At 37.4% G+C, this 128,569-nt stretch overlaps 1 protein-coding gene, 1 long non-coding RNA gene and 1 pseudogene across 2 annotated transcripts; 2 read left to right on the top strand and 1 right to left on the bottom strand.

Annotated features, from left to right (window-relative positions):
• The first annotated feature begins 10,737 nt into the window (after window positions 1-10,737).
• On the top strand, window positions 10,738-15,395 carry LOC112866447 (tRNA selenocysteine 1-associated protein 1 pseudogene; annotated as a pseudogene).
• Window positions 15,396-18,860: 3,465 nt separating this feature from the next.
• ITGAV (integrin subunit alpha V) lies at window positions 18,861-111,593 on the bottom strand. Its single transcript, XM_086719108.1, has 30 exons — window positions 111,271-111,593; window positions 101,080-101,207; window positions 75,762-75,853; window positions 73,240-73,354; window positions 67,776-67,837; window positions 65,316-65,361; window positions 62,084-62,209; window positions 60,268-60,312; window positions 59,435-59,478; window positions 59,293-59,349; window positions 56,830-56,882; window positions 56,273-56,475; window positions 51,260-51,451; window positions 48,967-49,012; window positions 47,503-47,610; window positions 45,702-45,760; window positions 44,040-44,194; window positions 42,193-42,330; window positions 37,778-37,845; window positions 35,788-35,935; window positions 35,170-35,262; window positions 32,536-32,615; window positions 32,081-32,161; window positions 30,711-30,816; window positions 29,937-30,095; window positions 29,131-29,241; window positions 24,264-24,377; window positions 24,055-24,162; window positions 23,336-23,458; window positions 18,861-22,610 (listed from the first exon to the last, which is right to left on the bottom strand). Exons 1-30 carry the CDS (start codon window positions 111,453-111,455, stop codon window positions 22,515-22,517), a joined length of 3,141 nt encoding a protein of 1,046 aa, XP_086575234.1. The 5' UTR covers window positions 111,456-111,593; the 3' UTR covers window positions 18,861-22,514.
• Window positions 62,522-69,588, top strand: LOC147578584 (uncharacterized). The gene is made up of 2 exons (XR_015255387.1): window positions 62,522-62,835; window positions 69,482-69,588. It is a non-coding gene; the product is annotated as an uncharacterized LOC147578584 (long non-coding RNA).
• Window positions 111,594-128,569: the final 16,976 nt, after the last annotated feature.

Here is a 128,569-nt window from a genome sequence, read left to right as displayed (position 1 = left end):
TTGCACTGAGTTTGGAAGAAATTAACTATGTGGTATATGGAAGTCGGCTATGAAACACCAGAGGACCTGGGGTTTTAAGAAGAATAAGAGTTCCATTCGTAGATGGGTACAACCAGGTAGTCTTAAAAACAACAGGGCAGAGGCGCCTGGGTGGCTCAGTCTGTTAAGTGTTGGACTTCGGGTCAGGTCTTGATCTCATGGCTTGTGAGTCCAAGACCCCATCCGGCTCTGTGCTGACAGCTTAGAACCTGGAGGCTGCTTCGGATTCTGTGTCTCCCTCACTCTCTGCCTCTCCCCTGTTCATGCTTTGTCTCTGTCTCTCAAAAATAAATAAACGTTAAAAAAAATTTTTTAATGGAGCACCATCTACGTGTGTGAAGCCCAGAGATGTGTAATAGTACCATGTGCTTGGAAATTTGAGCAATGATTGTGACAGAGTGGCAGTATTTTAGATTGAAAAGGAGAGTGAAGAACAGGTCATTAAAAAAATAATAGCAGACACCTCTATAGTAATTACTGTGTCCACGCACTGTTTAAGCACTTCATATGTGCTAACTCCTGTAATAACCCTCCAGATGTACATCAGGACATTGACATACACTGCAAGTAATTACGAAGTAGTGAAAGAAAATAATCAGGGAAGGGACTTGGCACCAGTCTACCTAGCAGGATCACTTTGCTATCAGTATGAAAGTGGGATTACTGAAGGATAGATTGAAGGAGAGGAGGCCAGTTCAGAGGTGTTTCCAAAAGCCGGTGAGGAGATGCAGAAGTCTTGTGACACTGGAAGGGAGAGGAAAGGCATGGGAGATTCAGTTTTTAGGGCTAGAATCAACAGAGATAGTTGATTGGGTGGGGAGGGGAGATATGTTCAGTATGACACCCAAATGGTCAGACTGAGGATCTTGAGTGGCTGCTTATGTCATCATCAAGATTGACTGGTAATATAGGCTACAGAATAGATGATAGGCTGTGTGTTCAGCTGTGGTCTCTTTGCATTTGGAGATCTCCTAATATAATACAAATGTTATCTGATCGTGACATCATATCATTTTCCATCATAGTTGATTCAGCTGTTTTGGTTGATTGGATGTCCCTTTCCACCTTCACCATTTTTATGTGACTTCCTCCTAATGTTTCCAACTTCCTGGAAAAAAAAACAAACTCCTTGGTAGTGGAAAATTATTCTTTGCCCAAGGGCATGAAAATAATACCTGTTTAACCACAAAGATAATAATAATAATAATAATAATAATAATAATAGGCATGTTATATATATTATCTCACTGTATCTTTAGAGCAATCCTACGAATTAGTTTTCATTATCCTGTTTATCAAATGGAAACACTGAAGATCAGAGAGGCTACTTACCGTCTTGCTCAAGGCTGTACTAATAATATGTGACTTTGTCTTTCTGCACTTTTTGAAGCTACATGAGCTGTTTAGTGATTTCTAGACAAAAATAAACTATGTGAGCTATGTAAGTTTTGGAAAACAGATGCCAAAGTGAGGTCCCTCACATTAAACACTATTGTTCCACTCCTGCTTTGCCCTGCCTGTGTGAGCAGGAGCTACTGGTGGGGGGTGGGGGGGGGGTTGGAATGCAGGGAGCCTTTATCAGCCTCATCAAGCTGTTTTTGTTGCATTTTCTTCCAAGTTACCTCTGCTCCTGGAGAGAGGAAAGGAGAAAATGGAAACGGCTCCAAAAACCTGACTGGCAGATCAGAAGGGAAGGAAGACTGCCAGGATTTCTGTCATCTGCCTTATGGTGGCCAGATCTTCTTTAGTATGTTAAAAGCTGACCTTCCAGAGGCAAAGCCACTGATTTCATGGCCCCAGTAGAGGGTGGACATCAAATCCTTCAATACTGTGGAGTGGTTAAGGAAAAGCTTTGCCTATCAAGATGGTTTTTAGAGGATTTTTAAATGTTCCAATACTCATATAGTTTATGCCTAATTTCTGCGCAATATACAAAAACCATATTATCTCATGCGATCAGGGCTAGCATTTAGCGAATCAAAAAAAGTTGGTCAAGAGACAAATCAATAGATCTTAAATATGTTTTAAACTGTTTGTTTTATCTTAAAATAAGTAAATCTACATTTATTTACTACTCTTTTGATATAGGGCCAAGATATTTTTTAAGTATTTAACCACAACCTAGGGTTTGAAGTCATAAACCACAATTATAATGAACCGCTATGATTTGCAGTTTGAGTTTAAGTGGAAGGAGCTCTTAAAGACTCCTGACAAACAAGCTGAGTGCCAATTCGTTCTATTTAATTTTTTCCCAATTTTTTACAATTTTTTCACCTACTTCATGTTAAACTTTGTTTTCATAGAAAAATACACTTTGCTCAAATTTATATTTCACCCATTCCTTAAAATACATAGCAAAAATAAGTTTCAGAAGAGACATAACTGAATTTTTGGCACACACGCAGAAAGCAAAACCAAGCAGACTTTCCGGAAGGTGAATCCTGCTAACTCCATGTGGGTTACTTGTCAGTCAGTGTGTTTTACAGAGGAATGGAAGCTGCCAACTGATGTAGGAAGTTATTTTCAAGTTCATAATCTAGGATACTGTTCATGCTTGATACAATGTAACTATTAGTGTTAGAAATTCATTTTTATTTAAAAAAAATACTCCAGAGCCATCAAAAAGCAAAGTATACTACCATACATATATTATATAATAACTTTTTACTGCCTAAGATCTGCTGGTACCTCCCAATTGCTCTTAGCATAAAGTCCATAATCCCTAATAGATTTACAAAGACATTTGCAATCTATCCTCTGACTACCTAGGCTCATCTCTGAATATTTGCTACATAAACATACTTTGCTATGCACACATGCACACACAGACAGACACACACACGCGCGCGCACACACACAGAGCGTGTACAGAGAGAGCACCAGCAAAGAGACAAAGCATTTCTTTTACTCCCTCAAATTAGACTTATTTGAGTTGCCCCTAGACGTTCACATGTTGATTTCCTCTGCCTGGAACTCTAGTCCTTCACATCTTTAACTGGTAAGCTCCCATAGAGCCCGAAAGGTTAGTTTAAATATTCCTTCCTCCAGAATACATTTCCTAACACCCTTAGCTTTGATTAGGTGCCCCTCATATGAGCTTTCACATCACCTCATATTTCCCCTTAGAATTCTATTATTTAAAACGGATTGCTCCTGGGGCGCCTGGGTGGCGCAGTCGGTTAAGCGTCCGACTTCAGCCAGGTCACGATCTCGCGGTCCGTGAGTTCGAGCCCCGCGTCGGGCTCTGGGCTGATGGCTCGGAGCCTGGAGCCTGTTTCCGATTCTGTGTCTCCCTCTCTCTCTGTCCCTCCCCCGTTCATGCTCTGTCTCTCTCTGTCCCAAATAAAATAAAATAAAATAAAATAAAATAAAATAAAATAAAATAAAACGGATTGCTCCTAAGAAGAATAGGGTTAGATTCCTGTGAGTCTCTGGTTCACAACATTTTTATCAACTGATCAATGCATAACTTGTTTTATGTGTGTCTTTGTTTAAAGACACCTTCTTTATTACATTTTGTTAGTTCATTAACATTGAGCTCACAGCCAATAATACTATTACTCATGCCTGAAAGAAGTTTTTCTAACACATGTACTTTCTCTGTAAGAAACATCACAGCCTTCTTGGGCTTAGGAACACTAGACAGCACTTCAGCACTGTAATTAAGGGCCATTTTAAACAACAGAATAAATAATGGAAAGTACAAAACTGAAAAAAAAATGGCACTGAGTAGACCACCAAAAGGACACTTATTATGAGAGCAGAAGGAAGAAGGAAGAGCATCACCTTGCTTGACTTCAGCTGGGAATGTGAATGCTGTGTAACTCAAATTTTTCACTGATCTGCACATTTCCGTGAATAACCATGAAAGTACTGATTTGGGGGTGACAAATACATTTCAGCAAACAGGCAAAGTCAGAAATATGGAATCATGAATGAGGAGGAACTACTCCTGTGTGTGTAATCTATATAATACATTTCTTTTGGTGTAAGTAAGAAAGATTGGATAAAAGAAATTATAGGAAAGTCAAATGATTCTGAAAAAAAGATGAACACTATCAAGAATTAAGAAAGAATCTGCCCCTGCAGTCCCAGAATCCAGGCATGCCCTAATGCAAGGCTAGCCCCCTATATACCAGGCCAACACCTTCAGACTCAGCGTCCAGTCTAGCTCCTATGGCCCCAAATTCCAGGCCTGCTCCATTGCCTGAATAGCCCCTATGGCCCCAGTCTCTAGGCCCACCACAGCACTAGACCAGCACCCATGCACCCAGGCTCAAGTGGACTCTGTGTCCAGGACTTCCTCCTTGATTCAGGCACCACACTTGCCTCCATCAATATCCATCAACATCCAGAAATCAGTTGTGATATACCACAGTAACAAAATGAAGGATAAAAGTTTAATAGTTTAAAAGTTCTCAATAGTTTCAGAAAAGCATTTGACAAAACTTAACACCCTTTCATGATAAAAAACATTCTCAACAAATCAGATTGAAGAAATGTACCTCAACATGAAGGCAGATATGACAAGACCACAGCTAACATCATGCTCAATAGTGAAAACTGAGGAGCACCGGGGTGGCTCAGTCGGTGGAGCATCCGACTTTGGCTCAGGTCATGACCTCACAGTTTGTGGGTTTCAAGCTCTACTTTAGGCTCTGTGCTGACAGCTCGGAGCCTGGAGCCTGCTTCAGATTCTGTGTCTCCATCTCTCTCTGCACCTCCCCAGCTCGTGCTCTCACGCTCTCAATCTCTCTCTCTCTCTCAAAAGTAAATAAACTTAAAAAACTCTTTTTTAAAAAGAGTGAAAACTGAAAGCTTTTCCTCCAAGATCAGGAAAAAAACAAAGATTCCCACTGTTACCACTTTTAATAAATATAGTACTAGAAGTTCTAGCCAAAGCAAATAGAGAAGAAAAAGAAATAAAAAGCATCCAAGCCATAGAGGAAGAAGTAAAATTGTTTGCAGATGACATGATCTTATATATAGAAAATCCTTAAGACTCCATCAAAACTATTAGGACTATTAACAAATTTAGTAAGGTTGTAGGATACTAAATTAACATACAAAAATCAGTTGCATTTCTATACACTAATAATGCACGATTCAAAAAAGAAATTAAGAAAACGATTCCCTTTACAATAGCATCAAAAACAAAAACAAACAAAAAAACCTTAGGAATAAATTTAACCAAGGAGGTGAAAGACCTGTACACTGAAAACTGTAAAACACTGATAAAAGAAATTAAGACACAGAATTAATGAATAGAAATCCCTTGTTCATGAATTGAAAAAAATAATATTGTTAAAATGTCCAACTCCCTATAGCCATCTATAATTCAATGCAATACCTATCAAAATTCTAGTGGAATTTTTCACAGAAATAGAAAAAATAAGACAACATAAATAAAAGGCATCCAAATTGGCAAGGAGGAGGTCAAACTTTCACTCTTAGCAGATGACATGCTACTCTATGTAGAAAACCCAAAAGACTCCATCGAAAAATTGTAGAATTGATCCATGATTTCAGTGAAATAGCAGGATATAAATCAATGTACAGAAATCGGTCACATTTCTATACACCAATAATGAAGCAGCAGAAAGAGAAATCAAGGAATCGATCCCATTTACAATTGCACCAAAAACCATGAAATACCTCGGAATAAACCCAAACAAAGAGGTGAAAAATCTATATGCTGAAAACCATAGGAACCTTATGACAAAAATTGAAAATGACACAAAAAAATGGAAAAAACAATCCATGTTCATGGATTGAAAGAACAAATATTGTTAAAATGTTGATACTACCCAAAGCAATCTACATATCCAATGCAACTCCCATCAAAATAACACCAGTATTCTTCACAGAGCTAGAACAAACAATCCTAAAATCTGTATGGAACCAGAAAAGATCCTGAATAGCCAAAGCAATCCTGAAAAGGAAAACCAAAGCTGGAGGCATCACAATTCAAACTTCAAGCTTTATTAAAAGTTATAATCATCAAGACAATATGGTACTGGCACAAAAACAGAAACATAGGTCAATGGAACAGAATAGAGAACCCAGAAATGAACCCACATGTATATGGTCAACTGATCTTTAACAAAGAAGGAAAGAATATCCAATGGAAAAAAGACAGACCCTTTAGCAAATGGTGTTGGGAAAACTGGACAGTGACATGCAGAAGAATGAATCTGGACCCTTTCTTATTCCACACATAAAAATAAACCCAAAATGGATGAAAGACCTAAATATAAGACAAGAAACAATCAAAATCCTAGAGGAGAACACAGGCAACAACCTCTTTGACCTTGGCCACAACAACTGCTTACTTGACATGTCTCCAGAGGCAAGGGAAACAAAAGCAAAAATGGACTATTGGGACCTCATCAAGATAAAAAGCTTCTGCTCAGCGAAGGAAACAATCAGCAAAACTAAAAGGCAACTGACAGAATGGGAGAAGATATTTGCAAACGACATATCAGATAAAGGGTTAGTATCCAAAATCTATAAAGAACTTAACAAACTCAACACCCTAAAAACAAATAATCCATGAAGACATAGGCAAAAGACATGAATAAACACTTTTCCAAAGAAGACATCCAGATGGCAAACAGACACATGAAAAAATGCTCAACATCACTCATCATCAGGGAAATACAAATCAAAACCACAATGAGATACCACCTCACACCTGTCAGAATGGCTAAAATTAACAACTCAGGCAACAACAGATGTTGGTGAGGATGCAGAGAAAGAGGAACACTTTTGCACTGCTGGTAGGAATGCAAACTGGTGCAGCCACTGTGGAAAACATTATGGAGGTTCCTCAAAAACATAAAATTAGGACTACCCTACGACCCAGCAATTGCACTACTAGGTATATATACAAAGGCTACAGGTGTGCTGTTTTGGAGGGGCACATTGCCTCAATGTTTATAGCAGCACTATTGACAATAACCAAAGTATGGAAAGAGCCCAAATATCCATCAATGGGTGAATGGATAAAGAAAATGTGGTATATATATATATATATATATATATATATATGTATATATATGTGTGTGTGTATATATATATATATACACACAATGGAGTATTACTCGGCAATTAAAAAAAATGAAATCTTGCCATTTGCAACAACGTGAATAGAACTTGAGTGTATTATGCTAAGCAAAATAAGTCAGAGAAAGACAAATGTCATATGATTTCACTCATATGAGGAACTTAAAATACAAAACAGATGAACATAAGGGAAGGGAAACAAAAATAATATAAAAATAGAGAGGGAGACAAACCATAAGATACTCTTAAACACGGAGAACAAACTGAGGGTTGCTGGCAGGATGTTGGGTGGAGGGAAGGGCCAAAGGGGTGAGGGGCATGAAGGAGGACACTTGTTGGGCTGAGCACTGACTGTTATATGTAAGTGATGAATCACTAAATTCTATTCCTGAAATTATTATTACACTCTATGTTAACTAACTTGGATTTAAATTAAAAATAAAAATGAATAAGCAAGTAAAATTTAGAAAAAGAAATAGAAAAAATAATCCTATAATTCATATGGAACCACAAAAGAATGTGAATTAGCCAAAACAATCCTGAGGGGGAGAAAAAAAAAAGCTGGAGACATTACATTGCCTGATTTCAAAATGTGCTATGAAGCTATAGTAGTCAGAACAGCACAGAACTGGTGTAAAAAGAGACATATGGATGAATGGAACAGTATAAAGAGCCCAGATATAACTCTAAACATTTATGGTCAACTAATCTTTGACAAATTGCCAAGAACACAACAATGGAGAAGGACAGTTTCTTCAAAAAATGGTATTGGGGAAATTAAGTTATCCACATATAAAAGAATGAAATCAGACCCTTATCTCATTCAATAAATAAAAATCAACTCAAAATAGGCTAAAGTCTTAACTGTAATACCTGAAACTATACAACTACTTGAAGAAAACAAAGGGGAACACTTCTTGATATTAATCTGGTCAATGATTTTGCACATGACTCCAGAAGCACCATCATTAGGAGCAGAAAAGAGTGAGACTACATCATTCGTAAAAGCTTCTGCACAACAAAGGAAACAACCAACAGAGACAACCTATGGAATGGGAGAAAATATTTACAAACCATACATCTTAAAAGGAATTTAAGCAACTCAATCGCAAGAAAACAAATAAACCAATTTTAAAATCGGCAAGTAGAATAGAGAGCCCAGGAATAAACCCAAACAAAAACTATTTATGACAAAGAGGCAAAAATATACAATGGGGAAATGACAGTCTCTTCAATAAATGGTGCTGGGAGAACTGAACAGCCACATGCAAAAGGAATGAAACAACTACTATTTTACATTAAATACAAAAAATAACTCAAAATGGATTAAAGGCCTGAGGAGCAGCTGGCTGGCTCAGTAGGCGAAGCATACAACTCCTGACCTCAGGGTTGTGAGTTCAAGCCCCACATTGGATGTAGAGATTCCTTAAAAATAAAATCTAAAAAAAAAAAAAAAAAAAAAAAAATGGATTAAAAACATGAGTGGAAGATTTAAGCTATAAACTTTTAGAAGAAAACATAAGCAATAAACTCCTTGACATCCACCTTGACAGTGAGTTCTTATTTTTATTTATTTTTCTCTAGAATTTTTTACTTTTGTACATTTGCCTAACTATTAATTTCCCATAATAGACTCTTAAAGACAGTGAGTTCTTAGATCAGACTCTAAAAGCAAAGGCGACAAAAGCAAAAACAAAGAAGTGCAACTACATCAAATTAAAGAACATCAGCATAACAAAGGAAACCATCAGCAAAGGAAACCATCAGCAAGCCAGGGCATCTGGGTGGCTCAGTCAGTTAAGTGTCCGACTTCAGCTCAGGTCACGATGTCAGTGGTTTGTGGGTTCCAGCCCCGCGTGGGGCTCTGGGTTGACAGCTCAGAGCCTGGAGCTTGGAGCCTGCTTCAGATTCTCTGTCTCTCTCTCTGCCCCTCCCCTGCTTGTGCTCTGTCTCCTTCTCTCAAAAATAAATAAACATTAAAAAAATTTTTTTTCAAAAAAAATGAAAAGGCAATCCATGGAATGGGAGAAAATATTTGTAAATAATATATCTGACAAGAGGTTAATACCCAAAATATATAAAGAACTCACACAACTGGGCAATCCGATTAAAAACTGGGCAAAGGACTTTGGTGGGCATCTGATTGGTTCAGTAAGTTAACCATTCGACTTTTGGTTTTGACTAAGGTCATGACCTCATAGTTCATGAGATTGAGTCCCAAGTCCGGCTCCGTGCTGAGAGCATGGAACCTATTTGGGATTCTCTCTCCCCCTCTCTCTCTGCCCCTCTCTCTTCATGCTCCCTTTCTCTCTCTCTAAATAGCTAAGCTTATTTTTTAAATAAACTTTTTTTAAAAATTGGGCAGAGGATCTGAAATAGACATTTTTCCAAAGAAGACATGCCAATGGTCAACAGACACATGAAAAAATGCTCAACATCACTCATCATCAGGGAAATGCAAATCAAAACCACAATGAGATACCACCTCACTCACACCTGTTACAATGACCAGAATCCAAAAACAAGAAATAACAGATGTCGATGAAGATGTGGAGAAAAGGGAACCCTTGAGTCCTGTGGTGGGAATGTAACTCTCCAGCAAGGAAAACAGTATGGAGGTTCTTCAAATAATAAAAAATATAAATTCCATACAATTTAACAATTCTTTTTCTGGATATTTATCCAAAGAACATGAATAAACTAATTTAAAAAGATATCTGTACTCCCATGTTCTTTGAAGCGATTTTTTAAATAGCTAAGATATAAAAACAACATAAGTGTCCTTCAGTGGATGAATGGACAAAGAAAATGTGTTACATAGACACACACACACACACACACACACACACACACACACACACTGGAATACTATTTAGCCGCAAAAAAGAATGAAATCTTGCCATTAGTGACAACATGGATGGAATTAAGGGCATTATGCTAAATGAAATAAGTCACACAGAGAAAAAAAATACCTATGATCTCGTTTATATGTGAAATTAAACAACAACAATAACAACAAACCAAGCTCAGATACAGAGATTGGTGGTTTGCCAGAGGCAGGGAGTGGAGGGTGGTCGAAATAGGCAAAGGGTGTCAAAAGTTATAAACCTCCAGTTATAAAATAAATAAGATACAATGTGCAGCATGGTAACTAATATGAAATGCTGTATTGTATATTTAAAAGTTGCTGAAGAGACCTTAAAAGTCCTTAAAATATATATATTATGTAAGTAAAATATATATATATATTTATGTAAGTAAAATATATAATATTTATGTAAATTATATATATATATATGTGTATATATATATATATATAGTAACTGTGTATGGTGACAGAAGTTAACTAGACTTAGCATGATGATCATTTTGCAATATATACAAATATCCAATCATTATATTTTACACCTGAAACTAATATAATGTTAAATGTTAATTACACCATAATTAAAAAAATGTATTTTTGAGAGAAGGGCAGAGAGGGAGACACAGAATCTGAAGCAGACTCCAGGCTCTGAAGTGTCAGCACAGATGACTTCTTTGTAGAAATTGACACACTGATTCTAAAATTCATATGAAATTGCATGGGACCACATATAGCCAAAACAATCTTGAAAAATAAGAACAAAGTAGATGGCCCTCACTGGTGTCCCAGCTGGCTACTTCTCTGTAGAAAGCACAGATTTGGCCACAGCTAAGAAGGGTTTGCATAAACTTAATGGGATACTTCTCCAGGAGCCACACTTGCAAACGTTTTAAACTAAACTATGCCACTTATGGGAAATAACCAGATAATAGCCCTGAGTACTCCCTTTTTTGAGGGTGAAGGGCTGACTCCAGATGTTGATTTTGGCAAGTTGTATGTATATGGTTGACTGTCAACATCTGCCCCTCCTGTTGAGGAGGCAAGGTGGTTTTGGGCCAGGCAGGCAGGTGTGACTAAGGGTTTTGGTTTTATGGAATTCACAGATGAACTGGAACAGAAGCAAACCCTGATAGAATGCCAGGAAGCAGTGAGACTGGGGTCTAAACCAGTGCTTTTGAGCATGGCAATGGCTAAAGTGAGCCATATGAAGCCAGTGGAATATAATCAGATGTGTCTTCATAGCTACAGCCAGTGTTACTAGCAGTACCAGAATTACCATGCCTAGTGGAGCTATGACCAGAGAACACAGGCAACAACAGCTATAGTTACTCCCAATATGGCTACACCCAGAGCACCACACAGACCTATGAAAAAGTTGGAGATAGTGCACTGAATGATCCCTCGCCATAGCTGGATGTGACTAAGGCCAACAAGGAGTTCATGGAGCAGAGGAAGGAGCTGTATGATGCACTAATGAACCGTCACTGGCAACCTCTGTGCATAGTGTCTTCAGAGACCCCCCCCCCCATGACACAGCCAAGACAAAGGAATAGCCAGAATGAACTATGTGAGGGAGAAGACAGAATATTTTGCTTATTTTTTTTTTCTTCCAAGATTTTATTTAAATTCAACTTAGTTAACATATAGTGTAGTACTGGTTTCAGGAGCAGAATTTAGTGATTCATCACTTATATATAACACCCAGTGCTCATCCCAACAAGTGCCCTTCTTAATGCCCATCACCCATTTTAGCCCATCCCCCCATCCACCTCCTCTCCAGCCAACCCTCAGTTTGTTCTCTGTAGTTATGAGTCTCTCATGGCTTGCCTTCCTCTCTGTTTTTATCTTATTTTAATTTTCCTTCCCTTCCCCTATGTTCATCTCTTGTGTTTCTTAAATTCCACATAGGAGTGAAATCATATGGTATTTGTCTTTCTCTGACTTATTTCATTTAGCATAATGCACTCTAGTTCCATCCACATCACTGTAAAAGGCAAGATTTCATTGTTTTGATGGCTGAGTAATATATACATATATATATATATACACACATATATATATGTATATATATATACACACATATATATACATATATATATGTATATATATATACACACATATATATACATATATATATCACTTCTTTATCCATTCATCAGTCGATGAACATTTGGGCTCTTTCCATAATTTGGCTGTTGTTAATAGTGTGGTTATATATATTAGGGTGTATATGCCCCTTCAAATCAGTATTTTTTATCCTTTAGATAAATGCCTACTAGTACAATTGCTGGATCATAGGGTAGTTCTAGTTTCAACTTTCTGAGGAACCTCCATATTGTTTTTCCAGAGTGGCTGTACCAGTTTGCATTTCTATCAACATTGTTAAGAGTGTTCCCCTTCCTTCTCATCCTCACCAACATCTGTTCTTTCCTGAGTTGTTAATTTTAGTCATTCTGATGGGTGTGAAATGGTATCTCATTGTGGTTTTGATTTGTATTTCCCTGATATTGAGTGAAGTTGAGCATTTTTTCATATGTCTGTTGGCCTTTTGTATGTTTTCTTTGGAGAAATGTCTGTTTATGTCTTCTGTCCATTTCTTCTTAACTGGATTATTTTTTTGGTGTTGAGTTTGAGAAGTTCTTTATAAATTCTGGATACTAACCCCTTATCTGATATGTCATTTACAAATATCTTCTCCTGTTCCCTAAGGTGTTTTTTAGTTTTGTTGATTGTTTCCTTTGCTGTGCAGAAGCTTTTTATTTTGATGAAGTCCCAATAGTTCATGTTTGCTTGTGTTTACTAGACATGTCTAGTAAGAAGTTGCTACAGCCAAGGTCGAATAAGTTGTTTCTGTGTTCTCCTCTAGGAATTTTGATGGTTTCCTGTCTCACATTTCAGTCATTCCTCCATTTTAAGTTTATTTTTGTGTATGTTGTAAAAAAGTGGTTCAGTTTCATTTCTCTGCATGTCGCCATCCAGTTTTCCCAACACCATTTATTGAAGAGACTTTTTTCCATTGGATATTCTTTCCTGCTTTGTCAAAGATTAGTTGTAGATGTGGATTCATTTCTGGGTTTTCCATTCTGTTCCATTATTCTATGTGACTGTTTTTGTGTCAGTACCAAACCGTCTCAATGACTATAGACTTTTAAAATAGTTTGAAGTCCGGATGACTACAGGTTTGCTGTTCTTTTTCAAGATTGCTTTGGCTATTCAGGGTCTTTTCTGGTTCCATACAAATTTTAGAATTGTTTGTCCTAGCTCTGTGAAGAATGCTGGTGATATTTTGATAGGGATTGCATTAAATGTGTAGGTTGCTTTGGGTGGTATAGACATTTTAACAATATTTGTTCTTCCAATCCATGAGCATAGAATGTCTTTCCTTTTCTTTGTGTCATCTTCAATCTCCTTCATAAGTGTTCTACCATTTTCAGAGTACAGATCTTTTACTTCTTTGGTTAGGTTTATTCCTAGGTATCTTATGGTTTTTGGTGCAATTATAAATGGGATCAATTCTTTGATTCAGAAAGAATCCTTGGGTACCTGGGTGGCTCAGTCAGTTAAGTGTCCGACTCTTGGTTTCAGCTCAGGTCATGATCTCACAGTTCATGAGTTTGAGACCTACATCTGGCTCTATGCTAACAGCACGGAGCCTGCTTGAGATTCTCTCTGTTTCTCTCTCTGCTCCTCTCTTGCTCACTTATGCATGTGATCTCTCTCTCTCTCTCAAAATAAATAAATAAACTTTAAAAAATTTTTAGTTAAAAAAGACAGAATCCCTTTTAAACAAATTATTGCAAGAAATTTTACTTTTGGAAATATGATTTTTAAGATTTAGTAATCGACTGTTTCCTTACATTATGAATATTCCTGCAATACTGCTGTCTTCATTTGATGGTGAACCATTTCATTTGAGTTTTAAAACCAAGGGACCAACTGTTGAAAAGGGCTGAACAAGGTTAACATTTGTATTTCTTTCAACAAAAATCATTTACTCAGTAGGTCTATCCACACTCCTGGAGATAAGGACAGTTTGGGATTATTAACCAAAGCGGATCATATGATTCAAACAGTTACTAAATCCCAGTTTTAGGGTCTTTTTAGGTAACAGGCATGTAAGTCACTGAGATTATAGTCAGAATATGTAGATTACCTGCTGTAGGTCAAAGAGTAGGCAATTTCATCTACGGCATTTCAGGTAACCCTCTCCACCCAACAAAGTTTTCCCAAGTCTGGTGGCTAGGTAGAAGAGAATTCATTAGCCATTCTAGCTGGGATGGCCCAATGTGTGGTAGGAAGTGATGGAGCCAGATAAATATAGACCAAAGTCTTAAGATATGGAGTTTGTTAAAAGACCGGGTCCAGATTTTCAAAAGCCTGCATTGTTTTAGGGGCAAACCTGTTGAAGAGCATTACCAGGCCATCTATGTGAAAGCGCTCCAAACTTGACCTTAATTATATAAATTCCATTAAATAGGTATACATTTTTTAAAAAGAGAACCCAGGAAACTAGGACTTTATGGTTTGGAAAATTGTCAACATATCTAGATTGCAAAAGATGCAAAAATTAAGAGATTCACTGTGAAAAGAGTTTGCAGTAAGGAGAACAAAGAGATTGTGCAAACTTCTGCTAGTATCTCAGAAAGTTTTCTTTGAAGAGATTAAGCATGTGACTCATTGATCCCCTCAAACATCTCAAAAGTAGCCAAAAATAGAGATAGGATCATTCAGCGAAGATATGTAGAGTAGCATCTGGTATGATGGAGTGAGTCTTCTTGATGTACACAGGAGATCCACAAGGTTCTTGAAAATTTTACATCAGCAGAAGCACTGCCAGATTTGTCTAAAAGGGCTGAAGTACAGAGTGAAAAAACATATGGGGCCCACAAAGTGTTCCCAGAAGAAATAGGCTGATAACAATACAGTACTCAGCTGCAAACATGTGCTACATTTCATGGTGGTGGTTGGAGGGTGGGGCAGGGGACCGTAAGGACCACTCAGGGTGTTGGGGCCATGAGCCACAGAGAATTATTCACAGACTTTGAAACCAAATGGAGTTTCCCAGCTGGATTTTTAAGTTGCTTGGGACCAGTGACTTCTTGTTTTTCCTTCTACTTTTTTTCTTTTTTGAACCAAAATATCTCTGTTAGATGCTTGTTCCACCATGATATGTTGGGAACAGATAACTTTATTTCCTTGGTTTCACAGGCCCACACATGGGAGAAATTGTATCCCAGGATGGACCATAACTCAAGCCTCATTCATACCTAATTTAGATGATTTAGATGACAAGATTCTGGACATTCAGGCTAATGAGATTAAGGAGGGATTGGGGACTTTGAGTTGCTGCTGTGCCAGTTTGGCTTTGGGTGACTTTGAGATGGGTTTAATGTATTTTGCATGTGAGACTGAAGTAAATCTTTGAGGGCCAGAGGTGGACTGTTGTAGACATAATGCAGCACTCCTCCCCCCACCCACAAAAGATGTCCGTGGCCTAATCCCTGGATGCTGTGGATATATTACCCTTCATGGCAGAAGGGCTTCACAGTAATTTAAAGCTAATTTATTGTCTAGGGCATGATAAATAATTGATGTTCATCCAATGACCAAGATTGCATAGACATATTAGAGGATACAGAGTGGGTAGGGTGAAGAAGTAGATTTGGAAAATTCGAGGTGAGAAGAAGAGACCATCTCTCCCATGGTGTGCAAACCAGATTCACAGGTCTGTTATTGAACCACTGCCATACTGCATGCAGCTGCTTTATGGTTCTCTCGAGAGACTAGGACTGTCCAATGGGAATAAGGTGAAATTAGTTACTGCTATGTCATGTCTGTTACTAGGAGTCACTGAGTACCTGTGAGATGATTGAGAAAAGAGGTTCATTTTTTGCTAGTAATTTAACACCACTTGGTGGTGAAATGCTTGGCTTTGGTTCAGGGGTAAAGTCAAAATCAAAAAGTCAAAGCCAAAATTGGTATTACTACAAAGTAGGAAATTTGCATATTCTTTAATAAACTCTTCCCTTTCGTTCCCTCACTAAAGTACACTGAGAAGTTCAAACTCATTTACTTGTCTTCTAATTAGGTGATAATATCTCTGAATTTTGAAGGTGTTTGTGTCACTTTTAATCTCAAAAACAACTTTTTTTTTTTTTTCAACATTTATTTATTTTTGGGACAGAGAGAGACAGAGCATGAACGGGGGAGGGGCAGAGAGAGAGGGAGACACAGAATTGGAAACAGGCTCCAGGCTCCGAGCCATCAGCCCACAGCCTGACGCGGGGCTCAAACTCACGGACCGCGAGATCGTGACCTGGCTGAAGTCGGACGCTTAACCGACTGCGCCACCCAGGCGCCCCTCAAAAACAACTTTAACTGCACTATTCAAAGATGAGAAAATTTATAAACCATCAACTTTTTATCTCTCATGGGAAATTTAACACGTATCCTACACAAGATCAAGAATAATTTCTATTGGGGCGCCTGGGTGGCGCAGTTGGTTAAGCGTCCGACTTCAGCCAGGTCACGATCTCACGGTCCATGAGTTCGAGCCCCGCGTCAGGCTCTGGGCTGATGGCTCAGAGCCTGGAGCCTGTTTCTGATTCTGTGTTTCCCTCTCTCTCTGCCCCTCCCCCGTTCATGCTCTGTCTCTCTCTCTGTCCCAAAAAAAATAAATAAACGTTGAAAAAATAAAAAATAAAAAAGAAGAATTTCTATTACCCAGGTGGAGACCATAATTCTCCAAATTAAGTACTAATAATTATATACAGCATTTAGTACTTTTTATGAATAACTTTGTAGTAACTAATTAATATTCTAACTACAAAATTGGCTAAAAAGTAATCCCTAAAGATTCCATTTTGATACCCTAATTTCTGAGAACTGGAACAGAAGAACTTTGAAAGAAATTAGGGTTTTGGTTTTTTTTTTTTTTTTAGTAACATGAAGGTAAATTACTGAGTAAAGCTCAATTCCAAAATCTAAATGCTCCTTTTATTAAAACAACACCAATATATATTTGTTACTTTTCAGGAAATAGGGCTGATAAGGGAAGTGAACCAGGGTGCAAAAGGAAATCTAACCATGTAACTCTCTAGGCAATTCAGAACAGTTGAGAAAGTGAATAAAAATATTACTTGGGAAAGTATTGGTGTTGCACCAACTAATATGCAGGCATCTCAGCCTATTCACTATATAGTAACAAATCTGTTTATAAATGGTGACTAGTATCTAGGCATTGTGGCACAGCAGAAAGCATAGGGAACTAGGAGTTTGAATATATAAACTGTAGCCCCAATCCTGCCAGTAAAAATTTGGACATGAAATCAACTCTGGGCATCGTTAACAGTACGAAAGGGTGAGGTAAACCCACTCCAACTTGTGATTTTTAGCTGTTTGACCATGATGCACATAGTGTTTTTTTGTGATTGTACTATTTGGGGTTCATTGAGCTTCCAGACTGTAGGTTGCTACATTTCATCAAATTTGGCAACTTTTTGGTTTCAAGTTAGTCTACCCCATTTGCTCTCCTGACTCCTTTTCTTTTATGCCTAGATTGACTCACGGGTCAGGAAGGCTATTTATTTTGTAATCCCTCCTCCCACCCACTGTCCACCTGCAGTGCTTCAGTTTAGATGAATCCTATTCATCTCCAAATTCAAGGAGTCTTTCTTCTCTTTTGTCCACTTTTAATCCCCCTGATTAAAAAATCCCCCTGAAATTCTGATTTCAGATATTGCATTTTTTAGTCCTAAGATTTCCACTTGAATCTCTCTTGTTAATTTCCAAATCTATTTTGAAATGCCCATAAACTTTTATGTTTTTCTAGAGTCTTTAACATATTTTTTATAGTTATTTAGTCATGTCTGCTAAACTGTTTGTGGGTCTCTTTCTACCGACCCATTTTTTTTTCCTTCAAACCATGGGTACATTTTCCTTTCTTCTCATTTACACACACATGTGACATTGCAGATAAGACATGGCAGTCTTTATAGGTTATCTTCCTCTCAAAGAAACTGCCTAAATGAGCAAATAACTCACAAGTGAGTCACCTCAAATTTGTGGAAGCTTGATTTTTATGCTTTGTTAGGGTCGGCCATTGGCTTTGCTCTTCCTCCTAGGGCCAATTAATCAATCTTGGGATGTAGTATTTATTCCTAAGGCATAGGAGTTTTCAATGGAAAGAATGGGTGTTTCAAAGCTCCTGTCACTGGGTAAGACATGAACTCCAATCTTGTTTCTCCTACAGCAGACAGAGCTAAAATAACTGTGCAGCTCTTTCAACCTTTTGTTTGCTGTTTCCTTTTGGGCTCCTTGGAGTTTCACTAGAGGAGGGTCAGAGTCAGGGTCGGAAAAGGATTTGAAGCATGGCTCCTTCTTTTCCTGGATTTCCCCCTGCACCTTTTAGCCATGATGGCAATACCATAATTGCAGGAAATGAGAGGGCCCTTTTCTGCTTGCATTCTACCCACACAACAGAAAGTAACTTCCAGGAAAAAGGTGGTTCCCCACTTTAAGAGTCAAATCCCCTTCACTTTCTGCCAGCATTTGGTAACTTCAGTGTTTTCAAAAAGTTTTTTTTTTCCTTTTTCCTTTGTTCATCGTTTACCATTGTTATCTGATAAAAGCCACCCTGCCATTATTGGAATTTGAAACCCATTTTAAGTGTTCAATGTCTATGATTCTGTGATCTGTAATAGGTGTCTTTTAACATTCAGTTCCTTTTGCTCTTCTGTGTTACTTTTCTTCAAATAAATAGCACTCTTATAGAATTCAGACTTTTAGAGATGTACCACTTTGACGTCATCTTTTTAGTGCATTATTACTGGCTTATGTGATTAAAAAACAAAACATCACAGAAGGAAACTATAAAGTCCATACACAAAAGTGGCACCATATGCTCAAGTTTATTGAACAGACACAAGTTACACATTGGAAACTAAGCAGAACACTGTACCAGTTTTCACTAACTCAAATCAAGTCAGCAAATGACAAATTTTAGAAGACGCTCATTTTATGTCTCACCCAATGTGGGTGATCATAAGAGAAGCTTAAAAAGAAAATTACATTCTATGTTATTAGATAGCAAGTTAATTTGATATACATAGCTTCCAAGTTACTTTGAGATATTTCAAAGAATTTCAAAACCAGTAGGGAATAGCTCATGCCCAGCTTGAAATAAAATGTAGAATGTACCTTTTAGGGGTAAATAACTTCATTTGTATATCCATAGCAGAATCACTCCTTCCTACTAATCAAAAAATTACTGAGTCTCTATTTAGATTAGGTTTACTAAATTAACAATGACTCTGAAATTATCTAGGTTTGGTTACATTGTTATATTGCACTTGAGATCAAGAATTCAAAAATCCAGGACTTGGTACCTCTCCCAAGAAGTTCATTATCTATCAGAAATTACAATGAAATATACGCATATACGCATGCTACATGTCCATAGGTTCGCTGTTCAACCTAGCCTACCAACAAGTTAAAAGGGATACTCTCCAAAAACCAGAGCGTTATTTCATTGGCCATTTTTGATCCTTTATTCAATTTCTGAATTTTGCATTTTTTAATTTACCAAACTACCCCATATACACACTACCTAAGAGCACTTACAAAGTGGCATTAAGATCGGCAATGGTCCTACACATGTATTCCAAGAATGACTTATTCTTCTCCAAGCTTGGTGTTACACTCTGCAACACAGAAATCTCTATCAACTTACAGATCGTTTGCTTTATAAAAAGCAGCTGAGGAATTACATACTGTACTTCTGCCACTTACATCTCTCTTAGGGTCATCATTAACCATCAAAAATCGTCCACAGTCCTCTTAAGGAAGCCATTATAATAAGTATAGTCTCTTTTCCTAACACTTTAATTTTCTCTTTATATGAAGTATTGATGAGAATTTACTATGAAGTAGTAGTTTCATAACACAGGTAAAATTGTGGCACTAATGTTTTAATTGTTTTACACTTCAGAATTATTAAGAAATGTATCAGAATTATTACCATAATAATTCAGCACAAGAGAAAGGGAAAGGGGAAAAAAGGAAAGGGGAAAAGAAAAAAGGAAAGAATGTCCCCCACGCAAATGTTTCTCAAAGTATCAGTTCTAAAATAAATGCCTAAATAAGAAATCAACAACAGTATCAATATTTCTCACCAATATGAAATGCTTTAAATATCCTCTACCTCACTCATGTTTTTAAAAACTGATCAGATTATAAAAAATTTACACTCAAGATGGAAATCACAAACATAGCAGTATTTAAAATGTTTGCAAATTAAAATGGCTTTCATAGAACTATTGTTTGACACTTTAACCAAATACATTCACATGCTGCTTTAGGGTAAAAAGAATCCCAACATTTTCCCAAACATTTTCCTTGAAGAGTAAGCTTCCCAATTATACTTCTACCATATGTTTGTAAAGATATACATTTTCATTTTTTAAAATACTATTGCTTAAAACTACAATTCATAAAGGGAATTTAAAACATCATACTTCCAACAACATCCTTCAAGCTCCCATACAAGATTATACCTTGAGAAAGAGGCCATAAAAGGAACAGAATGTGCAAAAGTAAACAGTAACATTTTTTTTTTTTAAGAGTGAATTTCTATCCAACATATACTTTCAGGGATGACTATTATAAGGTGGGAAAACAGGTAAAGTGAAAGTTGTCACAGACCAACTTAGTGACTGGTGGCAGACCCTAGGATAAAAATATTTTTTTTCTTAAAAAACTTTAGACTTACTGGCAATAAAAATACTTACTGAATATGACTATGACCTTTTAAGCTACTAATGAAATCTATACTACAAAACCTATTAATTTTGAAATTCATTAAAGCTAAATACAGGGTCTTGTCATGTTCTAACATAATATAACTCACGTACCTCTGTTTTATGAATATATTCTGGCTTAGCCACTTGTGTAGGGAATTGAACACAAGATAGGGCAAAGTAAACCTCAATTATATTTAAAGCATAGAAAAATATTCAATTATTTAAGGGAAATATTTATCATTGCCTAATGAAGACAGCAGTTAAAAACTTATTAAACTCACAATTTCTAAAGCACAACATGATGTAATTGCACAAAATAGGTAAAATTAAGAGTCATTCCCAGACCTTGAGGAACTGTGAATAAATCAGATATTCCTCTAGAAGAAATCATCACCCTAGAGGCATATAAAACTATAACATGCCACCTGTGCAGCTTTTATATAAAAATTCCTAGAAAAGTAATTTATGTTAATAAAACTACAAAAGTTTTAAAAGGCTCCCAATAACTTGAATTGCTTATAAAAGTAACTTTTAGAAGTCATTTCGATAGCAGAGACTGCTTTTACCCGTGATACCTTGCTTACATAAGGTAGTATCCACAGGAGTAGAATCATGCTGTTGCTAAAAGCGAACTAGTAAACTACTTTAAGAATTTCAGCTCCAAGCATTTCTCACGGGGTTGGGAGTTTAGATGCAGGTTCCTGCAAACTGTAAAAATCCCTCATTAATCTCAACCTATTCTTAGTAACAGTTTGGGAAATATAAGGAAAAATACATATACAGGAAGAAAATAAATTAATCCCAACTAAAAATTCTTGCTCTAAAAGCGTACCATTAATAAGTAACTCTACCAGAGAACTACAAACAGAATCTTATAATTTAAATGCTTTCTTTTGTTGTTGCATTGTAAATATCCAGGCATATACATTGGAACACATGTACTTTGGAAAGGATTCCCATCTGCATATGGCTTTAAGCATCATTAGATCAGGGACAATTAAACTATTACACAAAAGAGGCATTTTTGATTATAAACTTTTTAGTATAGATTGGCTTAAAGGATCTGAAATAGAACCTAAACTTCAACAAATTCAAATGTACTGAAATGGACTGTGGAATAAAACAAAAATAAAAATGTAATAGCATCTACCCAACTGTCATATTAAAATACTATACTTTTGCTATTCCAGGAAAGAATTTTGATGGATCTGCTTTTTTTTATTAAAGTTTATCATGTAGGTTTAATATTTTAAAATCCAAGTTCATGCAGTTATAAAGTTAGAAGCTTAAAAACTCAACTGTAGTGTAATGTATATTAACATTAAGTTCCTGCACAAAAGATGTGGATCCGAAGGTCCAAATATGGATTGCTTTGAAACAACAAAAACAACAACAAACAAAACCCAACATACAAAATCAGAAACAGTAATTGTAGGAGGTACTATTTTGTATAAAGTGGTAACTCAGGCACTACCTGTCTTATGTACACAGAAGAAGAACTATCACTTGAAATTTTATTATTTAAATATCTAAAAAACACAAGTCAGTGGATGTGCATTAAATGTATGTCTGAACTTAATTATTAGAAAAAGGTTGACAAATATTGCTCTTGTTTTGTGGTTAATACCAACAGGCACCATCAGCAGTACAGTCTTGGAATTTTATTCCTTGTGAAGGAAACTGAAACCTATGATGAAGGTGGTAATTCTCATGGGTCAGGATGCAGCATAACTTAAAAATCACTGTTAAGTTTCTGAGTTTCCTTCACCATTTTCATGAGGTTGAAGCTGTTCCCTTTCTTGCTCTTCCTGAGGTGGCCGGACACGTTTAAAAAAGCCCATCTGTCAGTTGAGGAAAAACTAACATTACTGCCACATCAGTGAAGAATATTACAAGTATTCTGAGTGACTATATTATCACCAAGAAAACTTAAATGGCACGTCGTACAACTTCCTTAAGATATGCGGTGCTCCTCTCAACAATAGCCAAATTATGGAAAGAGCCTAAATATCCATCAACTGATGAATGGATAAAGAAATTGTGGTTTATATACACAATGGAGTACTACATGGCAATGAGAAAGAACGAAATATGGCCCTTTGTAGCAAGGTGGATGGAACTGGAGAGTGTGATGCTAAGTGAAATAAGCCATACAGAGAAAGACAGATACCATATGTTTTCACTCTTATGTGGATCCTGAGAAACTTAACAGAAACCCGTGGGGGAGGGGAAGGGAAAAAAAAAAAAAAAAAAAAAGAGGTTAGAGTGGGAGAGAGCCAAAGCATAAGAGACTCTTAAAAACTGAGAACAAACTGAGGGTTGATGGGGGGTGGGAGGGAGGGGAGGCTGGGGGGTGGGTATTGAGGAGGGCACCTTTTGGGATGAGCACTGGGTGTTGTATGGAAACAAATTTGACAATAAATTTCATATATTGAAAAAAAAAAAAGATATGCGGTGCTCCTTATGTATCATCAAAGTTCCTTCTCTATTCTTCCTTCTTTCCCTTCTCCCTTGCCCTTTTCTTCTGCTTCTCCCCGCTCCTGCTCTTCCTAAGTCCATTACTTACCCTGTACATTACAAACACCAAAACAGCCAGCAACAGCAATCCTGCTAACACTGCTAAAATGATCACCCACACAGGCACGGGCATGGGTGCGGGCTGAATGCCCCACGTGACGTTAGTGGTAACCTGGTGGGGGCAAAAAGGTTTTGAGTTTTAAAAATAATTCACCGAATCATTCAACAAATGTCTAAATGCCTACTACATTTTGTTTTAATGATACTCACATTATTTTCTTTTGTTGTATATGATAATTTGTGATTGATTACACATTTGGTATCAATAGCATGCACATACACACATAAAATTCCCAACAACAGGTTAGCTTCAGAAGTGATAAAGTGATTTTTAAATAGTTAAATCCATCTTTGATATATTAGTCCCATTTTTAATCCTTAAATTAAAGATCTTTATAATCTTTAGCCTTCACCTATTATAGTTAATTTCCAACTTTCTAACTTTGTGGGGAAAAATTCCCCAAATTTCCACCCATGAGATTTGTATAAGCTAAGAATCTCTTACACAGGACAAGATGCTAAAGTAAAAGGTCGACCTGTAATATTCTGGGGTGAGGGAGGAAAATAATATTTAACTAGGTTATAGACCTATCAACCAACTTTTAAATCACCAAAACAGTGAAGGTGCCAATATTTAAAATAAAATAAAAAATATCTATGGCATTGGACTGGGTGCACTTATTGCATTTCCCCAAATCGATGACTTACTAATGTGGAGTTGAAGATATCCTCAATTGGAAGGTTCTTATAAGGAAACTCAATGACATTAAAAGAAGCAGATGACTTCAGAGAGTATGAATGATTCTGGTTTTCTTTCTGTATGGAAATAACAATGAAATGATTTCCTAGACAGGAGGCCTTTTTCATGTCTTTGAGAAAATGGATAAGCTGGCTGAATGCTGCATCTGTCCACTTACATTCATAAAGGTCTCAGTCCACAGCAGGGACTTTACATACAGGATTGCACTCTTTCCTCTGTCTAGTCGTCCAACCTGGCAGACAATCTTCAAGCACTCAGCAATTCCACAGCCCTGCCAAAACAAATTCTCTACTTATAAAAAATTGTCTATCATTTCTTCAGCATATGAAAATTGGACATTTTAGTTGTTTTATGTGAAAGCCAAAGAGATGATACAGATTCTTTTGCATTATAAGAAAAATGTTTAAAATGCATAGGCTAATAGTGGAGTCTGAATGCTTTTGCTAAAAGGGGTTGGTTTACGGGATGCCTGGGTGGCTTAGTCAGTTAAGCGACCACTCTTGATTTCAGCTCAGGTCATGATCTCATGGTTTGTGAGTCTGAGCCCTGCATCGGTTTCTGCACTGACAGCATGGAGCCTGCTTGGGATTCTCCCTCTCCCTCTCTGTCTGTTCCTCCCCTGCTCCTTCTCACTCTCTCTCTCCTTCTCACTCTCTCTCTCCTCCTCACTCTCTCTCTCCTTCTCAAAAATAAATAATAAACAAACAAACACAAACAAACAAACAAACAAATACAGGGGTTGGTTTTAATGCAATGTGGTATAAAAGGATAAGACCTACAATATTAAAATATATATTTTTATGGCTAGTATTCAACATCCTTTAGGTAAACCCAGAGCATGATCATTTTAGTAAGACATGAAAATCAGATTAACAATACACCTGTAGAAAAGAAAAAGAAACGGAATGAATCTTGAGCAGCTCTTCCACGTTTCTGCTACATTCAGTGTTTTTATCAGTAACTTGAAGGCAGGCAGTCAAAGATAGCAAATATTCACCACCTTCCATGTGCTGGTCAAATTGCATTAGACATGTCACACACATAGTCACAACGCTACCCAGCAAGTGAACTTGCAGTCTATGACAAGGAATAGCTTCTTTGACCTGAGGAAGGGCATCCGTGAAAAGCCTGTAACTCACATCACACTTAATGGGGAAAGAACAAATGCTTTCCCCTGAAGGTGACAAATAAGACAACAATGCCCACTCATTGACACTTTTATGAAAGTTGTTCAGGAGGTTCTAGCCAGTATAATTAAGCAAGAAAACAATCAAATAAAAGTCATCCAAATTGGAAAAAAAGAAGGAAACCTCTCTCTTTTCAAGATGACAGGATCTTGTATACAGAACACACTAAAGAATTGACAATAAAACGACTATAGCTAATAAAAAAGTACAGAAAAAGAACAGAATACAAGACTGACAAACAATTAAGTTGCATTTCTATATACCGGTAATGAAAAATCTTAAAATGAAATGAAGAAAACAATTTTATTCAAAAGACCACCCCAAAAGAATAAAATACACAAAAGTAATTTAACCAGGAAAGTGCAATACTTAAACACTTACAAGTACAAAGTATTTTTGAAAGAAATTAAACACTTAACTAAATGGAAAGATATCTCATGTCCAAGAACTGAGAGACTTAATATTATTAACACGGCAATACTCCTATATTGATACAGGTCCAATAAAATTGCTATCAAAATTCCAACTACCTTTTCTGTAGAAATGATCAAACTGATCTTAAAATTCATATGGAATTATAGAGGACCCTACATAGCTAAAACAATCTTGAAAAAGAAGAAAATGTTGGAGGGCTCACACTTTCCAATTTCAAAACTTACTGAAGAGCTATAAGAAACAATTTGGTACCGGCATAAGAATATGTATACAGACCAATATTAAGAGTCGAGAGTATAAAATTTAGAAAACCAAAAAACTTAGGTGTAAATTTTCAGGATGTCAGGTTTGGCAATGGTTTCTTGACTGTGACAGCAAAAGTACAGGTAATAAAAGAAGAAAGACTTGACAAATCTGAACTTCTTCAAATTTGAATACTTTTCACATCACAGGGATACTATCAAGAAAGTGAAAAGACAACTAACAGAACGAGAAAATATGTGCAATAACAGCTCTGAAAAGGGAAGTATCCTGAATATATAACGAACTCTTCATGACCTAACAACAAAGGCAAACAACCCAATTTAAAAATGGGCAAAGGATTTGAATAGACATCTCTCGAAAGAAGATATACAACAGAAAAGATGCTTGACATCATTAGTGATTATTGGGAAGTACAAATAAAACCACGATGAGATACCACTTCACATTGACAAGGATGACCATAAATAAAAAAAAAAAAAAAAAATTAAGGCAATAGTAAGTGATGGCAAACGTGGAGAAGTTGAAAAATTCGTATGTTGCTGGTTGGGAATGTAAAATGGCACAACGACTTTGGAAAAGTTTGGTAGTTTCTGAAAAGTTAAACAGAGTCCCCATATGACCCAGTAATGGCATCTCTAGATTTATTCCCAAGAGAACTAAAAATATATGTTCACACAAAAATGTGTACAAGAATGTGCACAATGGCACTATTCAAAATAAACAAAAGGTAGAAATAATCTAAATGTTCATCAACTAATGAGGAAACAAACAAAATGCCATATACCCACAGAACGGAGTATTATTCAGGCATAAAAAATGACTGAAGTATTACTGCATGCTGTACCATGGCGAACCTTAAAAACATTATTCTGAGTCAAAGAAGCCAGACACCAAGGCCACATATTTTATGACTGTCCAGAACAGACAAATCTTTAGACACAGAAAGCAGATTAGTGGTTTCCAGAGACTGATAGCAGGGAAGAATACGTAGTGACTGTATAATGGGTACAGTATTTCTTTCTGAAAATGATGAAAATATTCTGGAATTAGATAATGGTGGTGGTTGCACAATGTTCTGAGTATACCAAAAATCACTCCATTGCATACTTTAAAATGGTTAAAATGGTGACTTTTATGTAAGTTTTATCATAAAGTTTTTTAATGTCGTTCTGTAGGAGGATAGAGCACACAGGATCAAAAGTAGGGTGGGGGTTAAAAGTAATTTCTATTTCACATGGGTTGGTCAGGGAAGTCCTGTCATAATCTGACATTTAAAGACGTAGAAGGAGGGGCGCCTGGGTGGCGCAGTCAGTTAAGCGTCCGACTTCAGCCAGGTCACGATCTCGCGGTCCGTGAGTTCGAGCCCCGCGTCGGGCTCTGGGCTGATGGCTCAGAGCCTGGAGCCTGCTTCCTATTCTGTGTCTCCCTCTCTCTCTGCCCCTCCCCCATTCATGCTCTGTCTCTCTCTGTCCCAAAAATAAATAAATGTTGAAAAAAAAAAAAATTTTAAAGACGTAGAAGGAGATGGGGAAATAAGCCACAGGGAAATCTGGACAAGGAGCATTCCAGGAAGATGGGAGAATAATTTTCAAAGCTTGGATGTAGAAACATGCTTGGGGATGTCTATTCAATGAAAAGCAAGGTAGCAAAAGCAGGAGGTAGAGAATAAGGAGAGGAAATGCAAATAGCAAGGTAGAAGGGCCTACATTTTGTTGGGCCTAAAGGCTTTGCATGCTCAGGCTTCCTCTCGGACTTAGCTGGGAAGGCACTGGAGTAACATGACCTGATCTCCATTTAAAAGGATCGCTATGGCTCCTGTGTGGCTAACTGTAGTGGGGGAAAAGGCAGAAATATGGAGTCCAGCTAGAGGTTTAGCAACAGTCCACGTGAGACACAAAGGTGGCCTGGGTGAGGCTGTGGCAGAGATAAAGTTGCTGAGAAGGGACCAAATTCAGGGTCTTTTGAAAATAGATACTGAAAGAATTTGCTGATACCGAGGATGTGAGGTTTGAGAGAAAAAGAGGAGTCAAGGTGTCCAGGTTTGGGACAAAGAAGGGAGTTGATACACTGTAGAAAGAGTAGAGTTGGGAAAACATTCTTAGAATTAAGTTTAAGATTCTTACTAAATATTTAAGAGAAATTCCAGTAGGCAGTTGGATGATGGAGCTTGGAGTTCAATGCATAGGATCAGCTTCAGAATGTAAATCAAAGTCATCCAGAGATAGTATTTATAGCCACGAGAGTGAATAACATCTCTCGTATAGCACTATCTGATTTGAACTTCCTACGATGATAGAAATGAGCAGTACTGGACATATCTCTACTTCCCAAAGTAGAGTAAAATGTGGCTGATGTCTATAATATTAGACAGCACAGATCTAATCAATGAATACATGCAGAGCAGGCAAGAAATTTGAGGTGTGAGCCCTGGAATACTCCACAGACGTAAAGGTCTGGAAACAGAGATTAGGAAGTAGCCAGTTGATGTAAGTGAAGTAGTAAGAGAGTAGAGTCCTAGAAGAGAATGAGGAGTGTTTCACAAAGGAGGAAGTGATAAATTATGCCAAAAGCCACTGAACAGTTGAGGCGGATGAGAAATAAGAAGAACTATGGAATCTGCTGATGTAAAAGTAACTGGTGTTCGCTAATGAACATAAACACTATACCAGGTTCTCTGCTAGTGGATGGTTTGAAGATCTGTTAAACTTCAGAAATTTAAATGATTAGCCTTTATAACCTTATAGTCATTACACTGGCTGACTCAACAAAAGTTAATCATAGCGCTAATTATTCTTGTAATATATTTTTGTTGATGCCTCCTGGGTTCTTCTTCCAATATTGCATGAAAGCCTCCGAGATCAGGATGAGGTCAAGAAGGAGGTCAGTTAAAGGAGTAAGCCAGAAAAATAAGCTGGAACATGAAATATTTTTATTAGCAATTTATAAAGATAGATCATTTGAAGAAACTCTGGTGTTAATTTGAATAGGAACATGGAAAGTAAGAGGAGTGAATAGTATAAAAATATATGTAGTTCTTCCAAGCACAGCTGTTGTTATTTTTGAAATGTTCTTTGGCATCAGTTCTATAATCACATATTTTTAAATGTTTAAAGTGCTTGTTGTTGAAATGGCGCTTACCAAAGTGTGAACATCTCCTTCACTGAGGGTGAGATCCCGCTTAGTGATGAGATGGTTCCGGTCACCTTGCCCAGCAATTGTGTCATTCTTTTCAGTTTGTGAACTTGAGATCTAGGGTTACAGAGAAACTGGTGGTACATAATATTGGAAAACACTCTGCACTGACATTTTGGCATAAACTGCTACATGTGATTAAAACATGATGACTGAAAATGTGGCATGACAAATTCACCACTTAATATATGGTGGAAAGTAAGCACAAAGAATAAAGATCAGAGATTCCCCAATATGTGGGAAAACGTTATTTCCACCGAGCAGTGATTTTCTCCCTTGCACAGCTAGAGGGGAAACTGATAAGACACACTGAAACAGCCTGAAATGTCACGGTACATATCTGTGATAAGTGTCAATCATGAGTATATATTTTTTTGTTCTGTTTTCTAGTTAAGAAAAGAGCCAGGTTAAGTAAAATGTTAGATCTTTCTCCAAAGACAAAAATTTCAACAACAAAACACCCCTGACACAATATTGTATGTGGATAAACCACAATGCAATGGAACCACAGTCAAATTAGGTCACTACATAAATAGATGACTCATTAGGACTTCACAGAGGAATGAATCAATCCTTTCTCATTATACAAATAAACAATTTAATCCTTAGTATACTGGTTATGAAGTAAATTATTTCTGTAGAGTAGGTGTGTGTATTAAAATGGTTGTTTTATTTCATGCATTTCTTTCACAGATTTAGAAAGGAAAGCTTTAAATATCATCATAATAAAGAGTTGCTATTAAGCACATTACCTTAATTCTCAAAGGGTTGATCTCCATATCTGAAGTACAGTTCATAGGTCCATCAATATCATATTGAAGGATGTACAACAGAGTGTTATTGTTGTATTTGTAAGGCCACTGAAGATTTAGCATTGCCTTGCTGAATGAACTTGGACCATTGTTTCTCAGCTAATGGGGAAAAGAAAATGTAAATACTTTGAGCAAAAATCAATTCCATAATCCCCCTCCTACATCAACCTTAGGAATCATTAGTGATAGGATTTGAATAACGGCAGAGTTTCCAGTTATTCTGACGTTACAACATGATCATTACGAGGCAAAGGAGATCAAACTCAACATTTATCTCTAGTGTAGTGCAGTATGTGTCAGAATGAAAATATAAACAAAAGAGGAACGTATGGAAAAGTTTTGATGAAAGTTGGCATAGAAAATCTTGATGATCTGCTACAGGCACTTTCAATTTTTAGGTAGAGCTGCAAACCGTCCATATGCAAATACTCAGCAATGACCTAACGGCTGTTATTCAAGTAGAACTAATTGGTTTTGGACAACAATTTGTATGAAGTGCATTCTTTAATCACTTGAAGCTACTTGTCTTAAAAAGAGGAACTTCTGAATAGGGAAAAAATTCAAATAAATCTCTCGTACATCCTTAAACTATGCAGAGTTTACATAAACACTAAACAAACTTGTTTTGTTTTGTTTTGTTTTAACAAGTAGCCTATCTGTTCTTCTCTTTAAAGGCTCTCTACCAGGTATCAGTTAAAGTCAACAACCGCAAACCTCATAGATGTGCTGAACAACTGGCCCAACATCTTCTTCAGTCTCCGGGCTCTCCTTATGCTCCCAGTTTGGAATTGGAAGAAAGATATGATCGGGACTTGAAACTCTAAACAATGACCAAAGAAAACCTACCATGAATACCAAAATGATATGGTCAGTTCATTTTCAAAAGTACCCTGTATCCACATGAATAAAATCAGAATTAACAAAATATATATATTTAAAAGGATGGGGCGCCTGGGTGGCGCAGTCGGTTAAGCGTCCGACTTCAGCCAGGTCACGATCTCGCGGTCCGTGAGTTCGAGCCCCGCGTCAGGCTCTGGGCTGATGGCTCGGAGCCTGGAGCCTGTTTCCGATTCTGTGTCTCCCTCTCTCTCTGCCCCTCCCCTGTTCATGCTCTGTCTCTCTCTGTCCCAAAAATAAATAAAAAACGTTGAAAAAAAAAATTTAAAAAATAAATAAATAAATAAAATAAAAGGAAGAAAAAGCTATATGTATGTGAACACGCACATCCAACTACACATAAACTTTTCTGTATTGAATCTAATTGTAACAGGTGTATTGATAAATCAATCTGCATGAAAGTTCAATACACTTATTTTGTGCCTGCTGTTGCCATGTCTGATTTATTTCCAGAGGGTTACCAAGTAAATATTTGGAGCTTTGGAATAATACAGCTAGGTCCTTCTTTCTACAGAAGCTCCAGCTCTAGTAAAAGTATCATGAAATATGAGTGCTACTCCCCAAAAGAAATTACTGGGCCTCCTAGTTGCTTTTTAAAAGTAACTGCATTTTAAAGCAGTTTAGGGGGGTGCCTGGGTGGCGCAGTCGGTTAAGCGTCCGACTTCAGCCAGGTCACGATCTCGCGGTCCGTGAGTTCGAGCCCCGCGTCGGGCTCTGGGCTGATGGCTCGGAGCCTGGAGCCTGTTTCCGATTCTGTGTCTCCCTCTCTCTCTGCCCCTCCCCCATTCATGCTCTGTCTCTCTCTGTCCCAAAAATAAATAAATGTTGAAAAAAAAAATTTTAAAAAAAAATAAAAAAAAAAAAAATAAATAAAAAAAATAAAAAAAAATAAAGCAGTTTAGGGGCACCTGGGTGGCTAAGTCGCTTAAGTGTCTGACTTCAGCTCAGGTCATGATCCCACAGTTCGGGGGTTTGAGCCCCGCATAGGGCTCTGTGCTGAGAGCTCAGAACCGGGAGCCTTCTTCAGATTCTGTGTCTCTCACTCTCTCTGCCCCTCCCCGGCTGTGCTCTGTCTCTGTCTCTGTCTCTCTCTCTCTCTCTCTCAAAAAATAAATAAACATAAAAAGAAATTTAAGGCAGTTTAAATCTCATAAGAATGTGACACTCAACTTGGTAATCATACTGACCCTCTTATCTCAACAGCAGCTAAGACAGCGAGGTCAACCTTGTAAGATACAACTGGGCTTACTTTGTCAAAGAGATTGGAGCTGAAAAAGAAAAAAATATAGATATATTTAGGCCTGAACTGAGCATAATTTTTATCTAAGACGTACAGGGGCAAATGCAGTGAAACTAAAAACGAACAAATTAAAAGAAAGAAAAAAACGTACAAAAATAATTTTCATTAGCATTTAATTCCAAAAAGATGATCAAATTTTACTTCTTTTACTTTTGTTTCACAAGCTCAAAACTAACTAAATTATTCTTGTTATAGGAATTTTATTTAAAAAATGGTATAGTCAAGTACTGGAATTTTAGCCAGTTTTATTCCTTAACATTTAGAATATCTTACATAATATATTTATGACAAAGAATATTTCCTCAATAGTTAATATGAACTGAAAACAAGTTGTTTTCATACCTTTGGATTTGTAAATCAAATTTCACAGAAGTATCCATCTCTGATTGCTGGTGTACATTGAAACGAAGACCAGCTAGGAGCTGGAGGGGGAGGAAGGGATAGTAACGTTAATCAAAACAATGTCTCATCAGTGAAATTTAAATTCCAACGTCCAAATCAACGAGTTTTTCTAAAATACGGTTTTTCTGAGCTTATAATAAAACTGAAAGTACTCTAACAAAGATAATTAAATCTGATCTTCTATTAAATCTTTTATTTCATATACATGGGCCAATCCACAAAGGAGCCTATTAAACAATTATTAACATAATTCTATCTCCTCATAATACCTGATATTAACTTCATAAAAATGCAAAGTAAATATCTGTTGATTCAATGAAAATACACTGATTTGGTGACAGGAAGTTAACAACTGAACTTGTAATGGATCAGGAAGCAAGAAGTGAATGGGTTTTAAAGAGCAAGAAAACCTGGCCACCAAAGGCATGAGGGGCAGGGCCGGACCCAGAATTTCCCCACCTCTCTTACAACTCCATTGCAACCATTATCCTAAGTTTCGCAGGGGGGAAGCTGTTACCTTAAAGAAAACAAAGGAGCTAATAAGGTAAGAGAAAGCAGACTTCTTAGGGAATCAGTCATCATACATAAAAACAAGACTGGGGGACTTCCATCAAGCTGCCTTCCACTTTACAAAGCCTGACGCTGGCCACCTGAAATAACCTGAACTCATCCACACTGGATGAGCTGTGAGTGAGAAGGCCAGAGAGCGTGAGAACATAGAAAAATAAACACAGAAAGCACAGAAATAAACATAGAAACATAAGCAAAGAAAAATAAAAAGCATTTCACTTGTTAAACATCATTATATACATGTGGAAAAATGCAACTCAGGGTACTTTGTTCAAGGCGTCTTCCCTAAGAGACCATATATTTAGAAATAATAATGACTTTTAATGTTAAATATTCTTAAAGAAATGTGGAACTTTTATTGAAATATATTTGACATATAACATTGTGTAAATGTAAGGTGTACAACATGTTGACTTGATACATTTATAAACTGTAATATGATTGCCACTGTAGCTATAGTTAGCATCTCTCCATGTCCCATAATTCCCATTCCTATTTTTTTTTTTTTTTAACATTTATTTATTTTTGGGACAGAGAGAGACAGAGCATGAACGGGGGAGCGGCAGAGAGAGAGGGAGACACAGAATCGGAAACAGGCTCCAGGCTCCGAGCCGTCAGCCCAGACCCTGACGCGGGGCTCGAACTCACGGACCGCGAGATCGTGACCTGGCTGAAGTCGGACGCTCAACCGACTGCGCCACCCAGGCGCCCCCCCATTCCTATTTTATGGTTATAAGGATCTAGTCTCTTAGCAAGGTTGATGATTATAATACAATATTGGGTTTTTTGATTTTTTTTAATGTTTATTTATTTTTGAGAAAGAGAGTGAGTGCATGAGTTGGGGAGGGACAGAGAGAGGGAGACAGAGGACTGGAAGCAAGCTCTGCACTGACAGCAGAGAGCCCCATGCGGGGCTCGAACTCGTGAACCTGCAAGATCAAGACCTGAGCCAAAGTTGGACACTTAACTGACTGAGCCACCCAGCATTGTTTATACAATATTGTTTATATTCGCTATGCTGTGCATTAGATCTCTAAGACTTATTTCCCACTAGTTGCAAGTCTGTACCCTTAAACAACATCTCTCCTGTTAGATGTTGTTTAAGGATAAATATGGAATATGTAGCCCCATATTATCAGAGATCTCAAATTACCAAAGTCTTCGTGCTATTAAAGTAAATCCTATTGAAAAAGTAACATGAAATACATTCCCATTTTCCTTTGATACTAAGAATTCTACAAGACACATTTTTGTTTACTTTTTAGAGCATTTGGGAAGCGACCCATTGAGCGCATCTTTTCAAGCTCCTGGGCTCCCTTCTCTACCACTTCAAGGGGAGCCCGATCCAACACTACGGGCCTCTTTGATTCTATTCAGTTCAAAGATATAGGCTTCCAAATTCATGAGATAATTCTATCTCACGTAATAATGACAGTCTTAGTATTTGTCAGAGTAGGTCTAAAGATTCGTTAGGTTATGGGGGCGCCTGAGTGGCTCAGTCGGTTAAGCATCCGACTTCAGCTCAAGTCATGATCTGACAGTTCATGAGTTTGAGCCCCGCATCGGGCTCTGGGCTGACAGCTCAGAGCCTGGAGCCTGCTTCAGATTTTGTGTCTCCCTCTGTCTGCCCCTCCGTTGCTTGCACTCTGTCTCTCGCATTGTCTCAAAAATAAATAAGCATTAAAAAAAAAAAAAAAATTAAAGATCCATTAGGTTAAAATACCAGAGTTACAATTTGAGTCCTTAGTTATTAACCCATGTTCTCATCCATTTAGCAAACTGAAGGCACTGTAAACACGGCTTACTGACTACAGTGTAGCAGCACAATCCATTATTTTATTATCTTACTCAAAACCGGACAAAACTCTGCTAATCATTACATTCTAAATCAAAACCAATTTAAAGATATTATTCTGAAATATTTATTAAAAATTTACTATGAACAAACCCATTTTGCTATTTTCTTTAAAGGAAAATAAAATCCATTTAGCTAAATCATCTTACTTGAGTTCCAGCCTTCATTGGGTTTCCAAGGTCACATACCACCTGGCGGGTTTGGTTTTCTGTTTTAAATGCACAGGAAAGTCTAGCTAAGGCCTTCGATAGGTCAAAGAAAAAAAAAAAGATTGGAAAGGTAATAAATTAATGACCAAAACAAACAACAAAAAAAGCAGAAGCCATAGACTATGAAGTTCCTAGATGACATCATACAATTGGATAGTTAAGTTTCTTGTTTCAAAAATATATCCATTTGAGCAAATGGGGGGTGGGTATTGTGTACAACTGCCACAGACGAATGTAAAGATGTTTCTGAAGGATCTCTAGAGGATTTAGATACATAACCTTATTATCCCTAACAAATTATTTGATGAACAGTTTTAGACACTTTATCTATCTAACCTTGTTTCAGGTATTTCGCTAGCAATTCTAAAAATGTCCTATCAGTGCCTTATGCAAAGTATTGGGCTTGAAAGGAATTATGTAAGACAGGCACTCTATTGCCTAGCAATGTAGCCTTAAGTAGAATGGCTAAGCTCGTACTACACTAAATAGGGGAGTAACTTATTAATGTTAATGAGACCTATGAGTGCATTTCGATTTTTAAAGAGGCAGTTTGCTTACTTCACTATTACGGACAACCCCGATGAAATCAGCCTGGGGTGGGATGGAAACGATGAGCTCAGCTTCATAGGCACCTTCTCCTTGATTCTGAGCCTTAACAATCAATGTCAGAGGATTGTCGTCTCCAATATAGATCTTCTTTTGATCACTACAAGTTAATACAAATATAGACAATGAAAAAAGACTGCACGGGGAGAATATGATTGTTCCAAGAAACAAGAGAAACACAAGACAGCACTGACATGTTCAACAGTGTCTCAAGATATTTTAAGACTTTTTCACAGCTCAATAGGAAACTGGAAATAGCACATTGGGTGCAAATCCAATGCTTCTCTCAGTAAAAGAAAGCATTAATGTCACTAGCATCTTGCTACCAGTCATATCTATTACTGAGGTAACTTTGTTTCTCTTTGTAGTACTTTTTAATTCCCTGATTTTTTTTTTTCCTTAAAAGCTGAATAAGGGCCACTTGGATGGCTCAGTCAGCTAAGCATCCAATTCTTGATCTCCACTCAGGTCATGATCTCACGGTTCATGAGGCTGAACCCTGTGTTGGGCCTGAGCTGACAGCACAAAGCCTGTCTGGGATTCTCTTCCTCTCTCTCTGCCGCTCCTCAGCTCACTCACACACACTCTCTCAAAATAAATAAACTTTATAAATAAATAAATAAATAAATAAATAAATAAATAAATAAATAAAGCCGAATTAATCACTGTCATGATTCTCACAATATTCTTTAAAATTTGGGGGCTCCTGGGTGGCTCAGTCGGTTAAACGTCCGACTTCGGCTCAGGTCATGATCTCGCGGTCCATGAGTTCGAGCCCCGCGTCAGGCTCTGGGCTGACAGCTCAGAGCCTGGAGCCTGTTTCAGATTCTGTGTCTCCCTCTCTCTGACCCTCCCCCATTCATGCTCTGTCTCTCTCTGTCTCAAAAATAAATAAACATTAAAAAAAAATTTTTTTAAATAAAATTTATATATCATTGGGGTGCCTGGGTGGTTCATTCAGTTGGCCATCTGACTTCTGCTCAGGTCATGATCTCATAGCTTATGGGTTTGAGCCCCGCATCAGGCTTTGTGCTGACGGCTCACGGCCTGGAGCTGCTTCAGATTACGTGTCTCCCTCGCTCTCTGCCCCTCTCCCACTTGCACTCTGTCTCTCTCAAAAATAAACATTAAAAAATTAAAATATAATAATAAAAAAATAAAATTTATATATCATTTAAAATACTAATCAGAGGGGCATCTGAGTGGCTCAGTTGGTTGAGCATCTGACTTCGGCTCAGGTAGATCTCACGGTTCGTGAGTTCGAACCCCGCATCAATTGGGCTCACTGCTGTCAGTGCAGAGCCTCCTCAGATCCTCTGTCCTCCTCTCTCTCTACCCCTCCCCTGCTCACACTCTCACTCTCTTTCTCTCTCTCTCTCTCAAAAATAAAATAAAACGTTTTTTTAATGTTTGTTTACTTTTGAGAGAGATACACAGAGTGCAAGTGGGGGAGGGGCAGAGAGAGGGAAGGAGATACAGAATCTGAAACAGGCTCTAGGCTCTGAGCTGTCAGTATGAACAGAGAGATCATGACCTGAGTTGAAGTCAGATGCTTAACCTACTGAGCCACCCAGGTGCCCCCAAAATAAAATAAAACATTTAGAAATGTAATAATAATTTTTTTTACTAATAATCAGAATCCTTTAGTTAACAGGGTATTTACAATGAAATATATCTTTAAGAAGATATACTGCTACCTTGTAACACTTCTCATGCTGAATGGAAATACATCTGTCAACCAAGGCAAGTAGTGAAAACAGTGCATATCTTTTTAAAGTTCAATACTGATAGTTTTACTATTATAAAGAAAATCATGAATTATCCTTCAACATAACTAGTTCATGTTAAAATATAGAATAGGATATTCTATATTTGGATGGAAGAGTGTGTTCTTCCATTTATATTTCTTGTTAGGCTCTTTATTGTTTGGAGTAACACTTACCTATCTACAGAAACTTCCAACTTGGGTTTGCAGACATTGTCTTCCCCACAGTCAAGTAAAATATGGGCCTAGAAAAAAGCATTTTATTTTTTCTATGTGAAAAAACACCAATACAGGATACATCTGCAGTGTAGATCAATATACGTGGATGTATGTGAATATACACATACACACATATATTTATATACACTCATCAAGTTATTTGCATAAAAGGTGTCATGGCTGCTTATTTTTAAACAGGTCGGTGTAGGTAGTCAAAAATGAAAAAGAAGAAAAACATTCATAGGATATAATACAATTAGTTGGAACCTTTCAGTTCTATCTCAACTTAAGCTGTTATGGTGTGGGAATGAAGTGTCGTGTAGAGAGAAAGTAACAGTCAAGAAGTGAGGATTCAAAAAAATGAGAAAGAAATGAAGATTCAGCGTGAACCTGCTGCTACTAGCTAACTTGTGTGATCGTGGGCAAAACAAATTTCCCTTTTAGAACTTCTTATTGCAGACTATGCCTCTGCCAGCATCCTGGAAATATGGGGGCAGAGTGTCAAAGAATAAGGAGCTACGGGTGCATGGCAGCAATTCTGACAGGCAGATCAAAGGTTTCAGAAACTGGACAAAATGAGGCCAGAATATGTGTGGCCACTTGGAAGGAGGTGAAGGAGAAGGGACTAGAAGCACTGAAGCCAACCCAGGAGGGGTGACATAAGCAAAAACTGAATTTTCTCCTTTCAGATCTGGCGCTGAGAGAGTGGAGGCTAGAGCGGTACGGAATGGTACGAAACACCCAAAAGACAAACACAGTGGGAAGTAGCAGAAGAGACTGGGTAGAGTGTGAATGAAGGAAATACAAAAACTGTAAAAAGAAGAAAGAGAAAAAGATGAAGCCATTCTTGGTTTGTCTAGTGTTAATATTCAAAGAGCTTCAAGCCCAGGGGCAGACAAAAAGAAGAGAGAAAATGACTTAAAGGGGGAAAATAATGAGAGGCTTCCTCTTCCAAATCACAAGGGATAAACAGCCACACGGAATAAAATTACATGATACAGATCTTAACTGCCAATTTAATTGGAATGAAACAACAATATACGTGAATTAATTAAATGACATAGACGTTAAGCAACTGCTATGCGCTTCAACAAAGGGGAAAAGGGGGAAGGGCTGGGACTATTACAAGAACTTTGTGGTGATTCCATAAGTCATACCAGATACAGTCATTGCCAAACTCGTTTAGGAATAAAAAGTAGATTTTGTAGATAATAACAGTAACTAGTGATATGGTGAGTATTAAGAGACCCACTCAAAATGATGAGTATGTTAGGTCTGGAATAAGAAATATGTATGAAATATTAATAATACTGTGGCAAAGGGATATTTGCCTAACTGCTACCATACACTGAAGAAAAAGGATTTAGCTGGCATTGGTGTAACCACAGTATTAAAGCTATTAGAAAAATAAGTTTCAGGGGCGCCTGGGTGGCGCAGTCGGTTAAGCGTCCGACCAGCCAGGTCACGATCTCGCGGTCTGGGAGTTCGAGCCCCGCGTCAGGCTCTGGGCTGATGGCTCGGAGCCTGGAGCCTATTTCCGATTCTGTGTCTCCCTCTCTCTCTGCCCTTCCCCCGTTCAAGCTCTCTCTCTGTCCCAAAAATAAATAAACGTTGAAAAAAAATTTAAAAAAAAAAAAAGAAAAAGAAAAATAAGTTTCAGAAATGGAAAAGCACACAGCAATGCCTTCCATTCATAGGGAACTAAATCTCTCTATATTTAACATCTTGCACAGGGTAAGAACTTAATCTACATTTGCACAAATAAATGGAGGGCAGGAAAAAAAAAAAAAAGCCACTCTTCCTACAGAAAGCACTCTGGTCTCTTAACTGCAAAGGATTAGGCTACAGAGAGGGAAACTCAACAGCTGCCCTGTCCATTACAATAGCCACCAGTGAGCCACATGTGGCCTCTGAGCACTTGAAAGGGGTCTCGGGGTAGCTGAGAATTGATTTTCAAATTTTATTCAATTTTAATTAATTTAAATTTAAATTTAAAAACTGATACTTAATTCCATTACTGGAAAACTGTTAGTATGTTAAAACAACTTGGGTATGTGAATCTACTTCTTCAACTATAAACCATATGAATTCCAAATACAGAAAAAATATTTAGCATCTGAATTGAGATGTGCTATAATCATATAATACATTCTGGATTTTGAAGACAGCAAAAAATAGAATATAAAATATTTCACTAACAATTTTTAAATGGATTATGTGCTGGAATGACAATAACTTGGGTATTGTTATGGGCTGATCTGTGTCCCCCCCCAAAATTCACATGCTGAAGTCCTGAATGTGATTTTACCTGGAGATACAGTATTTAAAGAGGTAATTAACATAAAATGATACCATCAGGGTGGACCCTCATGCAACACAATGTATAAGGAGATTGGGACAAGACACACGCAGAGGGAAGACCGTGTAAAGACGAAAGGAGAAGGTAACCATTTATAAGCTGATGAGAGAGGCCTCAGAAGAAACCAACCCTGCCAGACACCTTGGTCTCAGACTTTAAGCCTCTAGAACCATCAGAAAATAAATTTCTATTGTTTAAAACAAGCCACCCAATCTGTGGTTTTTCATGACAGCAGTGCTAGCAAACTTTATATTATTAAGTTTAACTGCACCTGTTTTCTACCTTAAGAAAATGTTGCCAACTAGCAAATTTAAAACCACAAATGTGGCTCATGTTAATATTTGTATGGAACAGCAGTACTCTATGGAGAAAGTGTGGTAAAACACGTCTGTAATATGACGAGTGAAATGAAGGACCCATCTTAGAAAGAAGTAAATAATGGGAACAAAGGATGGATAATTAACATAGAAACAAGATTATATAATAAAGCTAAGCATGCATAGAGAGCATGCCTCTCTTGTATACACAGGCACTGTTGAAACATACGAAGGACACAAAGGACACAACAATGAAGGAGAGCAGGAAGAGAAGGAAAGGAAGCTAACTATTATTATTAAAGTTATTATTTCTCTCCAAGGGTTTTCAAAAGTTATCCTACTTACTTAGGTAACTTTAAAACTGGATTGGTATTAAAGAGACTGATGATCTCAGTAAGCTACTCAAAAGTAATGTTAACGCTAACAATTCTATAATTATAAAGACAAAATAATCATAACTCCTATATCAAAACACATAATGTAAAAGGTCAAGTCACAACTTTTTCAAAAAGTATAAAACTGAATGACAGATCCTAAAAGGCTCAGATGTTCATTATTAAATTGTTAATTAACAAAATACTGTATATCCATTAAAAATAAGAAATTGGGGCGCCTGGGTGGCGCAGTCGGTTAAGCGTCCGACTTCAGCCAGGTCACGATCTCGCGGTCCGTGAGTTCGAGCCCCGCATCAGGCTCTGGGCTGATGGCTCAGAGCCTGGAGCCTGTTTCTGATTCTGTGTCTCCCTCTCTCTCTGCCTCTCCCCCGTTCATGCTCTGTCTCTCTCTGTCCCAAAAATAAAAATAAAAACGTTGAAAAAAAAAATTTTTTTTTAAAAAATAAGAAATATACACAATATGAACTAATAAAGAACTACATTTTCAAGTTCTTTATTGCTGGTGGCAGAAAGTATATATATACATTATATATGATACAATGTGTACAAAGTAAAAAATATAAATTGTTAAAATATAAAAATAATTGTTAAAATATAAAATATAATAAAAAATAAATATATAAAAATTGTTAAATAATAAAGACTTAAAATATATTTTAATTCGCTTTATGTTGCCTTACACAGTCTTCTCAAATTACAAATAAAAAAGCATGAGACCTTAGTAACTTAGACAAAGAAGATATAACAACCTAAATTTAGGGTAAAGTATTCTGTGGGAGTAGAACTATTAATCTAACAGTATAAACATGCAATAAAAAAGCGGAAGAAATAGGAAATGCAATATCTGAATACATGGGTTTTACACAGGACTTTCTTAAAAATATTGTAATATAGTCTTTAAGAAATTTTGTTTGATTTGATGAAAAGAATGACTTCCATACTACATATACATATGTGTATACATATGCTATTTTTTACAATTAAAATGTAAATCAGAGAAAACAGAGATATAAAACTTATTCAGCAAAATACTAAAATAGTATATAAATACATTGGCACTTTGTTTTCCTTGAACTATTTTACTGTTTTATGAATATGACCCTGTCTTTCTCTACATATAACTAAGTTCTGAGTGGCTTCAAATATCTCTGACCTGAAAATTCAGATACCTTCCCCTTTGACTTTGACTAGAAACCAACATTTAAAAAGCAATCCCTTATGATATTTAAAAATATGAAGTGTAAGACTTTAAAAGAATTAAAGTATAAAATTAGTGATAAGTGGAGATAGTACATACAGTACCTGTCGACTAATGTTGGCAGGAGTGAACTGGTTAAGGATAGGTTGCAAGCCTGTCACATCAGCAGCTGTTCTGTAATCCAACCGATACTCCATAAAAACAGTAATCGGAGTGAGTTTGTCTCTAAATTCAGATTCATCCTAGAAACAGAAAAGCGTCCAATCAATGATAACATCAGTCTACGACATCAAAGTATCTGGAAAAATCTGTAAGTGCACAGTACAAAGGCAGCCATGTTCGACCTTGATCCAATTCTACCAAAACTCTGAAAAACTACAATTATATAAGAGTAAGAATAGAATGTCCAAAAAGACTGGTTATTCAGCAAGGACGCTTAATCAATTTTTGTTTATAATACTTGATTCATACAAAAATATACAAGGGCATGTTAATAAAACAGGCACTCCACAGCCAATAGAATTAGAACATTACTAATAATTTTTCTAAGTTTATTTATTTATTTTGAGACAGAGAGGATGAGAAAGGAGGGAGAGAATCCCAGGCAGGCTCCACATGGCCAGTGCAGAGCCCAACACAGGGATCGAATCCATAAACCAGGAGATCATGACCTGAGCCGAAACGAAAGGTCACATGCTTAACTGCCTGAGCCACCCAAGGTGCCCGAAATATTACCAATAATTTTTAAGTTACCCATGTACTCCCTTCTCATTTCTTCCCTCGGCCTTTCTTCTCAGAGGTAACCACCATTCTAAATTTTAAGTACACCATTCTCATTTATTTTCAGTAGTTTTACTCCACTGTATATGCCCTTAAACAATGTGTTCTTCTGTTTGCTTTTCCTTTTTTGTTCATTTAAAAGTGAGGTCATATGCATTTTTCTGTAACTTGCTTTCTTTTTAATAATTTTTTTTAATGTTTTTATTTATTTTTGACAGAGAGAGAGAGAGAGAGAGAGAGAGAGAGAGAGAGAGAGCATGAGCGGGGGAGGAGCAGAGAGAGAAGGAGACACAGAATTCGAAGCAGGCTCCAGGCTTTGAGCTGTCAGCACAGAGCCCAACACGGGGCTTGAACTCACGAACCGTGAGATCATGACCTGGGCCGAAGTCGGACATTTAACCGACTGAGCCACCCAGGCGCCCCTCTGTAATGTGCTTTCTATTCAACATTCTTGTTAAGGTTTATCCATCCTGTTGCAAGTAGCTGAGGTTAATTTTTACTATTAATATTCATCATATAATAATAAAACCATAATGTATTTATCTATTCTCCTATCAAAGGTTATTTGGATTGTTTTTGTTTTTGCTTTTACCAAAAAAACAATGAATATATATAGATATATTCACATATACGTGTGTGTGTGTGTGTGTGTGTGTGTGTGTGTGTGTATTCTTCTATATAATGGCAAGTAGGAGGCTCAAGTCAGACCCCTGGCTTGCAAAAGTCCCAGATGAGTCTGAATTCCTGTGCCAGTGGTATCCGCAATTACTGTTCATCCTTCCCCAGACACTCTGGCTCACATATTTGCACACAAGTCACAAGTCAAATTTTGCCAATGTAGTTTTTTAACTGATTTTTTATTTTTATTTTTTTGGACTGTGGAGATTTATTTTATGTTTTGAGAGTCTAGCAATATTTAAGAAATAGGTTTGTTATAATTTATTCAGTAGCAATGTCGCAGAAAGACCAGTTGAAATATCCAGCTTGTCAGGAACAAAAATCCATTACTCAGGTTTGATACATTAAAAAGCTAAACCTCCTCAAGTGTATTCTTCTGTGTTTTCCTTTTGATTTAATACCCAAAAATTCACACAAAGTGAGAGTCATTTAGATGAAAAGGAAAAAAATTAGTAAAAAGTAAAAGACAATGAAGGAGAAAAGTATCTCTTACCCGCAGATATGCTATTAGTTCCTCACACTGCATCTGTCCCCCCCTTGAAATAGTCATGTTCTTGGAGTGACCTGGGGACCGGTTATGGAGAAATAGTGCTCGTCGAATTGCTCCTTTTTGCTTGAGTTTATCCAAAAGAAGCTCCACCTGGAAATCTATACAAAGGATTTATAACTAATATAATCGTTATGAACACCTCTCTGTCCTAGATAGCTAGAATTTTCATGTAAACAAAGATATTTATTCCTTAAGAAGCAATTTCCTTGTAATTCACTAAAAATGTGTATACATTGTAGTGAGACTACAACATATTAATCCTGAATATTTGCTAATTAATAATTAATCCAACTATCCCCAAAGTAAAGCCACATATTAATTCATACAATAGATAATGATGGTAGTAAAATAACTATCAGATGCAAGAGGAATTTTTTCTTTTAATTTAGGCCGAGAGGAAGAAGTTCAGAGCACGAAATATATGTGAATTACAACTCCCGCCATTAACACAAGTAGCAGCAATTTCCCACTGACTGCGATTAATATTTACTAATATGCACCCATATGATTCTATTAAACACTATGACAAATAAACAGTTTGAATCACCTGCAACTACTACTTTTAATGAAGCTACCATATCAGACTGTCAGATAAATATGTCCCTCGTGAAGCAGGTGACCTAATATAGTTGACTAGATCAAGAATTCTATTAAAGCGAACATGCAACCAATAGTCTGAAGCACAGTGTTAGGGTGACTTCCTTCTAAGATTCAGCTCTTCTTTAAGTAGTTTCTTCAACGTTAAAACCAAGTTTCTAAGTTTCTCTAAATGTTGAACCTCATGTTAACTTTGGGTTAAAACGCAGGGTGATTTTGCTTCCAATTCTGTTCTACCCACCCACACCGCTCTCCTTGTGTCTGTCAAACACACTAAGCATGCTCTTGACTCAGGCCTCTTGAAATTGCCATTTCCTCTGTGCAAAATACCCCTCCAGACATTCCCTACAGGTCTTTAGTCATCTTCCAGAGACCCCACCTTGCCACTCTATGTGAACTTCCATGCACACACACACCCAGCAAACTCAGTCCTCTTCTTCTGCTTTGCGGTGGCTTCTCAGCACTTGTCACTAACAATGACCAATTTTGGCTACAATTACTTAGCTCTCCTGCCTTGCTCTCTGGACCATATAAACCATATGTTGGAAAGGAAGAGTCAAGTTAGGAATTTGCCGTGTGGGTAAATTGGATGGCCCAAACTTTTTCTCCGTCTTCCACTATATCTAAAGCATTTCTGCTGCTTAGATTGCTGGGGGTTTCTCTGAGACATAAAATATGAACTTTCCAGTAGATCATCTATTTATAAACAATGATACCTATTTCCCCTAGAATTCATTTATCTCTCATTGGTAAGTGTTTAACTTTCTGAAGGCTATCTTTACCATTCAATGGGCTATTCTGTTCACAATGTCAACAAATAAATATGTATTTATATCTAAATTAAGAGTCAACAAGGTAATCATGCTGCAATGCTAGGTGCCTTTAAGCATACATATCCAAATAAAGAACAACGATAACAACTATTTGAGTAACTATTCAAATATCCTGAAACATTTTTAAGTGCTGTATATGCAGAATCATTCTGTAATTTTTCCATAGAATACTTACTAATTTTCGTGGGAAGTGCTCCTTTGCCATCTGCCTTTAAGCAGAACTTGACATTAAAACTGTAGAGAAATAAAAATATATACAAATCCTGTAATCCAGTTTAAACATATTGCTGAGTATCACCCCCAAATCTCATATTTCTAATGCACAGTTTATATAGTGAAGCCTTTTATATCTTTCTTCTTGTCATAATAACATTCTTGAAACATGAAACACAAAATACACAGAATGTCCTAACTCATCCTTCAGTAATTTAAGCACCTTTCCTTTCATGGTATCATCATTTCAAAAAAACAAACAAAAAAAAACAAAACAAAGAAAAAAAAAAAAGAATCTCTGAACCTCCTCTCAAGTTTATAGAATCTGTTGATAAATCTAAGTGAGAGAAAGGATGGGCCAGACGTAAAATAATCTCTTTTTTTTTTTTTTTTAAAGCCCCCACCAAGCTTCCTTTAATTAGAAAGCTCCTCTAGAACAGTGTTCTTCATGATTTCTTAATGGGTCATGAAATCAGTTCAGTGGGTTGTGTCAACCAATATCTTAAAAAAATAAATCAAATAAATAAAACTGACTGAAGGGTAAGATTTCATGGAACTTTTGTTTTAATTACACACATGTATTTACTGGATTATGATGCAAAATGTATTTCATACAATGTGCCATAACCAAAAAGATACAAAAGCTACTGCTCTGGTTAGTATATTCAAAGCTTTACAGTTATTAGCATACTTTTAAATATATTACTAGCAATTTCACAGGGGCAGGCAGGGTGATTGAAGGGAAGGCCATAAAACTTAAAGCTAAAATCTTGAAAACTTCACTGCCAATCAATATAAGATAAAATGTTACTAAATTTTTAATGCAATCCAATGAAAGAAATAAAATTTTGAAAAATGTTTTCTAATAACTATAACAATTTGAAGACAAAATCAGAATTATTTTTTCATTAGCCTCTTAGAAGTAAAATTTTCCCAGCTTCTAATCATTCCTCACTGCATCTGTAAAAGTTCTTTGATTTTTGAGTAACCAAGGAACTTAAAGAACAGTGTTCCCCAAAGTGAGGTACTCTTGGTGATTTTACTAGTATATGGGCCAAGGTTTTTCTTAATTTTATATTTATTTTGACATGTATGAGAAAGGTACTGGGGTTTCTCCATATTATTTTAAAATATTTTTAAGTAAAACATGAATTGATTTAAAGAAAAAAATTATTTTAATTATAAATACAGGTAGAATGTAAGTATAGCAAAAATCATACACTAGCAAAAAATAGCATGCAAATAATGAAGACTTGAGAAACACTGGACTAGAGAAGAATTCCGATATTAAACTTACAAAAAATTGTATTTTTCTTTAGAAACTAGTTAGGGGACAAGAAGAACAAGAAGAACAAGAAGAATATTATATTGGTAATATACTACTTATAGATTTAATATTATTTAACATTTAATAATATTTCATAATAATAAATAATGTATTTTTCATACAACTGTTCATGGGTCTGTTTAGAATCAAATAATAAATGAGTTCTGAGATCTTATTAGCTTTTTCGTCTTTTTGAATATATTCACTGAGCATGCATCATTTTTTTTAATGAAGTTTATAGTAGTTTGTAGCATATTTTTAGAGCCTTCTACATATCTACTCTGGAACAACATTTCCATAATCCAATCTATGAAAAGAGAGTAATACACACAGAAACTGTTCTGCAATATTTCAGCCCCCCCTTCATTTTCAATTGTTTTCATAATGACTGTACCAATAATAACAATAGTAAATATTATTAAACTAATGCCCTTACCAGGAAACTTTGAGATCTGTCCCAGGCAATGGGCAGGTTTTATTGTCTTGATTTAAAATGCTAGGGTACACTTCAAGGCCAGCATTTACAGTTATAACTGGTCTGGCCCTGGTTTAAAAAAAAAAGAAGAAAGAAAGAAAAAGAAAGGAAAGCAAAAAGTTATTTACAATATTAGACTGATCTAAGCATTTTAGGTTTACATTTTTTGTATATATAACGTTTTCTAAAGCATTGTTTATAACAGCAAAAGGAATAAAAACAATCTAAACACAGAATGACAAACTGTCCCTGTTTGCTGAAGACCGTCCTGACTTTAGCACTGACAGTCCCGCATCCTGGTAAATCCCGCAGTTCCAGGCAAAGCGGGACAAGTGGCCATCCTATCTGAACTCAGTCCACGAAAGCAGAATGGTTAACCACGTTGTGGGGTATCTACCTAACGCAATGCAATACAGTAGGGGAAATGAGTGACATAAATCCATCTGTGTGGATACGAGATGATCTCTAAGATATATCCAATATAATTTTTATATGACAGGAAAAAAACCCACCATGTACAAAGGATGCATACGCAAACACATACACATAATTTTTTAATGCACAGAATAATTCTGGTAGGGTATACTCATAAACTAGTAACTGGCGTGAAAGGAAGTATGTTATTTTTGTTTATGTCCTTTCTGATTGAGTTTTTACTACATGCATTTTACTATATGTATTACCTTTTAATAGCAATTTTAAAAACTGAAATAATAAATTAAAATAAATAGTTTTCCAAAGTTCAGATGTACAGGTTTAAGCCCTGTATAAAAATATAGTAGGCTCACGGCACTGTGCCTACTCAGTCATGATAAATGATTGGGCACACGTGGCCCCAAGAGCCACAATCAAGTTGACCCAACATAAATTCCATTACACAGAACTCAGGTTAGTCATTCTGGCATGTATAAACATAGCCCATAAAAGTGTAAGCATCTTCACCTACTTGGGATGCCAGATGATAGTCTAAAGCATGAGGAATTGATTAAATATAGAGAATAACTGAGAATATGGATGAAGCTGAGAAATACAGGTTATGTGGATTTATATATATTGCTCTAATAAAAATATTGATTTGGGAAGTCATTACATACTGCCCTGTGGTCACAGAATGCTGTGGGATAAACATCAAGTTAACTTCTTGCCTTTTAGAGGAAAATGTAAACTCATATAAATTTTAAAGAGAGATTTAAAACACAGAAGAACATCTTTGAACATAATTTAAAGAACAAAGAGAGAAAATTCTGAATGCATTTCTAAATAAAAAATCTACACCTTCTTCTGCTTTGGGATTTCCTTGTATAAATGCTGACTGAGCAAGGCTTGACTAGAAAGAACAAATTTTATCATTACTTCAAGAAAATTAAACTGAAATTCAAACAGTGGTAATATTCCTATTATTACAGGATATGGAAACGTGCTCACCTGTATAATACAGCTCTATCTACACCAAAAGCTCCTACAATTAAGTCTTAAAAGAGAGTAGAAAAACATGTAAATAATAATAATAATAATTTTTTAAATTCATATACCATTCTATAAAACTTTCAGTGCATGTGATAAAGATTTAGACATAGTCTCAAAACTATTCTTCATTAAATGGTTGTAAGATAGTATCTCAAAGGCAAAAACATATGAACTCTAAATACGGTATCAAATGGCATACACTCCACATAAAACTAATCTTTCATCCAGGGAGACAAGAATATTTTTAATGGATACTTTGTAAAGATGAGAATCTTTTTAAAGGGTACTTTATAAAAATTAGCAATAATAAGGAAGTGTGTATCACCCAAATGCATATACCCCTCAAAGGAAAAAGTTTTAGAAGTACCTGTGGATTTTACAATTTCACTGCAAAATTTCATTACAAGTCTAAATTTCATTATAAATTTTTCCCTTTGTTACAAAAACAAAACAAAACAAAGCACATTACATATACATAGAATACTTAGAAGGACAGCAGATAGCATTCAAATTAACAAGAACAGGGTGCATTAATTTTTGTATGCAGCTGGTACAATGGGTTCGTGATTAAGAAAATATGAAATAAGAGCTCTATTTCACAATATACCCAAGGTAAATCTGAGGAAACCCTTTCTAAGCAGACAAGTACATAAGGAACCATAAAGATGGGTAGATTGGATTACCTAAAAATTAAGAACTTCTTTATGCCCAAAAAGCAAATACAACAAACTGAGATATATATGTGTGTGTGTGTGTGTGTGTGTGTGTGTGTGTGTGTGTGTGTGTGTGTGTGTGTGTGTTAAGGGGTGACTATCCACAATATTTAAGACACTGTCCTAAGGGAAAAAAAAGAAAGGAAAACAACATCCCAATAGAAACAGAGCAAAAAAAAAAAAAGTAAAAAGGGAATTCACAAAAGTAAATACATATAAACAAAAATGCTTACCCTCCCTGATAATTAAAAACTATAAAGTAGAACAAAGTAACATTTCTACCTATCATATAGTTTAATATTATTTTTACAAAAACAACAGATGACCCTCAGTGTAGGCACCCAAGTGGGTAAATGATTGCTCATTCTGGTGAATGCTTAAAAAGAGCTGCAAAACCTTCTTTTTGAGGGAATGGGATTATAATTTGATGACATGTATCAACAGATTTTTTTTTTTTAAAGTGCCGTATCTTTGACACAGCAATTCTAGAATTTTGTCCTAAGGAAATAATCAGAGGTATGCACCAGAATTATATGCAAGGATATAAATGCCCAAAAATAAACTTAAGTAAGATCTGATACATTTGATAGAATGGGAAAAATATAATTCATATTTAGAAGAATAATTAGCAATATGGGGAAACATTTCTGATACTTTGAGTGAATAAAAAAATATGCTATTAACAGTGCCTAAAGTATAATTCTGTTTTGTTAAAGAACTATAATGAATGCATTGAAAAAATGATTGAAAGATATGCTTTGCTGTATTTTCTAAAAGTTCTATAACAAATATATTGCACTTATAGCCAAAAATCTCCTGAAATAACAGTAACAGACAAGAATCACATTCCTGTCCTATTTCCAAAAGCACTTCAACACACTTGTATATTGGGCTCATACGAACTGTTTCAATAATAAAGGTAAATCAAATCTTCTGCATTATATCTCATTTAAAGAATGGACCCATTATGACCAGATCCGTTATAATACTCCAAAGTATATAATTGCTAGAAAAAGGCCTCTGTTCCTGTCCTGGTTCAAACCAAAAGGCAACCTCAGGCAAATTACCTTTCTCAATCTTTTCTCATCCATAAAAATGGCATAATAACAACCTAAGCTAGCCTATATGCTTCACCAGCCTTACTGGGAGAATTAAATGAGATAATGTATCTTTTAACAATCACAATGATTAGTCAAGTCCATAAAAATGTTAGATGATTAAAAAATACAGGAGACATTTAAAATGCTAGAATGAACATTCAAAGTTTTGTCTGACATTTCATTACAGAGTTCAGGACAACAAAAGAAGAAACTCAGAGTATATGTTTTATATTGGAAGCTCCCAGGAAATACAGCTGTCTTTGTCTCATATCCCCTTCGGTGATGAGAACAGTGCCTTAAAGAACATAGCAGGGGTATGAACAATAACTGAAGTATTGAACTGAAATAACTTATGACGTAAATCAAGAGAGCAGTAACAAACTATTCGCTATTAGGACTGAACAACCTAAGAAATTGTATGTATTTCTAGGAAAGCACCTGGATATCCATTTCTGTCTATATCCGTGGCTCCTTTCATTGAATAGCCAAAGCTTGGTGGCATGCTTCGAGCAGCCCACTTCCCTTCAAGGATTTGAGATGGTACTGCATTCAAGCCTGTTAATCTTCCATTGAAAATATAAACAATTCCTTTTTTATCTTCGCCCCCATAGGGAGCAGCAATGGCAATATCTGTGGGGAGGAAGGAAGGGAGGGGGTAGTTTGGAGAGAAACAAGAAGGAAGAGAAGGAGGAAGAGGAGGAAGGGAGAAGCAAAGGAGAGGAGGAGAACAAGGGCAGAGAGAGGGAAGTCTTAGTGTTACTATTTATATGGCAAAGATCTTAATGCAGTTATCTTCCTTTCAAAAGTTCCCCTTACAGCACTTTGCTTTTAGGGAAGACCTACATTAGTACCTGTTTTTGCCGACTGAAAAAAATCTGAAGAGCATTCGCTTTTACAAAGAAAAGCAAAACTAGCATTCAGCGTTTGTTTTACAATGAACCGTTCTAAGAGCTGCCTGCTCCCCAAGCAGCAGGAGGGGCACCATGAGCTCCTTCCCCGGGAACCACAGCCAACTTCTCAGCATCAAGCTGCCTGTAGCACTCAACGGTGCCTGTGAGCATCTATGCTTTATGTCAACTTATTCTTTGCATCCATTAGCAAGATGTGTCCTAAGGTATCACAAAACCCTGAGAGTGGTTACTTTTTGGGTCTGGGAAATCTGGGGGGTTTGGAAAAATTTTCCATATACATCACATTAATGGTAATTGCTTCTTCGCTTGAATACCACTTCTGCTAATGAAAGTTTTCATGGGAAGTCTCCGCTTTCGGACAGCAGGGCAAAACCTGCATTCATACAACCCACTTACCACAATAAATACTGCTTCAAAGTTTAGCAGAATACTCTTTATTCCAAAGCAACGATCTAATTCAAGGAGATTCAAGCAAAACTATGTCGAAATGACATTAACTTGGAGCCAGATATTCTGGGTATGACCTTGAACAAATCACTTAACCTTTCTGGACCTCAAAATACTTCATCCTTAAAATGGAAGGGAGGGGACATGTCAAAAGATTCATCTAAGGTTCATTCCAGCTCTCAAAGCTCTAATTTAGGTGGGCATGGTTTTTGTTTTTTGAAACTGCAGTCTGGCTCAGAAATTTGAAAGTTATGATTTCATCTCCATCTTGCTCAACTTATATTAAGATAACACAAGCAAATAAGAAGTTTGAAATTCTTCCAAAAAAGAAAAAAGAGAGAAAAATGGTCACTATAACCTTTTGAAACTCTGAAATACATGACAAATATGCTCACTTCCCTGTCTCTGCTGGTACTATCCTAGACAAGCCATTCTCATCCTTTCCCTGGAGCCCTAAAGCAGCCTGAGTGGCTCCCACTTCTGTTCTTGCCCCTAAAATCCACTCTCCTCAAAACGGCCAAAGGTTAATATGCCACCTTCGTTCTTAAAATCCTTCATTTCCCAAAGCATTTAAACACTACCTGATTTGTGTAGTCATTCCACCAGTGCTCCCCACCCTCCCCTACCATCCCAGTTCTAGCCCTCACTCACCCTTCCTATCAATCCTGACCTTTTCCTCTGTTCCTTAAACACACCAAGCTAGTACCCATGTTTGGATTTACACTTGCTGCTCCCTGTGCCTTAACAGCTCTTGCTCCAGGGCTTTTCAAGCTCTGCTCCTTCTGTTTATCCAAATCATAGATCAAATGTCATCGTATCAGAGAGGTTCTTTTTCCCTGACAACAAAGTCATGCACTCTCCCTTCTCACTTACACTGTCTAGGCACTATCACGTTAACCTGCCTTTTTTTTGTTTTAATCCACAGCCTTTATCACTATCTGAATTTCCCCCATTATGTATTTACTTTGTGGGTCTTCCATGAAACATAGGCTTCACAAGAGCAAGGATGTGTCCATCTTGCCTGTGACAGCCACTATGCTCCAGTCATTGCAAACTGCCTCAGTTATACCTTCCCATACACAAACTGCTTCCAGCCTCCTTGATGCTGCATCTCCTGAGACACCAGACACCTTGATCACTTATCTTTAATGTAAGAGCATTATGCCCAGCATTATCCCAAACACGGTGATGACTGCCTTCTAATGTTTACATAAAAGTTGCCCCTATTGATGCTAAATTCCTTAAGGACATGGATGGGCTCTAATTTATCCTGTCATTTTTAGCACTTGGAATAGGGCATGGCGTGCAGTAAGGACCAACTAAGAATTTGTTATTCTTCAAAAAAACAGTAGTATTTAAATTAAATAAGAGTCCTTCTTTTTTCTTTTTTAAGTTTCAAAGGTAGGCATAACTTCTAAATTGACACAGGCATTAAGAACGCATTTATCAAAGCACCTGGGTGGCTCAGTTGGTTGAGCGTCCGACTTTAGCTCAGGTCATGATCTCACGGCTTGTAAGTTCGAGCCCCGTGTTGGGCTCTGTGCTGACAACTCAGAGCCTGAAGCCTGCTTCGGATTCTGTGTCTCCCTCTCTCTCTGCCCCTCCCCACACATGCTCTGTTTCTGTCTCTCAAAAATAAGTAAACGTCAAAAAAATTTTTTTAAATATATATTTATCAAAATATAATTTCCCAACAGAAGACAACTCTAGTGTTGAAAAACCATTTAACAAAAATTATCTTTAACTTTCCTAAACTTCTCATTATTTTATATATCCTAATTATCTTCTTGTTTTCTTGGCTGGCATCTGTCCAGTCTGGAAAGCCCTACTTTTTCACACAACTGATTTCTTCCTTTAATCATTTTAGTTGCTCTTTTCTGTGTTTTCTTCCCCTCTTTCTGGAGGAGTATTGACAAAAACTGCACCTTATACATAACGTATACAAAACATAACTTCACTGTTTTGTTCTCAGTGTCCCTCTTAATGATACCTAAGGTTTTCATAGTGGGTGTAGGTAGAAATGGGGGAATATAGGATGAACAGTTTAACAAAGGGTTAATGTCATCAGGCTTACACAAAGAAAAGATCCAGGTTATAACTAACAGTTCATATTATATATATAAAATATAGATACATATAAACTGTAAGTATATATAAATAGTTGCATAAATACAGATCAGATCATTTTCCACTCAAGATACCATTATTCACAAGCCACTATTTGAGGCAATAAGACTCCAGGAGAAACTTGGGGAGAACAAAATCATCCTTTCTGGTATCCATTTCTAGAAGTAAAATCTGTTTGTCAAATCTCTGTAAAACTTCATTATTTTTTATCTGTTTATAATTATTGTATTCACTGGTAACACAGTTTGATAAAAATATAGAAAATGGAATGAGCTGTTGGCCAGATCATAATACTGAGGAAACTTCCTTTAAAGTGGCTGGAATACCCTTAAGACAAGGTGATGGCAAACATGCCAGGCTCTCCCCGAAACCCCAGAGACAGTGGCCCTGCTATAGCAAGGCAGAACCTCAAATTTGGCCCTGTGTTTTCTAAGTCATTTTGTTATCAGTAAGTAACAGCTTGCTCTGTTCTACAGTATTCCTTTCAAGTTCTATTTTAAACTTTATACCAGAGTTCCTTTGATTTAAGTTCTCTTGGTAGTACAAATCTTTAGGACTCTATTTTAGGCAGCAAGATGTTTCTGTGAACAGTTCTTACTAACACTGAAAACATCTAGAGCTAAGGTTAGAAATGACACTCCCAGTCATGACACAGAACTACCCATGAGGTAGGAGTAGAGTAGTCTTGAAGCCTAAAAGGGGTTTTCTTTTTCCACCACAACTTGGAAGATATAAAATTCAACTGTATTTTTGAAGTTTTCTCTTTAACTTATAACTTTAAATTTTAAGGGGCATATCCCTATATATGATCGATTATTCAAAAAACCAAAAGTTCAACTTTCTATTCTGAGAGTTTTGTACCAGTATTTCTTTTTTTAAGGGGCGCCTGAGTGGCTCAGTCAGTTAAGCGTCCAATTTCAGCTCAGGTCATGATCTCACGGTTTGTGAGTTTGAGCCCCATGTCGGGCTCTGGGCTGACAGCTCAGAGCCTGGAGCCTGCTTCAGATTCTGGGTCTCCCTCTGTCTGCCCCTCTGCTGCTTGCACTCTGTCTCTTGCATTGTCTCAAAAATAAATAAACATTAAAAAAAATTTTTTTTAAATCTTGATAATTTATAATCTATATTTTACTCTAAGTTAAAAGTCACTTTGATTTTTAAAGATATCTACAGATATTGGAGTGCCTGGATGGCTCAGTTGGTTAAGCAACCAACTCTTGATTTCAGCTCAGGTAATGATCTCACGGTTTGTGAGATAGAGCCTTATTTTGGGCTTGGAGCTGACGGCGTGGAGCCTGCTTGGGATTCTTTCTCCCTCTCCCTCTTCCCCTGTCCCATTCTCACACACGCCCATGTGCGCACATGTTCTCCCTCTATATATAAATAAACTTAAAAAAATAAAGAAATTATTAAATGGGACTATTATAAAACAACGAGCTTATATTTTTTACTTGCCCTCACGAAGGGAGTTATAACATCCTTCAGAACTCTCAGGACTTCTCAGATAGCCACAACAAAGTTATGGCTTTAAAAATATTAAAGGCAAATCGTACCTCTAAGGGATGCAATTAGAGTCAACATTGCCTTGACAATGTGCCTGGGTGCATTTTTTACATTTGTATCCAAATGGACAGTAGAGGGCACTGCTGCTAAGCAGGACAGAGACAACAAACCACCAGCTTACTCTGGGCTCCCTGGGAATGCAAATTTCCTTCAGAATTTAACCATTCCAAAATTCTAATTTGCGGCTGTATGAATAATAACTTATGAGAATAATTTTTTTTAAAGTTTGCTCAGATTTTTAAGGAAGAAGAGCAACTGTCGTTTAACCTGGAGTCACTATCAATCCAGTGCTTCCTTCCAGGAAGGAGGTTTGCTCGTATGAACAACCACAGAGGAAGGTACAAGACTTTTCCAGGTAGACACAGAAAATTATGGACCCACAATTACTGAACTTTGTTGATCTTACCATTGAAGCCATCCTGGTCCAGATCCCCCAAAGGTGCTATGGCACTGCCGAACCTCGCAAAGACCTCAAACCCATTCAGCTTGGTCGTCTGGAAGTCTCCTGAAGGTCTTTGCAGGGACACTGAAACCTGTCCCACCTCTTGGAGTTTGCCATCTGAGCCACGATCCATGAAGAGAGGGGCTCCAATAAACACATCTGCATAACTAAAAGAGCAGAACCTCTTTCACCAACGCAAGATCAAATTCCACCTGTTAATAAAAAACTCAATTTCCCTCTTTCCACATCTCTCATAACCAAACTGAAGCAAAAAATCATTTCAAATTCAAATCTTCCTTCAACTCTTTTAAGAAACTATGAGTAATTCATAAAAATTACTTTATTCCTTCATATCATAAAAGCTACTGAAAGAAATTATGAACATCATAGAGGTTTTCTCATATTCACGACAAACAGATTAGAAAGGGGACAGAGAAACAGAAGAAAAAATGTTTAATTTTGGCAAAGCATTCATAAACATGAGAGGAAAACTGTTTCTGGAAACATCTTTTTAAACTTACTCATCCCCATTAATGTCAGTGGCAGCGACAGAAAATCCAAAATATGCAGCCATCTGGATAACAAAAAGAAAATGAAATGGTTACATTTCATCCAACTAGCTTTGACAGTTAATATTTATTGTATATTTAATCAAACGGAAAAGGTTTTTATTTTTCTCTGCACATAGTTTCAATCTAAATTTCTTCTCTTTTGGGGGCACCTGGGGGGCTCAGTTGGTTAAGCGTCTGACTTTGGCTCAGGTCATGACCTCACAGTTTGTGAGTTTGAGCCCAGTGTCAGGCTCTGTGCTGACAGCTCAGAGCCTGGAGCCTGCCTCACATTCTGTGTCTCCCTCTCTCTCTGCCCCTCCTCTGCTCATGCGTGCACATGCACACACTCTCTCTCTCTCTCAAAAGTAAACATTAAAAAAAAATTAAAAAATAAATAAGTAAATAAATTTCTTCTGTTTTGTTTATTCTACCAACACAATCAGGTAATGAGGCATTTTTATTTCCCTAGATTTATAGGCAAAACATATCCCGTGTATATCATTTTGGTGTCTTCAACACATGTCACTTAAGTCTAAGGATAACTAACGCTCCTTCCCAGGCCTAACCTATTATCACCCTTCTTCTCCACTGCCCCAAAAATGTCATACATACACCATCAGAAAGATACATAGTCACAGACAGAAGTTTTAATTGAGCCCAAGAAGTTATCAGTGGGAGTCTATGCAGTAAAGATAACAGATAATAATTATTAATAGATCATAACTGGCTCTCCCTATGTGACCACTGCTACTCTCAAGAAATTACTGTTTAGAAAGATACTGGAATGACTTTGTTCTTGTCTCACATCTCATCTGATTACTTGCCAATAGCTTTGCTTTTGAGTTATACACAGTGCAACTAGTTTTGGGTTTATTACAGGATTATGTGAAGGGAGAAGGAATGTCCTTTCCTCCACTACAGAAGACTGCTAGACATCACAGACAGAGCAGACTGGCTGGAAATAAACCTGAAAAGAAAAGTTCTAAACACAGCCCAACATGCAAAGCAAAACTAGGAGAGATGACATTTTAAAGATGAACTAAGGTGAGGAATGAGTCAACAAACCACAGACAGGAAAGTTAGCAAAAGCTTCCAAATTTTGACTGGTGGAGATATCAGGAAGGAATGATATGGGAGATTCCTGCATCATCTATTTTGGGTTGACAGAGTATAAGTGAAGAAAATGAAAGGTGCAGTCTGTATCCAATTGCAAGACCAGAGGATGTGTAATAAAATGTATTGTATTTACAGTGCAATTTAAGAGAATACTATTTTGGGGTCTTAACCTTGCAAGGCGTTCGGCCTGAAAGTGTAAAGAAAGGGCATTTACTTAGACAAGTTTTTTCCTGGGCACTAGGATTAAAATGTTTTCATTCGATTTGTTACTACAACCCCATAAGAAAGTTACCAGTACCACTATTTTTACAAATGACCCACCAGATTTACAGTGGCATATACCTTGTCCAATGCAGTTAAGACTGAGAATGAAGAGCCCAGGTCTGTCCTAAAGCAAAGCCCATGTTCCTCCCACCCACAGCAATAAAGAAAGCATCATGGACTGCGTACGTGATCCAGAGACATACACAGGCATCTGACAGGAGAAGGTGCTTGAGGTCAAGAAGTCAAAACCTCACAAAGGGATAACCACCCCCTGCCACGACTCTAACGGGTTGTCAACTGCGGGCCGTTTGTTCCGTGCTGTGAATCAACACTGACCGCTACACGTGGGATGAGGTTTCTGGGGGCTGAACGTCTACTTCCTCATCCTATCAATCCTCTGGCAAAGCCCAAAAATCTCTACTGAATAAGAAGTGGGCTTGAATCCCAGATCTGCCACCTGGGATATAATTATTTTTTCTGTAGCTACTGATTTTTCCTTTGCCATTACTAACTGGCCATTTAATTCTCTGAGATATACGAAACAAAATGTTATAAAATGCCTGTACCTGCAGAGAATGTCTAGTGCCTAATAGTACTACTTTTTAACTGAAGAATGTTTTATCTCTTGAACTACAAATGAAGTTTACTGATGACATCTATAATATACACATCTGTGCCATGCTTCGTTTTGCATCGAAAAAAAAAAAAAATGAAAGGGCATAGATCATTCCTTAAAGGAGAATTTAATGTCATCAGCAAAGAAAAAAGGAAGTTTTTGTGGTTTTGTGTTTTTGACATGTATGTGTGCAGTTTGTGGATTTCCTTAAAAAACAAGCCATCATGTGCAATTACAAAAGGCTTTGTTTACACAAATTACTCTGCTTGAAACAAAGGTGAATTCTTTAAAGCCTATTTACATTTATAACATTGAATATTAAACCAATATTCATTACATATTCAACGTAAACCATTATGATACTTACAAGAAAAGTTTTAAGACATTGTTACAAAATGCTGATGTGGGGGAAAAAAAAAACCATTTTAAAAGCATACCTGCTCACCAGTAAAATTGTGTAAGGAGGACATGTTTTTCCCATCATAAATATAAACCTGTGGAGGAAAAACAAAAGCATATGAAATATAATAAAATATAAGATAACCCAGAGATTTTTTAGATTCCTTTTAATTTTCCTACCATTCCCAAAGTCCTTGCTGCTCTTGGAACGCCTGAAACAAAGTCTGAAACAAAACAAAACAAAATAAAACATAATAACTCATATTCAAGACCAATACTGAAAACTGTAGGAGGAAATGGATATCTCGGAAAGCTTTAAGTTCTGTTTTGTTATTTCAGTAGAAAACAACAACAACAAAAATTCTTTAATGGTACTCCATAATAAATGACCATAGTATTTTTTAACAAGATCAAATCCTTACAAAATACAGAAAGATTCTTGAGAACTCTCAAAGAAATGCATGTGTGCCCTCAGGAATTTGTAATCTTATTAAAAAGAGAACAGCTAAGATCAAGTGACCTAAGAACAAAGGAAAGGCAGTGACACCGAAATGTGGTCAAAATCAGGTGAAGTCTGTGATTCATAAATTGAGCTCTGAAGGGAGATGGATGGACAGACAGAGGATGAGGTAACAATCTTACATACAGAGCCCAGAAAGTTACAAGTTATGTCTACAAGAAGAAGGAACTAAGACCCTCCAAGAGGACCAAATCCGCTGAAAAGCAAGAAGGAAGGAGCTGAAGAAAAACTGAACCGCCAAGGGCGGGAAAGGAGTGGATGGGGGAAAACAAAGGGGCACTCAGCAACTGGCTGGTTCAACTTTCAGCAGCTGCAGATAAAGTTTAATGTAGACCAACCTTACATCAATGTACTAACATCTCCCCATTTCTGTTACATTCTATAACAATGGTTTCAAAACCCTTTAACTGCTGAGGTTTTGCAATGTTACCTGTTTTGAATGTTTAGTCTATATTTTTTAAGAAGGGGTAAATATAATTCAAGTGTATCATACCATCGATGCCATCACCATTGAAATCTCCGACAGCCACGGAATAACCTGAATAGGAAGAACAAAATGTGAAACTCCATCAAGGCACAGTCACCTACGGCATACTTGCTGAATAGGCTTCCCTTGAAAATATTTTCAAAAAGGATTGACCCTTGAACAATGGGTTTGAGCTACACAGGTATACTAATACACAGGCTTCTTTCAATAAATATAGTGCAGTACTGTAAATGTATATTCTCTTCCTTATGGTTTTCTTAACATTTTCTTTTCTCTAGCTTACTTTGTTGTAAGAATACAGTATATAATACACATGACATACAAAATATGTCTTAATTCACTATGTCATTACTAAGGCTTCCAGTCAACAGTAGGCTATTAGATTTTGGGGGAGTCAAAAGTTATATGTGGGGCTCGTGAGTGGCTCAGTTGGTTAAGCGTCTGACTCTTGGTTTCGGCTCAGGTCATGATCTCATGATTTGTGAGATCAAGCTCCACATCAAGCTCTGTGCTGACAACACGGAGCCTGCTTGGGATTCTCTCCTCCCCCGCCCCACGCTCCTCCCTTGCTTGGTCTCACTCTCAAAATAAATAAATACATAAACATTTTTTAAAAAGTTACATGCAGATTGTCGACTGTGCAAGGGATTGGTGCACCTAAGTCATACACTGCTCAAGGGTCAACACAATTCCTTTAGTTATGCAGTATTTTGTTCTCTAGAGGTAACAGATGCATATGTACATGCTAAATGAATCTAAAGGAAACAGTTACACCCTAAAATAGTATTTTTCTATTAGAAAAATAAGACGTTAATCAACTTCACAAAGGAGTCAGTTAAAAATGGTAAATTTCTCATAGATACAGAGTACAGATTGGAGGTTAGCAGAGGCAGGGGATAAAAGGTGGGCAAAATGCATGAAGGTGGTCAAAAGGTACAAACGTGCACTTATAAATAAGTCATGTGATATAACATAGAGGATGGTGAGTAACTAATACAACTATGTTGTATATTGAAAGAGTAGAATTTAAACATTCCCAGTACAAGAAAAACATCTGTAGCTGTGTGTGATAATGAATATTAACTACACTTATTGTGAGCATCATTTCACAGTATATAAAAATATCAAATCATTATGTTGTATACCTAAAAGTAATATAATATTACAAGTCAACTGTATCTCAATTTTAGAAAAACAGGGTAAATCTGTAATTTATCTTAAAGGAGCAAAAAATAACATATTTTTTTCAATCAGCAAAGTACTACTGCTGTCCTAAGTCCTTGGTTTAAAGAGTAAGAGAAACCTAAAGGGAGAAAACAAAACTCAATAAACTTTAAAGACCAAAGTTTAACACAGTGAATAACACAGAGAATAGAAGTTTAGGAGTCAGACTGCCTGGGTTTGAATATTAGAACAGCAAGTTACTAAGTGAGTGACTTCAGGCAAGTTATTTTGCCTTTTTGTGCCTGAATTTCTTTACCTACAAAATAGGGATAATAGCAGTACACTGTCACAGACCTGTTGTAAGGATTAAATAAATTAATACAGATAAAGCATACTTAGAACAATGCCTAGAATACATAAGCATACTTTAAAAGTTATCTATTACTATTAATTGTTGTATAAGTAATCACTCCTAAATTTCAACTACTGAAATATAACATAACCTAAGTATTCATTAACAATTTGAAGTTATGTTCCTGTTCCTTATATTTAAAAAAAATTCAACATAAAAGATTGTCCTGCTTAAAGCGGCATATGCAAATACAGGGCAAATACACTGCAACTCCATATAATGAATCCATATTTTGGTTTTACTTACCCAAGTAACTGTCATCAAAAATAGCTTGAGCAGTCCGAGTTGCCAACTGGTTATTATATTGGATGCTGTAAACTTTGGGGTCATATTTAGATACAATTTCTGCCACTTGATCCGAAATGAGCTGACCTGAAAAATATATATATAATAACTTTCTAATGGGAATTTATGATGCAGATGATGGATGGTACCAGCACAAGAGTAAATAGCATTCAAGGGGTGCCCAGCTGGCTCAGTCGGTGGAGCATGTGACCCTTGGTCTCAGGGTCGTGAGTTTGAGCCCCACACTGGGTGTAGAGATTACTTAAATATACAATCTTTAAAAAAAGAGAGATTGGTATTTCTAATTATTAGCCTTAAATAACTCTTCATAATGCTCAATCTGAAAGTTGATGTTCTGTTCAAGCTAGTTCTTAAAATTAGTCACTGCTAGGAGTGCCTGGGTGGCTCAGTGGGTTAAGCATCCAACTTCAGTTCAGGTCATAATCTCAAGGTCTGAGAGTTCAAGCTCAGCGTCAGGCTCTATGCTGACAGCTCAGAACTCGGAGCCTCCTTCAGATTCTGTCTCCCTTTCTCTGCCCCTCCCCCACTCACCCTCTGTCTCTCTCTCTCAAAATTAAATAAACATTAAAAAAATGTTTAAAAAAAGAGTTTGAAAATCTACTGAAATAATTACCTTTACTGTTATAAGAAGAATGAATCGATTGTTTTTTTCCACAAATTATTTGGATACCTTTATGAAGAGGCCTGAATGGGTGAGTTCACTTTTCTTCACAACCTTAAGGTAGCCAAGAAATCTAAAGCACTACACAAAAATCAGATTGTTCCCGACCCCAAGAAAAGTTGGCTGACTTATCAAAATGCCATCTCCATACATGAAGAACATAATCTCCTCATTTCTGCTGTTTCAGAAGAAAACCTCATAGCCAACATTTATCAGTCTGTTCCAATCTGTCCAGTCACAAAGGTTTACTTTAAAGGTAGAAACACTTTCTGTTTGGGTCAATAATTTATCCTCTGTGCCTAAACAGACCTAACACATAGCAGGAATTCAACAAATATTTCTTGAATCAAAGAACACAGGAAAATTCTATCATCTCTTTTGAGTAAAACATTACAATTTTCTCTATTCGTATAGAGATAATTCTGAGATCTGTGGAAAAATTCATTCTGACATACCTATTAATTCAGGGTAAAACTCGATGATTTTAATCTCATTAGAACAAAATATTCTCTGCCCAGCTACTGAGTCTTTCAGTTACATTTCCTAGACCATTTACTAATAAAACTCAAATCAACATGGTATTGATTGTATCTGTCCTAATTTTTAAATAGGAATGAATACAGACACTGTATAATACTCAAGGTATTAAAAAAACTCATCATTTAAACATGTTCACAGCTGTGTCTCTTAAAAAGGCAGAGATAACTATCAGTCCTGACTGAGAATTGCAAAATCAGTCTTTGGTTCCCAGGCATCCCAGCAGACACTTCCCTCCCCTCCACCGAATTACATAACTAGCAATGGAGAAGAAAAACAATTCCATGTTTTTTCTCTTACTAGAAAGTATTAACCTCATATGCGATTAGAATTATTTTTGTGTTCATTTTAAAACTTGAAAACTCTGTTTTAATCTCATATGCGATTAGAATTATTTTTGTGTTCATTTTAAAACTCGAAAACTCTGTTTTAATCTCATATGCAATTAGAATTATTTTTGTGTTCATTTTAAACCTCTAAAACTCAATTAGAATCTTCCTAAATCATTTCATTTTTCAATAAATGTATATAGTTCACAGGAATCCAAATTCTTTCATTTAGTGTGTCTCACATGCTGATTCATCTTTCCCTGATTTTTCTCTTTTCTTCATTCCCTCCTTTGGCATCCCTTTCAACTTTTCATTTATTTCTATTTCTCATTCCTTCTTATTGTTTTTCTATCCTATTTTCCCCTTCAGTAAATTTCTTTCTTGAGTTTCCCTTTCTGTGAAACAAAAGCAAGTGTGGGTTTTCCTATGGAAAAGCAAGTAAGGAAAGCACAGTGTAGAATACAGAAGTAAAATTCAGAATTAGAAAGTAACTTGCACATCCATACAGTCACAGGTTTTTCCAGTTCTTCCAAATACTGATAATGCTTAAATGTCAGAATGCCAAGAAACAAAAGTTCTGGCTCTGTGAATAGCATTTATTAGCAGAAAACAAACGTGAATAAATTAAATATATAATTGTGTGTATATAATCATAAATGAAACATAAAGCAAGTAAACAAATTTAGGTACCTGTTTTCAAACTTTCAGCAAATAATGATGTTATGCATTTGTTCAAACAGTAATTTTATTGGGCCTCCCAGAATGACTGAAGAATGCAGTGTTTTATCTTTATTTTGACACATTCTTTTGAAACTTCCTAAGACCCACTATTTTAAAAGCTCCCCAAAACGAAGAAGTCATTCATGATGTCAATGGTTAATGAGAAAATAACTATTTAAATATTCTAATGAACAAATTGAAAATACTTTAAAACCATGAGCTTTCAGAATACCACAATTTGCCTGCATAGATCAGTTCCACACACTTCCTAATGTTTACACTATAGACTCTAGAGTAGAGACAAGAAAGCATGTATCACAAACAATAAAAATAAATTGTTTTAAATTACTTTGTAGATTTACATAATAATTTACTTTAAAAATATTGTTTACTTTCTACTAAAAATATATATAATATATATTATGTATTATAATATGCCACAAATTTTCTATATATTATATTATATATAGGATGTTACAGTGCTTTTTTAAAAAAAAATACTGTGAAACAGATAGCAATTACGCATTTAAATTGTATTTCTCAATTTCTTTCTTTAAAATAATTCAAAAAGTTGTATAGGCACATGGTAAGCCAAGCAAGCATTAAACACAATCATTACTGAGTAATTTAAAAAATATTATCCTAGGGGTGCTTGGGTGGCTCAGTCGACTAAGCATATGACTCTTCACTACTGATTTCTGCTCAGGTCATGATCTCATGGTTAGTGAGATCGAGTCCCATGTAGGGCTCTGCACTGACCATATGGAGCCTGCTTGGGATGTTCTCTCTCCTCTCTCTCTGCCCCTCTCCCTACTCATGCTCGCTCCCTCTCTCTCTCTCTCTTTCTTTCTCTCTCTCTCTCTCTCTCTCTCCCTCTCTCTCTCTCAAAATAAATAAATAACTTTAAAAAAATATATCAACCTACCTTGCCAATAAAAGCTACCAGGACCACCAAGAAGTACTCTGTCAGCCTAGATTAAATCAAACAACAAAAAAATACATATTTAAAAATAGGTAGATTTAAAAACTGAAAGCAATGTAATACCCACAAAAGCCATATATATATATGATATTTAATACACATAAAAGCTATATAAACATATAACAAAATCACAAATCTCAAACTCTCCTGACTCATTTTCAGTAAATTTTCATTGTACTTTTCTAAAATACAATAAAAATGTTTTAAAAGTTATGACTATTAATATATGAAAATATACAAATATATACACACATTGATTCTATAGATCTGGCTGGTTCGCAACTTGTTAGCAAGTACTACTATAAAATAATTTTGAGTTATAGTAGAACAAAAAGTCATTAATTTTGTATATTACATTTGTGACTATATAGACAAATTTTCTTTCTAGTAATCATTAAAATTTTTTTGGCTAGAAATGCCTCGGGAAGCTCAGTCAAGTATGTGACGCTTGGTTTTGGCTCAGGTCATGATCCCAGGGTTGTGGGATCGAACACCATGTTGGGCTCTGTGCTGGGCATGGAGCCTGCTTGGGATTCTCAATCTCTCTCTCTCTCTCTCTCTCTTCCTCTGCCCTCCCCTGCTCACAAACTCTCTCTCTCTAAAATAAAATTAAAAAAAAAATTTTTTAATGCTTTGAGAGCACCTGAGTGGCTCAGTCAGTTAGGCATCTGACTCTTGATTTCGGCTCAGGTCATGATCTCACAGTTCATGAGTTCGAGCCTTGCATCCAGCTCCGTGCTGACAGTGTGGACCCTGCTTGGGATTCTCTCTCTCTCACTCTCCCTCTGCCCCTTCTCCACTTGTGCTCTTTCTCTCAAAATAAATAAACTTAAAAAAAATAAAAATAAATAAAAGAGAAATTTTTTTAATTCGTTGGCTAATGAAAAATTATTTTTAGTGTCTTGCAGATCTAAACAGGAATGAAGTTAGAAGGTAAATTTTTCAGGGTATATAATATATACAATTTACACTTGACTAGCATTTCTTGTATCTGTAACCAACTATAAGTATCTAATTCAAGATAACTGTATTTAGTGTTTGAGCATAATGTTTTGGACATTTCTTCCCCCCTGGAGACAAAAAACGTAATTCTTCCCCTCCAAACATACATATAGCCCTTTCAAGCTTTCAACAGACAATTTCCTGTCCTGGTTATGTAAAAGGTACTTCTAAGTTGTCTGCTGTAAAATGACACCTTTTTTCCAGAAATGAGTTAAAGAAAGTAAATAACTAATTTAGTAGTGAATGGTTGCTATATGAGAATATTTCTGGGGTTATAGTTACATAGGCATAGGTACAGAAAACATAGGGACTTTTTAAAATATAACACCTCTTTGAAAATATATCATGGAAGTTTAACCTAATATTATTAATATACTTTACCTCTCTTTGTTTTGCTTCCTCAAATTTTGAATTATGAGTAATTATGAGTAAATTTTGAATTATGAGTTTCAAATTGAATGACTTAAATCAATTATGTAATAAGGAAAGTTAACTACAATTATAGTCCCAGTCTAGAAAAAAATTTTTTTAAATAAAGATAAAATATAAATTAAAAAAAACAAGAAAATGCTTTATTAATTTTCTGAATTACATGATTATAGTTTATATCATTTTAGTAAATTTATGGCATTTGTTGCTCATACTTTCTAAGAAAGCCATATTAAGCTTTCTAAGGAAGCTCTATTTTTAATTAATATATTTGAGATTTCTATCTCAAATAGAGAAATTAATATTCTCAATTTGATATTCAATATTTTCACATATCTCACCAAAAAAATCCCCACATACACAAAAGAAAATGACATAAGGAAAAGTATTTAAGAAAAATTTCCTTTGAAAACATAAACTGAATTGTTATTTCAGGAAAACAGATAAAAACTGTCAACTCTGGAGAGCATGCTCGCTGAGTTAAAAATACAGAGTCACGCATCTGAGATGTTTCACAATAATTAAGCTGCTTCAGCTTTACTTGGTGCCTGTAGGCACATAATAGATGGCAAGCATGCATGTTTCTGAGCTTTTATGTAACTAAACTCTAATTCTGTAATCAAGCTCCCAGTGACAGCTTTTGTGAATTTCAATCAAAAAGACAAAACTTTAGTACTATATAAATTTATCTAATTAGAAATTTTAATATAAAGTCATAATAGTTATCTGTCATCTACTGAGATCTTTTGGTGTCCCCCACTCTCATTTTGATGTCTATTTCAAATAGGCAACGTCCACTAGGGAGAGAATATGAGCCAAAGAATATCAAAATGCATGGGACATTTTTATTAGGTGTTTTCATAGAACAGGTAATAATTATAAAGAAGCTGAAGTATTGAGCAAGTAATTTTTAACAATGGTTTAGATAATGAGGTAGATCTGAATCTCATTCAGTCTTAAATGAGAACTTACTTTGGTAAAATCAATGCTGAATCCTCCTTGACAAAATCCCTGTCCATCAGCATCAATATTTTCTAAAATAAAAAGATTGGAAATATACACAAACCCAAAAACAAACAAATGACATAAAACAAAACATGAGAAAAATCTGTATCACTGTAATCATAAGATAATGTATTGTTGAACTGGGAGTGTTCATTCAATGTGGCATTTAATGAGTTATTATCACACTCTAAAAAAGTTACTATGCATTTTTACCAGCACCATTCTCTCAGATAATGGCAATAGAGAGAGATCAATGTATCTGGAATGGTCACCAGGAAATAGAAACATCACCTAAGATGGTAGATTTCAAACTTATTTTTAACCATAACCCACAGCAAGACTATATTTTATATCACAGTCCATATAACCCAACATGTATGTTATTGTATGTGTGTATAACACATACATGAATAAGACAAAATTTCACGAAACTATCACTATTACCATGGACAATATATTCTGATACTTTCTATTTTATTTGACTCCTTTTAAAAAAGAACTACTGGTTATGATCCACTATTCTGATTTCATGAAACAAAGATGAGTTGTGATCTACAAGTAAAATTCCAGTTTGAATTTGAAATTCCAGTTAGCACTCTACAAATTTATTATGAATACCAGTAAAGAGATACATGCACTCCTAATACATACTGACTACACACACATTTTACAGCCAACAACAACAACAACAACAACAACAACAAATCTATTAAAAACGTACTTCAGGATTTTGGGAGAGGGCCAGACCCTAACTTAATATTCAGCAAAGAGCGAAATACAAAACTATCTTCACAACATATTTAGAACTGCAGTCTAATGAAAGTGAACATCTTTAAACACGACACTGATTATTTTCCAAATGATAACAGACTCAACAGTTTGACTCTTTTGTAGTTACCCTTTATTTTGTAGTTCTCACAAGGGGACAATTTCTGGACAAGCAGCCAGTTCATTTAGATTAACCCTAATCATGAGTAAAACTGGACCTAGAACACAGGTAAGGATGAATCTGAAGGCTCTCCCTTGTTTTATTTCGAGGATAACAAGGAACAATAAAAATACTACTCTTTAGTTATCAAGCATTTCCTATAGACAATTACAATATATAAGTAATTATGCTTTCGTATTACTAAACTTGCCACCCAAACACAGGAACCAAAAATATCTATTTTCGGTATAACTGAAAGGACAATTTCCAAATATTCCCATCAAAATTTTTGAACCCATTTTAAAACCTGGGAACTGCCCCAAGATTACACACTTAATAACTAAATTTAGAAGTTGTTTTATTAAAGGCCTCAAGAGTGTAATGCTGCCCCAATGTGAATTTTTTTTAACAGGAGGGAATGGGAGAATGTGGGGCTGGGGTTTCCAGTGTCTAGTGAATCATACTGAGGAAGTCTGCTCCGACCTCAAGTTGGCTCTTTATTTCCTTTCTTCAAGTTGTATTTAGGGAACTATTTCAGGCTATTTTTAGAGACATCCCTTTTTGATTATCATACTGTACAGTTATCTCCTTTATTTGGTTTCTCAGAACATCCCAGCAAGAAAACATGACTGTCCTTTAAAATTTTATTAACAGGTACATATTAAACTGAATGTTTATGACAATGTGAAGAATTTTATGTTAACTACAACTATTTCCGTGAAGGCTTTTGTTTTTATTTCTACAGATGAATAATATTTCTCCCATTCATCAAGCCTGACAGCATTATAAATAATATTACTGATTATGATAGTAAGAGCAGTTAATGTTCACAAAGCCCCTTCTGTGAGCCAGGTACTGTATGAAAGCATTTTCCAAGGTATGATCATTTAAATCTTACAGCAATCCTATGAGAGATACTAGTATTATTCACAATTTACAGATAAGGAAACTAAGCCTTACAGAAACTTAAGGAACTTGACCACAGTCAACCAGCTAGTAAATAAGAAAGCAAGGATCTGAACCCAGGTGTGTCCACACCACTAAACTGCACTATCTCAAATCAGCAATGTGCTTGTAATTTCCTGAGTTAACAATCAAGGGGAAAGAAAAGCCAGCTCATTATCATTACTGAGAAAAATCTATGTACAAATGTCATCAGAAAGCGGAAGGAACAAAGGACTCAGTCTGATCACGGAATTAAGAACATGTAAGTTAAATGATTTGTGGGTCAGGCACTTTTAGAACAGAAAGTCATCTGGCCTATTGTGTAAAGCCATTAGGTCACAGATAGTTATGAAAAGCCAAAAGCAAACATAATCAGGAACAAGGAAAATTTTTCACAGACAATGAAGTTTCATGTCCAGCGTGCACACACAGGTCATGTTGAAAACAAAAGCAAACAAACAACCCCCCACAAACTACCACTACCAAAACAAGCAAAGTTATCAAGAAGTTAGCAACTTAGCCCTTCAAAACTGGCACCTCCATGCAAAATCAATCATTGGTTGAACAATCTATGGAAGCATGAAGAAGATACAAAATACAAAAACTCTATCTCTGAAGTCTTTTAACCAAATCAGTGTTTTACTAATAGTGAAAACAAAGGCCCAGAGTGGTTAAGTGTACCACCAATAGCTATCGCCAGGTTGCTGACAAAATGCTAGAATAAACCCAGGTTCTCAGATTCCCACTCCTGAGCATTTCTTCACCTCTGGTCAAGTTGCTCTTCGTAATTTGGGTCTGTACATAGCTTCATATTTCAAAGTTTGAGCCAAAAAACATGTGCAGTGATCAATGGATACTGAAAGCTAGATTTATTAGGATGAAAGGCACTCACTTTGATGTTTTGAGGTTATTCTTTTGCTTTTTCTAAGATTTTAGGTTTTATTATTTGATTAACGATCAGCAAACTTTCTGTGAAGGACCATATGCAAATATTTCAGACTTAGGGGCCAGCCAGTCTCTGTGGCAACTATTTAACTCTCCCTTTATAAACAACATGTAAACAAATGGGTGTGGCTGCTTTCCAATAAAATTTTATTTACAAAAAGAGGCTCACAAGCCAGTTTGCTGACCTGATTTGGATGTTAAATAATTTAGAAAATAAGGGTTAAAATGAGTTTATAATTTTTGTGCCTATATTTACAATTTCTGTGCCTAAACCAAATAAGCAAAAGCATTATGTAACAGATACATCATGCAAATACTGCCTTCATCCTTTAAATACATGTTGAGAAAAAAAAAATGGTCATTACAGAAAAGGCAAAATGAAAAAACAACACTAGCCTAATCTAACAGTATATCCACATGAATGGATCATTTCTAGAATGCTTGCTTTCAGAAGGGTACCAAGTATTTCACACACCCAGAATTATCCAAACCTGTATTCATGAAAGCACAATGTATTCTTTAAGGAAAAGCTGTGGTTAACACTGAGGCAATTGAAATGGAAAACATATTCCATTGTTAGTATTTACAAGGGAAGGGCTCCTTTGGAATAAGACAGAACTGGGTTTAAGTCCTCATTAGATCACTCACTACTAAAAGATGTAGGAAAAAATTACTTCCAACAATCTGAATCTCAGTTCCCACATCTATCATGTGAGAATAGGGTGATTTTTACCTTTATGTCCATCACATAAATGGTAAGTTACAAACCTGGCGGGCAAGAGTTAGCTCATTCCTCCTAGCTATAAAATTACCGTCTCACAGTAGCAACATTTTCACAATACAGAAATTGCAAACACAAATGGAATCCTCACATTTTCCGCATACCAAAAAGACGACAGGACTCCAACCCAAACAGCAACATAAAGGTGGTGATACAGATGGCATCAAACACGGAATAGAAACCTGCCAGCCTCCTCTGTCCTGTGATGCAGTGTGCTTTTTGACCAATCCAAATAAACAAGCACTTGTAGGGAGGTATCATTCTTTTGATGTTGACTTCTCACAACATGCAGGGTCAAGTCGGTGGGTGCAGAAATAAGCATTAATAAAACCGTCTGCAGCTTCTTGGAAGTTCAACTGCTTAAAATTTTAAGGACTGAACAGTTCCTTTGGCCTGGTGTCCCAAGTCACCTAACACGGATGAAAAGAATCTAGCAGGTAACAGTCTTACATGTTCTACTTCTGTTCCTGATTCTCTCTACTAAACTATCTGGTGACCAATGGAACATAAAAAAAGAAACAGTCTAAAAAGTGCTCTGGATATAAATACCATAAGGCACTTCAGTAAGCTATTTTTACATTGCTTGTATAAAGAGGATCTAGAGTGGTGGCCACTGAACAAAGACGGGAAGGCAAAAGAACTGGAATCTCCTTTGGAAAAGCACGATCAAAATTGTAAGGACTCAAAATCACCTTTAGTCACCACATGAATTCCATTTGAAATTTCAAACAGTGTTAGACAACAAAGTGAGATCTTTTGGATCATCAAAAGAAGAGTAAGGCTGATAACAGACTGACAAAGAAACTGACTTAAGAGGAGTGCCTGGCTGGCTCGGTTGGTGGAGTGTGTGACTCTTGATTTCAAGGCTGTGAGTTCAAGCCTCATGTTGGGTGTGGAGATTACTTAAAAATAAAATCTTGAAACAAAAATTTTTTAATTAAAAGAATAATAAAAGGAGGCAAATTCAGACTCAGAGTCCTGAGCTGAATGTTTTTACCTTCCTATATAAACTCTGGCTCTTTAAGACATATATATGGGGGCGCCTGGGTGGCGCAGTTGGTTAAGCGTCCGGCTTCAGCCAGGTCACGATCTCGCAGTCCGTGAGTTCGAGCCCCGCGTCAGGCTATGGGCTGATGGCTCGGAGCCTGGAGCCTGTTTCCGATTCTGTGTCTCCCTCTCTCTCTGCCCCTCCCCCGTTCATGCTCTGTCTCTCTCTGTCCCAAAAATAAATAAAAACGTTTAAAAAAAAAAATTTAAAAAAAAATAAAAATAAAAATAGCCCAGAGCCTGACGCGGGGCTCGAACTCACGGACTGCGAGATCGTGACCTGGCTGAAGTCGGACGCTTAACCGACTGCGCCACCCAGGCGCCCACATATATATGTCTTAAAGACATACATATATTATACATACAGTATAATATATTATATTATATTATACATACATTATAATATATATTATACTATATTATACTATATTATATTATACATACATTATAATATATTATAATATGTATATAATATATTATACATATATTATACATACATTATTAATATAAAGCTCTAGTTCTTAAACTCTGGTATCCATCAAATCACCTTGAGGAGTTTTCCTAAAAATGTGGGTACACAGGCCTGAGGTAGACCTACTGCATCAGCTTCTTTTGTTTTAGGAAGTCCTGCATCTGTGTTAGAGAAGGTCAATGGAACATCTCTTGACTAACACAACATGTCTACAATTTTTAGACACACACACACACACACACACACACACACACTTTTAACAAATTAGGCTTCCCAACCCTCATTTAAAAGTTGGTCCACTTCTTATACATACTTGATCTGCATGGAGCATACTCTACAGTCTTTGCTCCATCCTGAAGAAAGCATGTTCCAACTGGCTCTCTCTCCTGTTTCATTTCAGTCCTCCAGTGGTACAGTGGGGCACAGGCCTGAAATCAAAGGTGGTGGTCCACAACATAAAAATTCCCTGAAAAGATTAGTGTTTCAGACAATCTACACTACCCCAGAATTGAACAACACTTTCTAAGCATTAATAGAAAGTAACCACACCTATCCTATACTATGAATTCCAGATCACAACAGTGATAAGTACCTTTTTCACATATTTCATTTTCAAAATGGCAAAAAATTACTTCATGTAGCACTTTTTTTGATCAGCACTAAGCTGATCGAATCAACACTGTAACTAAATAACATTCTTACACACGTAGACTACACCCTAAATTATAAAGCAAATAATTTATTATTAAGAAAAAAGTAAAAGACTTTGCAGTGCTCATTTGATCTACTTTCCAAATAAATTGTGACCCTTCTGTTTTCAGAGTTATGGATTTTAACGCCATACACGAGCAGTAGAATAATGTATGCTTTAATAACGTAGTAATGTACCAAAATGTAACAGTTTAACTTGATGGCAAAAAAGTTCAATGAACTTTCTGTAATACTTTTTGAAGCAAAACATTAACACAAATGCTAGAGACTTCAACAGTGGGTTACTCTATATTTACCCTGAAAAAAGTGAAAGGAGATGATTGTTGCTACTTCTCTATATGTACTTGATGTTTCGTGTATAAGGACTATTTGCACCTGCTTACTTCTGCTTCTTTGCTTTGTGCCTAGAATGACCCACTCTCAACCCCATCCTTGACCTCCAATTAGACACATCCTGTAGAGTTCCTGTGAAATTTCAGCTCCTAAACAAATTCTTCCCTAATGCCCCACCATCATATTTTAAAAAAACAGCAATAAATACTATGCAGGTAATTACAACAGGGAAGGGCTTTCTGGGGAAAAGAAATGAAAGCTGAAGTCAGAATGACAAGGAGCTAGCCAAGTGAAAATCAACAAGGTGAGCATAAAACAGGGACAGGGAACAAACACACTAAGGTACTAACTGCAGTGACCTGGCATATGGAAGGGATGAAGATTAGTGTGGCTAAAGCCTGCAAGATGGAGTGAGATGATGCCAAAGAGACAAGAGCCAGTGACCTGGTTGTGGGGGTGCTTATAAGCCAGGATAAGCAGGGATTTGAACTCTATGAGTGATGGAAAACCACCTGACGGTTTTAATTAAGAAGATGAAATGCTCTGGCTCACTCTGGCCCTCCTCTGGAAAAAGGATTGCAGAGGAGGAACCGCAGAGGATGGACTGCAGGAGAGGAAGCAGAAAGAGGAGACGCGCCACTGCAGGAACCCAGGGAGGTTACAATAGTGGCTGGGTACAGGGTGGAAACAGTGCAGGTGATGATTTCTAGATGGATGTGGGATACATTCTGGAGGCAGAATTGATAGGGCTTGCTGGTGGAGGGGATAGAGAGTCATAGCTGTAAACAGGCTGGGGAAGTTTTATATGGAGAGCATTATCTTCGTGTTTTTTCCTTTCTGATGAAGGGTAACAAGAGTTCTATTTTGGCTATGTTCATTTTGAGTAACACAGGAGATATCCAAATGGAAATGCCAATAGCTAGTTCGGAAACACTCTGAAAATCCAGGGAGAATTAAGAAATAGAGATATAGCTTTAGGGATTATGACATATAGACTGTATTTACAGCCATGGGACAGAATAGGAACAGCCAGGTAAAAGGTGTAGTTAGAGAAGATGGTGGCCCAGAACCCAACCTAGGACACTCAACACTTAGAAACTGAGCAGAAGAGGAGCTGCTCAAAAAGACAGTGAGGATCAGGCAGGGAGATGGGAGAAAACCAAGAAAGTACAGTGTTCCAGAAGCCAAGGGAAGAAAAGCAGTTCAAAAAGAATGGGCTAACTGACCTTGTTGAATGGTGCTGAGTGGCAAGAAACATTCAACAAGTACCAGTGATTTCAGTGACCTGAAAGCCTAGGGTGACTTTAGCCATGCCTACCTGAGTTTGACTGTGGTTGGGAAAAGAACAGGCAGTGAAGAAGTAGAGGGGATAACTGAAGAAAACACTGAAAAAGTTTCTGAAAAGAGGAGCAAGGAATGTGGCATAGCAGGGGAAAGAGGCAAAGGGAAGGCTGCTGTGTTTTTAAAAAGAGGTATTAGTGCGTGTGATTAATCACAGGCACACTCATCCTGAACCCGGCTGGACAGAAACACCCTGAGGGGAAGGATCAACAAGAGTGGAGAAGGTAACAAGGCAGGAATAAAGGTGGAAAGTATCAGAAAGCAAGTCTGTGAAGGGCAGGACAGAGATGATCTTTGATAGGACGGCCTTTGATCAGGGCTATCTTATCTCATCTTGTCCTGGACTCCTGAGAGCACTGAGTTTTACTACTAGCTTTCAAGCAGAAACTTTTCTGTGTTTCCATATAAATTGACAAAACTCACCTACAGGTAAATATCCAAAAGACTTACCAAAATTTTGTCTTGTTTTGATCTCACAGATGCTCCAAACCACTGGTGGGACTTAAACTCCAATGGATCATCCTTGGCATAATCTCTGTTGCCTAAGAAAAAAATATATTCTTAGTATAACAGAGTTTATTTCAATCCAGACACACAAAGAGTATGCCTTTGATTAACCAAATTTGATTAATCAAATGCCACATTAGCTATTTACCTCGTGTACTTGATGAATATCAGGAACTTTCAACTAACCAAAGAAATAAAATACAGGATGACTAGAAGTGTCCCAGGGTTGTTATTAACCCCCATTAACTGTAATGCAGATGTGAAAAGTTTCCCAGTGGCTAAATTATAAGATAACTATTAAACACTTATAATTACCTACTGTGCTCCTGAAAGTTCTATGATATAAATATATTTATGAAAACAAAAGGCCTTTGTAAAACACGAGTAGTAAAAGACTAAAGTAAAAGACAAAGATAGCGCAAGTGGCATTATAACATGGGAGTTAGAATCTAGGAGACATGATCTGGCTGGTGGGAAAAAGAATCAGATTTGGTACACTACATGCAAATATTTATTTTCAGTTTACATTTTCGAGAAAATTATTCCCAATGTACTAGCCACTCATGTAAAGTATTGCAAATTAAAAAGAAAGAAAGAAAGAAAGAAAGAAAGAAAGAAAGAAAGAAAGAAAGAAAGAAAAGAAAGAAAAGAAAAGAAAAGAAAAGAAAAGAAAAGAAAAGAAAAGAAAAGAAAAATCCTTTCCATGAGGAGTGCCTGAGTAGCTCAGTCAGTTAAACGTCTGACTCTTGATTTTGGCTCACGTCATGAGCTCACTGTCCACAACATTGAGTCCCACATCCAGCTCCATGCTGACAGCACAGAGCCTGCTTGGGATTCTCTCTCTACCTCTCTCTCTGCCTCTCCCTGCTCACACTCTCTTTCACATGCATCTCTCTCTCTCTCTCTCTCTCTCTCTCTCAAAAATAAATAAATAAACATTAAAAAAAATCCTTTCCATGGAAAAGCTCTTAAATTGATCAAGGAAAGAATTATGGAAACATATCCATAAAGCATTTGGGGAAGGAGAGACTTTTTCTTGAGAGACTAAAGTCTAGTATGTTCCTCTTAAAATCTATTTATAATAATCATTCTTTACAAACATATATATCAAGAACTATACTGGACAAAATATAGCAGACAAGGATCAATTTTAAGACTGCCAGCCAATATGTAAATAGTCATCACAAGGTTCATGTTAAATCTATTTCCTAAATCGCACTCATCTAAGGTAGTACTTATGGTTATTCAGTTCCCTTCTGAAGACTTAAGACCAACTGAAGATTGAGATTAACCTTGAGATTAATTGAGAATTTCAATAATTCTAGATGTAATACAGACAAGGTAAAGGATATAATACTGTTCACTATACTATTCTTCTTTTTCATTATCTTAAAAAAGTTTTCTTTAATGTGTGAATCTCCAAAGGCCTCTTTCTGTACTCTTAATACAGCTGATTTTTGTCAGTGGTCACAAAAACACATTTTTATAAGTAGGGGGAAGGAGAAATGGAACTTAGCCAGTATAAGCCCTTCACCATGAAAACCAAAGTTTCCCAACAGTATGGTTGGCTTGCCTCTGAAGCCTGTGTTCACCAAGCCATCATCACTGGGAACACTACATGTCAGTGACACACAGGTCCATGGACTCACTTACATTTCCCATCCTCCCACAGTTACGTTAAAGCCACGTAACTAGTTCTTGCCACGAAGCTAAGAGCAAAAGTGGCAGATGTTGCTTCCTGTTCAAGTAAAAGTGGATATGAGCTCACTAATCACTAAGCAAATGCAAATCAAAACCACAATAAGATATCATCTCACACCAGTTAGGATGGCAATCATCCAAACAAAACAAAACAAAACAAAACCCCTAAGATAACAAGTGTTGGTAAGGATGTGGAGAAAAGGGAATCCCTGTACACTGTGGGTAGAAATGTAATTGATATAGCCATTAAACAGTATGGAGGTTACTCAAGAAATTAAATGTGGAACCACTGCATGACCCAGGAATCCAACTTCTGGGTATATATCCAAAGGAATGAAATTATTATCCTCTAAGGGGTATCTGCACTCCCATGTTCACTGCAGCATTACTCATAATAGTCAAGACATGAAAGCAACCTAAATATCTATTGAAAGATGAATAAAAAAGAAAATGTGGCATATTCATACAATAGATTATTCAGCCATAAAGAAGAAGAAGATCCTGCCAGTTGAGACAACATGGATGGATCTAGAGACTTAGGCTAAGCAAAATAAGTTAAGACACAGAAAGACAAATACTTCATTATATAATTCACTTATTTGTGCAATCTAAAATAATCAACTCATTAAAAAACAAAACAAAAAAAATAGATATGAATACTCTGTGTTTTCTCTCTCTGATCCGTAAGTCTGTAAAAGATGGTGGAATCACATGATACAAAAAGCTTCAGCCAAAGGTTTTAAAATGTAAGAACAGCCAAATTCCCCATACTCAATGATGACATGAGCAAGAAATAGTCTTCTTTTTAAGTGAGTGAGATGTGGGATTTTGTTTATAAAGCATGTTGTTACTGAAGTATATAGCCTAGCACAGCTTGAGTAATATACATTCTGCTATTTCCAAAAGGGCCTGACCAAAAACTACAAAGAAGCTTAGCCTCTAGGCAGACTGGGTTCACCTGATAATTTTTCAAGGATTTAAACCATAAAATGTGTGGTTACAAGTTACTTAATATAAACTTTTTATTCCACTGCAAGCTACCTGTTCTCTTACTGTGCTGCAGACTCTATTCTATTCCTTTCTACAAAGGAAATGAAGTCATTTTCCTCCTTATATTAATGAGGCAGGAGAAATACACTACAACTGTGAAAGAAACAGCTGGTGCTCAGAAAGATTCACTGCCACTCACTGTCCCTTGAGACCACAGATAAACTCAGGTAATCTTAGCCTAAGGGAATTGAGTTTATGAGCTAATAATGCATGTGAACTGAAAAGTGCAACATTCTCAGAACTGCTACTTCCTGCCTCTGCTTTCAGGTAAGACAAAGCCTTTTCGGCAAGACCCTAAACTATGTCCAACTAGAACCAGAGCTTTTCTTTTTTTATATATTTTGTTAATGTTTATTTATTTTTGAGAGACAGAGAGAGAGAGAGAGCACTTGAGCAAGGGAGAGGCAGAGAAAGAAGAAGACACAGAATCCAAAGCAGGCTCCAGGCTCTGAGCTGTCAGCACAGAGCCAGACACAGGGCTCAAACCCATGAAGTGGGAGATCATGACCTGAGCTAAAGCTGGATGCTTAACCAACTGAGCTACACAGGTACCCCGCAAAGCTTTCCTTTATTAGAGGAAATCTTAGGCTGTACCACATCAGAAAGATTTAAATGAAGGCTCCATATAATTTCTCATAATCTTTAAAACTGACATTTACAAAAACAAAATGATGCAGAACCAAAATCATGATATTCTTAATGCAATTTTTCCTGCCTACAAGACCTAATACAGATTCCTCAAAAATGTCAATGTCATAAAAGACAAAATAGCAGGGAAGATTCAATATTAAAAGAGAACAATGAGGGGCTAATTGCTAAATTAACATGATGAACCCTCCAGAAAATGGTGTGTAATATATATATTGATTATTTAGTTAGTTGGTAATCATGATCCTGAGATCAAGACCTATGCTGAGATCAAGAACCAGATGCTTAATCAACTGAACCACCCAGGGACCCCTAAGATGTATTTATTTTTTATGTAAGAGTTCCCTTCCCTTCAGCCCCCAGTCTCTTGAACAAGTCACATTCATTCCCATTTGCAAGCCTTTGTTACCATGGCCCCCTAACCTTAAAACTTTTATTCCTTTCACTATTGATTTAAACCCTTCAGTTGTGGGGCTCCTGCGTGGCTCAGTGGTTGAGCGTCCAACTTCAGCTTAGGTCATGATCTCACGGTTCGTGAGTTCAAGCCCTGTATCGGGCTCTGTGCTGACAGCTCCGAGCCTGGAACCTGCTTTGGATTCTGTGTCTCCCTCTCTCTCTGCCCCCCCACCCCTCTAGTAGTGCTCTGTCTCTCTGTCAAACACAAATAAACATTAAAAATTAAAAATTAAAAAAAAAAAAACCTTCAGTTGTAGCTGTCCATTCATGATGCTAAGGCATGATGAAACAGGGAGTCTGACCCTAAGGAAATACCTAACAAGGAGACAATCATAGGAACAAGCCCTTATGGTAGAACAATGGCAGAGGAATGTGTGAAATGTTATGGGAAGAGGGTGGCAGAGTACAAGGAAGAGAAAGCTTTCCGGGCCAAGGGAAAATCTTGTGGCCAGAGATTAAAGAGTGGATATACTTGGATTTTTTTTTTTTTTAATTTTTTTTTTTTCAACGTTTATTTATTTTTGGGACAGAGAGAGACAGAGCATGAACGGGGGAGGAGCAGAGAGAGAGGGAGACACAGAATCGGAAACAGGCTCCAGGCTCGGAGCCATCAGCCCAGAGCCTGACGCGGGGCTCGAACTCACGGACCGCGAGATCGTGACCTGGCTGAAGTCGAACGCTTAACGGACTGCGCCACCCAGGCGCCCCTATACTTGGATTTTTTACAAAACTGTGAGTTGTTGGCTATGACCAGAAAGAAGGGTCAGGAGGGGAGTGGTTGTCAAGAGCTTTGCTGCCGTGCTAAGAACGGGCTGCATGGGGTTTTTGAATTGCCCTCTATGCCCAGCAATTGTTCTTTAACTGTATTCCTGAAGGCTGAAGAGAAGTTTCCTCTTTATATAGTATTATCCAGTTTTCCATTGAAAAACTGTCACCATGATTCCTTTTTTTCTGAAGAAATAGACTCTTCTCCAAATCTGCATTTGGTAGCAACATGGTAGGATACTGCTCTGCGCTAACACCACGTGCTTCTCATTCGCTACGTTTTATTTCTTATTTTAAACAATCAAAAACATTCACTGCTATAATGATTAGGATACCTGCCTTTGCAGATAAACAGGTTTAGCTTAAGCTAGAAAAGGTCATGAAACAGAAATTACAAATTTTACAGTTTTCTGTTTTATTTTCATCATCACACATTGTGGAGCACAAAAATCCATAGCTCTCTCCATTTGGCAAGCTATGTCCCCCAATAGTTTTTAATGAGAGTGAAGGACCACCAATCAAATGTGAAAAAAACATCAGGCAATGCGGCTTTTTTTGATAACACAAAATGCATTTGAAACACCTGGAGCTTGGGGCGCCTGGGTGGCGCAGTCGGTTAAGTGTCCGACTTCAGCCAGGTCACGATCTCGTGGTCCGTGAGTTCGAGCCCCGCGTCAGGCTCTGGGCTGATGGCTCAGAGCCTGGAGCCTGTTTCCGATTCTGTGTCTCCCTCTCTCTCTGCCCTCCCCCGTTCATGTTCTGTCTCTCTCTGTCCCAAAAATAAATAAACGTTGAAAAAAAAAATTTTAAAAAAGAAACACCTGGAGCTTTACTAAAACTTTGGTACGGCCAAAAACCAAACAGCCATGTCTTAAGTAACATATGATTAAATGTGCTTTCAATTATATTACCAAACAAAAGGAGTAAAATATATTTGGTTATAATGCATTGGCATACATTGGCATCCAAAACTTAGGCAAGAGTCCTCAAGGAAACATGTATTACCCATTGCTTTAAGTGTCTTGAGTTCCAACAGGGTCACAACCTCAGATTACCCAATTTTTGAGAAGTTTCCTAAACAATAAGTTTTCCTTTATCAATTTTAACTCTTTTCCCAGAGACCAAGTCTTAAAATGCTTGACTCAGGCAGAAGTTTTGCTCAGAGGAAGTGTGAACAAAGAAGGGGGTGAGGAGAAAAAAAAGAAAAGTGTGCTCTCTGAACTGACAAGGAGTTCATTCATAATCTGGCTAAAACTGGCAGCTATTCTGGGGCCTCAGTGAAGTAAACATTTTGAGTCACAGCCCTGAAGTCACCATTTCAAGTGATGCTGGAACATCACAGGCTGCTTGGCCCATGCCACCAACCTCGGAAGGGAAATTAGACCCAGACAACTACAGATACTGCAGTGATGAAAGAAATGTCTCCTCAGGCAACAGTCAAGAAAGCACAAAGATTTCTACCCATAGTTCTGTGAAATACCTTGGAAGACTAGCTTGCTCTCCCAAGGAAATCAAAGGGGAAAAGAGTGTCTCACACATAGTGAAAATGAAAAGAAACCACCCTGAATTAAATAAAGTGGCATGAAACTAACTATTAGTCACTTTCAAAAATACATAGGGGAAAATGTTGCAGAGAAACTTGACATTATTTAGCAAGTAAATCAGTAGAGGCTTGAAAATTTAATATCTTTTTTTGCCAGCTTTTAAATCTGTCAATGGCATTTTATCAGACTCCCGTGATTGAAGACTTGAGGACAGAAGCATATTGAGCAGAGCAAACTTTAGACTCTGTCCCCTGATTAATGGTCAGCTCTTCTCATTTCCTCTCATTCCCTCAGGGTGTTTCAGAAGACACTAACATTCAGCTTGCTCTAGAGGGGATGCTTTTTTAAGACAAAGTTACCTTATCACCCTAGAGTCAATTTTGTTTTTTGTTTCTTCCTTTCACACCTAAAGAATACCCTTTGGAGCAACAAGATTATGTCATCTTTCGTGAAAAGGCCAAAGTGAAAAAGAAAGCCAAAGCATAAGAAAAGCAAGGCAATAAACCTCTATTTGGAAGTTACTTCTGTTTTTAATCATTTGGTTCCTATTTATAATTATAGGACTCTATGAATAATGAAATTATTTAGGTCCCTCAGAGAGCTTATTCTTTGCTCAAGAAAGTGACTATGAATACAATGTAACATATAGCATCATGGTGCCTATAGTTAATAATACTGTAGTGCACAGAAGTGCTAATCCATAGGGGCACATGTACCCCAATATTTATAGCAGCACTATCAACAATAGCCAAATTATGGAAAGAGCCAAACTGTCCATCAACTGATGAATAGATAAAGAAGATGTGGTTTATATACACAATGGAGTACTACGTGGCAACGAGAAAGAATGAAATATGGCCATTTGCGGCAACGTGGATGGAACTGGAGGGTATTAAGCTACGTGAGCTAAGTCAGCCAGAGAAAGACAGATACCATATGTTTTCACTCATATGTGGATCTTGAGAAACTTAACAGAAGACCATGGGGGAGGGGAAGGGGAAAAAAAAGTTACTAAACAGGGAGGGAGGGAGGCAAAACCGTTAACAGACTCCTAAATACAGAGAACTGAGGGTTGATGAGGGGCGGGGAGAGGGGAAAATGGGTGATGGGCACTGAGGAGGGCACCTGTTGGGATGAGCACTGGGTGTTGTATGTAAGCGGCAAATCATGGGAATCTACTCCCAAAGCTAGGAGCACATTGTATACACTGCATGTTAGCTAACTTACATTAAAATAATAAATAAATAAATAAATAAATAAATAAATAAATAAATAAATAAAATAAAATAAAAATAAAATAATACTGTATTGTGTATTTTAAAGTTACTCAGAGAGTAGATCTTAGAAGCTCTCAGACTAAGAAAAAAAGGTTCTGTAACTATGTATGGTGACAGATGTTAATTAATCCTATTGCAGTGATCATTTTGCAATATATACATTATGTTGCATATATCATTATATTGTATACCTGAAACTAATATATCAATTATACTTCAATAAAAACAAAATGAAACAGTGCCACCCCACTGTCATCCTTTAATAAAATAGACAATTTACAGGCTTCTTTAAGCAGCTTTTTTACCTCAACAATCACTTTTTGCTTAGTTGTACTTCATGCAACGAATTTGCCTCAAAGAAAACTCTGCCAATATTGTTTGCTTATTTATGTGAAAATCAACAGCCCGGAGGAATAAATCTCTTTGATCATTCATTTAAAGAAATAGATCAGGGGCACCTGGGTGGCGCAGTCGGTTAAGCGTCCGACTTCAGCCAGGTCACGATCTCGCGGTCCGTGAGTTCGAGCCCCGCGTCAGGCTCTGGGCTGATGGCTCGGAGCCTGGAGCCTGTTTCCGATTCTGTGTCTCCCTCTCTCTCTGCCCCTCCCCCGTTCATGCTCTGTCTCTCTCTGTCCCAAAAATAAATAAAAAACGTTAAAGAAATAGATCATGTACCTCTTATGTATACATGCAAGGAATATAGCAGTAAATGAGACAGATAAGGTCCCTGCTTTCAAGGAGAGACATAATAAACAAATAATTATATAAGATACTTCCAGAAAGTCACAAATGCTATAAAAGAAATCTGAGACAAAACAATGAAGAGGTGGTCAGACAGTGCTGGTATTTGTAACCTAATGCTATTGTAAAATAATGTACTGATTTGGAACTGCAAATATTAAGATACGATTAACATCTTTGAAATCTGAGTGTGTATTATAGCCAATGGTGACTTAAAATGAGCAGTGTGTTTTAATAATACATATAGCACCGTTTATCATCAATGGCACTATTACATTTATAGTCAACTGATTTTTTTTAAAGGTGCCAAGAAAATTCAATGGGAAAGAAATAGTATTTTTCTTGGGAAATAGTATTTCCCAAATGGTGCTGGGACAATTGGATAGCCTTATATAGGCAAAAAGATTCATGAGGAATCCTATCTTAAACCTTACCAAAGCAAAACAAACACAAATATATCACAGACTTAAAGTAAGAGCTAAACCTATAAAATGCTATAAGAAAAAAGGAATAAACCTTCAAATTTACATAAGGCAAGATCTAGAAAACCAAAGTCCAAGAGATAAAAGGTTGATAAATTAGACTTAACAAAATTTTAAACTTTTGACCTTCAAAAAATATCACACAGAAAAGTGAAAAGACAACCCACAGAATGAGAAAATATCAACAAAGCCTATTTTCAAAAGGAGACTTGTATCCACAATGAACACTCATATACACACACACACACACACACACACACACACACACACACACCCCTTCTCCTTGCAACTAAAGATTTTTTTTAAAACCCAGTTAAAAATAGACAAGGAACCTGAATAGATATTTCTCCAAAGGAGATAAACAGATGCCCAACAAGTACCTGAAAAGATGTTCTACATCATTAGCTGTCAGGTCAACACAAATCAAAATCACAATGAAATGCCACTTTCATACTCACTAGGATGGCTGGAATTAAAAAAAGATAAAATAACACGTCCATAAGGATGTGGAGAAACTGGAATCTTCACACACCGCTAGCAGGAATGTAAAATTGGTGTGGTCAATTTTTGAAATAGTTTGGCAGTTTCTTGAAAAGTTAAACACAGAGTTACTATATGACCTAACAATTCCACTCATACGTATTCATCCAAGAGAAACAAAAACATATGCCCAAAGACTCGTACGTGAATGTTCATAGCAGCATTGTTTACAGGAACCAAAAAGTAGAAACAACCCAAATGTGCATTTACTGGTGACAGGATAAACAAGGAAGGGATCAAGGAATGCTTCCGGGCAATAAAACAGGAAAGGAGCATTTACACATGTGGATGAACCGCCAGACGCAAAAGACCACATAGTGTATCATTCTATTTATATGAAATATCCAGAGAAGGGATATATACAGACACAGAAAGTAGATTTGTGACTACTTAGGGTTAGGGGTGCAAATGGGAGAGTGGCTGATAATGAACATGAGATGTTTCTTTTCAAGGTGAGATACATGCTCTGGAATTACATTGTATCTGTAAAACTATATAGTAAAATTCATTGAATTGTACACTTAAAAATGGTACACAGGTGAATTTTATGGTAAATTATATCTCAATAAAGCTGTTTTAAAAAGCAATGACGGGGGCACCTGGGTGGCTCAGTTGGTTAAGCATCTGGCTTCGGCTCAGGTCATGATCTCACAGTTTGTGAGTTCGAACCCTGCATCAGGCTCTGTGCTGACAGCTTAGAGCCTGGAGCCTGCTTCGAATTCTGTGTCTTCTTCTCTCTCTACTCCTACCCAATTCATGCTCTGTCTCTCTGTCTCTCTCCTTCAAAAATAAATAAAAACATTTAAAAAAAATTTTTTTAAAAAGCAAATGACAAACTTGTCAAGTGCAAAGACAGCTGCAACACTAAGCAAAAATGTATATATAATAAAGACCTGTTTTCAAAATGGACAGAAATAAACAGATGCATTAGTCGGGTTACAGATCAAGAAGAAGAACAGGGGAGACTGAGTGGTTCAGTCGGTTGAGCTACAGACCTTGGCTTAGGTCATGATCTCATGGCTCGTGGATTTGAGCACCACATCGGGCTATGCTGACAGCTCACAGCCTGGAGCCTGCTTTGGATTCTGTATCTCCTTCTCTTTGCTCTTTCCCAACTCATACTCTCTCTCTCACAAAAAAAAAAAAAAAAAAAAAAAAAAAAAAAAAGCATTAAAAAAATTATTTAAAAAAAGAGTAAGAACAGATAATACAAAAAAAATACAAAGAGCTAATAAACATGAGGAAAGACTTAACCTCACTAGAAATCAGAAATATAAATTAAAACAAATGTTTCACCTGTGATACTAAGAAAGCCTAGGAACGTCTGGTTCAGGGATAGGTTGTATCATTTTTTTCCTACTTAGCAAATATGTATCAGAAGTATGTTAAAAAACACATTTCATTGGCTTCTAAGTCTCATTTCTAAAAATCCTAAATAAATAAAAATACGAACAAGCCTTAATAAGCATGTTTGCTTTGTTAACAATAGTTTTCAAAAACAGCAAAATGTCCAATAGGAGACTGACCAAATTATAATTTTATGTATTTGTGTACACACATACATACACACACACACACAAAGTATATACGTAGGCCACAAGATACATACACAAACATGCTATACACACACATACAAATATATCTTATGGACACTAGTTTCCAGGGCGGTTGGGATTTTTTTACCTCTTGATGTTTTCTTAATTATTCAATCAATGAATATGAATTATTTGTATGTTTCAAAGGTGACGAAAAAAGTAGTGTGGATATATATCCACTAATCTTCACATATAAAGCTTTAGTTATGAGCTTCTACATCCCCTCCTAATCGACTTTATGGTCACACTTTCATCTCCCACACATTAAAGCAGTTTTAGCTCACAAAATTTAAGAAAATTTAGTAAACTGAATAAACATTACTATTCTTATTCCTCTATTCTGTTTTAGAGTCAAACTATACAGCAGAATATTGCAAAATATAATTCATCAAAAAAAATAAAAATAAAAATTCTAGAAATTACTGAAGACCAAAATGGAGGTTAATAATTTGACTTAGTAACAAAATACAGTTTCTTTTTTTTTTTAATGCTTATTTATTTTTGAGAGAGAGAGAGAAAGAGACAGAGTGCGAGTGAAGGAGTGCAGAGAGAGAGGGAGAAACAGAATCCAAAGCAGGTTCCAGACGTCAATCTGTCAGCACAGAGCCTGACACGGGGCTCGAACTCAAGAACTGCAAAATCATGACCTGAGTCAAAGTCAGGTGCTTAACCAACTGAGCTACCCAGGTGTCCCTACAGTTTCTTAATTTAAGAAATTCTGATAGATGATATGTAGCAGTTAGATATTAGTATTAATGGAAGGGTGATTTGCTTTATAAACTTCAAAATGTCTTTAAAAGTCTCTAGAAGCATAATTGTATTGACTCAAAACATGAGAGAAAAATCCCTAACCTCAAAGTGTTTGGAGTTACAGACAACTGAAAAACTAATTATTTGTGAACCTAAAAATAAGTTCTGAAATCACAATCTATGAACATGAGAAACTGTTACTAATTCTAACACAGAGGTGTCGAGAAACATCTTTTGCATAAAACTAAATGTAATTGTTTTCCAAAAGCAAACAAGAAGAGAGTCAAAAGTAGAGCCAGAAGAAAACATGATGAAGCTTGTTTCTCTGGGGTTGGTATTTATTTATTTACTGAGTTATGACTACCACAAGGAACAGAGAATCAAAATCTCCTTCCCCTTCCATGAGTAATTCTGATGGCTCTGCTGGAGCCAGCACAAAGAATACAGGCCCTTTGAAAACATCCATTGCTTTATCAATGCTGGTTTGTTTTTTCCTAGAGATGAGAAGGAATGATCCTGAAAGCATTTAACAGTTTTAAACACCAAGTCTTTACTGAAGATTAAAAAAAAAAAAAAAAAAAAAAAAGCCGAGTCAAGTTAAGTCTTAAAATAATGAGTCAGGTCAAAGCGAGCCAGGGAAAAGATGGATTTTAAGGGATCCTATGAATCTACTTTTGGTGAAACACTTAAAGTGTTACTAACTGCATGAGTATTAGTTGACTAGTAATAAAAGAATTAGATTAATTGATTTTTAGGTTGCCTCCCAGCTCTCCCGTTAATAGAATTCTGCACCAAGGGATGACAGGTTATACCAAGAGAAACAGTTTCATTCACGAAACACAAATTCCTGGGGGTGTCTGGCTGGCTCAGTGGGCACAGCATGTGACCCTTAATATTGGGGTCATGAGTTCAAGCCCCACGTTGGGCCTAGAGCCTACTTCGAAAAAAAAAAATTCCTTAGATTTATTTTGTATTAACAAGGGTAGGGACTCTATTTTTCTTTGTGTTTTTAACTTCCTAATCTGTAGTCCTGTCACAACTGTAGAAAGACCTAGACGCAACACTGAAAGAAAATGTACAAAGTCAAACTTAAGCTGTTTTTGAGACGGCCTGATTATTTTTATTGCAATGAATGCGAAATTGAATGGCACAGAGGCCAGAGAGCAGCTGAAAGTTTTCTATTTGCTATTAAATACAAAGTGTAGTAATAACATCTAGAAAATATTCCACAGCGTTTTCTTTACCAGAGAACCAGCAAGGCCAGTTTGTGGGTTTGCCCACAGCCTGCAGCCAGGCCCTTCTGGGAATAAGTGCTGAGTGTTCCAGCAAACTGTTTTGGGTAGACAGGGGAGTAACCTGACTTGTGACCTTCTCTAGGACAGATACTGTTAGTGAGAGGTGACACTCATTCACTGAATTTGGAACACAAATGTAGAAGCTTCTCCTGTTTTTAAGAGATATGTTTAACAATCATGCAGGGAAGCCGTATTTCTAAACAGAGACTTTGGCCAGGTTTTCCTCTGTCAGTGCTGATCATCAGTGCAATCTTTTCGGAAAAGACTCATCACTGAGGAAACGGGGCAGTAGTCAGTCTGTTCATAACATCCGCTTCACAGAAAAGGAAAGCAAGAAGAGGATTTTCCCAAATGTCACCATAACAGGTTAAAATGCAAACCCAGATATAACCCACTTAAGAATATCTACAATTATCTTTATTTCTTTCATTTTCCATAATTACTCACTTCCCCACAACTGTTGTCTGGGCACGATATAAACAACCTTTTCTTTACTTGTATACCTCTTCTTTCTTTAAAATACCTTCAGGCATCTCATTTGCTCTCCATGACAACCCTTAGGGGTAGGTATTACCCCTGGCAAACTTAAGTCACTTGCCCAAGGTCATATCTAATGAGTGTCAGAGCCAGACCCTGGGCTTACCTCTTCTAAGTCAAATTTGCATTCCTTATACCCACAGAGCCAACACAAAAAAGGATAAGAGGGAACGAGACCTACTTATGTAAGCATGCCCCTTGCCCCAAAGTAGCTTGCAGTGTAACCAGTATCAAACAACAAAATATATAAAAGGGCACTGTGGTAACAGAATAATGCTCCCATGCCCAAAGATGTCCGTGTCCTAATCCCCAGAACTTTACATGTGAACGTGTCCTTGCATGGCAAAAGGGACTTTGCAGATGTGATTAAATTAAGGAACTCAGAAGTGGAGGATTACCCTGGATTATTTTAGCAGGCCCAATGTAATCATAAGAGGAGGCAGAAGAGTCAGTGTCAGATGATGTAGCCTGAGAAAGACCAGATTAGCCACTGCCGGCATTTACGAGGGAGGAAGGAACCACAAACCAAGGATGCAGGAGGCCTCTAGAAGCTAGAAAGGTACCAAAACAGATTCTTCCCTAGAGCCTCTAGAAGGAACGCAGCACTGATAAAAACACTTATTTAACGCAAATCCCACTTGGACATCTGACCTCCAGAACTAAAGATAATAAAATTGTGCTATTCTAAGCCACCAAGTTTAATGTAAGTTGTTACGACAACAAGAAATTAATTCAGGCATGAAGACAAAATGGAGAAAACAGACCACATCTATCCTGCTACGCGAATATTCTTGATGTTGTTTTGCATCTCAATAGAATACATTTTAGAATATTTTTACTCCTAAAATATATTAAAGTATACCTTAATTTTTTCTTAAGTCTTAGTTTTCCACATCCCTATTCAGATAAATTAACTGTGTTTTCTACGTTATCAGTCATCGTCATACCCTAAATGACCTTTTGTTTCATTAATTCCACAATGGTTCAAAGTTCATACTATTCTGTCAAAGAGGGAAAAATCCGTTTCAGCCATTATGCAGACCTTGGTTAAAACCTACTAATGATGTGCAGTCACTAGATCAAAGGGTTTAAAAAATTCAAGAGGGCAGGGCGCCGGGGCGGCTTAGTCGGTTGAGCATCTGACTCTTGATTTTAGCTCAGACCCAGGGTTGGGGGATGGAGCCCCACATTGATCTTAAACCCTGCTTAAGACTCGCTCTCTCTCTCTCTCTCCCTCTACCCCTCTCCCCCGCTTGTGTTCTGTCTCAAAAAAACAAACAAAAAAATTAGTTTAAAAAAAATCCAATTGTACTATTTCAATCACTACACAAGTATGTAAAATATCTGAAAGACACTAGGCTTTCCCTTTTACATTCTAGCTTTGGCTCCGTTTACATATAAAGTCAAGAAAACCAGCAGGAAAAAGAAAAATAAAAAGTCACACAAAAAAATACAACTAGAAATGAAATAAAGGTTATGTTTAAAGTTAACAACAACAACAACAAAAAGATGAGAAGCACAAGTCAATAGCTTGAAAGAAAGTCCTCAACAACATATGTGAGAGCAAAACTTCACAAATCTAAGAAATAAGAAATTTTAGATTGAGGTTTCCTTTTGTTCCTGCAGGCTCTGTAATACATAAATATCATTCAAAAATCAATTAAGCTTGCCACCTTGCACTGAGTTTTCTACTAAATTAAACTTTTAATCACAGAACCCTCCATTTTCCCTTATTGTTTGAAAGGCATATGTATAATATTTTGAAGATATTCAGGGCAATATTCATTATTTCATATAACATAAAATTCTACTGAAAATAATGACTAGTAAAATTAATAGAATAGGTACTGAAAGTGTTATTTTCTAGGTAACGTTCATGTCAAGTGGTCTTGGGCAAGGAACCAAGGTCTACCCACTGAGATCTAGACCTTTTCATTTTTAATACAGTGTTCTACGTGTGTTAGGCTTTACAGTCAATGGATTTGGGTTGACTGCTAGGGTACTTTTTTAAAGTTTTTGTATTTATTTTGAGAGAGAGAGGGAGCGAGGGGGAGGGACAGAGAGCATGGGAGAGAGAGAATCCCAAGCACGCTCCACACAGTCAGTGCGGAGCCCAATGCAGTGCTTGAACTCAAGAACCATGAGATCATGACCTGAACCAAAATCAGATGTTTAACTGACTGAGACACCCAGGTGGCCCTAGAGTGCCTTCATTTAGATGTCTCCTCAGCTTACTTCCACTTTCATTTCTCATCATGCCCTCAATGCCCTCACACTACACATAGAAACTTTATACTCACATACAGATTCCACATATGTAGGTCACACAGAATTACTTTTCATTCATAAACATCTTTTACTCATCTATGCACATACTGTTTCCTCTACTTGGAACCCTCTTCTATATGTAGTGAATTCCATTTCCTTTTTCATTAGCTAGATCATATGTCACCAAGTGACCTGGGAAGCCTTCCTCAAAGGCACCAGGAAGAGTTCAATACTTCCCAGTTATGCCTTCTTTATTCGGTATAAATGTATTTGTGTCTACCACTCAGAATTCAAATAAAATAAATGTAGATTGGTCTTCCAAAAATATTTTTGAAATCTTCCCTCCTCTCCACCTACCCAAAATCATGCCCTGGAGTAGGAAGGAAAGCACATTAAGCATATTTATCTTTTTGTTTAAGAGCTTCTTTAGTTTCTTTAAGTGCTATGCTGCCTTTAAGACAAAATCCAGACGTCCTTCCTTAGCTACTACTATGTGTCTTAATGTATGTGACCAGCTACAGTGAAATCACCTTCCAACAAATTTATACACTAAGCATCCAGTTACATCTTTGGTAAACACTGAAAATAAAATTAGCCCATAAATTATTTATCACTCAGTAATAGATACACCATGTATTCTTTAATTTATTTATTTTTTAATTTACATCCAAGTTAGTTAGAATATAGCGCAACAGTGATTTCGGAAGTAGATTCCTTAATGCCCCTTTCCCATTTAGCCCCTCCCCCTCCCACAACCCCTCCAACCACCCTCTGTTTGCTCTCCATATTTAAGAGTCTCTTAGATTTTTGTCCCCCTCCCTGTTTTTATATTATTTCTGCTTTCCTTCCCTTATATCCATCTGTTTTGTATCTTAAAGTCCTCATATGAGTGAAGTCATATGATATTTGTCTTTCTCTGACTAATTTCACTTAGCATAATACCCTCTAGTTCCATCCATGTAGTTGCAAATGGCAAGATTTCATTCTTTTGATTGCCGAGTAATATGTACAAACACACACACACACATACACACACACACACACACACACATATATATATACCACATCTTCTTTATCCATTCATCCATTGATGGACATTTGGGCTCTTTCCATACTTTGGCTATCGTTGATAGTGCTGCTACAAACATTGGGGTGCATGTGCTCCTTCAAAACAGCATACTGGTATCCCTTAGATAAATACCTAGTAGTGCAATTGCTGGTTTGTAGGGTAGTTCTATTTTTAATTTTTTGAGGAACCTCCATACTGTTTTCCAGAATGGCTGCACCAGTTTGCTTTCCCACCAGCAGTGCAAAAGAGATCCTCTTTCTCCACATCCTCGCCAACATCTGTTGTTGCCTGAGTTGTTACTGTTAGCCATTCTGACAGGTGTGAGATGGTACTGATTTGCATTTCCCTGATGATGAGTGATGTTGAACATTTTTTCATGTGTCAGCTGGCCATTTGGATGTCTTCTTTGGAGAAGTGTCTACTCCCGTCTTTTGCCCATTTCTTCACTGGATGATTTGTTTTTTGGGTGTTGAGTTTTGCAAGTTCTTTATAGATTTTGGATACTAACCTTTTATCTGATATGCCATTTGCAAGTATCTTCTCCCATTCTGTCGGTTGCCTTTTAGTTTTGCTGATTGTTTCCTTCACTGTGTAGAAGCTTTTCATCTTGATGAGATCCCAATAGTTCATTTTTGCTTTTGTTTCCTTGCCTCCGAAGACGTGTTGAGTAAGAAGTTGCTGTGGCCAACGTCAAAGAGGTTTCTGCCTGCTTTCTCCTCAAGGATTTTCATGGCTTCCTGTCTCACGTTTAGGTCTTTCATCCATTTTGAGTTTATTTTTGTGAAGATACACTATTTATTCTTAAACGATGTTTTCTTTCTATTACCTTATTTTCCAACCAAAAAGAAAAAAAGGCACCCTCTTGCTTCTATACTTTTTCTTCTTTTGAAGGACGCTAAGTTTTGTTTCCTGACACAAGCTTATAATCTATCTTTTCTTAATTGTGTGAGAGAAGCCAGGCTTTTCCTGACTTTCACAGGCAGGAGACAGAGACTCAGGCTTTCAGATACTACCACAAAAGCTTTGAATCTCCAGCAAGTGATGCATAGAGACAGGGATGTGTAAGAAATTATTCTCCTGCTGCTGTTCCATGCTCAGCAACAGTGGTTCCAGCAGCAGTAAAACACAGGACCAATGGTTCCTCTGCTAGCTTCTGTGGCCCATTTTTTAGAAAACTAGTGAGTTATCAATATCCTTCTAATAACTTCCTGTTCAGCTAAATTTAGCCAAAGTCAATTTTTATTGCTTTTCACAAAGAACCCAAACCTATATGCAAAATACACACACATGCATTCTACCATATATACCTGTATCTATATACCCTACCTCTCCATACACTACTAGCATACAATGGTGAGCAGAAATAAATTTGTTCCCTGCTTTGAAGAGCTTAGTCTAGCCAGGAAAACAAACACATCATAACATAACCAGGAAAAAAAAATCAACGTAAATTTTAGCTCAATGAAGAAAAAGAGCTTCAGTTAGGGCACTAAGACCGTCTGTATAGCAGAACCTGATGAAACAGAGGAGGAGGGAAATTGGTAAAGGCTGTTCACAATATACTATTTAACACCAAGCATTTCTAGATCGGCAAAAAGCACCCTATTGTGGAGCTGGCTGAGGTCTGTTCTTTTTACAGGAAGGGCTAAAAGTCACTATTGTTTTCTTAAACAGTCCATGAAACAAAGGAGCCTAAAATAATTCATGCAGTTAGTTACCAACCATCAAATGTTGTGGCAAAAATCATCAGGGAGCCTTCTCAAGGCTCAACTGAAGTTTCAGACTCACAAAACTGCCAAAGGCCACACATAGCACCAGTCTATTTAGAGGATATAGGGCAGAAGCAGACATCCCTCCCTGATCAGAGTGCTTACGTGACTTTCCCCGTGCAGTAGTGCATACATACGGATATTCAGAGCTCTTCTCTTCGCCTCACTAGGTAACAGCTCACACAGGAAGAAACAAGATATGGTGGGCAGAGAGGACCTACCCCAGCTTCAAAGCTTCATGCCCCAAAGGAATGGTACCTCTTATACTAACTTCACAGCCATTGCTTTCAGAATTCCCACAAAGGACATGCCATTTATAAATCATTGTACTCAGGGAACCCTAGAGCTGCGTACAGCATCCCTATCATGTATTTTCAGTCTATTTACAATTTCTCCCAGTCTAAATGCAGTTACTGACCCAGGACCATTTTTAGCATAAGCAATGATATCTAGTCACTTAACCACTCAGGATCCAGTAAAATAGAACAAAAAGACAAGATCAAATTGGCATGCAGATAGAAAAGGGTTTCAGTAACCATTTTCCAACAGCCAACTACTGATAACATTCAATGTCACTGTCCCTGTATGTATTAATTCAGTTAGGCTGCATTATGCTGTAATAACAAGCGTCCCTAAAATCCATTAGTTGAAAATAACAAAGAATTATTTTGTACATGTACATCATAGATTAGTAAAGCGTCTATGCTTCAAGTCTTCCTCACTCAGTGACCCAGGCTAATGGAGGCTCTATCATTTAAACTATCACTACTTACTATGGCATCTGGTAAGAGGAGAGGAAGAATAACTCCTAATCCTTCTACCCACAATTGATACACTTCTACTCATGTTTAATTGGCTAGAAAAAAAGTCACATGGGCATATTTAAATTCAAGGTTTTCCCAGTTTTAGAAACACGATACTGATGGACAGTCGTGATATCTACCACATCATATAAACCAGATATAATTTAAAAAAATGATTTTGTGAATTTTATTTCCAAAATATTAGAATCAGCATGGAGCCCTTTTAAGCATTAAAGTCTCTTCTGCACCCAGAAACACAATAAAGTAGCAGATAAACTACCTAATTTAAATTCTTCATGATCACCCCAGCAATGTATTACAGAATGTAGAAAGGTAGGTAATTTTCCCAACTAACACTGGAAAAATGACAAAGCTGGACAAGCCTGTCTGACTCCAAGGCCTATTTCCTTTTCAAGACATCACAATGTACAGCAAATATAAAGTCAGTGAAGAAAGAAGAGTCACAGGGCAAACTGTACCACAGCATCAAGAAGGTTCGGAACAATAAGGGGACATGAGAGTTCCAGTCAAAGAGCAGAGACTTTAAAATAAGGAAGGAATGGTCAGTGGAGCAAACTGTAAAAAGTCCAATAAGATGAGGGGTCCAAAGTGTCCACTGAAGTAGGTGGCTACTAACGATTTCAGTTAGAGCCACTGCTGAGTTGCCAGACTGAAGTGACTAAACATGGAAAGTGATGAAGTGGATTCAATTATCCTGGATGTGAAGAGACAGAGAAAGGAAAATGACTGAGAGGAGATAATGTTCAAGGGGAAGCTGTTTTGATTAGTTTTTCAGGTAGAAACAATTTAAACATGTTTGAAAGTCAGGGAAAGGAAAAGTCAGAGGAAGGGAAGGGAACAGAAGGGAGAAAAGAGAAGGAAAGAAAAGAAAAGGAAATGAAAGAAAAGGAAAGGAAAAAAGAAAAAAATAGGGGCTCCCGGGTGGCTAGGTCGGTTACGCATCTGATTCTTAGGCTCAGGTCATGATCTCACAGTTCAGGTTCATGAGATTAAGCCCTGCGTTGGGCTCTGTGTTGACAGCAAGGACCCTCCTTGGGATTCTTTCTCTCTCTCTCTCTCTCTCTCTCCCTCCCGAATTCGTACTTTCTCCCTCATTCTCTCTCTCAAGTAAATATTAAAAAATAAAAAGAGAAAGAGAGAGAGAATGAAAGAAAAAGGGCAAATGCAGAGCAGGGACAGAGAGAAATGAAAGAACAGGCAGTGTCCATGAGAAAGCAGAGGGAGTAAGTGGTAACAATACAAAGCAGCTTGTATTTACTGAGCCACCGCAATGTGCCAGTCCCTGTACTAAGCACATTACATGTCTGAACTCACACACATATTAACTCATTCAGCTGAACACATACCCAGGAGCAAGTCTGATGAGGACAATGCATCGGGCAGCTGGCAGTAACAGACAGTGCAAGTTAAATAGCTGTAAGTGCAGAACCAGGGTTTGAGCCCAGGTAGTTCGCCTCCACAAACCACACTAATATGCTCAGCTATTGTCTCCCTTGACATGCGATTGAGATGAGGGAAAGATAGACAGAAAAGCCACTACCTCCCTTGAGATGCTGAAAAAGGTAAAAAAGATATTTGTGGTGCAGAGATGTTTATGTGTTTGGGCTTGGATGGAATGAGCTCCTCAGGAGAGGTGTAAGACAAGTTTGGGGGATGCTTAAACGTAAGCATTTCTTCCACAGTCAAGACACAGTCTGACAGTGTCTTTCTAGATACACGTTATTCTGACTAGCTTATTGCAATCTATATTATCGTCTTTTCTTAAAAAACAAAACAAAACCTATTTGGACAAAAATTCTAATTGTAAAAAACGAAGTCTTAATTTATATATTCCTTTTATGAGGGAAGTCTCAGAAGTTATACAACATGATTACAAAAATATCTTCAGGAAAAAAGAGAACAGACCAAAAAATACTTATCTGTACACCTATAACTAAAACTTTATTTCTTCACTATAGGAAAGGCTCTTATGATCCATTCATTCACTCACCTATTCAATTTGCTGAGCACCAACTTGTACTAGGCACCAGGCATTGCTGTAGGCCCTAGGGCTGCAGCAGTGAACAAAACAGATTAACACACACACACACACACACACACACGCAACTGTTCTCATAGAACATACAAACTAACTGAAAGAAGGAGACATTAACTACCTTACATAAATACCTTATGTAGCAATGTGAGTATTCCAGGGGAAAAAAAAGGCAGAAAAGAGGACAGAGCACAAAGTGGGAAAGGGGCAACTGCAATTTTAAATTAGATGGTCAGGGAATGACTGAGAAGATGGTATTTGAAGGTAGGGGTGGAGGGGGCACCCAATGGACATTTGAGAAAACAATGTTCCAGGCAGAGAGAAGAGCCAAAGCAAGGGTGAGGTGGAAATGTGTCTTTTGTTTATGAGCCACTGCAAAGAGACCCAATGAGGCTGGAAAAGAATAGAGAGGAGAATAGCAGAAGATGAAGTTAAAGATACAAATAGTGGACTGAAACTCAGGGACCTCTCGGCTCCTATAAGACAGATGGTAAGGTATTAGTGGAATATGAACAGGAGTGTTATAATCGGAATGTTTTAAAAGAATCACTCTGGCTGCTGTAGAGAACAGTCTGGGAGTATCCAGGGCAGAAGTGGGGAAAACAGTGACACATACCAGCTCTCTTCCAACTGCTCCTCCAGGTTTCCTATCCACCCTGCTTTTGGCCCAGGATGTTGACCAGGATGAACTCACGGACTGCCGTGTCCCCTGGCTCCCATGTGGATTCCACCAGTGGGGAGCACACACAGGATCAAAGGGAGGGAAGAGAGTGAGTCAGGGTGGTTTTTTTCCCCTGCTCCTCCCTTCCAGTTACTCTGGACTGGCTACTGCCCTTGGACAAAAGCCACAGCTCCTGTCCTGTGGCTTTCTCCACCTAATCCTCTGAATTCTAGTAACCACTCCCTTCCCAATCTACCTTCAGGCCAAGGGGCCCAATTGTAATGAGACCTTGCACAGTAGTCTTTTAAAATAGTTCGTTTACTAAAAGCTCCTCAAACTATCCCAATTTAAGCATACCATCTCTTTCCTGGCAGTACCCTTGCTAACTCAGGAGTCCAGGGCAACAGTGCAGGTGGGAGACAATGGTGGCTTAGACCAGGATGTGAGCAGCAGAATGACAAGAAGCAGTTAGATTTTGATTTTCTGATAGATGTAATGTCACACATAACTCCAGATTTTGGCATAAGCAACTAAAAGGATAGAATGCCATCAACTGAAATTAATTTCTTAAAATCACAAATCAATAGAAAATATAAGTAAATATAGTAAATAGTGGTGCACAAGAAAAGGAATGCTATGGCTTACAAACAAATGCAAAGATGATTAATCTTACCATTAAAGGAATGTAAATTAACATAATCATATAAAATATACATAAATAGATACATAATATGGATAGGATAATTACAATATAAAGTTGACAAAGATAAATGTATGATGATAAATGGTGTTGTCATGGATGTCAGAAAAGGAGGAATTGTAAAATTCTTCCCATTGTAAAATTGGGGGAATATAAACCTCTGTGAAGAATAATTTGCCACACCTATCAAAACTTCAAATGTACATATTTAAAAATCCTCTGCTAGGACTTTATCCTACACACATACTCACACATTTGCATAAATACATACATATAAGATTTTTCACTACTGCAGTGTTCATAATTACAAAAGATTAGAAACAATCTAAATGTCCAGCAACAGGAAATACAAGTTAAATAAATTAGGTTATATACACTAAAGAATAAATACCATCAGTATTTTGCAAAGAACAAGATAAACTCTTGCTTATATATACATATGGAAAGGAAAACTCTACAAAAGATTTATATTGTTGGGAGGGGTGGGGAGGAGTCAAGTGCTTAACAGAAATATTGAGTATATTCTTATTTGTGAGTCTTTTTTTTAAGGATATACACATATGTGGGAGTAAGAAAATTCTAAAAAGATCAAAGAAATTGTTTAGAACAACTGCCTCTAAGCAGGTTGATGTGAGAGACTCCTTTTTTTCATTGTATACCCTTTTTGGACTGTTTGAAATTTTTTTTTACCAAGTGCATATATTAATTTGTTAATAAACAGAACAGTACATAAGCTAAATTTAAAAAAAGCAATAAATAATCTTGTGTTCCATAAAAACCTATGGTGTTGAGAAATATATCTGAAAAGTACAACTTATCAAAACTAAAGTATGGTTTCATTTTATTATTATCTTATTTTGTTAGAAGATATAAATGCCCTGACCCATATTATTTTGAATCACTGGTGTTTCTCCATTTGTAGTCAAATAGAGCCTATTGACATACTCTTGGGGTTTTCCAAATGTCAGCCATATATGGAAAATACAACAGGGCTTAATGTAGATGATTTCAAATGGAAAAAAACAAATATGTGACCTGATTTCTATTAAGAGTTAATTTAATGACAGACACTCATTTTGGCACTGACCAGAATGCCAAATGGAACAGCCTATACCACAATTCCTGTTTCACTAATATTATAATTCCCAGAACTAATATATTTTAGAACTAGCAGGAAACAACAATATGGAAAAAAAATTAGTTGTCTTTAGGCTTATCTTAAAATATTCTCTCAAAGCCAGCAAATCAAAATTGTTAAAAAATTCTGTAAAACTATTTTACCAAAAGAATGCCACATTATTTCTTTGAAGATTCTCTAAGTTTGCACAAATGTAGACAAATATACCAATACAAATGTGTACAGGATTCTATATATTTTATTTCATTGATGTAAATGTAAAACAACTTTTTTCTTCCCATCTTCCTCATGCTATTTTTCTCCTTTCCACCACAGTCTTGTCTGACACAGAAATTTGTCCCTATAGATAAGATTTTAATGTTATCCAAACCATAATGCATAATTTATCCAAGAAATTTTGGGTAAGAATTTTTTTTTTAAGTCAACCAAATCTACTTGAATACAAAAATTCCTCAACTGGTTTTGGTAGCACCACTCAAGGTTTTAGATTATTTCATGATTAGGGACTTGATGTATAATTGTCAGTAAGTTGCACTTCAATTTTGCTGACAAAGAAAAAGACAAAAAGCCTTGTTCCTTCTTCTCAGAAGAGACAGAAAAACACTTTAATATATTTCCCCAGATTTCTGCAAATTCACACAGTTTGAAACTGAAGACATCCAAAGCAGTGAAAATACAATGTATTTTTAAGACTTTTATACATATATGACAAAATTGTAGGAAAAATGTTAAGTCTTTTGTCTTCATGCAACCTTCCTAGGGATCTGAAGTGCTTATATAAATTGTTTTATTAAGTTGTTACATTTAAGCTAAAGTAAGTTCTTTTAAAAATTAAATGATACTAAATAAATATCTAATGGGGGGAATGAAGGGGTTTCGGGACAGCACCCGCCCCACCCCCCCCAAATGTGCCATTTTGGCATATGGATTATTTTGAGCTGAAGGCACTTGAGATCCTGTGGACTCAAGAGACTTTTGTCGCTCCCTTAACCACACAGATGAAGCTAAATTGAGTATTTTTCTCAGAATACGGGTTATTAACAGAGACAAACTTTATCTGAGTGACCCATCTGTATGGCAGGGCAAACATCTAATCATCAAACATCTGCTTCTCTATTATCACTGCATGAAATGCATTCCTTTCCTCTGAAATCCCAGACCCCTACCCCCTTTCTCCTTAGTTCAGGATGACATACTATACCTCATTCTGCCTGTCTTCAGAATTTCCATGTCTATATGGATTCCCCATACATACATGCACCTATTAATTTTGATTTTCTCCTGTTATCTGTCTCCTGTCAACTTGATTCTTAGCCCAGCTAGAAGGGCCTTTAATGGAGACAGAAATTCTTGCTCCCCAACAGGAGGGAAAGGAAGAGAGGGTAAAGGAAAAGAGGCCACTGTTGCAATATTTACCTGTGGCATCGAATTCGATTGGCTGGCACCCGCGGTGAGAAGACCAGTCACACTTGAGGACTTGCCCTCCTTCCACAATCCCAGGCTGGGTAGTGTTTGCTTTGGGTGCTCCCACCAGAAGAAACATCCTGGTAAAATACAAAAGGGAAGATAAGATTTTAAATGGCACAAAGCATAAACAGTAACCTATGATTTAGAAAGAACAATCATTCTCTTGCTATTATCCACAATTATTTTTAACCATTCACTGAGGGCATAATCTATCTTCTACACTCATTTGATGCTCTTACAAACATACATTATTCAATACAGTTTATCCATGCTAATAACATCTTATAAGGCAACTTCAGAGTGACATGTCATTTAAAAATCTGTGCTGGTCAAACTGTACACTTTAAACATATACAGTTTATTATATATCAACCGTATCTCAAAAAAGCTGTTAAAAATGTGTGCTGGCTAGAATCTGGGACAGATGTTTTGATTTAGGGTTTTTTGGAATGGTTTTTTTGTGTGTGGTCTGCCATAGACTTTCTATATCCTGAATGCTAAGCAAAACTAAATAAATAAATAATTCTAAAATATTGTAATTCTACATACTATCATTTTTTTTCTTTTTGAAAACATATCTTGTTTTGGAACTACTGTACTTCAGTATTTTTTTTTTAATGACTAATAAATATATCTTTTCAGAGGATTAATCTAGTCAATCCTGGCCAAAGAACAGGATCGCTATTCAATTTCTTATCAGGATAAAATGAGCAGGAGACAAAATAATACAGAGTCCAGTTTTTAAGCAAAAGAGACCTTTTCATTAGTTTTTTCTATTCATTCAGAAAAAGAAACAGCTTGAGTGTCTCGTCTACACAGAGCACAGTCCTGGGCACTGGGAACATCACCATGAATAAAACAACCTCGTTTCCTGCTCTCGGTGGTGTTTACATTCCCTTTGGGAAGAAATAGAGAACCTGACCAAGAAAATCAGTCATGCTTACAAATGCTGTGGAGGAAAAACTTCTTTACATAAAGGAAAGTAATCTTGAAAGAATGGAGGGGAAAGACTTACTTTAGATAAGGAGAAGTCAAAGGAAGTCTTCTGTAAAGAAGGAAGAGGAAAGACCTCGTTTAGATAAAGTAGCAAGGAAACTTATTTTTAAATAAACCGAGATGTACAGGATTAGATGGTCACCAAGGAGTGTTTGTGTGTTGGGGTGGGGGGGAGGGGTTGGGGGGGAAGGCAAGGTGAGAAAGGTGGGATAAGGGTGTGACATGAAGAAGTAGATGGGAGCACCCCGGGCAGAGGGACAAAGACCCTCAGCAAGAAAATGATCAGTGTCGGAGAGTTTCAAGAAAAAGGTGTGGCTGAGGCAAAAGAGCAAGCTAAGAGTGACACATGATAAAGGTGGGGAGCTTGGCAAGAACTAAATCAAGCAGGGCCGTTCAACTAATGTAATACTCTTGGATTTTATCATAAGGTCTATGTGAAGCCTTTGCATTTTTTTTTTTAAGCAAAAGAATGACACAATCTAATAGAGAAAACTATATTTGGTGCCTTCTGGGGAAAGGATTAAGGAGGGAGGGGAACAAAATGGAACAAGGAAAGTAAGAGACTTTCAGCAGGGAAGGGAGGAGATAATAGTGACCTAGATTGGGAAGGCGGGTGGAGAAGGAGATGGGTGGGCAGACTTTGGAAATAATCTGGAATAGAATGAACAGGAATAGCTGGTGGCTGTAATATGGGGGAGAGGGAAGATTAAAAAATGTCACCCAGGTTTCATTCTGAAGTGCATGGATGGGACAACAATTTACTGCACAAAAAGAAAAAAGCCTAAAGAGTAAGGAAGCAGAAGGCAGATTAAATATTTACAGGAAAACCAAGAATTCAGTTCTCAATGTTACTCTGAAGTATCTGTTAGACACCAATTGGTAGTCCGGAGCTCTGAGGAGAGTTTTGCCTCAGAGATCATGTATTGAGAATGTCAACTTAGAGTAGATGGGTTCATGCCGGGAAGCTTCAGAAAGAAGAGAGCCAAACAGTGAGCTCTGGGGAGCAAGAGCCTTTAGGAGTCAGGTAAAGAAAGAGGATATAGTAAGAGAGAACGAAAAGAAACTGATTGAAGTATAAAAGAAAACAGGATATAGTTATACATGGAAGGCCCTCAATAAATGCTACCACCATTATTATTTCACTTCCTCATTAAACATTTAGTCACTTAAATTGTAGCATAGAAAATACTTCACTGCCTTTCCTTTTTTTTAAAGTTATGAACAAAGCTACATTTTAATATGAGATGTGCTCATTTTAACTTTTACTTATCAATTTCAATTTCATTTCTTCCGGGTGGTATCTGCTAAATCATACTTAGACTCGTCAAGAGCTGGCTACATGACTGACTGGCTGGTTTAACAGGAATCCTGCTTTCTGATATTCATCTTAAAACTCCATACTCAATAAAAAAAAAAAAAAAAAAAACACTCCATACTCAAAATAAAGGCAAGACTCCCAACCGAACCACACCCTGTTTAATAAAGCTTTATGCAGTCATATTTGGCATCAGTAAAACATCAATGCTGGCTCCTTCTCATCACAACCAACTTAGTTTTCACTCAGCAGGAAAAAAAAAAAAAGACTATGAGTAGGAGAGGCCGTACCCCCATGAATAAGAGGGCACTCAATGTCATCCAGCCTCCTTTACTGCAGGGGAGCCGGTTAATAGCTAAACTATTTATGTAAATAAATATAATTTTATATTATAAATATAAATAAATATAAATAATTTTCCATTTCAAAAGGTCAAAAATTTGGCCATACACATCATACAACTTCCCCTATTCATCTGGATTAAATGTTTTTTTTTTTTAAATTTTCTTTCAATGTTTATTTATTTTGAGAGAGCGAGAGAGAGCATGAGCGGGGCAGAGGCAGGAGAGAGGGAATCCCAAGCAGGCTCCACACTGTCAGCACAGAGCCCCACGCGGGGCTCCATCTCATGTGCCCAAACTGTGAGACCATGATCTGAGCTGAAATCAAGTGTCAGACACTCAACCAACTAAGCCACCCAGGTGCCCCCCTGGATGCAATGAGTTTTGAGTGCATGACAGGGAAAAGAACATTTCAGACAAGTATACTTTTCAGGGTCTACACCTGAAAAGGCTGGGGTCAAGTCCTGCAATAGTCCTAATAACCATAATACCATCACAGGTGTACATATGATTTCAGTGCTGGGTAACAGCCAGGTTCCAGATGAGGACCAAGGAGGTGGTTCTCAGAATTTGCCTAGAAATTTCCAAGAAAAACTCATTTCCTGACCATCACCACATTGCACATTATAGAATCTTTTATAATTTTTTTTTTATCAAAGCTATTCTTCCTACCTTATAATAAATTGCTTCCTTGAGGGGTACCTGGGTGACTCAGTCGGTTAAGTGTCTCACCTCAGCTCAGGTCATGATCTCAGTTAGAGCCCCTCATCCGGCTCTGTGCTGACAGATTGTGTGTCTCCCTCTCTCTCTCTGCCCCTCCCGCAGCTCACACACTCCCTGTCTCTCTCTCTCTCTCTCTCTCTGAAAGGTAAATAAATATTAAAAATAATAATAAAAATAAATAAATAAATTGCTTCCTTGAAAGTAGGAGACTCTAATTTATCTTTGGGCCTGGCACATAACAAGCACTCAAGAAAAGTTTTGTTAATTGACAGGTAAGTAGCAAGTAAATTCGATAGTTACAGGCTTCAATCTTACGAAAGCCCTATGTAAATAGCCATTTCCACTACCACCAAAAATCATCCTCTATTAAACATCCAATTATTTAAATTACCCTTACAACAATTTCTTTACATACATATTTCTTCTTAATTTTGGATTTCAGACACTTTCTTTACTTGGGCACTATGAGAGAGGGCTGGAAAGTTACTCGCAGTAAGGGACTTCAGCAAAGACACAAAAAAGGACGTGGTAGGAGGGTTCTGAAAGAAAACTGCACTCCACTGGCAGCACAAAGTTCGCATTCCTTGGATAAGACCATGAACATGGCTGCTGCTTCTCATCTGGCCATTTGCACATTGTAGGCCTGAAATGATGGGTAATTAGATGTACTAACATGGGTGTTCGTTAGGTTTTCCTAAGCATACTTTCATGTGCAGTCTTGCACATTGGTGAAATGCCACAGAAATGGTAGAATAATATAAAAGGAATGTGTGAGCACTGTTAACTTCTAAATGCTAGGTTAATGGGGGAGAAAAAAAAGCTGAGGAATGAAAGTACTTTGTCCAAAGTGTCAACATATTTACTTTTAAAGAATATTACAGAAAGTTTTTAAAAAAGAAAAATGGGGAGATGGAGAAAGTAAACTGCCTTAGACAAATGTTAAGTCCTAAGAAGGAGCTATATAAAGAGAAATTAAATATTTATAGAGAATAAAAAGTAAAGGATGATAAAAGACGATATTTGAGAAAATTAAGGAATATAAAAGCAACACAGACTACAGAAAACAAAAGCCCTGTTGATGTATTAGGAAGACGAATTTTACATCACGTATTTTTTTACTAGAATAACAAAACAGCCTGCTAATGAAATGCTTTATAAGAATTAAGTAATTATTGAAGTTCATCTAAGAATGTCTAACTAATGTCTGTAACAACTTAATTAGGATAAGAGAAGTGACAGAGCTGAAAAAATTTGGCAATATAAACAGCAGTGTCTAATAAGCAGTTTGATACTATAGGTTACAATTACCCAATATAAATCAACTGAGAAAGTCACTTGTTCAATATTTGAGCCTCAGCTTCCTGTATAACAATGCCCACTGTGATTACTTCTAAAAAGATTTCTGAATGTGGACAGTAGACAAAAACAAACTTAGAAAATCTGAAGGCATCATAAAAATATAAGATGATGGCCCCAGAATTAAAAACAATTAATAAACTATTCTCTCTAATAAAGTAGAACACATAAAAGTTAAAAGCTATTTTCAAAAAGGCTTTCCTTTCCTCAGTTTCCTCAAAGGATCATTAATTAACTTAAATGCAAGACCTCAAGAGGAAAAAAAAGGAAGAAGGGTACAAAGTAGGGGACTTGCAACACTTCCTGACAAGAGTGGGGAGCTGGGGAAGACACTTGGGGTTAGCTGGAGCTGACAGAGATTTCGCTGATTAGCAGTGAAAATCTGAAGCTGAGCAACTCCGTTTCACATGCCTGCCGCCTTCTGCTGGCAGACTCTATCTCCTCCCAAAAGTTTACCCAAGAACAGAATCAGGATCCTTATCCTCACTATTCTGGTCAAATGACTCAAGACATGTCCATCATTATGGTTTACATACACGGGCAGACTATTAATCAACATCATGCCACAAGAAATTCTGAAAGATAAAGAGCAGAGTGTGTCGGTGGGGGAGGAGGGGTAGAAGAAAAAGGGAGTGAGGAGAAAGTGCAGGACAAGAAGGGGGGTGGGGGAAGACAGAGGATGGAAAACAAAAAAAGGGGGAGGAGAGGTACAGGAGGGGTGGGGAGGAGAAAAAAAGAATAGATGGGGAGGGAGAAGGAAGAGGAAGAGAGAGGGAGACAAGAGGATCAGAGAAACCAACCAGGAGGATGCCTTTCGGATGCACTTCCTATCCAAAGTGGACTTTAAGGGCAGTTGCTTCAGGGAATGTGACCTTCACTACCAAGGAGAGGCAACCAGCCAAACAATGACAAGTACATTTTTTAAACCCTCCAAATGAACTAAGTTATTTGGCTGTTTCAGCACTGACTTCTCCCAAGATAAAGCATGTCTAATATATCTGGCTGACTCCGGGCTGACCAGTGAATGAGCCTTCATCAAAAGCAACTTTCGAAAAATTACCACACCCGTATATAGGAAAAAATGTGTCTAAAATAGCATGAATGTTTTTTCAGAGAGGTAATTCCACTCTCAGATTTACTTTTCATTTAAAAAAAAAGTGCTGCAGGGTCAACATTTATATGACATGAAACAAGCACAGTAACTGTAAATTCTAGACGTTTTCTCTTTTCTTTTATAATGTCCTATAAACCCCGGGGGGCTTAATCAGGAGTAATCAACACAGAGCTTGCCTTTTAAATTATAAGGGTATAGTCTATATATGTATATTATTTATGACAAGAATAAACAACCAATATAGCCAGAGCCACACAAAGTTCACAAAAATGAGCTGGCATCACTATGAGAAGGGTTATGAACATGGTTACAACGCTGAGGTGAGAAACTGTGCGTCAACACTGAAACGTACATGCAAGTTGTGTCAGGAAAAGGGGCTTCATCCAGGTTAAGCAGTCTGGACTTTCTCTCTGGCCATGAACGTACTGTTGAGGAAATTTTAGTAGAGTACCAGATCAAAAAGATGCTTCAGAAAGATAAAACTATCAGAAACATGTAAGATCTAAGAGCCAAAGGATGGGGACAGGGATGAAGATCTGAGTGCCACAGACCACCCTTCTAAGCTGAAATCAAGGAAGCTGAAGTCAGGTGCAGAGCAGAGAGGAATGCAAGAAATATTAACAAGGAAGAATTTCTAGGACCTTCTGTCTGGTGACTAATCACTGACTAATATCAGGGGACTACAGTAGGAGAGGCAAAGAAAAATAGAAAATGAGAGGGAGGAATATGAAATTATTTCCAGGGCAACAGAGAAAATGATGGCACCATTATTAGAAACAAAGGTGCAACTGACATCACCACTTGGTGAAAATGACTGGAGGTAAGATGGGCTGGTCAAGGAGGAGAGATCCACAGGCTGTGGGATTATGAAGTTGAAGCTCTATTTTTAAATCCAAGATGCTGCCAGGGCAGCAGTTTTATTTTAAAAGTTTTCCAGGTGCTGCAAACAGGAAGTCAGAATTGAGAACTACTGAATGCGCTGTAGGACCTTCTGCGACCAGGGCAAACTCACCCACACCTCTTCCTTGGGGTCACAGGAACATGAAGCAACTGTAAACAAGGCTTCATTAGTATTTAAGGGGGGGGGGGGCAAGAATTCCAATCCAGTGTTGCTCATTATAGCATTATGTGAAAATAAATATATATGTAAAATGAGAACTGTATACCTTATATTTGAAGAATAAATAAGAAAATTGTCCAGTTACTTTCTTCTTAAAAATTTAAAATTTGTGGGACACCTAGGTGGCTCAGTTGGTTATGCGTCTGACTTCGGCTTGGGTCATGATCTCAGGGTCCATGGGTTCGAGCTCCACATGAGGCTCTCTGCTGTCCGTGCACAGCCACCTTCAGATCCTCTGTCTCCCTCTCTCTGGTCCTCCCCCACTAGCACTTTCTCTCAAAAATAAGTAAACTTAAAACAAATTTTTTTTTTAATTTGAATCCTAAAATTAAATGGACTTTAATTTCATACCCTGTCTTTTGATCCCAACTTGCCCCCAACCTCACACCAATCCACTCTAACAAATAAAGACTGAAAACCTTTCTGGCCTCAGTGTCCTCATCTGTAGCAATGAGTTTATCTACTTCCCTCCTTCCCCTGGTGCTTTGTGCTATAGAGTGAAGTGAGATACCATAAGTAAAAGTGCTTTGTGAGTTATAAAATAGGCTAATCAACACAAGATATCATTATCCTAATTAAACCTAAGGTGCAATTTTCAATTTCTCCAATTATTCCCCCAAGAAAAATGTGACTTTACTTCATGGCCTGTATATGATCTTTAAACTTTATGTAAGTTTGGCAATATAGTCACTGTAAATTAATGTATATAGGGGAAAAAAATGCAGAATGCTGACTTATTACTTTTCACACTTTTAAATCACAATTTTTGTGACCTTTCACTTTAAACCTAGGACTCATGATTGAAGGGATTTCTTGAGGAGTCACCTTAATATTTGTCCTTAGTATTTTTCCTTTTCTTTAATAGTGACTCATTAGTTTTCACAACAATATGGAAATTAACTCAGTAACAATTTTTTATAACAACAAAAATGAAACATAAAATAATTCTACAGCTTGCTGGGAGTATTTAGATACCAAAAGAAACTAGAAGCAATGGAAAGAGACTTCATTACTGTTGCTTCCTCATTGATCGAGGGATTCTTCTTTTAGGAGAAAGGAGTCTTTAATAAACACTTTGTTATTTGTGGATTTTTTTTTTATTTTAGAAGTTTATAATCACACCAAATAACAACAACAGTAAGTGCAGCTGTTAATATAAATCACATCCTCATGTCCCTTGGATTCAATGCTTGTTAAATTTAAAAGTATCTTTTACAAAATTAAGCATAATTTTACACTAAGCTTTGCAAAATCTGAAAAGCTAAGAAGAAGCCTTTGTTTGTATGTGTTGTTTTGTTTTTTAATCTCAAAATTGATGTCTGTTTACGGTAGACTACATCTAGAACTCACTAGTCTATCAGTAACAAAGTCACTGATGAAGATTTCAAAATATTATATGGAATCAAAGCAAGTTCAATTTTACCTTACCATTGAAGGCCCACATGAGAGGTCATGCAACCTGTGTATTCATAATATATTCAATAACTACAAGGATTAGTCAAAGATTAGCCGTCCAGGCTGGCAATCAAAGATGGTAAACCTCTCATGACAACAGTTCGATATTACTGCATTTTCCATAGTAACAACACTTAAAGTTTATCATCTTGTCATTATCTTTACACTGCTAAACTCAGACGGTTTCAACTTACACCATTTACAAAACATTCCATCAGCTCTGAAGTATTTAAGCGCTAACTCTTGCTAATTTAAGTACCTACTCTTGTCAAAAGACAATATATTTTCTCAAAACTACTACAATTTCTGTACCAATTAAAGCTAAAAGAGCACCTCTGATGACAACTAAAATCGGTACTATCAAGGCATACCCTTGAAGCTATCTGGAAACAAAAGAACTTTCAAATAACAGATAAGGCTGACAGAATGATTAAATCAAATGAGGAGGGAGTAAATGTTGCCCAAACTTAGTGATCATTTTTTTATCATTTTGGAAAATCTGTGCTTAGGTCTGGATAGATAGAAGGCGCTGAAACAGAAGACAACAAACAAAACTGAGTTCACCACATAAAACAATGCCTAGTTTCCACTACTTGCTTCCATACTATTTACTGCTGCAAGGTCGTCACCTTTGATGATCAACACTCAGACAGTATGAATAAATCATTGAAAGATATTTAGATCACCCTCAAAGTAGGTACACATGAGTTGGAAAAATGGTCCTATCAAAGTACTGACCATCAAGATTATTCCCCTCCTACCGCCTCAAAAATAGTACCTTCAGTACAGAAAAGAGAGAAGAGAAAAAATGTGAGAATTTCCAAGAGCCCTAAGAATAGTCTTCCTTCTTGAAAACAGGACTTAAACATCAGAAGGCATCCAGTGAACATCTATCAAATCAGCATTTCTAACGCTAATATGGGGGTGAGGTGGTGAGAACGATGATGTCAGGTTCGGTCAAATCAGAGACAACTTTGAATCCAATGGTGACATTAACTCTGTTACAAATCCTGACGGCCTTTGCAACGCGAAAACGTTAGCAGTTTGAAAACGTAACTGAATTCTTAAATACTGCAGTATTCAAATGACCCGCAGTGAATGAAAAGTCAGCAAACACCCTTGTTCTTTGTGAACAATGACCTAAATAATGAATCACTATAAAAAGAACACATGACACATTCAATTCGTCTGTTCGCCCTCAAATGTGCAAAGGTCTGACAGTATCAGAGATAAGACACGAGTTTACCACGACGGTATGGTCATTTTAGTCATCAGAATGTCTGGAAAAGGAGCGAACGAGAAACGGAATCAGCCCGCGAGGCGGAAAGTGTGGGGGAGGGCTTTTTAAGTCTGCTTAGCAGGCTACGGGGAAGGCGAACTGGTACCGGAGGAAAAAAGAAGTTTGGGAATGAGCCTGACCTAGCCCGAGACGCTAGCAGGGGCGGCGCGGAGTCCGGCGGGACCAGCCTTTGTTGCTTTCCCACTTGCCCCGAATTTGAAGCGCACGTCTGCTTCAAAGCTGTCCGTCCGGGGAGAGGCGAGGGGGGCACTGAGAGGAGGCGGTGGGTGCCGCGCGGGTTCGCCTCCCCAGACCGTCCATCCGCCCAGAACCTAAACCCCCGGTGGGGGTGGGGGGACGGACAGTCTCCCCCGGGGAACGCAGGGTGGGCGCGCGCGGTGGGGGAGGGGGCTGACTCCCCTTCCAAGTGCGGCCACTTACGAAGACGCGCTGGGCACGAAGAAATCCACCGCGAAGCCGAAGTAACTTCCTTCGGGGCCGGAGTACTCGGCAGGACTGTCCACGTCGAGGTTGAAGGCGCCGCAAAGAGGCAGCAGGAATCCGGGAAGAAGGAGCAGGAGGCGGCGCGGGCGAAGGCGCAGCCGCCGCCGCGGCGGAGAAGCCATCGCCGGAGCGCGCGCGGGGCGCCGAGGCCGGAGCCGCGGCCACCCCTCCCGGAGCGCACGGTGCCCGCGGCCCGCCGCCGCCTGCGCGCGCCGAAACTGGCCGGCCGCTCGCTTCGCGGCGAGTCCCCGACAGCGCCCGGGGAGGCGGGAGGGCTGAGCCAGCGAGCGGCCGCCTGGGAAGTGGGGCGCAGGGCGCGCGGGGCGGGGACAGCGGCGCCGGCGGCCCCCGACCTCCCTCCCGCTCGGCCGCCCCGCGCCTGGGCTCCCGCTCGGGACTGCGCTGGTGAGCGCCGCACCCCCCGCCTGAGTGCTGCGGCGGGCGGTGGAAGGAGGTAGAGAAGGGGGAGGAGCCGGCCCGGGAGGCCTGGCAGCGGCGCTGGAGGAAGTGAAGGAGGAGGAGAGCCGTCCTCCGACTGGAGAGAGCCGGGTGCACTTCCGTGCGCGCGGTCGCCTCCCGTCCCGAGAGCGAGGTGCCAATGCCCAAGCCCCAGTCCCTCAGATCCCCGGGCCGCGGCAGCGCTGTTGGACGAGGGCCTCGGACCCAGCTCCAGGGGGACAGTGGTGCACGTAGGGATGGCCAAGGGTCCCAACCCGCCCGCGTCCAGGGGCACCCCACGCTCCCGGGTCCCGCCGGGAACTCCTGTGCTACTTTTGTTTAAAAATGAGGACAGCTTTATCTGCCTCTCGGTTTCTACTCCTAAAACCTTGGCAGGCTCTCACAAACCAAACTCTGTAATTAATGGTCGTTTTCCTCCCCCACTCTATCCCACACACACACTGAACTTAATTATCAACTTTCAGAATGCTAGCACAGCCCCTTCCAGGAGTCGTGTTAAAGCTGAACTTGAAGGATTGGCAGTAATCGTTTCAAATCAAGTCAGACTAGTAGAAACCTTATTCCTAGTTGGAATGAAGTTGGGTGATTGCGAATAACTAACGCATTGATTTAGGACGCGTGAGTAGAAATAGAATTTTAGAGTTGGAAGAAGGAGTATACACCATTGAAGTAAGGCCTCTGTGAACCTGTTGCTGTTCGGGTTTCCACGGCCTCCAGGCTCCTGACAGTTCCCCGGACTTACTTGAGAACTGGAACCTTGACCTCTTTCTTTATATTCTGTAGTCTTACCACCTGGCCAGGCAGATAGTGAGAAATCGTTAAAATGTTGGATGGAGATGAAATGATGAGTAAACTTTGTCCAGAGAGGGGACTTTCCTATATTGTGTATCATGTGTGAAGGAATTTGGTGAACAAGACAGAGTATAAATGCACTGCATAGACCTTAAAAACCTACAAGTACTGGAACAGTAATTTTGGATTGTTTTCCCAAAGTAGGTATTAAAACTGAATCACAGGGGCGCCTGGGTGGCGCAGTCGGTTAAGCGTCCGACTTCAGCCAGGTCACGATCTCGCGGTCCGTGAGTTCGAGCCCCTCGTCAGGCTCTAGGCTGATGGCTCGGAGCCTGGAGCCTGTTTCCGATTCTGTGTCTCCCTCTCTCTCTGCCCTTCCCCCGTTCATGCTCTGTCTCTCTCTGTCCCAAAAAAATAAATAAACGTTGAAAAAAAATTTTTTTTTTTAAAAAAAACTTAATCACAATGCACACTAATCTCCTAGCTTTTAATTAATCTTGTGAAGGAGCATGTATTTAAGTGGAAATGAAATGTCTAATTTGAATTTTTAGTACTTAATTGCATTATATATTTTGATTCTTAAATTTGACTCCAAGATATGTCCCCAAACCTTGGCCATCTTTCACACACCATGGCCCAGCACTTGTCTGAAGGAAATTACCTCCTGAGGCAGGTGATCCTGGACAAATACGTAGAAATACAAATGTTTTCTTTCCCCTCACTCTGTTCCAGATGCACTGAAGAGGCAAAAACTCAAAGGGTCTTTTATTCCTTAAAAGCCTGATAACCAATCCCTTTGGAAATCTGTCCAGCCAGGAATAGCAGAAGATTGTGGAGATTTAAACTTCTAGCTGAAATCAGTAAGCCTTCCCACTCCCCAACTTCTGATCCAGGACAGAGATCCAGTAGGCCAGAGGAGGGAAGAACACCAGGAAAAGGAAGAATACAAAGCAATGGCAACACGTATGTGCCCACCGAAATTGAGTGAACTCAGGTCCCCATTTCTGTTAGGAGACCGTGAACCAGACTAACCCAGTATCTTAAGGCACTCTTGAATAATAAATGCAGGCATCTTTGTAACAGAGTTATCATGCTTGAGCAGTCACCTACCCAACACCTTGCAAATTCAGGGAGTTTATTATAGTACGTATCAATTCAGCCAGCACTTATTCGGAATCCACAGTGTACCAAGGCATTGTGTCCATGGGAGAGGGAGAAGCATATTTTATTCTATGGAAGAAAAGCTGTGCCTCTCACCCAGTCCAATGACGCTACTCTTCACATAGTAAAAATTTCCCCACTTAAAAGAGCTGGATAGGGGCGCCTGGGTGGCGCAGTCGGTTGAGCGTCCGACTTCAGCCAGGTCACGATCTCGCGGTCCGTGAGTTCGAGCCCCTCTCAGGCTCTGGGCTAATGGCTCAGAGCCTGGAGCCTGTTTCCGATTCTGTGTCTCCCTCTCTCTCTGCCCCTCCCCCGTTCATGCTCTGTCTCTCTCTGTCCCAAAAATAAATAAACGTTGAAAAAAAAATTAAAAAAAAAAAAGAAAGAGCTGGATAATAATATATCTACATTAAGTACAATCACTTTCTTACAGAGGAAATAAAATATTAGATAGTAAAAGGAATTTTGACTTTGAATTTTTTTTTTTTAACGTTTATTTATTTTTTTTGGGACAGAGAGAGACAGAGCATGAACGGGGGAGGGGCAGAGAGAGAGGGAGACACAGAATCAGAAACAGGCTCCAGGCTCTGAGCCATCAGCCCAGAGCCCGACGCGGGGCTCGAACTCACGGACCGCGAGATCGTGACCTGGGTGAAGTCGGACGCTTAACCGACTGCGCCACCCAGGCGCCCCAAGGAATTTTGACTTTGAATTTTACCCTCTGCCAAGGCTGTCCTTTAATTAGAATCTTGATTCCATTGGTTTCTATAAATTCAAATGCCTGAGTTCAATTGCTCGGTTCACCCAGTACTAGTTAATGACCCTGGTCAAATCACTTCAACCGTTCTGTGCCTCGATTTTCTTATCTATAAAATGGGAAGCATGATAACACCTACTTATAGAATTGAACAGTACCTGTTGCCATCAATACTTTTACTACTGTTAGTTTAGTACAGTGGTAATAGTAAATTTGTATGACATGAAATTTGTATTATTATACTCTCTTAGTTCTAGTACCTATCCAACAGTTCCTTCAATAACCACAATCAAACTAGAACTCCACTTGGCTTTGTCTCTGCACACACAAAAGCACAGTCCAGTTACTCCAAAATAATTTAAGAAAAATTTCAAATTTTTATCTCTCAATATCAAGGTGGATTCAGTTCATAACTCATGGAAGCCCTTCTGCAACCCCCTTCTTCTACTCTCCATTTCTCTAGAGACTTTAATCCACTAAACTCAACCCTACACTGTTGCTGTTGCTTTTTTTGTCTGACTCTCTCCTGCCTCTCCTCTCCCAAGTATTAACGAGGGAGATTTACTTGGCCTCTCAGGCTTCATCCCCACTCCCAACCCCAGTGCTGTCTTTTCCTATCTGAAAAGATAAGAAAAGATGCCAAGCCAGCACCCGGTGCTCCTTGGGTGGCTGGGAAGGCAACAAAAGTAGAAAACTTACCTCCTTTTTAGGTTTGCTTCCTAATCTACCCCTACAATGTTAGGATTATTCAAGTCTCTGCCTTGGTTCACTGCACTTCTTGTTCTACACATCCCCTGCATGATCTTATTCATCACCACATTCTTGCCACGCCCCACCTCCCAAAGTGGCTTTAGCCATATTAAATTTATCACTTACAGTTTCTACAGAATGACATCTTGGTTCACAGGGCTCTGTCTTCCTAGAAAACACTAGCCTTTCTCTTGGACCACTTCCCCCAGTCTTCTTCCTTCTGCCACATGCAAACATACACAAGGTCCTCTATCTAGCTATTTCCTACCCTTCTTTCAAAATGTGTATCAGGCATCATTTACATCCTCCATGAAGCCTTCTATAAAGAACCATGCCTTCTTGTTTTTGTATCCTTTGTGCTCACCACTGAGCTCAACAATGGAATTAATTCTACTCCCCAGAGACTTACTAATAACTAACAATTTTATTAAGCTTACTCATTATGTGCTAGACTCTGTGTGGAGCATTTTGATGTGTATTAAGTCATTTAGTAATCATAAAATCCTATCAGATAGATTCTATTAGTAGCCCAAATTTAAAGGTGAAGAAACTGACTCTCTAGGAGATTGAATAATTTTTCCAAGGTCACATATCCTTGTGGGCAAGGAAGGGAGCTAGTAATGATCTCCAAGGCCTTCCCCATTCCTGAGAACCTGAGGCTTCAGTGACCTCCCCAGGCTAACTAGGATGGTTGTTCATAACACCCATGAAATGAACCCATCTGGTCTTGCTCAAATACTTTCCCCCTACACTAGGCAGAATAAAGATGCCTACTGAGGATAAACTGGCTCGTATCCACGAACACTGAAAATGAAAAGGGGCAATGTTTCTTGTCCTCATCTATATGTCTAACCCTCATCATAAAATTTTCATAACAGCAGGAACTCAATCATTTGTTGCCTTTAGATCAGACACTCCTTCCATATAATAGGAAAAGTTAGTTACAAACTTAAGGTTCAGATAAATGCTGGGGAAAATGTGGAAATATCTTAGTTCCCTTGTTAAAAGAACAAGACAAAGATAACTAGTCTTTCGAAGTTTCAAAAACAAATATGCAACTCTCCTGACTTGTTTTTGTTTTTGTCTTTAAACGGGTTTAACTTATATACATTACTGTTAAATTGAAATATTTGCTATGAAGGTAGTTCCTTTTGATTTTTCCCCTGAGGACTGACTATGTTGATAAGCCAAAGAAAATATATACTGTCTTTTCTCTCTAGCTTGATGAATAGATAATATTTCACCATCTGAATATCTCTTTTCTCTCCAACACGCTTTCAGCTTACTCATTTCACCTGGTTTTTAAATGTTCATCTTTTCTCTTTAATACCAATGGACTTAATGGTCCAAACGGAAATAACCATATTGATTACTTTTGTATAAAAATCCTAAGAACGTGACATGTATACATGTAAATATTGAAACTTAATGATATCACTACATAACTTCAAGTGTGAAGAGAAAGTGAGTGGATTAAGAAATTATATATAAAACATATTGCTTCCATTAAGTCAAACTTAGATTTTAAATGTCGAGCCATATTTCCTCCTGGAGATGTACGATTATTGAGCACCTTCCTTGTGGTCCTATTGCCATGAGTCCTTTTTTAAACAGTCTTTCAGGGTTTGGATAACCCATGATAGAAGATATCCTAGAAAACTGAGATTCAAAGACCAAATTAGAAATCACAACACAGAGTAACTTTAATAGCCATGAATAGAAAAAACAAGCACTTGGAATTCTGTGCCTCAAGGGAGCAGAGCACGGTGGGCAGGAAGCCTTAGTAAAAGTGTCTGTGTGGTCTCCTCACGTCTGCAAATCTGCTGTGCTCACCACTTCCTCTGTTCCTGAGGTTCTTTCTTTTTCTTTCTTTCTTTCTTTCTTTCTTTCTTTCTTTCTTTCTTTCTTTCTTTCTTTCTTTCTTTTTCTTTCTTTTTCTCTTTCTTTCCTTACTTCTTTCTTTCTTTCTTTCTTTCTTTCTTTCTTTCTTTCTTTCTTTCTTTCTTTCTTCCTTTCTTTCTTTCTTTCCTTCTTCTTTCTTTCTTCATTTCTTTTTCAATATGTAATATCTTCTTTCACCTGGTCTCCCACCCCAATTCCACCCAAACTTTAGCATTCAGTTCAAGACGCCTCTTTCCCAGAAAACGTTACATAGTTTCAGTTTCTCCCTTCTCTTTAAAATGACTTGTGTGTCCAAGTCTAATCCGCTCACAACTCAACATTTAATTGTTGTATTTATTTCCTGGAGTTTTTGACAGTATTTGAATAAAATTTTATTTAATATTAATTCTTGGTATTCCCAGGCATCTCAGGATTTTTTTCCTAGTGAAATTATCAGTTCCTTATAAATAGGAGCTATGTTTTCTTAATTTATATATTCTCCCATAGCATTGAATACAGTGCTGAATTTATATTTCAAAAAATCACTAATAACTTATTGAAGAATAGGGTGCTTGGGTGGCTTAGGCAGTTAAGTGTCCGGCTCTTGGTTTGGGCTCCGGTCATGATCTCACAGTTTTCTCAGTTTGAGCATCATCAGGCTCTGCGATGGCAGCACAGAGCTGCTTGGGATTATTTCTCTCTCCTTCTCTCTCTGCCCCACCCCAGCTCACTCTGTCGCTGTCTCTCTCTAAATAAATAAACTCGTGAGAGAAGCAAACATGTTGATCTCGAGGCCCCCAGCTTTATTGAGTCATAACTGACAAAACTGTAGCGAACATGTTGCTCTTACTCATAATTAAGTGTTCAGTGCCCAGCACAGTTCTTACTGAATATCAAGAAACTAAGAAGTATTTGCTGAAGGATAAATGGATGAACGTATGAATAAAAAGCAATTGTTACTTTTATAAATTGAACACATGAAGTCAGTAACTCAAAAAACATTCTTGCATAAATGAATGAATGAATATATATTTTTCAAGAAGTAGAAAAGCCCAAGAATATCTCGTAAATTCATTTTATAACTAGCAAAGAAATAGGATTAAACTACTCACTTTATCTAGAATAGTGTTTCTAAGCTTTGTAGCTGTTTTTCATTCCTGGTTGTAATTTGGGATTAGGTTTTGGGAATGAAGGAGATAAAAATTAATCACAAATGGCAAGAAATGTCCTGTGCATTACTGGAGTTCTCTGCATCTCATTGTGAAAAACCACTCTGCTCTCAAGATAAGCATTTTTTTGTTTTAAGTTTATTTATTTAAGTAAGCTCTACTCCCAACGTGGGGCTTGAACTCACAACCCTGCGATCAAGAGTTGTATGTTCTTCCAATTGAGCCAGCCAGGTGCCCCTAGGTATCCGTTACTTCAAGGACATGTCTGGTAGTTTTCAGAATTTCCCTTCAAATAACCAACATGTTGTAAAAATGTAAAAGGAAAATCGTGTATATTATTTTATTTAAAGTAATTAAAAATTACAGCATCCTCTTACACTACAACTACTTAAGAGGATTCAATTTGTTTTAAAGGCTTGGAGTGTTGATGTGTGCCAAGACATAGACCACATTTCTCAGTACAGCACTTATCATACAAAAAAAAAAAAAAATCCATGTTTGAAAGAGGGTAATGCTGTCCAAATTATTGTTCTATCACTGAAAAGTCAAATTAGAGGCTTAAGTGAAGAAAGCAAAGTGTTTGTGGTATGTACAGAATTAGCAAACACATTTTTAAAAATAATCCATTGAAAAAATGGAATTTCAAAAGAACACTATGTTTTATTTATATCATGAGTCATAAAAGGAAGCATGGTATAATTTAAAATGTCCCTGGCACTTGATAAATGATTGCTAATACTTTCCTCCTACTAATCATTTTGTATAAATGTAGCCTTGCTGTAACTGGAGACTATAACCCAAACTTCTAATTCCTTTTTCCTTCAGATTATGATAAACATAAAGTCATAATCAGAAGATCTTTAAGAACTATAATCTGCAATGTTTTACATATATTTATTTTTTTCCTGGAGAAAATGGCAAGAAAATGTGTCATTAATGACAAACACACCATTTTTATATTGTACATGTATGTATATTATATGTGTATAGTTCTTGAAATCTTTTCCTTAGATACATGCTTTAATCCTACTATTGTTTAGTAATATGCCATCTATATTATTATTGAAATTTTTTTAGTCAATAAAAATAAACTCCATATTTCAAAAATACATAGCTAGACATGTCTACAGAACACAATTTTTCAGGAGAAATTTTAACATCAAGAACATAAGAAGGTGATATTATTGTAGCTATATAATACTATTATACTGTGCTACTATATAATACCTTATAGTATTATATACCAGTGAATGTTATTGAAGTTATATAACTTAGTGTACATTACATATGTATTCACTTTTTCATGCCCTATCATATAAAAATAGCTATGTAAACCTATTTTTAACACAAATAAAACATAAATTTATTCACATGACTATTGAATTGTTTTTCTTTCCACTCACTCCTCCTAAACTGGTCTTATTAAAGAATATGTTACTCATTCATTTATTCATTGGACATTTATTATTAAGTGTCCTTTATATGCCCAACACTGCAATTAGAGCTTGAATTACCAAGACAAATCAGATATGATCCCTGCCAGGAGCTTAAAGTTTAATTAGACAAATACGTAAGTAAATAATGCTCATTTACATTTATTAAGGGACATATTTTACTATTACCAAGTGCTCTATTAAAATGCTGTATATGGATTATGCCTCTTCATAAAATACAATTACTGCATGTGGGTAATTTTAACCCATTTTACAGATGAGAACAATAAGTGTGGTACTGTTAAGATACGTCCCCTTTGGGGGGTGCCTGGCTGGTTCAGTTGGTAGAGCATGTGACTCTTGATCTCAGGATCATGAGTTCAAACCCCATGTTATGTATGAAGCCTACTTTTAAGAAAATGTTTAAAATATTCTCCCTTCAAGATGTGGAGCTAAATTCCTCACCTCTTGAGCTTGGACTGGATTTCATGAATGACTTTTAATGAATAGAAGAAGTGACTGTGCAATTTTGTTGACGAGGACATAAAAGGCACAGGGCTTCCTTTTGCTCTATCACATGGGAAGCCAGATGCCATCTGGTAAGAACATACAAGGTGCCCAGGGAGAGGCCCAAATGACAAAAACCTGAGGTCTCCTTCCAACAGCCACCTGAGTGAGTGGATTCTTCAAAGTGGATTCTTCTTCCCACTCTGGCCTTCAGATGATTGCAACTCTTGCCAACATTTAAACTCAAGAGAGAGTCTGAGCTAGAAACCATCCCTTTAAGCTGCTCTTTAACTACTAATGCACTGAAACTGTGACATAATAAATATGTGTTGCTTTGAGCCAATACATTCTGGGGATAATTTGTTATTGAGTAACAGATAACTAACACAATGAGTTTAGAGAAGTTATGTCATTTTTCATTAGGGTCACAGAGCTAGAAAGTGTTAGAGATTTTTACGCACAGTCTATATAGCTAAAGTGACCATATAATTTACCGTCCAATTGGGGCACTGTAGCGAGTAACAGGGATGTGGATAATAATTATACTGATACAACAGCTATATGCAGGAACCATCTAGGGGAAACTGGGGCATAGGATCACTCTAATTACACCCTGCTTTTTATTGTTGCACTACTCTGTCTCCTATATAAGTAAGTGTATACAACGTGACTAGTCCAACACTGGAAATAAAAGTACAAGGAAAGGATAATCCATCTGCTCTCACAGAGACTGCTAGCTACCTACCCAATATTCATTGTCCCCTTCTTGTTTGGTAGTAAAATCCTTATATTGTGTGGTGGCAATAATATGTCTAGATGGAAAACAAAAACAAAAACCCCTGCATTTCCCAGCTCCCTTACAGATGACGAGAAGGTGTTGGTAGAAATTGTCAGGTAGAGCTACCAGCCTCTTAGAAGAGGGCTAGTTTAACTATCAGGAGCCCTTTTTCCTCGGCAATGTCTCTACAGTTGATGCCTGGGACACAGATGTGATGGTTAGAGCTGAAGCAGCCTCTGTGAGAACATAAAGAAGCATACTTGGCAAAAGAGGGCATGGTCTAAGAATTACAGAGCAGAAAGTCTGGGTTTCTGAAAACTATGGACCTATCATTCTGGTCTTGGATAATAAACATGCAGATTATATTCTATCAGAAGAAAATATACCTCTTTGTTTAATCAGCTATTGCTAGAATTTTCAGTTACACCTTGACTACCCTAATCCTAACTGATATACCCACCTTAATTCCTCAAACAATAGCTTTAAATTTTTAGTACCAAACATTTATATTTTTACCCTATTTTAATAGAAATTATTCTAGATATATTGACCACTCTTCCTACTTTTTCAAGTAGCTAGAACAGAAGCAGTGTATGACAGTTTTCTTAATGATATAAAGTTCTTATTTACAGAAAGCAGAATCAGTTCACTTTTTAGTGTCTAATAGAGTTTAATTTGCTCTACGTGAAGCTGTTTCAGTTGTTGGTGTTGAAGAAACAAATATGAGTTAAGTTCTTATGAGCCATACTCTTTTAGATCAGCTGGTGCCTTCATCAATTTTGTTCCTTTTAAATGATTCATTTGGGGGGTTTTCTAAACTCTCCACTTTTACTTCCTCTAAAAGCTTGAACACTAATTAAGGATTTCCACCTTTCAGTCATTATGGAAATGTGCCAGGGGATTTTCATGAAATGTTAAATATTTGGATTTAATAGAAAATGATTACATTCATAAAGGTGTTAGATACAGAGCTCTTAATCACATAATTGCATTAGGTCTAGCTCATAGGAACATAAAATAATTAAATAAAAGGCTTGGTTCATGTTCAGCATTTTTGTGAAGCCTAAAGGTATTTCTACCGTTAGTTTTCTTTTTCTTTTGAGTTTTAAAAAGATAATTACTATTATGGAGATGTTTACACTAATACTACTCTTTAGGCATAAGTGAGATTCTTTAAGAAACCAAGTTAACTTTTTTACTCTAATTATTTCAAATTAGTTAATCTATTTCAGTTTAGAATAGACTTATCATTAACAACATTTTTAAAGTTATTGTAATAATGTGCTTCCTATAGAGAATAAATCATTTCATACATCTAAAAAATCTAGGATAAGGATATAGAAGAAAACTTCAAGAACCATCTAACAATTATGTCTGACCCAAAACATAATGGTGAATGACATTTATTAAAAGTAATTTAGGGGCACCTGGGTGGCTCAGTCGGTTGAGCTTCCGACTTCGGCCCAGGTCATGATCTCACGGTCTGTGAGTTCGAGTCCCGCGTCCAGGCTCTTTGCTGACAGCTCGGAGCCTGGAGCCTTCTTTGGATTCTGTGTCTCCCTCTCTCTTTAACCCTCCCCCATTCATACTCTGTCTCTCTCTGTCTCGAAAATAAACCTTAAAAAAAAAAAAGTAATTTAAACTGGGGCTCCTGGGAAACTCAGTCAGTTAAGAGTCCAACTCTTGATTTTGGCTCATGTCATGATCTCACAGTTCATGAGTTCAAGCCCCATGTTGGGTTCTGCGCTGAGAGTGGGGAGCCTGCTTGGGATTCTCTGTCTCCCCCACCCCTCTCTCAAAATAAACTTTTTTTAAAAAGGAATTTAAACTAAGGCTGAATGATAGAGATGATTTGATAGAGATATGATAGATCCATGTTGTCTAATAGAACTTTCTGCAACACTGGAAATATTCTGTATCTATACTGTCTCAAATACTTGTATCAGCCACATGTGGCTATGGAGCACTTGAAATGTGGCTAGTGTGACTGAGAAATTAAATTTCAAATTCTATTTAATTTTAATTGCCATGTGTGGCTAGTGGCTAGATGGTATTCATACAGAGATGAAAGAATGAGATTTGTTGGGATTCTACAGTCTTTCCCAACTTCATATTACATTACCACAGCTACAAAAATGAGTGGTTAAACTTTATTTTCCCATGTTCTCTATTCTGCACATTTTCCCTGTTTCTAATACCTATAATTAAATCACTCATTAATTTAGTCATCACAGAACCACAATGTGTCAAGCACAGTAAAAAATCAAAATCTGTTCTGGCGTTAACATTTCTAACCTTTCTGATTTTCCCTCTTCCTGCCTTCATTAGCCCTTCCTCTCTGGGACAGCTTTCTCATCTTCAACTGTGATAACTAGGTAGCAGGCTGTGAAGACCATACCCAAATACTGGAACTTTCAGGTTCACCAGAGATCTCTCTGCTTGGGTAGAGCAAAGCCATAGCAATTGATGGGCTCCTGCAGGAGCACTAAGGGTTCTGAGTCAGATTCCAGTTGCTTTTAGAGTAAATAATATGATTTAGTTGCACATCTGAGATGTGCTTCTGGTGGGTTGGAATTCCCACTCCTGCCAGCAACCTTCCTGATGATTCTCAGGATTCTCAAAGGGGCTTCAGCCTACATGGAGCTCTCCATCTCACTTGCACCTCACTTCTGCACCTGGTCTGTTCACTCAACACTGCACGTACCCTAGCTCAACCCAACATGGAACATTGTCCCTTTTACATAGAATCTACAAAGCAATCTAAATGCAAGGTAGTCACGTGTAACAGAATTCTGCAGAAAGTCTGAGGGCAGTGGTGGATAGGGTATGTTGCAGGTGAATATTAGACCTGTTCTTTTTTTTTTTTTTTTTTAAGTTTGTTTGTTTGTTTATTTTGAGAGAGACAGAGAAAGAGAGAGAATGAGTTGGGGAGAGGCAGAGAGAGGGAGAGACAGAATCCAAAGCAGACTCCATGCTATCAACACAGAGCTTGACTTAGGGCTTGGTCTCACAAACCGTGGGATCATGACCTGAGCAAAACCAAGAGTCCGATGCTTAACTGAGCCACCCAGGTGCTCCAATTGACCTGCTCTTTAAAGCCCTCCCCATTCCCTCTGTGGGAACCTCCCCTGCTTATGACTCCTTCTCAGACTCCTAACTGCCCATCGCGTCGCATCCACCTCCAGCAGACACTCTTGTCTCTCATCCTCACTCTCAAGCCCCCATTTCTCCTCTCTGGGCTGAGACTGTGTCTAAATCTCTCTAACTTTTAAAACCTGAACAATTCAGGCTTCTCTTTGCTTTGCCCTCAAAACCTTGGGACTTACATTGTCAGATTCCATTTTTCAAATAAAAAACTAAGTAAAATGTATCTTCTTACCCTAAAAAACATTCTGGTTCCAAATTTTGAAATAAAATTGTCTGTTTTTCATATAACTATATATGCTATATAACTACATATTACTCTAAAGTAGTTTCAGAGAAGGCTTGTTATAAAATTAATAAAGTGTTATGGGGACTGGAAGGCAGAACAGGCATTTATTTATGTTTCTATTTTAGTATAGCCACAACCAATATGGGTTACATAAGATTTTGTAAACATGTCTGAGAATCTTACAACCTACTTACAATATTGTCTTCAATAGGAAATATTTCATGAGCACTAGAAAATGGCATGACAGATACTTGAAAAACAAATCATGAAAATGAATTATTTTTTTTCTTGGAGTTGACTTACAGAAGCAAGTGGGCAATAATAATTATTTTGACAAAACTATGCCGTGTCACCTATAATACCTTTCAACAATGCATAAGATAGGTCCATGTATACTTTCACTAAGTGAAAACACTTACTGAGTCAGTACTACGTGTAAGATACCATGGCACTGTGGCAGATCCTACAGGGCTTTCAAGAATGGAGCCTTTGTTAGGACTCTTTCAAAAGCAAATGACAATAACCCAACTCACATTAGCTTAACCAAAAAGAGAATTTCCTGGTTTCACATAACCAGGAAACTCGGGGCTGGTTCTGGCTTCAAACACAGCCCAATACCCAAGGAATATAGTTCCCACCCTCATCCTCATTTTCCTGTCTTTTCCAGCTCTGTTTCCTTCTCTGGTTTAGTCTCACCCTCTCCTACTCCTTCAGATTCCTCAGTTGAACAGGGAAGATAGTTATCTATAATCTCAGGTTATTTGTCATAGTTTAGCAATTCCATCCTAGCTGAAAAATCTGTCTTCCTCTCAAATCAATACATCAATTCCAGGCAATGATTCTTACTGGCTCTATTTATAATAATTGCTTACCGTTGAACCAATTACTATGTTCAGAGGAGTGAGATATTTTGATTGGTCATACCTCAGTCAGGTGATCACTCCTGTGGCACATTACTGTAGTAAATAGGATGCTCTTAACCATTCAGGATGGAGTAAAGATGAAGCCAGACATACAAACATAATATATGCCCATTGTGAATTGATAAGTAACATGCCTTGTCCTCAAGGACTTTTTCTTATATAAATCTTATAGTTATGGAGGACAAAAAAATGCCCCATATGTGCCCAAAATTTCTAATTTCAGTATAAACTAGTTGTCTACATTATAAAACATTTAAATATCCCCAGCATCCTTCTTACTATTATGTAAATCTGCTTTTATTAATTTTAAACTAAGTGTGAAAGCTATTTGATCATTAGCATAATATTTTTGTGGTTGAAATGCTATGTTGGCTTAGAACTTTTTCTGAATGATAAATTTATCTTTAAATATTGTGAAAACTATGTCAAATCTAATAAGTCATTTCCTCAGTTAACTCTGGTTTTGTGGCTATAATGGTTTGAAAATTGTTCCTTGGTTTAACCATACTTTGGTTGCTACCATATTTAGAGACAATTTATTTTAGGGTTGACAGAAAAAGCTATTATTTTTATAGGAATTTTATTGGGTAGAAAGTATAATTTGTGTTATTTTCTACTCATGCTGTCATGGTATATAGAAAGAATTTTAAAAACCTGATGTTTGCATCATATATTTTTACTAAATGTGTCTCACATGCAATTGAGTGAAATACAAGCTTTTGTTGCCCTAAGCCACTTAGATTTTTGAGTTAATTTTATACTCTAATATAATCCTAAGTAATCCTGACAAATATAGATGTGTTCAGTGGTAAGTTATCATAATTTATAAACGAAAAGATTCTCACCATAATTCTGTAAATATTGTAACTTTTCCCTTATTGCATTATGTACAATTTATATTCTAGGCAAAAACACACATACATTTGAATGATTCCCCTAACAGGGAATTATTTCTACCTTTTTCCCCAGAGAAGGGAAAAAAAATCATCATTTGGGGAGTGTCAGAGATTCTTCAATGCCAACTATCTGTGCATACCGATGATTTTTTTTCTTACTCTATTTCAGCAACTAAACTTCCACAAACAGCTCCTGAAAAGGAAGGTTTCTGGGTAGAAGTTATACTACTACACGAGAAATCAGGGTTTTTATAAGTTATTTCACTTTCACTGTGGCAAAGAGAATTGACCTCACCAAACTACTTGGGGAGAGGCAACTATTGAGAGTTTTCTGGGTTCTCATCTCCTCCTGAGAGCAAACAGGAACCACGAGAAGACTAAGTTTAACTTGTCATCTGCCACTGAGAAGCAGCCATCTCTGCTTCTAAAATACCACTATATCTTTCTCTTCAATTAAGTAACACTTCCTTCATGCTTTAACTCCCTCTCGTTCAAATGTTTCTTGGCAATGGAACCTTCTCTTCCAATGGCATATTAGCAGAATTCACATAAATAAAACAGATAGAAGCAGGACCCAGACACTTCAAGTAAGTATCACCACACAGCACAGCCAAGAGCCATGGTGTTACATTCTTAAATTGGATTAGTTATGACGCCCCAGCACGGGGATAGGAGCAAGGTGGACACATGAGTAAAAGCCCGAGTCATTTCTTTCTAGCAGATTCCCTTTAATCTTTCTATCATGACCTCAGGATATTCACCTGCAGTTCATATTGCTCTCCACTCAGCTAAACCTTCCCGGGGAATCTGCCTTCCCTGGTGGCCCTTCTCCTCCTTTCATGATGTTCAAGACAATCCACACACGCTTTTTCTGCATCTGCCCCAACTCTGCCACATTTCTTACACCTGACCTCTTACTTCAAGACTCTAGCCGTATCACATTTCTAAATCTTTGTTTCCCCAGGAGGACTGTTACTGTTACTCCATTCAACCCCCTCCCCAGTGAACCCATATTAGAGGAAGAGGAGGAATAGGGACCTGGGATCTGCTTTATTTATTTTTTTAAATAATTTTTTAAGTTTATTTATTTTGAGAGAGAGAGAGAGAGAGAGAGAGAGAGAGCACAAGTGGGGAAGGGGCAGAGAGAGAGGGAGAGAGCGAGAGAGACAGAGAGAGAGAGAGAGAGAGAGAGACAGGATCCCAAGAAGGCTCAGTGCTGCCAGCGCAGAGCCCGATGCGGGGGCTCAAACTCATGAACAGCAAGATCATGACCTGAGCTGAAACTAAGAGTCAGATCCTAAACTGATTGAGCCACCCAGGTGCCCCAGACCTGCTTTTCTAAAACAAACAAACAAACAAACAAACAAACAAACAAACAAACAATTTCCTCTGGGGAGTTTTAGTTACCTATTGCTAAATAACAGTCCTCCCCCCACCCCTAAACCGAGTGGCTTAAAGCGATCTATTATTTCTCATGATTCTATGTGGGTTGACTAGCCGTTTCTCCTGGTCTCACTCAGGCAGCACCACTCTGGTGGACGCACAGCTGGAATGGAAGGTCCCAAATGGTCTCACTCACATATTTGACCATTAGCGCTGGCTGTCAGCTCTCAGTGGGGTGCCTCAGTTCTCCTTTCTGTGACTTCTCACCTTCCATTTGACCCCTGAAACTAAGAGCAGCTCCCTTACATGGCATTCTCAAGGCAATGTTCTACAAAGGTGGAAGCTGCAAGTTCTCCTGAGGCCTAGGCTTTCCTGGCACAACATATTTCTGCCACATTCTATTGATCAATAGCAAGTTACAAGGACAGACCAGGTCCAAAGTATGGGAAATAGACTGCATTTCTGGATAGTCAGTGGCAAAGCCTTTGTGGCTGTATTCCCCAACACACCATAGAGCATTGCTAAGTATATATTAGGTACTTAATACTTTTAGACTTCATCATCATGTCTGCAGTGATTGAAGTGGTTATGAATCTCCTGGAATATGGGATTTGTGGGCTTTTATTTTTTCATGCCCAACGTGGGACTTGAATTCATGACCCCAAGATCAAGAGCTGCATGTTCTAAGCCAGCCAAGCGTCCCTTGTGGGCTTTGCTTTTAAATGGAAGTTTCTGCCTGTATTTGCTAGAAACAAGCTAATTTATTTTCAGGTCCTGAAAACAGGATTGCCAGTATCATGATTTTTTAAATAAAGGGGCCTGACCTCAGCAGACAAGATGTAGAAACTCAGAAAAAGAGTTGGTATCTACACTTCCATTTTCAACCTACTCAAAATCAACTATGGAATTATTTA

Source organism: Puma concolor, chromosome C1, assembly GCF_028749965.1.
Source record: "Puma concolor isolate L17-30 chromosome C1, mPumCon1.1.hap2, whole genome shotgun sequence".
NCBI lineage: Eukaryota > Metazoa > Chordata > Mammalia > Carnivora > Felidae > Puma > Puma concolor.
The sequence above is the reverse complement of the archived record's forward strand: the minus strand, read 5'-3'. Positions and strand labels throughout refer to the sequence as shown.

Excerpts from the sequence above, each read along its gene's own strand:
- ITGAV (XM_086719108.1), bottom strand. The coding sequence starts at position 111,455 with ATGGCTTCTCCGCCGCGGCGGCGGCTGCGCCTTCGCCCGCGCCGCCTC. Across the intron at positions 56,883-59,292 it reads ACAATTTTACTGGTGAGCAG|ATGGCTGCATATTTTGGATT; the intron begins GTATGCTTTTAA and ends TTTGTTATCCAG. Across the intron at positions 30,096-30,710 it reads TTGTTCAGCACATCTATGAG|CTGAGAAACAATGGTCCAAG; the intron begins GTTTGCGGTTGT and ends TTTCCCCATTAG.